This window comes from Carcharhinus amblyrhynchos, chromosome 12, assembly GCF_965287045.1.
Source record: "Carcharhinus amblyrhynchos chromosome 12, sCarAmb.v2.hapA, whole genome shotgun sequence".
NCBI lineage: Eukaryota > Metazoa > Chordata > Chondrichthyes > Carcharhiniformes > Carcharhinidae > Carcharhinus > Carcharhinus amblyrhynchos.
The window spans coordinates 5,846,985-5,991,163 of NC_137335.1; the positions used below are offsets into that span (position 1 = coordinate 5,846,985).

At 48.3% G+C, this 144,179-nt stretch overlaps 1 protein-coding gene across 1 annotated transcript; it reads right to left on the reverse strand.

Moving 5' to 3' along the window:
- Nucleotides 1-18,338: 18,338 nt before the first annotated feature.
- On the reverse strand, nt 18,339-97,822 carry sptlc3 (serine palmitoyltransferase, long chain base subunit 3). Its single transcript, XM_080199721.1, has 12 exons — nt 97,658-97,822; nt 80,553-80,744; nt 69,217-69,371; nt 67,330-67,478; nt 47,773-47,897; nt 44,654-44,747; nt 31,787-31,892; nt 30,738-30,957; nt 27,298-27,424; nt 25,720-25,855; nt 22,960-23,089; nt 18,339-18,538 (listed from the first exon to the last, which is right to left on the reverse strand). The coding sequence occupies exons 1-12, from the start codon at nt 97,769-97,771 to the stop codon at nt 18,425-18,427; spliced, it is 1,662 nt and encodes a 553-aa protein (XP_080055847.1). The 5' UTR covers nt 97,772-97,822; the 3' UTR covers nt 18,339-18,424.
- Between the last annotated feature and the right edge of the window lie 46,357 nt (nt 97,823-144,179).

The following is a 144,179-nucleotide window of genomic DNA, read 5'->3' on the forward strand; positions in this document are numbered from 1 at the left end:
AGAATGAGGGGTGACCTCATTGAGATGTATAAAATCATGAGGGGCATCGATAGGACAATCGCACAGTCTTTTTCCCAGGGTAGGGAGATTGTAGACTAGAGGGCATAGGGGTGAGAGGGGAAAGATTTAAAAGGGACCTGAGGGGCAACTTCTTCACCCAGAGAAAGCAAGTAAAATAGCAACATTTAAAAAGCATTTGGCTAAGTACATGGATGGGAAAGGACTAGAGGGATATGGGTCAATCGTGGGCAAGTGGGACTAGCTGGCAGGGCACCATGTTCGGCAGGGACCGGTTGGGCCGAATGGCCTGTTTCTATGCTGTAATGTTGTATGGCTCTTACACGACATGGGAGAGAGGTGGGCTAATGTTATTGCCGTAGGGCTGGTAATCCAGGGATCCAGGATAATGCTGTGGGGAATTCAATTAAAAATCTGGAACTGAAAGTCTAAATGATGAACATGAAGCTATTGTGTTGAAAAACTCCTCCAGGAAGGAAATCTGCCATCCTTAGCTGGTCTGGCCTACATGTGACTCCAGACCCACAGCAACATGGTTGACTCTTAAATGGTCCAGCAAGCTAATCCATTTAAGGGTTATTTGGAGTGGCGATAAATCAGGGTCCTGCCAACGAAACCCACATCTCATAAATGAATTGAATAGAAATGATCTCTCGAATGATTCTAGAGTATTTTTTTCCTCTCCCCATTCTCCCCAGAAGACTTTTTCAGATTAATCACTCAAATCATTTTGGAGGAGTATTTTCTGGGTGGCAAGAAATCCACTTGCTAAAATTAAAAAAAACAGCAACTCAAGGGGCAAGGGGTAAAACATTCACAGCAAAGGCAGACAAAACTGCAAGAACTAGCAGAGGTCCTGGTGGCTGGGATAGATACCAAGAGATTGCCTGAAATTGTGGCCAGGGCTTAGGGTGGCACAGTGGTTAGCGCCGCTGCCTCACAACGCCAGGGACCCGGGTTCAATTCCGGCCTCGGGTCACTGCCTGAGTGGAGTTTGCACATTCTTCCCTTGTCTGCGTGGGGTTTCCCCTGGATGCTCCGGTTTCCTCCCACACTCCAAAAGATGTGCAGGTTAGGTGCATTGGCCACGCTAAATTATCCCTTAGTGTCAGGGCTACTAGCTAGGGTGAATGAGTGGGGCTGTGGAGATAGGGGCTGGGTGGGATTGTGGTTGGTGAAGATTTGGTGGGTTGAATGGCCTCTTCCTGCACTGTAGGATTCTTTGTGTATCATGTGGTAGTCATAGAAGGACCACTGCATAATATCCAGCCCTAATTTTGTGGGTGGAATTGGCTACAGTCTGATCCCGTGACAGCCTCGCTCTATGCTGTTTCAGAGTGTGCTGTTTAACTTGCTGCCTTCATTAAGCTGCCGTCCTATCCACTGGGCTTTTCAATTTTCAGAAAGTGAACTCACAAAGCAACAGGCAGCTTTCAAACAAAAAGCTGCAGCTCATTTCAGTGTTTGGTACAGGGGGAGAAAGAGGAAAAGGATAAGAAATATAAAACACCCTGATTGCTCATCGCTATAAAAAAGCATTTGTGTTTTATGCGGGGGGTGGGGGGGGGGGGTGGGGGGGGTGTTGTAGTTTATCATTTATCTAACTCCGTGGGTGCTGTGGTCCATGGAAACCACACAGCCAGGAGGTCTGGGTTGGTCTACAAATTGCACACACACTCAGTCCATATTGAGCACACATCCAAAAATGTGTGTCCAACTACACTGTGGTACACACATACACAGCCACATACATGCACGTGCACACACACACACGTGGGCACACACACACGTGCACACACACACTTGCACATACACACATACATACATGCACCTGTGCATACACACTTACACACACACATGTGTAGCTGTACATACATACTTACACACACACACACAAACATTACACACACACACAAACATGCACCTGTACACATATGCTTTGCCTGTATAGCACGCAGGAAACGATACTTTTCACTGAATCCCAATACAGTGGAGAGGTTGGATAGACTGGAACTTTTTTCTCTGGAGCGTAGGAGGCTGATGGGCGATCTTATAGAGGTCTATAAAATAACAAGAGGCATAGATCAGCTAGATAGTCAATATCTTTTCCTAAAGGTAGGGGAATTTAAAACTAGTGTGTGTAGGTTTAAAATGGAAGGGGAGAGATACAAAAGTGTCCAGAGGCGCAATTTTTTCACACAGAGGGTGATGAATGTCTGAAACAAGCTGCCAGAGGCAGTAGTAGAGGCGGGTACAATTTTGTCTTTTGAAAAGCATTTAGACAGTTACATGGTACGATGGGTATAGAGGGATATGGGCCAAATGTGGGCAATTGGGACTAGCTTAGGGGTTTAAAAAAAAGGGTGGCGTGGACTTGTTGGGCTGAAGGGCCTGTTTCCATGCTGTAAACCTCAATTATTCTTTAGGCAATAGTAAATCAAATCAAAATGTGGCTAGGGTGTGGTTCACACTGCCTGAGTGTGTGGTGGAATCAGATTTAACTGGGACTATCAAAGGGGAAATTGCGGAGTGCTTCAAGGGGAAAATAAATTCGGGGAGTGGGAGTGGCTGGATTGGTCCTCTAACACATGCTGAATGGGCCGAATGGCCTCTTTTGGTGATTCTGGAATGATGAGTCATTTTGCAGTAAAAGACAGATAGCCAAGACTGAAGGTGTCACAGTGCACTCTGTTGGCCATTGTAATCCTCAGATGTAGCATCTCTGGGCATTCAGTCTCTGACCTTTGGGTAAGCGCTCTCCAAGGCGGCCTTCACGACACACGACAGCGCAGAGTCGCTGAGCAGAGACTGATAGCCAAGTTCCGCACACATGAGGACGGTCTCAACCGGGATCTTGGGTTCATGTCGCACTATCTGTAACCCCCACGACTTGCCTGGGCTTGCAAAATCTCACTTACTGTACTGTCTGGAGAATATACACATCTCTTTAACCTATGCTAATGCTATCTCCACTCACATTGTCTGCATCTTTAAGACTGGAATAGCAGGTTAGTTGTAAAGACTTGCATTCTAAGCAGTATTCTGTAAACTGTGTGTGACCTTATCTGCCCTTCCCTGATCAGAACCTTCCACACACCAGACGAAGGAACATCATTTCCGAAAGCTTGTGGGATTACTATCAAATAAACTGGTTGGACTCTAACCTGGTGTTGGGAGACTTCTTACTGTCTAGCATCTCCGCCAATTTGTTTGTTCCGAGCAATGCTGCTCCCTGGAGAATCGTGGACGTCAGCATAAACTGTTTGAAATTCCTCTCCCTGTGCCACAACTACTTCCCCCTCACCACATGCAGTCAACTCATTGAGACAGTTCCTACAATACAAAGGAGAGCAGTTCAGATGTGTCCATGTGTGTAGCCTGCAGCCAACGGGGCAAAAATCACCCAGCTCCAGTCAGTTCCTCCCAATCCATACTTAGCTCAAATCTCTCCATGTCCCTCATCGCCGGGACATTTCTGGTAAAGCTGACCTGTGCTTGCTCCAATATTCCTGTCCTAACTCACTGAAAGGCTGGCATGTCATCAACAGAACTCCCGCCCATCTGATGAAGGAACAGTCAGCTCTGAAAGCTAGTAGCTTTTGCTACAAATAAACCTGTTGGACTTTAACCTGGTGTTGTGAGACTTCTTACCGTGTCATCAATAGATCCAGCAAGATTGGAAAGTTGCAGGCAGATAGATAGAAACTTATTCTTATGACTCAATTTGAAAATCTATACTGTCTGAGCAGGTTAATTTTGATTTGATTTGATTTATTATTGTCACATCTGAGCAGGTTAATTTTGATTTGATTTGATTTATTATTGTCACATGTATTAGTATAAAGTGACAAGTATTGTTTCTTGCATGCTCTACAGACAAACCATACCGTTCATAGAGAAAGAAAGGAGAAAGTGCAGAATATAGTGTTACAGTCATAGCTAGGGTGTAGAGAAAGAGCAACTTAATGCGAGGTAGGTCTATTCAAAAGTCTGATGGCAGTGAAAAAGATGTTTTTGAGTCAGTTGGTACGCGACTTCAGACTTTTGTATCTTTTTCCCGATGGAAGAAGGCGGAAGAGAGAATGTCCGGGGTGTGTGGGGTCCTTGATGATGTTGGCTGCTTTGCTGAGGCAGTGGGAAGTGTAGACAGAGTCAATGGATGGGAGGCTGGTTTGCATGATGACCTTCTGTAGTTCCTTGCCAATCCACTGAAGGAATTCTATTACTTGGGTTGGCTGAAGGTAAGGAACTGGTTTTGGAACCATTACATAATTTGGTAAAGGCAGCCAAAAATATTGTTTGTCTGTACTGTGATTTTTTAAGAAGGACTCATCCACTACCTTCAGCTGTCTGGAATGCTCTGGAATTCCCTCTCTAATCCTCTCTGCTTCTCTCTCCTTGTGTGGAGATGCCGGCGTTGGACTGGGGTAAACACAGTAAGAAATCTCACAACACCAGGTTAAAGTCCTACAGGTTTATTTGGTAACAAACACCACTAGCTTTCGGAGCGCTGCTCCTTCGTCAGATAAGTGGGAGTTCTGATCACAAACAGGGCATAGAAAGACACAAACTCAATTTACAAAATAATGGATGGAATGCGAGTCTTTACAAGTAATCAAGTCTTAAAGGTACAGATAATGTGAGTGGAGAGGAGATTAAGCACAGGTTAAATAGATCTCTAACCTGTGCTTAACCCTCTCTTAACCCAAGCCAGCGACACCCGTAAAGTTTATTTATTCATGTCACAAGTGGGCTTACATTAACACTGCAATGAAAATCCCCTAGTCGCCACAGCGTGGCGCCTGTTTGGGTACACTGAGGGAGCATTTAACACCTAACCAGCACATCTTTCAGAGTGTGGGAGGAAACCGGAGCACGCGGAGGAAACCCACACAGACGCGGGGAGAACATGCAGAGTCTGCACAGTGACCCGAGGCTGGGATTCGAACACGGGTCCCCGGTGCTGTGAGGCAGCAGTACTTGCCACTGTGCCACCTCAGTTGTGTGGACTGTCCTGGAGCAACCGGTCAGGTCTTTCCTGAAACTGGCCACACGCTGGAGCTGGGGTAACCAGCATCCGAAAGTGCTGCAAGTGATTACTGACTGGTGTTTGGCAGTCCCTTCTTTCAAAAGAAGGTCAGCCCACGATTGAATCTACAAAATACAATTCCATACATACAGTAACAATAACATCTCTTGAATTTGACCCTAATCAATGGGAGGGAAACAAGACTTTGAGAGACTGGATTGGGAATGTTTCCCGGAATTACAGATCCTCAATGTACAACTGCTGCAAGAAGCAGCCAGATTAAATTAGCAGAGAAGGTAGAAGTGTTTTTGTATGATTTGATTTAATTTGATTTATTATTGTCACATGTATTAACATACAGTGAAAAGTATTGTTTCCTGCACGCTATACAAAGCATACCGTTCATAGAGAAGGAGAGGAGAGAGTGCAGAATGTAGTGTTACAGTCGTAGCTAGGGTGTAGAGAAAGATCAACTTAATGCAAGGTAGGTGCATTCAAAAGTCTGACAGCAGCAGGGAAGAAGCTGTCTTTCTGTCGGTTGGTACATGACCTCAGACTTTTGTACCTTTTTTCCTGATGGAAGAAGGCGGAAGAGAGAATGTCCGAGGTGTGTGGGGTCCTTAATCATGCTGGCTGTTTTGCTGAGGCAGCGGGAAGTGTAGACAGAGCCAATGGATGGGAGGCTGGTTTGTGTGATGGATTGGGCTACATTCATGACCTTTTGTAGTTCCTTGTGGTCTTGGGCAGAGCAGGAGTCATACCAAGCTGTGATACAACTGGAAAGAATGCTTTCTATGATGCATCTGTAAAAGTTGGTGAGAGTCTTTTGTTGGTGAGAGTGTTTTGTTATCACTTTTGTTCATTAGTTTTGTAAAGAGATGAGGAGAGGTTTGACCCAACAGTCAAGAATCATCAAATTGGATAATTACAAGTCTACTTGCTTTCCCATTGGCTGTGGGAAAGCGCACATCACGGCCAATGGCGTGAGTTTGGTGGGGAGATGGGTGAATGCAGATGTGAGGTCATGTGTCCAAACCTGCTGGAAAATGTCCCTCCAGTGTTGGCAACCAGGGCTCGATCAGCCGCTGATTTGTGGCTGACCTCATTAATTCCTTTCACTCTGCAAGTTAATCATTCGCCACAGCGATGTTCATCCAAGTTGCCCAAATTGCCCGGTGCAGAATAAATAAATAAATCCACATCATCTTTAAGAATGGCACCGGTTATTTATTCATGATTGAACAGCTCAGTTTTAATAATACTCCCTGAACTTCGATTTATGAAGCTTTGGGCGTTTACTAATCTTAAAAGTGCAGGGATAATCAGAGAGTGGACTGGAGCAGCTTTTCCAGAGCACCAATAGGCCTCTTGGCTTTAGTTTCTCTCTGAGATACAGCCAGGGCCAGGTAAATAATCCCCTTCTCTACCCGGAGCCATCTTTCTTGATTTTCAGAAGGTGTTTGATAAGGTGCCGCACAAGAGGTTGTTACAGAAGGTAAGGGGGCATGGAGTTGGGGGTAGGGTGTTAGCGTGGATAGGGGATTGGCTGTCAAATAGGAGGCAGAGAGTGGGGGTCAATGGGTGCTATTCGGATTGGCGGATGGTGACTAGTGGAATGCCCCAGGGATCGGTGCTGGGGCCTCAGCTATTTACCATTTATATAGATGATCTGGAGGAGGGAACTGAGTGTATGGTGTTGAAATTTGCTGATGACACCAAGATTGGTGGAACGGCAAATTGTGCGGAGGGTGTGGAGAGCCTGCAGAAGGATCTAGATAGGCTGGGCGAATGGGCCAGGAAATGGCAAATGGAATTTAATGTTGGCAAGTGTGAAGTTGTCCACTTTGGTAGGAATAATGGTAGGAAGGACTATTACTTACGTGGAGAAAAACTGCAGCATGCGACGATGCAGAGGGACCTCGGGGTCCTTGTGCATGAGTCGCAAAAACCCAGCCTGCAGGTGCAGCAGGTGGTCAGGAAGGCGAATGGGATGCTGGCCTTCATAGCGAGGGGGATTGAATATAAAAGTAGGGAGGTCTTGCTGCAACTGTACAGGGCACTGGTGAGGCCGCAGCTGGAGTACTGTGTGCAGTTTTGGTCGCCGCACTTATGCAAGGATATTTTGGCCTTGGAGGGAGTGCAGAGGAGGTTTACTGGGCAGATACCGGAGTTGAGGGGGTTGAACTATGAGGAGAGGCTGAATAAACTGGGCTTGTACTCGTTAGAGTTTAGAAGAATGAGGGGAGATCTCATTGAGACATATAAGATGATGAATGGGATGGATAGGATAGAGGTGGAGAGACTCTTCCCGCTCAGAAAGGACAGTAGGACTAGGGGGCACAGCCTCAAGATAAGGGGGGGGGGCAGCTTAGAACAGAGTTGAGGAGGAACTTCTTCACTCAAAGGGTGGTGAATTTCTGGAATTCTCTGCCCGTTGAAGTGGTGGAGGCTGCCTCGCTAAATATATTTAAGACGCGGGTAGATAGGTTTTTGATAAGAGAGGGGATTAAGGGTTATGGGGAGAGGGCGGGAATGTGGAACTGAGACACGTCAGATCAGCCATGATCTTATTGAATGGCGGGGCAGGCTCGAAGGGCTGGATGGCCTACTCCTGCTCCTATTTCTTATGTTCTTGCCTGTTTGCCATGTGGAAACGTTAAGAGGTTAATTAACCTGCTCACACTTGGAGATTAATCACTCTCTTCGGCAGAGGAGCAAGGTAGCCACAATCTAATTGCCAGGCTGGGTGGCCTACTCCTTCTCCTGTTCCTGTCTCCCAGTGACTGTTCAGAAGATATAGAACTTGGCTGAAGATCTTCTCTGAGAGTGAGATGACACACTTTGCTGCTGCCAGCATACTGCTCATAATTACTGTCACTTTCTGCTGTTGGTTTGCCAAGGTCTGTCTATTTATTGGATTCTTTGGTGACCTCAGGGCTTGACCATCGGAAATGACAGGAAAGTAGGTTTGTAATGATGGAATAACACATTAGGACATGAGATTGCAAAGAACACATATGTATAGGAGCGGCACAGTCATTAACACCGCTGCCTCACAATGCCAGAGACCCAGGTTCAATTCCGGCCTCAGGTGACTGTGTATAGTCTGCACGTTCTCCCCATGTCTGTGTGGGTTTCCTTCCACAGTCCAAAGGTGTGTGAGTTAGGTGGATTGGCCATTCAAAATTGCCCCTTATTGTCCCAAGATGTCTAGGTTAGGGGGATTAGGAGAGTATATGCATGAGGTTGCAGGGATAGGGGCTTGATGGGATTGTTGTCAATGCAGGCTTGATGGGCTGAATGGCCTCTTTCTGCACTGCAGGGGTTCTACGATAGGGCAACATGGTGCTACAGGGGTTAGCACTGTTACCTCCAGCGCCAGGGACCCGGGTTCAAATGCGGCTTCGGGTCACTGTCTGTGTGGTTTTTGCACATTCTCCCTCATGTCTACATAGGTTTCCCTCAAAATGTGCGGTTTAGGTTGATTGTTCATGGTAAATTGTCCCTTTGTGTCAAAGAGATTAGCAGAGTAAATACATGGGGTTATGGGGTTATGGGGATAGGGTCTGGGTAGGACTGCTGTCGGTGCAGGTTCGATGGGCCAAATGGCCTCCTCTTATGATTCTATCTTGCCCATTGTTTATCACTGGGGAATGAGAGTGTCAATGAAGGTTGTCACCATCACTAAATCACCTCATTAGCAACAGCTTTTTTTTTGATTTTATTGTCACCTGTGTTTACAGTGGAAAGTATTGCTTCTCACTCGCTATATAAAGCATACGTTCATACAGAAGGAAAGGACAGGGTGCAGAATGTAGTGTTACAGTCATAGCTAGAGTGTAGAGAAACATTAACAGTGCAAGGTATTTCCATTCAAAAGTCTGACAGCAGCAGGGAAGAAGCTGTTCTTGAGTCAGTTGGTACGTGACCTGAGACTTTTGTATCTTTTTCCCGACAGAAGGAATAGAGAATGTCCGGGGTGCGTGGGGGTCCTTAATTATGCCGGCTGCTTTGCCGAGGCAGTGGGAAGTGTCGACAAAGCCAATGGATGGGAGGTTGGTTTGCGCAATGGATTGGGCATTATTCCTTCCAGGAGTCCCTTCCGGTCTTGGGCAGAGCAGGAGCCCATACCAAGCTGTGATACAACCAGAAAAAATGCTTTCTATGGTGCATCTGTAAAAGTTGGTGGGAGTCATTGGCAGACATGCCAAATTTCCTTCTGCAATGAGCTGTATCAACAAATACATCTCTCATCGTCAAGTTGCGTATTTGGTTCAATGTCAAAATTGGGTCTCCAATTTTGAAGTTTGGCTCACTGCTAAAATTGTACCCTGAATCATACAGTGCAGAAGGCCATTTGGCTCATTGAGTCTGCACTGACTCTCCAAAACAGCAGCCTACCCAGGCCCTTCCCTGCCCCTTATTCCAGTAACCCCACATATTTACCCCACTAATCTCCCTAAGCTACACATCTCGGGACACTTAAGGGGCAATTTAGCATGGCCAATCCACCTAACCTGCACATCTTGGGGCTGTGGGAGGAAAGTGGGAGCACCTGGGCAAACCCCACGTAGATAGAGGGAGAACATGCAGAGTCCATACAATTACCCGAGGCCAGAATCAAACCCGGGTCCCTCACTAACCACCCCTCATCTATTCAATTTACAGAAGCTCTTAATGCTGTCTCTAAACTTGGGTATAACTCTCCATTTCTTATCAAAGTCAGTATATTTGGTATAAATCCCTGGGGGGAATCAACATGGGTCAGATTCTGCTAATCAGAATAAACTCTTTCTCCCTCCTCTCTGTCCTTTACAATTTATTGACCCATGTCACAAAGTTACCACTAATTCTGAGTGCTGTCACTTCTTTGTTAACAGCCTCCTCTGTCTGATCCAATACCTTCTGGCAGTCCCTTCACCTGGCTTCCATAGGCATTAGTGACCTCAGTAAGACGTTTCACAACACCAAGTTAAAGTCCAACAGGTTCAGCAAAGTAGATTTTGCTACCAAATAAACCTGTTGGGCTTTAACCTGGCGTTGTGAGACTTCTTACTGTGTTTACCCCAGTCCAATGCTGGCATCTCCACCTCATCAGTGACCTCCCCAGAGAACGTCAGCAAGATTAGACAATCCATGTCTTTCTCTGGTCACTTCTTACTTTTCCAAATCTCCGTCAGATGAGAGATTCCAGTAACCTAGCCCACAACTGACATTTAGCTGAGAGTTCTGCAATTGGTACGTCTCTCCCTCCAACTCCCCGACAACCCCCCCAACCCCCCCCCCTCCACCCATGAATAACGGGTGTGATGTTTGTACTCTACTCACCCAAAATGCCCAATTTCTGAATCTTTGGGAAGTTATGACTAACACGTCTGTAATTTCCCCGCGGATTCCTTCTGGAGTGGAAAACATTAAGTTCTGGAGATGTGTCTAGTTTAATTTGCGAGGGATAGCATATGTTGTTTAAAAAAAATCCCTTTGAGGCCTTTTCTAATAAAGGCCTTCTTAACCAGCTTATTTTAATCTGGTCATCCCAGTTAAAACACCAAAGCAAAAGGATCTTTGGCAATCATCGCTGCGATAAGACTCCAGTCTCTTTGTTCTGTAATTAAAAGTACAGCAGGAATTTTCAACCTTGCGTCCTAGGTTCCCATTTTAAAAAAAGTGCATAGTTAATAGCAGTAAATTAGATTTGACAAAGCTCATAGAGAGTAGGCCAGAGTTAAGGGAATGTTTTATTTGTGTGTGGCAATTAAGTGTCTTTATCGTACATACAAAACATTCCGCTCACAAAAGGAATGCAACATAAATTTTTTTTTTCCCTTGAACGTCGGTATATAAAAAGTCAGTACACAAAAAAATATACAAACCTCTTTGCCAGCAGCACCTTCAAGCATAGGAAGGTTGTATACAAATGAAATTTACAAACCAGTTCATGCCAGTCACTTTTACTGTACACAATAGCCACATTGCAACCCAACGCTGGATCCCACCACAACCCAGCAAGGATCTGGAGTTAACGTTGCAAAGTGTGGGCAGTGCTAATTTTCTGAATCTCAGTGCATGCAGATGGAGCTTACGGACACACTTCTTTTTAAACAAAAAACAAATCCCCTTAATGCTTAGATACTGCCATCTGCCTCCTTTAATGCGGCAAGTTTAGTTCTGAGTCAGGTCATTTTCCTGGGCAGGATCTTCTGGCTGTGCTCGCCCCAAAGGCCCAGAAATCCTGCCCGAGGTCAGTGGACCTCTGTGTGGTCCGTGTCCCGCCCGCTACGATTTCCGTGGTAGGCGGGACGGGAAAATTTCCGTGTTAGTTTCTTGCCCGAGGTACCCGAATCCCACTGAATTCTCCCGGATCCATCCCTCGCCCACTCCAATCAAAAGCGGTAAACAATGAGATTTTCAAGGACTGAATTACCATCGCAAGCTCGGAGGGCGGGGTCACAGAATAATCCCACTGGAAATCTCTTCTTCCAAGTATAATCAAGAGTCAAATCTCTTTCTTTGTCCCAGTTGAAATGACAGTGCAATCCTTTAAAAACAGCAGGGATGGTCTGTGGAAATTCAGGCTAAGAGCAGGCGATCGAGTTTATCTGAAATGGCTAATGAATCTAGAGAGATTCAAGGCAGCTCTGACACCGGGGAGAGAATTCGCTCAAACCCTGGTCAGCAGAGATTCTAGGTTAGAAGGACAGAGCTTAACGTTGCACCTTTACTAATCCTTTCGTTGGCCACAGCACCGTGTAAACACAAGGAACCAGCGTTAACTGTTGGTAGAAACATGGGTGAATTATCAGAGTGCGTGTACTAACGTGAGAAGGCAAGGTAACAATCACTCAAAAGCAGAGGTTTAAACCTGCGATGAGTGTTCGGCCTTTAGCGTTAAGTCAGACAACCTGAAATGTAGGACCTCCGAACCTTGGATTCTAACACTGGCTCCCAGGAAGTCAATAAACTTCCTCCCCACAACTGCGGCATGATCCTCAAAATGCAAATCTAAGTGGTGTGCGTTTCCATCCGCGTTTGGTGCTGCCTTCCTCAGGTGGACCTCAACTGTCTTAGAATGTTTTCCTCAGCCCAGATGAAGCTGCCATAACAAAATGGTTGGCATGTCCCTCGTCCTTCTAACTACCAGGGTTTGGATGGCTGCCATTTGCCTCTTTCTCTCATTGCCCCTCCGCCCCACGACCCAACTAGATTAAAAAGGGTTAGAAGCGTAACATAAAAATAAATAGACCCTCCCCTCATGAGACGACAACAGTTGATTGGTTGGCCAGTGCGTGCTGATTGCTTCACTTGCAAACCAATTGGTGCTCTCTTCCCATGCGGTGTAAACTGTTGTTCCTCTTTCCATTTGGCAGTCTTGTGAAATTGTCCTGATGAGTGCAGGACGAAAAAACTTTGACTGCAGGTGTCTTTTCTTTTCTCCCAGAGATACCCAAGTCCCGTTCTACCATATGCCCATTAACGGATGGCTGTGTGTGTTTTCCCTGAGGAGGTAACAAGACCCCTTACAAAGGCCCGGGTGGTTGGGGGGGGGTACTCAGGTTCTCGGACGAGTGTGTCACGCGGGGCTGTAAGGATGATACTCTCTTCATCGTTTAAACAACAGGGGATGTATTCCAATTAAAAACCGGATGCAAGTTCACCTCAGCTCTCGCAGAATGAAAAAAAAATTCTCAAGGAAACTTTCTTAGTCTGAGCTGCTCAGGGGAGGAAATTATGCACTTTTTGAACAACTGAATTGACATTTGCTGAGTGTTAGTAACCTCGTTGAGAATAGTTTTGGCAAACATTTAATCCACCGAGGCCAATAAGCCTGTAAAATCTGTGGACCTGCTCTCCTTTAGGCCCAGTCATGCCTTACTTTACAGCTCACAACAATCAGAAATTACGGAAACATTTTCATCAAACCCAGATACTTCTTAGGAATCCAGATCTCGCTAATGATCCCGGAGACTGTTAAGCTTCAGTCTAACGCAGTAATGGTACACAGACTGATTAATAGGGGCAGTTTAACGGGCCACGAACAATTGCCGCAACATATAAAACTGGGACTTCTTACAGCAAGCTCAGTGGTAGTAGTGCCAATCTTGGTAATAGTGCCAATGTGGAAATGAGAAAGGCTAAAGTTACTTCAGCAAATTGGGTGCAACAAGGACACAGTGCTCCGTGGCAAGGCTGCTGTGAAAAGGTGCAAAGTCAGATGCCCTCCCGCACAGAGTCATGCACACCCCCACCCCACCACACCCCACCCCCCACCACCACACACCCCACCCCCCCGCTCCCGAGTTAAGCTTGGGGATAAGCAGAATTTTGCGCACAGCAAGGCGAGGGAGACAAGGGAACGAGGCAAGGGAGCGCATCCCCCTCTGGGAGGTTAAGCATGTTAGAGGCTAGACTGTTGGTTGCAAAAGCAAAGTGCCACAGTTTCAAACGCAGAGGAAGACATCCTCTTTTTGCAGCCTCCAGCTCGGATTAATTCAGACTCAATTTAGCAACCTGGTAGATTTATATTTTCTAATCTCAGGTCGAAGCAGCTCAAGAACTCAGAAGTGCCGTGTTACACGATGGGCTCAAGACTTATTCATAGAATCCCTACAGTGCGGGAGGCCATTCGGCCCAACGAGTCTATACCCACTCTCTGACAGAACAGTGCATTCCTGTACCCCACGCATTTACGTAATCCCCCTAATTTACACATCTTTGGACACTAAGAGGCAATTTAGTGCAGCAGGAGGCCATTCAGCCCATCGAGCTTGCACCAACAACAATCCCACCCAGGCCCTACCCGTAACCCCACATATTTACCCCCTAATTCCCCTAACCTACACATCTTTGGACACTAAGGGGCAATTTAGCATGGCCAATCCCCCTAACCTACACATCTTTGGACACTAAGGGGCAATTTAGCATGGCCAATCCACCTAACCTGTACATCTTTGGACACTAAGGGGCAATTTAGCATGGCCAATCCACCTAACCTGTACATCTTTGGATTGTGGGAGGAAACTGGAGCACCCAGAGGAAACCCACCCACACAGACACGGGGAGAATGTGCAAACTCCACACAGACAGGGAACCAAGCCAGGAAGTGGAGTCCGGGTGCCTGACGCTGAGGGGCAGCAGTACTAACCACTGTGCCGCCGTCTTGCCATTTTTAACACTGTGCCTCTCTGACTTGCGCAGCCCTGACCCACCACGGATTCGAGTCCCTCTCAGTAATAAAACATCAAAACATCTTTAGGTTGGCAAGTGAGAAAGTTCTATTTCTGCCCAATTGGTGTTAGCCTGGGGTAAAAGTGTGCACACTCCCTCACTGCGATCACACATACATCGCTGTGTATGTGCTACCTTAGATGGGACAATACTTACTCTGAGCATGGTGAGCGCAATTTCTCATGGTCACTCTACGCTCCCTGTTCCCTCACTTGTTCCCTACAACAATACAGATTTGCATTTTTATAACACCTTTCACGACCTTGCAAGTCACCCCAAAATGCTTTTGGGGGCCAATGAAATTGTTTTGAAGAGTTAACGTGTGAAACCTGGCAGCTAACGTGTGTCCAGCACGCTCCCACAAAGCACATCCTGAAAACAACCAAGTCGTTCCCTTTCTGTGATGTGGACTGAGGGATAAATACTGGCCCAGACACCTGAGAAAACTCTAGACCCTGCTCCTGAAGGGTGGGGATCTTGGAGTACGAGCTCCCAGATTGAGGTGACGATTGTCTGCCCAATCTGGGAGCCTCACCTGTGTGTACATACTGAGGAGCATCAGGGCCACTAACACTCCGGATTCTGACTGTGTACCTCAAGCACTCTTAGGAGTGGAATAGGGTTTATAAATAAAGGGAATCTAGTGATTCCGATCCCTGAGGAGATATTTCACCTGGGCCGCCCAAATCAGAGACACAAAAGGGGGGAATTTTCCTGCCCCTCCCACCACGGGAATCGTAGTGGGCAGGACATGGACCACGCAAAGGTTGTTGACTTTGGGCGGGATTTTCCAGTCTTGGGGCAAACGCAGCCGGAATATCCCACCCAGAGTGTCAAGCACAGGCCTGGAGTCCATCCTATAACACCACACTTCCGCGTTCCGCAAACAATGCCAAAATAGTGGGAATGGGATCACTTTACGTTCACCTGAGACAGGAGAAGGGACCTTGTAGCACGTGAATGGCAGCACCTCCAACTGTGTGGCACTCCCTCAGTACTGCACTGGGAGTGTCCAGCTGGATTTGTGCGCCCAGCTCTCTGGAGAGGGCGTTGAACCCACAACCTTCTGACTCAGAGGTGACAGGGCTATATCACTGAGCCACAGCTGACGCTGTAAAAGCGGGGGTCAACATGTGCTGCTATTTTTTTAATAAAGTGCATCCGGGACAGCAACGCTTGTGCAGCTACGACGCGGAAGTTCTGTTCAAACCCTGGCCTCGCTCGACATGAGCTGCACCTGCCGTCACGGGTCCGTGGGAGTGACACTATTCTATCTCCAATCCAGAGAGCAAGTTCTCCCAGAGAGTGCAAACACTGACAGATTAAGTGGCGTACAACAGGTGGCACAGCAGTTCCGTGCAAACAACTCCAACCTCTCCGGTTCTGCGGGGAAGAGTCAGTGTCCTTTTTCGCTGTCAGCTTGCTTCAGTGCTGCTACTGGGGTTGCCGGGCGCTAGACAAATTCCGCAAACGCACGACAATAATTGTTTGCGAATCTACAATTTCAGTAATTCTTATTCTCATGCTGCCTCCTCGGAAACACAATTCAGGAGAGGGAGAGTTTGCAATCAGTGACATTCTGAGATGACATTGATACAGATACTGGAGATAAAAGGCAATTGAAGTTTTGGATCCACTATGATAACATAACCTGCACTGCTCAATGCTATGGAACGGAAGGATTAATTAAGGACTGCTGGTTTAGAATTACTCCCGTGTTTGGAATCCGGGATATTTAACGGAGATTGAATTCTGAAAACTTCCTCTACTGGAAGGGGTAATGAACTAACAACCTTGACTGTAGGCACGTTGCAAATCGAGATACATTCTGGGCTGAATAGTGAATCAAAATGATCGATGCAGCTTTAAAAAAACCATTATAAATCTTCAATTTTCTTAAAACAACATTTCAGTAGGCCCAACACCCACAAATCTAACTGTAGGCCCAATGGTCACAAACTAAATGGCTAGGCCCCGAGGATCACAAACCAATCTATAGGCCCCAAGGATCACAAACTAATCAATAGGCCCCGAGGATCACAAACTAATCAATAGGCCCCAAGGATCACAAACTAATCAACAGGCCCGAGGATCACAGACTAATCAATAGGCCCAAGGATACAAACTAATCAATAGGCCCAAGGATCACAAACTAATCAATAGGCCCCAAGGATCACAAACTAATCAATAGGCCCCAAGGATCACAAACTAATCAACAGTCCCGAGGATCACAGACTAATCAACAGTCCCGAGGATCACAAACTAATCAATAGGCCCCAAGGATCACAAACTAATCAATAGGCCCCAGGATCACAAACTAATCAATAGGCCCCAAGGATCACAAACTAATCAATAGGTCCTGAGGATCACAAACTAATTAATAGGGCCAACGCCCACAAGCCAATCTATAGGCCCAATGATCACAGACCAATCCATAAACCCAACGATTACAAACTTATCCACAGATCCGAGGACCACAGCAATGTGAATTTTAAAAAAAAACACATCCACCAATCGTCATCCACGTTGCGCGGACAGAATGAGCAACTTTGGTGCACCAGGAAGTCGAATCGGTCGCTACCTTTGTGCTGAATGAGGGGGGGGGGTGCGATTCTGGGGTTCAGGTGATCCAGCTGCCGCAGTCTATCTCTCGCGAGGTTTGAATTCAGGCCCGGATCGAGAGCGGTGAAGTCAGCTTTCCCTGAGACGAGAGGTGGTCATGACGCAGATTAGCTCTCACGGCAAGAGGATTCACAGCAGTGGTCAAGAGGGCAGCAGTTGTTCGGGCTAAAGTAAAACCCCTGCCCCCTGCCCCCCCCCCCCCCCCCCCCCACTACGGTTGCAGAAGTGGGTGGGGGGGGGAGCGGGGAGGCGTGGAACTCGACCGAATGAAGAACAAGGCAACGAGAAATTAAATTAAATTAAATTTGAAAGAGAAACCACAGCACCATCCGGAATAGACGGCCCACAGTAACTAACCTTTTCAATCACCCCCCTCCCTATCCCACCCGCCCCCCCCCACCCCACATCAATAAAAACTTCTTAAAGATTACAATCCTGTTCGTGGACAGAATTTCACAGGTTTAAAAATCGGGTGAACTGTTCTCTGGGGACATTCTGAATGCACATCTAAAAATATTCTGCGCCACTCACCCACCACCCCCCCCACACACACACACTGCACCCCCTCCCACCCACCACTCCACTCACCCCCACAACCACACACTGCAACACCGCACCCCCCCTCCCCCCCAACTCACAGGACCACGTTTTAAATGAGTTTCAATAGGACGTCGGGGGAAAAAAAAAAGGTTTACAAAAATTATAATAATCTCTGTATTTACAGGAAATATTCTACTTCCACAACATTTCGAACAGAAATCTCGTGTGGTCAGACAGTTCTTTGGCAAAATTACAACCCCAGCCCCCACCGGCAAAAATCCCCAACCCCCCCACCCCCCGATCAAAACATCCGCTGTCCCGAAACGCTATCACCCCCAATGGCAGGTCAATAAAATTCCAACAAAGACCCAACCCAAACATGCCTGAGTTTAACCTTTCGGCTAATTCCTGAATTAACTATTTATTGCAACAGTTGCATAGAAATATCTTCTTTCTTAAAAATAAAAATCGAACAGTTTAAATGCTCACTTGGAGTAACAACAACGATTGCTCTCTCGTTAAATAACCTTTTTTCCTTTAAAACACCCCAAACAGTGCGCGCGAGCGAACACATGCGGGGCTTTGCAAAGGAGGCTCACGGATTCTCTCTCTCTCCTCGTTGGTCTCACTCCGCTGGGAGCGTGCGTCTGAGGGCCGTGCTGGCGGGACGGGGTCACGGGGGAGTCACCCTGCCCCGGATCGCTCGCTCGCTCGCTCGTTTGTTCGTTCGGTCCCCGCTGCGCGCCCGCGCACAAAGTGTGTCACCTCGCGGCAGCCTCCTCTCTCCTTCCTCGATTCTACCAACCCCCCACCCCCTCCCCTCCCCCCGACGCACACCCCCTCCGATCGGCACGTGCGTGGCTGCTGTTTCCGTCGCTGGGTCGCAGCGGAGGGTGGGGTGAGAGGGGAGGGGGTGGGGGTGGGCAGGCGTCGTGTGCGTTGTGACACAAATTGCTTTGCTCGCAGTCCACACCCCGCGAAGGGGCCACTTCAGTCTTCTATCTCAAAGTCTGGCTCGTCGCAGGCCTCCGGCTGAACCCCGGGCGACTGCCTGGAGTACTTGAACTGGAGGTAGTCGCCCATCTCGTCCAGGACGTTCAGCACCTGAAACAGATAACGCCCGTCCGTCAGAAAGACGCACATTTCTACGCCGCCCGTCGCAGCCGGCCAACATCTCAACCAACCAGGAACCGGGGCGAACTGTCGCAACGTAGGGATCGACACCAGTTACCCTCCGAGCCCACTGCAATATAGATGGTGCCTGGAAGTGTCAGCGACGTTATGTTCCGCCCAGAGAGCCAGTACCGCACAGAAGGAGCCCTTCGGCCCATTGAGTCTATGCTGTCCCTCTGTAGGGAAATCCAGTCATTCCCATTCCTCTGTTCTATCCCTGTAGCTCTAAGTCTCCATCCAATCTCCTTTCCAGATCATCCAGCGTAGAATCATAACATCCCTGCAGTGCAGAGGAGGCCGTTCAGCCCGTCGGGTCTGCACCAACTCTCTGACAGAGTAACTCCACCCCTCCCCACCACCAACCCCTCGCTCTATCCCCGTAACCCCACACATTTCCCATCACTAGTCCATCTAACCTACACATTCTGGGACACTGAGGGGCAATCCAGCAATGCACCTAACCTGTACCTCATTCGGGCTGCGGGAGGCAACTGGAGGAAACCCATGCGGACACGGGGAGAACGTGCAAACTTCACACAGACAGTGACCCAAGATGGGAATTGAACCTGGGTCTCTGGTGCTGGGTGGCAGCAGTGCTAACCACTGTGCTGCCTGAAGGGCCATTTGACAACGTTGAAGGTGTAGCTGGTGGATTTCAGCTGTCCAAGGCTTTAACAACAACAAAAACACCAGCAACCCGCAGTCACACAGAATCATAGAACCCTACAGTGCAGAAAGAGGCCCTTCGGCCCATCGAGTCTGGACTGAACACAATCCCACCCAGGCCCTACTCCCATATCCCTACATATTATACCCACCAATCCCTCTGACCTACACCTCCCTCAACACTAAGGGACAATTTCTTAGCATGGACAATCAACCTATCCCGCACATCTTTGGACTGTGGGAGGAAACCAGAGCGCCCGGAGGAAACCCACGCAGTAACGAGGAGAATGTGCAACCTCCACACAGGCAGTGACCCGAGCCGGGAATCGAACCCAGGACCCTAGAGCTGTGAAGCAGCAGTGCTAACCCACTGTGCCACCGTGCCGCCCTAGACACAGCACCTATAACATCACTAAGATGCTCTTCGGAGCCGATTAACAAATAGAATTTGACAGCGAGCTAGATGAAGAGCTAATTGAGGCAGAGGTCGAAGAGTTTGGTTTCGAGAAGCTCCTTAAAGATGAAAATTGAGTGGTGGGGAGGGTGACTGAGGGAATTCTCTGGGCGTGGGGTCCATTCAGCTGAAGGTCTGGCCATCAGTGTTGGAACGGCTAAATTCAGGACTACACAAAAAGGTGAGAATTGGTGCAGCACGTGTATCTCAGAAGGTTGTGGAGCTGGAGGAGGTTACAGAGATGCAAAAGAGGCGCAGCCCAAGGCGGGTTAATGGAGTAAAGAGATAGATAAATCTTGATGTTACTGAACGGGCGGCACGGTGATTAGCACCGCTGCCCCTCACTGCAGCAAGGGCTTTGCGGAGTTTGCACGTTCTCCCTGTGTCGGCGTGGGTTTCCTTCCGAAAGACGTGCTGGTTAGGGTGCATTGGCCGTGCCAAATTCTCCCTCAGTGTTACCCCAACAGGAGTGTTGCGACTCGGGGGTTTTCACAGTAACTTCACTGCAGCGCTAAGGTAAGCCTACTTGTGACACTCACAAATGAACTAAATTGGACGGTGGAACAGACTTGAGGGGCTGAATGGCCTCCTCCAGTTCCCATATAAACAAGATCTACTCCATTGCAGGGTGTAAACTGCCCTCTAGTGGCTCCAGGTTGCACCTTAATATACTGTGGTTTACTCCAGTCAGGCTCGGGGATGCTCAAGGGAATCCCTCACTCCTGCACCAACAATGATTTCCTCTGTTAAAACCTGGTGCCTCCTGCCAGAACCCCCCGACATACAATCCCTGTGAAAGATCCACAGGGGATGTGTGGGGGCGGGGGGGGAGAGTGATGGGGTGCCTGGAACGCGCTGCCAGAGGAAGCAGGCACATCAGCAACATTAGGCACCTGGATGGGCAGATGGATAGGGAGGGAATAGAGGGATACGGACCGAGTAAGGGCAGAAGGGTTTATTTCGTTTAGTTAGGGCATCACGATCGGCACGGGCTTGGAGGGCCCATGGGCCTGTTCCTGTGCTGTACTTCTCCTTGTTCTATCACATAAGGTCAGTTGCTGCCTTAATAAGCTTGGCAGAGGTTGGTGTAGTGGTATTATCACTGGGTATAATCATCCAGAAACCCAGATTGAATGCTCTGGAGAAGCGGGTTCAAATTCCACCGTGGTGGCTAGCGGAATTTAAATTCCATCAATAAATCCAGTCTTAGTAAAAGTGGCCGTGTCGATTATCGGAAAAACCCACCTGGTTCATTAATGTCCCTTTAAGGAAGGGAATCTGCCACCCTTACCCGGTCTGGCCTACACGTGACCCCAGAGCCACAGCAATGTGGCTGACTCTTAAGTGAGTCTGAAGAGGCCCACGGCTAGTCAATCAGTTCAAGGGACAATTAGTGACGAGCGACAAATACTGGCCCAGCCGGCAACACCCATATCCCACGAAAGAATTTTTGAAAAACAATGTGCATTTATACAGCGCCTACTGCGCTTCACAGGAACAAACAGCAAACCAAAATTTCACACAAGCCACATTTGAGGGAAAGTTTGGTTACAGTTTCAGGTTGTAAGGAGCATCTAAAAAGAGGAGAGAGAGATGGAGAGATTTGGGGAGATGGTTCCAGAACTTAGGGCCCAGATGGTGAAGGCAGAGAATCATAGAACCCTTGCAGAACAGAAGAGGCCATTTGGCCCACCTAGTGTGCAATGACTCTCTGGCAGAATATCTTACCCAGAATATCTCCCCTGCCCTCTTGTCAATGACAAAATGATGAGAATTGAGCAACTGAAAAGCAACTGTTTGCTCCAACTATGTGTCCCTTGTCAGTCAGCCAATCTTGTATCCATACTGCTCTGGTCCCCTCTATTCTCTGGACTTTGGCTTTGCTGGACAAGTCTGGTATCTGTCACTTTATCAAATGCCTTGTGGAAGTCCACTAACTGTTATTATCTTCAGGAACCCTCTCTGCTACATCCCTGGAACCATTCTGGTGAATCCTTTCTGCATCCTCTCCAATGCCCTCGCATCCTTCCTAAACTGTGGTGCCCAGGGCTGGATGAATAATTCAAGAAACTACAAAGGGTCGTGCATGTAGCCCAGTCCATCACTCAAACCAGCCTCCCCACCACTGATTCTGTCTACACTTCCCACTGCTTCGGAAAAGCAGCCAGCATAATCAAGAACTCCACACACCCCGGACATTCTCTCTTCCATGTTCTTCCACTGGGAAAAAGTCTGAGGTCATGTACCAACTGATGCAAGAGCAGCTTCTTCCCTGCTGCCATCAGACTTTTGAACGGACCTACCTTACATTAAGTTGATATTTCTCTACACCCTAGCTGTGACTGTAACACTACATTCTGCACCCTCATGTTTCCTTCTCTACGAACAGTATGCTTTGTCTGTACAGAGTGCAAGAAACAATACTATTCACTATATACTAATACATGTGACAATAATAAATCAAATCAAATCAAGTAGTATTTTATGCTAGTGTCTTGGAGCAGTGATTTATTTATTCTATCCTCCTTGCTCTCTATGTGTCTATTAATGAAGCCTCGGATACCGCGTGCTTTAATAACCACTCTCTCCTCTCATGATTTATGCACATTTTCTCTTATGGGACATGGGTGTCATTGGCTGGGGCAGCATTTGTTGCTCATCCCTAAATGCCCTCCATCCCAGAGGGCAACTGAGAGTCAACCACATTGCTGTGGCTCTGGAGTCACGTGTAGGCCAGACCGGGTAAGGACGGCAGATTTCCTTCCCTAAAGGGCATGAGTGAACCAGATGGGTATTTTTTTGACAACTGACAACGGTTCCATGGTCATCAGTAGGTTCTTCATTCCAGATATTATTTTATTGAATTCAAATTTCACCATCTGCCGTGGAGGAATTTGAACCCGGGTTCCCCAGAGCATTGCCCCGGGACTCTGGGTTAGGTTTAAGTTTTTAAAGTTTATTTATTAGTGTCACAAGTAGGCTTACATTAACACTGCAATGAAGTTACTGTGATAATCCACTAGTTACTACACTCTGGCGCCTGTTCAGGTACACTGAGGGAGAATTTAGCCCAGCCAGTGCACCCTAACCGGCACGACTTTTGGATTACTAGTCCAGTGGATTACTATACCGCTACGCCACTGCTTTTCCTGCATACATACATGTACACCCAGAAACCGCTACTCCTGCACCCCCTTTGCATCAACTCTGCGAATGCTCGGCAGGTACTCACTGTGTCCAACATCTGCCGCGTGTGGGCTGCGGACAGACAGAAGCGAGCCCGTGATTCCACAATGGGAGTGGCTGGAAAGCCCACCACCACCACACCGATGTTCTTCTTCAACATTCTCCTGGCAAACGCACTGCAAACAGAGATTCCAGTCACAACAACAGTGATCACCAACAAAAGACCCGGCATTTCTCGTGCAACTTTAACATTGAAAAAGGTACCTTAGTTTGTCGAATGAAATACGACATTACACCACATACAGCAATACTAGGACAGATGGCCAATAGCTTGGTTAAAGATGCTCGTTGAAAGGAGTAAAGAACAAAGAAAATTCCAGCACAGGGACAGGCCCTTCGGCCCTCCAAGCCTGCACTGACCATGCTGCCCAACTGAACTAAAACCCCCTGCCCTTCTGGGGACCAGATCCCTCTATTCCCATCCTATTCATGTATTTGTCAATCGCCCCTTAAAATTCATTATCGTATCTGCTTCCACTACGTCCCCCGGCAGCGAGTTCCAGGCACCCACCACCCTCTGTGTAAAAAACTTGCCTCATACATCTCCTTTAAACCTTGCCCCTCGCACCTTAAACCTGTGCCCCCTAGTAATTGACTCTTCCACCCTGGGAAAAAGCTTCTTACTATCCACTCTGTCCGTGCCCCTCATAATCCTGTAGACTTCTATCAGGTCGCTCCTCAACCTATTTTGTTCCAGTGAGAACAAACCGAGTTTCTCCAACTTCTCCTCATAACTACTGCTCTCCATTCTAGGTAACATCCTGGTAAATCTTTTCTGTGCTCTCGTCAAAGCCTTCACGTCTTCTGGTAGTGTGGCGACCAGAATTGAACACTATATTCCAAGTGTGGCCCAACTGAAGTTCTACAAAGCTGCAACATGACTTGCCAATTTTTAAACTCAATGCCCCGGCCAATGAAGGCAAGCATGCCGTATGCCTTCTTGACTACCTTCTCCACCTGCATTGCCACTTTTAGTGGCCTGTGTACCTGTACACCCAGATCCCTCTGCCTCTCAATACTCTTAAAAGAGTTCTGCCATCTTAAAGGAGCAGAGAGGTTTAGAATTCTCTGTCCCAAAGGGTGGTGGAGGTGAAGGCCGGATCATTAGATGCATTTAAAATGGAGGTGTATAAATATTTGATAGATTGAGGAATAGAGGGCTCTGGGGAAGTGGCGCAGAAATGGAGTTGGGACCAGCATAGATCAACCATGAATAGTGAAATCGGGGCAGGCTTCAAGGGCCAACTGGCCTACTCCTGCTTCTATTTCCTACGTTCTTGTGACTCAGAGAGGTTTAGGGAGGGAATTCTATTGAATCAACCACCAACAGAGGAGTAATTAAAATGGGGGATACTGAAGTTTATTTATGAGCCTTGATGTGGAGATGCCGGTGTTGGACAGGGGTGGGCACAGTAAGAAGTCTCACAACACCAGATTAAAGTCCAACAGGTTTATTTGGAATCACGAGCTTTCAGAGTGCTGCTCCTTCATCAGGTGAGTGGAGAGGTAGGTTTCACAAACATGACACATATAGACACAGACACAATTGCAAGATTGGGATGTATCTGGTGTATAGTGTTGGCTGAAGGTCCTCTGTGGTGAGTCTTGCTCGAACTTATGCACGAAGATCTTGGTGTATTGAGGAACACCACAGCAGTCACGGGCATTCAGCCTCCGATCTTCAGATAGGTGTTCTCCAAGACGGCCTTCAAGACACCCAACAACGCAGAATCGCTGAGCAGAAACTGATAGCCAAGTTCCGCACTCATGAGGACGGCCTCAACCGGGATCTTGGGTTCATGTCACACTACCTGTAACCCCCACAACTTGTCTGGGCTTGCAAAATCTCACTAACTGTCCTGTCTGGAGACAATACACATCTCTTTAACCTGTGCCTAACCCCCTCTCCACTCACATCATCTGTATCTTCAAAGGCTTGATTACCTGTAAAAACTCACATTCCAACCATTCTTCACATCCCAATCTGTAATTATCTTGCAATTATGTCTGTGTCTATATATGCCGTGTTTGTGAACCTACCTCTCCATTCACCTGATGAAGGAGCAGTGCTCCGAAAGCTCGTGATTCCAAATAAACCTGTTGGACTTTAACCTGGTATTGTGAGACTTCTTACTGTGCATATTTATTAGTGTCACAAGTCAGCTTACATTAACACAACAATGAAGTTACTGTGAAAATCCCCTAGTCATCACACTCCGGGGCCTGTTCGGGTACACTGAGGGAGAATTTAGCACAGCCAATCTGCCTCACCAGCATGTGCTTTAAAACTGTGGTTGCAAACTGGAGCACCTGGAGGAAACCCATGTAGACACGGGGAGAATGTGCAGACTCCACACAGATGACCCCAGATGGAAATTGAACCCGGGTCCCTGGCGCTGTAAGGCAGCAGCGCTATCCACTGTGCCACCCATAGATGATAGAATTAGAGGAGCACGGAGACCTTGGAGAGCCTGGGGGGCTGGAGAGATAGGGAGGGATTTACAAACAAGGACGAGAATTTTAAAATCAAGCATCACCAAACTGAGAGGTAGCATGGGTCAGCGGGGGAGAGGGGAGAGTGGGAGCTGGTGTGAGTTGGGGGTCTAGGGGGAGAACAGGATGTAGAGCAGAGGAGGGAAAGCGTTGCGCACTAATCTACATCCACACACAGCCTTTAATATAGGAAATAAAACGTGTTTCACAGGGGACGCGAGGTCAGAACAAAAACCAGGATAGCAAAGCCTACCCGACTTTTCCAGGCATGTACAGCAGCAAAGGTACGACTGGGGAATCTTCATTTCCATAGGTAATGAAACCCAGTTCCCGCAATCGCTGTCTGAAGTATCGAGCATTCACTGCCAACTGTCGCACTCTCTCGATACCTGCAGAGGAGGAAGAGGAGGAGGAGGAGGATGTAGACAGAATACCCTGTTCAGTGACACCATCCACCAACCACATGCAACTGACAGCTCACGTGGAAAGACTTGCATTTAAATAGCACCTCTCCCAACATTTTCCTGACTGCTCCCTGCCCCCATAACCCTTGACCCCCGCCCCGTGTTGATCAAACATGGCCTCTAACTCGGCCTCAAGTCAACTCAATGACCCAGCAACCTCCACTGCGCTCTGGGGGATGGAATTCCACAGATGGACGAGGAATGACCCTCCGAGAGAAACAGGTTCCCAGCTCCCTCTCAAGAATCTCATTTCTAAACTCTGTTCCCCTGGTCTCCCCCACATTCTCCTGGTATCCACTCCTTCCGCAGGATCTTAGATGTGTCAATGGACATTCTCTCATTCTTTTCTTTCAATCATCCGTGGGACATGGGCATCGCTGGCTGGCCAGCATTTATTGCCCATCCCTAATTGTCCAAGGACAGTTGAGAGTCAACCGCATTGTCGCTGTGGTTCTGGAGTCACGTGTAGGCCAGACCGGGTAAGGATGGCAGATTTCCTTCCCTAAAGGACATGAGTGAACCAGATGGGTTTTTCCAACAATAGCTTCAGAGTCATCAGTAAATTTCCAGATTTTTTAAATTGAATTCAAATTCCACCATCTGCCGTGGCAGGATTCAAAACCGGATCCCCAGAACATTGTTCTGAAACTCTGGATTAGGTTTGCATTTTTAAAAAGTTTATTTACTAGTTTCTCAAGCAGGCTTACATTAACACTGCAATGAAGTTACTGTGAAAGTCACCGAGTCGCCACACTCTGGTGCCTGTTGGGGTACACTGAAGGAAAATTTAACATGGCCAAGGCACCTAACCAACACATCTTTCGGACTGTGGGAGGAAACCGAAGCACCTGGAGGAAACCCACGCAGACACTGGGAGAACATGCAGACTCCACACAGATGGTGACCCAAGCCGGGAATCGAACCCGGCTCCCTGGTACTGTGAGGCAGCAGTGCTAACCACTGTGCCACCGTGAGATTTCCTTCCCTGAAGGGCATCAGATGGGTTTTAATGACAATTGACAACAGTCATTCCTAATTCCAGATTTTTACTGCATTCAAATTTCACCATCTGCTGTGTCGGGATTCAAACCCGGGTCCCCCGAATGTTGTCCTGAGTCTCTGGATTGCTAGTCCAGTGACAATACCACTACCCCACTGTCTGGAGTGGGAGCTGAAGCCCCAACATCCTGACACAAGAGGCAAGAGTGGTATCCACTGAACCACAGCTGATTACTACACAGATACAAGAGGAGAAAGTATGTCTGAATATTGCGAATTTGCACTAAAATTAGCCAGCCTGAGTGAATGTAGAAGAATGCCAATAACATGTTCTAAAAAAAACCCCTCAAATTCTATCCCCTTCTCACCTATAGTAGTTCCATCAAGACCCATGATGCAATTCAGTGATCTAATAATCTGTTCTGCTATTGGTGGAGGCATGGATGCAGCGTATACGGCGCTGTGTGAATATGCCCGTAAATAATCCACAAGTTCCTGTAAAAGAGGCAACCGTGTTAGAGAAAGAGGCAAACAGGTTTCTCAGGACGCGGTGAGCTGTTAACTGCTCGAATACTAACACACTCAGCGTTCACCACTTCCAGAGTAGTTTTAAAGTTTATTTATTTGTGTCAGAAGTCGGCTTACATTAACACTGCAATGAAGTTACTGTGAAAAATCCTCTAGTCGCCACATTCCTGTTTGGGTACACGGAGGGAGAATTTAGCATGGCCAATGCATTCTAGTAACAAGTCTCACAACGCCAGGTTAAAATCCAGCAGGTTTATTTGGTAGCAAACGCCACTTTGGCACCTGGTGTTGTGAGACTTCTTACTGTGTTTACCCCAGTCCAACACCGGCATCTCCACATCAATGCATCCTAACCAGCACGTCTTTCGGGCTGTTGGGAGGAAGCCAGAACACCCGGAGGAAACCCATGCAGACATGGGGAGGCACTGGCAGTGACCTAAGCTGGGAACCGAACCAGGTCCCTGGCGCTGTGAGGCAGCAGTGCCAACCACTGTGTTGCCCCTCCTGAAGTACCCTTTTTGAACAATAGTCACTGCTGTAATGGGGGAACGGGGCGGCGAACTTGTACACTGCCAGCTCCCACACACAGCAACGTGAAAATGAACAAGGGCCGACCTTTTCCAGCTGTTTTCCCTGGCGGAATCTGCTCTTGCCTCTTATTCGAATGTTGTGGGGGGGGAGATGGTCAAGTGGCGGAAAGGGGGGCCACCAGAGGGCAGGATGGATCCCACTTTCTCTGATCCTGCAGTACCACTGAGCTCCTCTAAGGGCCGCTGCCGCTCGCAATGTGCCGAGGCAGCCCACGCTCGACAGCACCCACAGCAGGTGGTCAACGGTACTGCGGCCCTCAATTCATTTCCGAATCCCCTCTCACCGAGCAACTTAATATTTACCCGGCAAAAAGAAATGGTCAGCGCAAAGGGGAGGTCTGACACCGTCTGAGGGTCCGCAGCAATCCCGGCTTCAGGCTTCAAGTGGGAAAAGCTGGCAACTGTCTTTCTGACTTGCTTTGCTTTGCTTTACAATTGTCACATGTATTTGAGAGACGATGGCCCAGTGGCTAGACTGTGAATCCAGAAACTCTGCTGATGATCTGGGGACTCGGGTTCGAATCCCGCCACGGCAGATGGTGGAATTTGAATTCAATAACAAAATCTGGAATTAAGAATCTACTGACAGCCATAAAACCATTGTCGGAAAAACCCACCTGGTTCAGTGTCCCAAGACGTGCAGGCTGGGTGGATTGGCCATGGTAAATGTCTGGGGGTTACAGGGATCGGGCAGGGGTGGAGGGCCTGGATAAGACGCTGAGTCAGTGCAGACTCGATGGGCTGAATGGCCTCCTTCTGCATCGTAGGGATTCTATGATTTATTTATTAGTGACTCTGTCATATTGTTGACCCCTGGTGTTGCTGGGAGATATGAACAGTGGGGGTGGAGTTGGGGAGGTTGGGGGGGGGGGGGGCGCGAATGTGATGAGGGAGGCGGGGAGGGGATGTGGTGGGGTGGGGGGGGGGAGGGAGGCGAGAATCTCCCCGGGGTTTGGTCTTGGCCGCAGCTTATCGGGGAATGGCTGCATCATCCAGCAACCTGTCCCCAAACCAGAGACCAGCCTGAACTGAGCCAAGCAAAAGACTGAACATTAAGAACATAAGAAATAGGAGCAGGAGTAGGCCAACTAGCCCCTCGAGCCTGCCCCGCCATTCAATAAGATCATGGCTGATCTGAAGTGGATCAGTTCCACTTTCCCGCTTTCTCCCCGTAACCCTTAATTTCCCTTATCGAACAGAAATCTATCTACCCGTGACTTAAACGTGAATACAACCCCAATCAGTCGCCAGAGCTGTGATTTTGCGAGGATTCCCTTTGTTGACTAAACACTGGGTTTCGATGCGCACTGTATCATTCTGTCGCAGAAACATTCCGGTAAACGAACGCAGCTCACTAACTGTGTCCCGTGCCTTCCACATTGTCCTAGGGTAAATAAAGCTGTTTCTCCATGTGCCAATGCCAGCAACTCCCTAAGAAGGGCACCCTCTCCTTTCATACAATCCCTATAATACAGAATGAGGTCATTCGGCCCAAGAGTTTGCACTGAACACAATCCCCTCCAAGCCCTATCCCCATAACCCCATGCATTTACCCTGCTAATCCCCCTGACACCTAGGGGCAATTTAGCACAGTCAATCTCACCTAACCTGCACATCTTTGGAGTGTGGGAGGAAACCGGAGCACCCAGAGGAAACCCATGCAGACACGGGGAGAACATGCAGACTCCACACAGACAGTGACCCGAGGTTGGAATCGAACCCGTGTCCCTGACGCTGTGAGGCAGCATTGCTAACCACTGTGCCACCGTGCTGCACTAATCTAGATTCCCACCGAGATCATTAATGCACACCACAAACAGCAAGGGGACCCAGCACCGATCCCTGAACTACGTCACAGGACACAGGATTCCAGTCACAAAAACAACCTCGAACCATCAACCTCTGGTTCCTGCCTCAGGCGCGGCTAAACCGACTTCTCCAAAACAAAATAAGAAATGGAAAACAGTAGCAGATACTCCTGTACAGTGGGAAAGGAGAGGGACAGATGGATGAGAGTGACAAAGAGGGTGAGAGATGGGGGGGGTGGGAGCCGGGGGAGTGCGGGAGACAGAGAGGGGGGGAGTGTGAGAGAGAGAGAGAGAGAGAGAGAGGGGGGGAGTGAGAGAGAGAGAGAGAGGGGGAGTGAGAGAGAGAGAGAGGGGGAGTGAGAGAGAGAGAGAGAGAGAGAGGGGGAGTGAGAGAGAGAGAGAGAGAGAGAGGGGGAGTGAGAGAGAGAGAGAGAGAGAGAGGGGGAGTGAGAGAGAGAGAGAGAGGGGGAGTGAGAGAGAGAGAGAGAGAGAGGGGGAGTGAGAGAGAGAGAGGGGCGGAGTGAGAGAGAGGCAGAGTGAGAGAGAGGGGGGAGAGAGAGAGAAAAAGAGGGACAGAGTGTGAAAGAGAGGGAGAGAGCAAGAAAGACAGAGCTGGGGGGGAGATGAACGAGAAAGAGTGGGAGACAGAGAGAGATGGGGTGTGGGGGAGAGAGAGACAAGGGATGAAAGAATGAGAGAAAGAGAAATGGAGGTGGGATAAGAGACAGTGGGTAGGGACGGGGGGGGGGGGGGGGAAGGGGGAGGTGGTTAAGAGTGAGAAAGAGAGTATGAGAGAGTGTAACGGGGATGAGGCAGAGAACGAGAGACAGAGGGAGAGACAGATGCGGTGTGGGGAGGAGGGAGCACACTTTTACACATTACCTTCTTGCCAGCAATGTAGCCTCCAGTTGCCCCGAAGCTTTTGGTAAAAGTGCCCATCAACACGTCAATATCCCTGGGGTCAACAGAGAAATACTCCACCACCCCCCGGCCTGTAGGCCCCACTGCCCCGATGCTGTGGGCTTCATCCAGGTACAGGTAGGCCTTGTACTTCTTCTTCAAAGCTACAATGTCCGGCAGGCGAACCATCGAACCCTCCATGCTGGAGACAAAATAACACGCAGCAACTTAATGCACACGGCAACTTAACACACACGGCAACTTATTACACTGCAATTTATCACACAGCTCCTAACTAAAGAGCTAGCACAGATGGGCCGAATGGCCTCCTTGTACAGTGTTTGACTCGATACCGTTCATCGGACGTGCGGCTGGTGTCTGACACACAGAGGGATGAAGCTCTGCTCCAGAACTGAGCAACCAGCCTCCGGATATCAGATACCACTGGGAGGGGTCGCAACTCAAGAGGCGGGGAGGGGGTGTTCAGGACCCCGTCCCAATGAAAAAAGGAAAACACGGGCTCCCCCCCGTCTCTGCGTGGGTTTCCTCCGGGTGCTCTGGTTTCCTCCCACAGCCCAAAGGTGTACAGATTAGGTGGATTGGCCATGCTAACTTGCCTCTGTCAAGGGGATTATCAGGGTAAATATGTGGGTTATGGGGATAGGGCCTGGGTGGGATTGTGGTTGGTGCAGACTCGATGGGCCAAATGGCCTCCTTCTGCACTTTAGGGATTCTACGACTGAGGGAGAATTTAGCGTGACCAATGCACCTAACCAGCACATCTTCCAACTGTGGGAGGAAATCGGAGCACCTTGAGGAAACCCACGCAGACACGGGGAGAACGTGCAAACTCCACACCCACCATGGCCTGAGCCTGGAATTGAACCCAGATCCGTGGCGCTGTGAGGCAGCTGTGTTAACCACTGTGCCACCCAAAGGGGCTAGAATTAGAGGAGTGCAACTACCTTGAAGAATTGGGAGGCTGGAAGGGGCGACAGAGATTGGAAGCAGCAAGGCTGAAACAGACGTACCTGTAAATGCCCTCCACCAGAATGAGGATTTTCTTCCAGGGTCTGTGCGTTCGAGGCTGCCCACTGACCACAGCGTCTCGCAGCAACTTCTCCAGGCTCTGTAGATCTGAGAGAATAGACAACACAGGAACTGATCCAGCTTGCTCAGAGAGGTCTACAGCACGTGTGTGTGTGCGTGTGCGTGTTTTTAAGAAGAATAGTTACATTCACGTGTCACGTTCTCGATAGGTGAAGATCATGGGGGAAAACTCGGTCTCTGTGGTCAGACCTTTGTTGACTAAAGAGGCCGATTTGAGATCTACAACCTCTTGAAGAATGAGGGTGCTGCTTTGTCCTGGATGGTGTCATGGGAACATAGGAATTAGGAGCAACACTAAGTGATTCAGCCCCTTAAGACTGCTCTGCCATTCTGAATAACAGAGTAGAATCATAGAATCCCTGCACTGCAGGAGGAGGCCATTCGGGCCATCGAGCCTGCACTGACAACAATCCCACCCAGGCCCAAACCCCCTAACCCCACCTATTTATCCTACTAAAGTAAAGTTTAGTATTAGTCACAAGTAAGGTTTACATTAAGTTACTGTGAAAATCTCCTAGTTGCCACACTCCAGCGCCTGTTCGGGTACATTGAGGGAGAATTTAGCACGGCCAATGCAACTAACTAGCACGTCTTTCAGACTGTGGGAGGAAACCGGAGCACCTGGAAAAAAACCACGCATACACGGGGAGAACATGCAGACTCCACACAGACAGTGACCCAAGCCGGGAATCGAACCCGGGTCCCTAGCGCTGTGAGGCAGCAGTGCTAACCACTGTGCTGCCCCCATATGATTATGTCTGATCTCCATCTCATCCTAACTCTATTTCCCTGCTTTATTCCCAATCGCCCTTTATCCTGCTTTTGGTCAATTATTTACCCATCTCTTTCTTGATTCTGGGGCAGTGAGTTCCATAGATTCACAACCCTCTGTGAGAAATAGCTTCTCCTTATCTCTGTCTTGAACCTCCCCCCCTTACTCTACAAATATGACCTCTTGTCCGAAACTGTTCTAGAAGAGGGGACATTTGGTTAACATTAAATTTATCAATTTTATATACAGCAATCAAATCCCCCCTCATTCTTTTGTACTCCAGCGAGTACAAGCCCAAGCTCCTCAACTGCTCCTCATACGACAGCCTCTTCAAACCTGGAATCAATCGCGTGAACCTCTTCTGAACCACCTCCAGTGCAACCACATCCTTCCTCAAAGAAGGTGACCAAAACTGAGCACAATACTCCAAGTGTGTTGAGCTTCTTGAGTGTTGTCGGAGCTGCGCTCATCATCCAGGCAAGTGGAAAGTATTCCAACACACTCCTGACTTGTGCCTTGTCGATGGTGGACAGGCTTTGAGGAGTCAGGGAGTGAGTCAGGAGTGAGGCTGGATCTCTAGCCTCAGAGACTTTAATTAGCTTCTTAAAGAGATGGGGAGATTTATGGAGTGAATTCTTATTGTAACATGGGTGCAATGCGAGGGTCTGCTTTCCTCTCTCGCCTTGGGTCTTGGATTGAAAGCTTGGAGCCCAATGTCTGAAAATCATTCTTGTTGCTAAAAAGAACAGAGACTGAGGTGCCCACACTCACTCAGCAACATAGTGCCACCAACACCAGCCTTTTGCCTCCTCGGGACAGCTGATCAAACCAGGACTAGACCTTGGTGTCAGATCAGACCCCGAGACGGAGTTCAGCCCCATCATCGAAACCACCTGCAATCACCCCGGTAATCGGAAAGAATCGGTCGCGGCCTTCTGCCTCGAGAGGCGACGGTCAACTCTTAAGCATCGCCTGTGTGTGGGGCTGTGGAGTCCCACCAGCCCTGGTACGGCGGTCTCCGCGCCCGGCTCCCACTCTCGGTGATGGCGGTGGGACTTGATCCTCACCGAGGAAACTCAGGTCAAGGTTTCGGGCTGATGACCCGGGGGAGAGAGAGAGAGAGAGAGCTAGAGGCACGATAGGTTTGAAATACATTCCGAGGCAGGGTGGGGGAGGGAGGGGAAGGAAGAACGCAACGGAGGAGGAGTGGGGATGGGGGAGAACACAAGGCGGGGTGGGGGAACGTGAAGGAAGGAGGATGTGGGGAAAGGGGAAATAGGGATCAGAATTAGAACACAAGGGGGCGTAGGGTGGGGGAGGAGGATGTGGGGTGAGGGGAGAAGAACACAAGGAACGCGGTGGTGTTGTGAGGGGGGGAGTGGGGGGAAGGAAGAAAGAACACACACGGGGTGGGGGAGCTGGGAGGGGAAGGGGGCGTGGGGGAGGGGAAAGGAGAGCAGGATAATAACACAAGGGGGGGGGTGGGGTGGAGAAGGAGGATGTGGGGGGAGGAAGGAGGATGTGGGGAAGGGAAGAGGCTGTGGGGGGAGTGGGATAAGAACGCACGTGGGGCGGGGGAGCTGGGAGGGGAAGGGAGGTGAAGGAGGAGGATGACGACGAGAGGGGCGAAGGAGGATGTGGCGGGGGAGGAGGAGGAGGATGTGGGGGAGGGAAGAGGCTGTGGGGGGAGTGGGATAAGAACGCACGCGGGGCGGGGGAGCTGGGAGGGGAAGGGAGGTATGGGGGAGCAGGGGGGGGGGGGTAGGGGGAGGAGGATGTGGGGGAGGGGGGGTGGGAGTGGGAGTGGGGGCAGACAACAAGGGGGAGGTCGGTGAAGGTAAAAAGATGGGTCTTGACCAGGTGTGAATGACAAAAAAAGAAACAGAACCGCAATCAGCAGCCACCTTTTGAAAAACAGGAAGTGGTGGCTCCAATCTGAAATGATTTCACTCAGTGTTGACAAACAGCCTCTTCACACAAAGCCCCATTGTCACTGCACCTTCAGGAAAGCTGCACGCTCACCCCGGGACGCACCCATCCTGTGCACTGATAGTCCCTGACCTCTGTCACACTCGGCCAGAGTCAGGTTCCTCTCCCGCTGGCAGCTGTCACCTCGGAACAGAAAAGCAGAAGTAATTTTCTTCTCAAGAAACAGAAATGGTGCAGACTGAGGCACAGCGGGGGTGTGGGGGTGTGGGGGGGGGGTGCTGTTAGGAAATGGAACCCAGCCTCATTCTGTCACCTGCAGGCAGCAGCTCTCAACACCCCGATGGGTGGCACAGTGGTCAGCGCTGCGGTCTCACAGCGCCAGGGACCTGCGTTCAATTCCCGGCTCGGGTCACTGTCTGCGTGCAGTTTGCACGTTCTCCCCGTGTCTGCGTGGGTTTCCTCTGGTTGCTCCGGTTTCCTCCCAGTCTGAAACACGTGCTGGGTAGGGTGCACTGGCCTGCACAGGCGCCGGAGTGTGGAGACTAGGGGAATTTCACAGTAACTTCATTGCAGTGTTAACGTAAGCCTTACTTGTGACTAATAAATAAACCTTTTTCCCCGCGCCCCCCCCGGTCCATTTGCTCCAGTTTATGAAACTGGATTGAAGGGCTGAAGGCCCCCACCCCCACTCCAGGAAAGGAAAGAAACCCTGTTTACCCAGATGGAATCCTGCCTGGGTGACGGCGAGGGGAGAGTCTGCAGGGAACCACGGGTGAAAGATCTGTTCCTCTTTAGACATGTGATGGGGCAGGATTGCAGAACTCCAGGATGCCTATCAGTGTGTGTGTGTGGGGAGAGGAATGTGGTGGAACCAGCTCGACCTGGGAATGGCTCAGGCAGTGTTACAACACTCAAATGAACCGGGGGGGCAAGGCAAGTGCAGGCCTCGCTGTGAGTTGGTATTCAGGTAAACCCGGAGAGAAAGGCAACGCTCTAACCAGTCTTGGCAGCTCTCCCTCTCAGGATTGGGAGGTGGGGTAGGTCCTTTCTTCAGCCTTGTCGAGGACACCACCCTGAACAGTGTTTGAGTCGACACGCCTTAGATCTCAGTCACCCCCGCCTTTCCAACCTAAAATGTGCTGAGACAAGGAGCTTTCATATAAGCAACATACCAGGAATGGGCGTCAACTATTTAGTTGGCAGGAATACTAACTCACATCGATTATCTGTTTGTGTGAGCTACTACTGTCTGGCTCACAAAGACCTGATCTAATGTTGAACACCCTTTCCCTTATAAAGTTTATTTATTAGTGTCACAGGTAGACTTACATTAACACTGTAATGGAGTTACTGTAAAAATCCCCTAGTCGCCACACTCCGGCGCCTGTTTGGGTACACAGAGAATTTAGCACGGCCAATGCACCCAAACCCGCACGTCTTTGGACTGTGGGAGGAAACCGGAGCCCCCGGAGGAAACCCACGCAGACACAGGGAGAACGTGCAGACTCTGCACAGACAGTGACCCAAGCCGGGAATTGGTCACCCTAAGGTGCCGACTGGCAGTTAATATGGTGGACCTCCGTCAAAGGAAGTGACTTGGGCTGTAAACAGTGGGTGAGGCTCTCAGTCACCAAGGTTAAAAATTTCCTTCACTCTCTCCCAGGAAAGCAGGACACACAAGCAAAATGGAGCTTACATAGAACACAGAACACTACAGCACAAACAGGCCCTTCGGCCCACAAGTTGCACCGATCATATCCATACCCACCAGGCCTATCCATAGCCCTCAATCCCATTAAATCCCATGTACTCATCCAGAAGTCTCTTAAAAGACCCCAACGAGTTTGCCTCTACCGCCACCGACAGCAGCCGATTCCACTCACTCACCACCCTCTGAGTGAAAAACTTCCCCCTGGATCTTGCTCCTATACAATTAGGAACATATGAAATAGAAGTAGGAATGGGCCATTCGGCCCTTCGAGCCTACTCTGCCATTCATTTTGATCATGGCTGATCATCAAATTCAATATCCTGATCTCGCCTTCCCCCCATATCCCTTGATCCCTTTAGCCCAAGAGCTGTATAGAGTCACGGAGGTTTACAGCATGGAAACAGGCCCTTCGTCCCAACTTGTCCATGCTGCCCTTTTCTCTTAACCACTAGTCCCAATTGCATGTGTTTGGCCCATATCCCTCTATACCCATCTTACCCATGTAACTGTCTAAATGCTTTTTAAAAGACAAAATTGTACCCACCTCTATTATTGCCTCTGGCAGCTTGTTCCAGACACTCACCGCCCTCTATGTGAAAAAATTGCCCCCCTGGACCCTTCTGTATCTCTCCCTTCTCACCTTAAACCTATGCTCTTTCATTTTAGAGTCCCCTACTTTTGGGAAAAGACGTTGACTACCTAGCTGATCTATATTTTATAGGCTTCTATAAGATCATTCTTAAGCCTCCTACACTCCAGGGAAAAAAGTCCCAGTCTATCCAGCCTCTCCTTATAACTCAAACCATCAAGTCCCCGTAGTATCCTAGTAAATCTTTTCTGCACTCTTTCTAGTTTAATAATATCCTTTCTATAAATCGGGTGACCAGAACTGTACACAGTATTCCAAGTGTGACCTTACCACACAATGTTTTGACCTCAACTACTTCCTCTGGTGGTGAATGCCAGATATTTACCACCCTCTGGGTAAGGAAATTTCTCCTCATCTCTAACCCTATGAGAAATCCTGGTTCTGGCCTCCCCCACCATCGGGAACACAATTGCAGTGAGTCCTGAAATGGCGAATCCTGGCCTGCGGGGCGTTTCCAGAATTTTCCGTCTCATTTTCACAACCTCCAAGCTGAAGGATCTTTTTCAGTCCAAATATTCATAGACATCATAGCAACCCCACAGTGCAAAAAGAGGCCATTCGGCCCATCGGATCTGCACTGACCACAATCCCACCCAGGCCCTACCCTAATTTCCCTACATATTTTACCCACTAACCCCTCTAACCTATGCATCTCAGGGCACTAAGGAGCAATTTTAGCATGGTCAATCAGCCTAACCTGCACATCTTTGGACTATTCTTGATGCATCAAGCAGTGGCTGAGTGACAGCGACAGGCTCCAACAGTTTACATCATTATAATGTTCATAATGTCATTTTAGACGGTAACAGCCAGTGCCAAAGCAGCGTATTACACGTTCCCTCCATGTCATTCCCTATTTTCTGTTGGGAGAGGGCCCCACATCCGGAAAAACAACATATCCCGGCGTCAAGTCAGAGGCAAACAAATACTGACTTGCTGTCAGAAACTGAGAAACAGTGGGAACAAAGTGCACCTGTCTGAACTGTGATCCAGATAGAAAGTTCTGGAGCTACCCAACATGTTAGACAGTTTACACGCTTCCACCCCAGAGGAGGGGGGCTGGGAGGTAGGGCCAGTAAAATAGTAATGGAGTGGGGGGGCAGGGGTGGGAAATCACAGAATTATAGAGGTTACATAAGAACATAAGAAATAGGAGCAGGAGTAGGCCATCTGGCCCCTCGAGCCTGCCCCGCCATTCAATAAGATCATGGCTGATCTGTCGTGTCTCAGTTCCACATTCCCGCCCCCTCCCCATAACCCTTAATCCCCTCGCTTATCAAAAACCCATCAACCCGCGTCTTAAAAATATTTAGCGAGGTAGCCTCCACCACTTCAACGGGCAGAGAATTCCAGAGATTCACCACCCTTTGAGTGAAGAAGTTCTTCCTCAACTCCGTTCTAAACCGCCCCCCCTTCATCCTGAGGCTGTGCTCTCTAGTCCTAGAACTTAGGTTTACTGCATGGAAACAGCCCTTCGGCCCAACTTGTCCATGCCACGCTTTTTTTTTGTTGGGATAGTTCCCCCATGCCATCTGGCCAGTTTGGGGAGATGTTTTTGGAGTAGTGGGCAGTGAGGTCGACTGGGGGTGCCCCTCCATTCCCCATTTAGGGATTGGGCAGCCTGTTGCAAGCTTAAAGGCCCCGTCAATCAATGAATCATAACTATAAGGAGAGACTACACAGGCTTGGATTGTTTTCTCTAGAGCTGAGAAGGCCGAGGGGGGACGGGATTGAGGCGTACAAGATTCTGAGGGGTAGGTACAGGGTGAGTAGGGAGCAGCTGTTCTCTTTGGCTGAGGGGTCACTCATGAGGGGGCACAGCTTCAGGGTGAGTTAGTGTTTCTCCACCTCACTCCTGAGAGATTTTTGGATCTAATTCTTAGACTCAGTCCTCTCATCCTAATTCCCCAACACATTGGACTAGTTTCTCCCAATCCACCCTATCTGTTCCTGCTCACGTTTTGAATACTGATTAAATCACCCCTTAACTTTCTAAATTCCAGAAGATACAATCCTAGATTGTGTAATCCTAGAATCCCTACAGTGCAGAAGGTGACCATTCGGCCCATTGAGTCTGCACCAACAACAATCCCACCCAGGCCCTTAGCCAGCTTATTTACTCCAGCTAGTCCCTTGACGCTAAGGGGCAATTTATCAAGGCCAATCCGCCTAACCCGCACATCTTTGGGCTGTGGGAGGAAACCCGGAGAAAACCCGGGAGTCTGCATGTTCGCCTGGCAGACACTGGGAGAACATGCAGACTCCACCCAAGACCAGAATCAAACCCCCGGGTTCCCTGGCGCTGTGAGGCAGTGGTGCTACCATGCCACCTCAAGGGTCATTTTACGAAGCTGCTGGCATTTTGCCGATGGCAGTGCTTTGCCATCGGGGGGGGGGTCTTCAGTTTGACGGAGACGGATTCCCGGTGACGGCCCAGGTGGGATTCTGAATTGGATAATCAGCCGTGATCATAATGAATGGTGGAGCAAGCTTGAAGGGCCGAACGGCCTTCTCTTGCCCCGACTGACTTTGAAGGGGTTGAGGTGGACGTGCACGTTGTTCGGACTCAACTCTCACTACCTACAGACTAAGAACTTGGCTTTCACCCAGGGTCAGATATTAACTGTACGCAGAAATCAAGAATGATGCCTTAACTCACTGCTGTGAGCGTGGAACGGTGCTGCACTGATCCCAAGTCACACTGCAAATCGTGTGATGTCAAAAATATTGGCGCATCATGGGGGGGACTTCCTCACGGACTGCAGCAGATCAAGGTGATGGCTCACCGTCATCTTCCCGAGGGCAACGTTGGGATGGATGGAACAGGCTGACCTTGCCAGCGACTTACCCAAACCGCGAATGAATTTTAGTAAAATCCACGGGCACACGCCAGCCAACAGAAAAACTGGTCTATCAACTTTTAGAGGTATAAAGGAATGAGTGAAATCACGGGACATTCCGATATCCAAGTCTGCACATAACCTTTCAGTCACAATTTCCAACGTCAAATCTTTAGGCCTTTTCTCTGTCTAGGAGGAGGAATCTCGCTGAAAACGAGTAGGGGGGTGGGGGGGGGGGGGGGGGAGCATAACAGATACAACTGAACTGCCCAAAGGATAATCAAATAATCAGTGAAAATCTTGTTGTTTTAAACATGTGTAACACTTTAGTGAGCTCACACTTGGAACACTCTGCATGGTTCTGTTCTCTATTGTAAAGAGGAAATACAGAAGAAGATACAAAGCAAGGAATGACACTAGGCCTGAGAGTTAAGCTGGGGTGGGGGGGAGGGAGGGGGTCACAGATTGGCCTCCTCCCCTTGCGTTGGAACCAGTCAGGCTGTGTGTTGGTTTTGGCTCCTTGACAGATTGTCCCTCCGCCCTTTCTCCGTAGCCCTGCCAGCTTTCTCTCTCGAGATAATTACCCAACTTTCTTTCGCAAGCCATGATTAAACCTCCACAATGCTGTCAGGCAGCATATCTCAGATCTTAACCACTTGCCATGTTTTAAAAAAAACAATTCCCCTCCCATCATCTTTGCTTCTTTTGCCATTTCCTCTGATGGCGGTTGACCAGGCTGTTTTTTTTAATTCATTCATGGGACAATAGGTCTTTTCTACAGACCAGCATTTATTGCCCATCCCTAGTTGCCCTTGGAGAGCAATTGAGAGTCAACCACATTGCTGTGGGTCTGGAGTCACATGTAGGTCAGACCAGATAAGGACGGCAGATTTCCTTCCCTAAAGAACATTCGTTTCCAGGATGGGATTTTCTGACAATGGTTTCATGGTCATCAGTAGATTCTTAACTCCAGAATTTTATTTTATTGAATTCAAATTCCACCATCTGCTGTGGGGGGATTCGAACCCAGGTCTCCAGAACATTTTTGGATTAACAGTCTAGTGATAATCCCACTATAAAGACAGGGTGAGCAGACGGGATGAGTGGGGAGCAGCTGTTCCCCTTGGCTGAGGGATCAATCACGAGGGAGCACAGTTTGAGAGTGAGGGGTGGGAGATTCAGAGGGGGCTTGAGAAAAAAAAAAATCACTCAGAGGGTGGTGAGAGTCTGGAATGAACTCCCTGCGAAGGTGGAAACCTTACAATCTTTAAAAAATATTTGGATGAGCACTTGAAACACAACATTCAAGGGTATGGGACAAGTGCTGAAAAATGGGATTAGCACGCTTTTAGCGGTAGTTATTGTCGGTGCAGACTCGATGGGCCTTTTCTACACTGTATGGCTCCCTGACTATAAAAGAGGGGCAGAGAGGTATAGGGAGGAAATTCCAGAGTTTACAGCCTCAGCAGCTGAAGGCACTTCACCAATGGCGGAGCAATTAAAAGCCCAGGGTTCTCAAGAGGCCAGAATTAATCAGTGAGACCCACTTCTAGTTTATTTCCATTTATAAATTGTTCATTGCCAGCGGGTCACGTCTGGTTTAGCCAGTGCTAACCACATGAACCACGGCAGGACGTGGAAGTCAGCCTGTGACGCTGACACATCTAAGTCAGAAACAGTGGAGACATCTCGGAGGGACTGGAGGAGCTACATGAAGTGTTTGGGTACAGCACGGTGGCACAGCGGTTAGCACTGCTGCTTCACAGCATCAGGGGCCTGGGTTCAATTCCCATTTAAGACTCAGATAAGGAGGGATTACTTCTCTCAGTGAGTGGCTAGACTTTGCATTCTTTACCCTAGAGGGCTGTGGAGGTTCAATCATTGAGTATGTTTAACAGAGGTAGTCTCACAGAGAAATATAGCATGGAAGCAGGCCCTTCGGCCCAACTGGTCCATGCTGTCCACCAAAACTAGTCACAGTTGCCCACATTTGGTCCATATCCCTCTAATCCTTTCCCGTCCATGTACTTGTCCAAAAGCTTTTTCCATTGTTACTGTTGAAGCTGATTCAACCACTTTCACTGGCAGCTCATTCCATACGTGCGCCATCCTCTGTGTGACGAAGTTGCCCTTCAGGTCCCTTTTAAATCTTTCCCCTCTCACCTAAAACCGACGCCCTCTAGTTTTAAATTCACCTCCCCCAGGACAAAGACTCTGTGCGCTCATCCTATCGATGTCCCTCATGATTTTATACACCTCAATAAGATCACCCCTCATTCTCCTACGTGTCACGGTGGCTCAGTGTGGTCAGTGCTGCTGCCTCACAGTGCCAGGGACTTGGGTTCGATTCCCAGCTTGGGTCACCGTCTGTGCAGAGTTTGCACTTTCTCCCCGTATCTGCGTGGGTTTCCTCCGGGTGCTCCAACAGTCCGAACGACGTGCTGGCTGGGTGCCTCGGCCATGCTAAAGTTTCTCTCAGTGTACCCGAACAGGTGGTGGAGTGTGACGACGAGGGGATTTTCACAGTAACTCCAATGCAGTGTTAATGTCAGCCTACTTGTGAAACTAATAAACAAACTTAAATTTAGACCAGAATTCTCCTATCCCACCACGGGAATTTTAGTGGGCGGATTGCGGACAATGTGAAATCCCATTGATAGTCAGGTGGGAATTTCTGGCTTTTAAATCATTGTGGTCAGAGAATTCCACCCTTCATGTTCAAAGATGTCTCAAGATATGGGAATAGTGTTGGTTGGCATTGAGGTAGAAGATGATCAAGTTGAATGGAGGGCTAGATTCAAGGGGCTGAATGGCCTATTCCTGTTTGCAGTAACAAATGAAAAGTACATCATGAACTTTTAAGAGTTATAAAAGTGCAAAAGTCAGGCACCCCCTGCACTTTCATCCTCAGATCTGAGCAACATTGAGTTGGTTATATAATCATTGAATCTATTCACCAGTTGAAAAACCCCCAGGTGGCCTCCACAACAACAAAAACACCAACATCACACAAAAAAAAATGCCACATCACCCAGCGGGATTGTGACGGCCTTGCATTACCGACTAGTGTTCAAAACTGACATGGTAACCATTAAAAAAAACAATTACGTTCTACTGGTAAAGATTAGTCAGTCTTAAAGGAGTACAGCTTGGCGGGAGGCCATTTGGCCCATTGAGTTTGATCCCATTCCTCTGAAGAGCAGTCCGGTTAATCCCACTGGCCGTATTTTTGATGTTATTGCCACAATTGTCGTGTCAAAACTGACTGAAAGCAGGGAAAAGGTGAACGTCTTGGAAAAATTGAACTAAAGAATGTATCACAATGGAAGGCAGTTGTATTGGACCCTAGAAATGTGAACTGTATCGTGTAAAATATGGGTTGGTTAATGTGTTAATGTCACTGAGCTAGTGATGCAGGGACCCGGATTAACTTCTTTTTTGCTTATTTTATTTGTCACAAGTAGGCTTACACCAACAGTGCAATGAAGTTATTGTGAAAATCCTCTATTCGCCACACTCCAGTGCCTGTTCGGATACACCCATGGAGAATTTTGCACGATCAATGCACCTAACCTGTCCCTCATCCCAAGAAAAACTTTATCCGTCAGGGGGAGTTGTCGGAGATTTGGAAGGCGCTGCCTGAAAGGGCAGAGGGATCAACAGTAACATTCAGAGAATTCGATAAAATCGCAGGAGTGCGGAGGGGAATACAGAAATGTTAAAGCAACTCAACCAAAGACACATCAATTGGCATGATGGGCTGAATTCCATGGCTCAACGAAAGTCATAAACCTAAACTGAGGGTCAGGTGAAATGGAACAATGTTTAAAAGTTATCAACCCTTAAACTACCGGTGCGAAGGTTAATTAATTCCCTACATTATCATCTCTCCTCACTACATCCTCATCAGCTCCTTCAAACTAGCTCCACAATTTTAAACCTCAAAAGTAAGATACCCAAAAGTGTGACATGGTGTACCAAATGACAAGAACAGTTTCTTTCTTGCTACCTTCAGACTTTTGAATGGACCTATCTTATATTGAGTTGATCTTTCTCTACACCCTAGCTATGACTGTAACGCTACATTCTGCACTCTCTCCTTTCCTTCTCTATGAAGGGTTATGTTTTGTCTGTACAGCACGCAAGAAACAATACTTTTCACTGTATCCCAATACACGTGACAATAATAAATCAAATCAAATTGCATTTTCACAACATTATCACATAAAGGCAAAAATGATGGTACATAGCGGACTCTTCGCAACAAAAGAGAGATCTATCCCAACAGAGGAAAAGCAAAAAAAATTTTGCGTGGTGGTGAATGGCTAAAGCAGAAAGTTACTGATTAGAAAGGAGAAACTTTTACAGATGCACCACAGAAAGTTTCCTTTCCGGATGTCTCACAGCTTAGTATGGCTCCTGCTCTGCCCCAGACTGAAAGGATCTACAAAGAGTTGTGAATGTAGCCCAATCCATCAGGCAAACCAGGCTCCCATCCATTGATTCCGTCTACACTTCCCACTGCCTCAGAAAAGCAGCCAGCATAATTAAGGACCCCACTTACCCCGGGCATTCTCTCTTCCACCTTCTTCCATTGGGAAAAAGATATAAAAGTCTGAGTTCACGTAGCAACCGGTTCAAGAATAGATTCTTCCCGGCTGCCATCAGACTTTTGAATGGACCTACCTCGCATTAAGTTGATCTTTCTCTACACCCTAGCTATGACCGTAACACTACATTCTGCACACTCTCCTTTCCTTCTCTATGAATAGTATGCTTTGTCCGTACAGCACGCAAAAAACAATACTTTTCACTGTATACCAATACATGCGACAATAATAAATCAAATCGAAAGTAGTGCAAGAGCGGGGAAACGTCGTGACTCACTGTTATGTTTGAACACGCGGATGGTGGCTCCCGACAAGCGTGCGCCCAGGACCAGAGATGTGTGGTTCAGCTCATCACTCAAAATCAGGCAGCCCTGGAGAAAGGGAGAAGCGGAGAGGATAAAATATCCTGGTAGCTTATGCTCTGCCTCACTTCAGCACGAAGCAGCAACTGCAATAAAGAACCTGGTGAACTGGTGCGGCGACAATAATCTCTCCCTCAATGTCAACAAAATGAAAGAGATAGTCATCGACTTCAGGAAGCATAGTTTGAGAACATGCCCCTGTCTACATCAATGGGGGGGCGAAGTAGAAAAGGTTGAGAACTTCAAGTTTCTAGGAATCCAGATCACCAACCTGTCCTGGTTCCCCCCACACTGACACGATAGCGAAGAGACTAAGAAAATTTGGCATGTCAGCTACGACTCTCACCAACAGATACACCATCGAAAGTATTCTTTCTGGTTGTAACACAGCTTGGTATGGCTCCTGCTCTGCCCAAGATCGCAAGGAACTACAAAAGGTTGTGAATGTAGCCCAGTCCATCATGCAAACCAGCCTTCAAACCATCAAGTCCTGGTAGCATCCTAGTAAATCTTTTCTGCACCCTTTCTAGTTTAACAGTATCCTTTCTATAAAAGGGTGACCAGTAGATTGTTAATGTATATGTAATGAAGCTTAGAGGACAGGTTATCATCCTGTCAACATATGGTGCCTTTAATGTATTGAAATGTCCCAAGGCAGTGGCATTAAAAACTAAACTAGTATTATAGAACCACAGGTTAATACTCTGGGTCTTGCATTTGTAAACGTATCAGGGGAGGCGATGGCCTAGTGGTATTATCGCTGGAATATTAATCCAAAAACTCAACTAATGTTCTAGGGACCGTATTCGAATCTCGCCACGGCAAATGGTGAAATTCAAATACAACAAAAAATATCTGGAATTAAGAATCTGCTGACGACCATGAAACCATTGTCGGAGAAATCCGTCTAGTTCATTAATGTCCTTTAGGGAAGGAAATCTGCCGTCCTTACCTGGTCTGGCCTACACGTGACTCCAGGGCCACAGCAATGTGGTTAACTCTCAACTGCCCTTAAGGGCAATGAGGGGACTGGCAATAAATTCTGGCCCAGCCAACGGCGCCCATGAATGAATCAATAGATAGTGCTTCATAAGTGTTATAAAACAAAGTATGACACCTCGGTATTAGATCAGATGACCAAAAGCTTGACCAACGTGTTTGGTTTAACGGAACGATTAAAGGCGGAAAGCGAGGTGGAGAGGTCTTGGGAGAGGCGTCCAGAGAACGGGACTCAGCAGCTGAAGACACGGCTGGCAATGGTGAGTGATAAAAGCCAGGGATGCTCAAACGGCCAAGTGTGCAGAGCACTGATATCTCAGGGGTGGCAGGGTCGATTAGATTTGATTTATCATTGTTCCACGTATTGGGATACAGTGAAAAGTCAGCATGGCACGGTGGCACAGTGGTTAGCACTGCTGCTTCACAGCACCAGGGACCCAGGTTCAATTCCCAACTTGGGTCACTGTCTGTGTGGAGTCTGCACATTCTCCCTGTGTCTACATGGGTTTCCTCCGGGTGCTCCCACAGTCCGAAAGACATGCTGGTTAGGTGCATTGGCCATGCTAAATTTTCCCTCGGTGTACCCGAACAGGTGTCGGAGTGTTGCAGCTAGGGGATTTTCACAGTAACTTCATTGCAATATTAATATAAGGCTACTTGTAGCTAATAAATAGACTTTAACGTTATTGTTTTTTTACATGCTATACAGACAGAGCATACCATTCATAGAGTACACAGGGGAGAAGGAAAGGAGAGGGGACAGAATGTAGTGTTACAGTTATAGCTCGGGTGTAGAGAAAGATCAATTTAATGCGAGGTAAATCCATTCAAAAGTCTGATGATAGCAGGGAAAAAGCTGTTCCTGAGTCGGTTGGTACGTAACCTCAAACTTTTGTATCTTTTTCCCAACAGAAGAAGGTGGGAGAGAGAATGTCTGAGGTGCATGGGGTCCTTGATTATGCTGGCTGCTTTTCCAAGGCAGCGGGAAGCGTAGACCAGGTCAATGGACAGGACTGGGTTATGTTCACAACCCTTTGTGGTTTCTTGCGGTCTTGGGCAGAGCAGGAGCCATCCTGAGCTGTGATACAAGCAGAAAGGATGCTTTCTACGGTGACTACAGAGATAGCAAGGGGGCAAGGCCACGGAGGGATCTGAAAACAAGTGTATCCTCGTTAACTGGGAACTAAGGTAGGGTTGTCAAACACAGGGGCCAGTGGTAGATGTTAGGAAGGGGATGGAGAACTGGGCTCTGGACGAGCTGGACTTTACGGTGGGTAAAATATGAGGCGGCAGTCAGGTGAATAGTCAAAGTCCAGAGGCAACTGGCAATCTCACTGATGGAACTGACATGAATTTACATACTAATCTGGGGATCAAAGGTTGTGAACAGACTGGCTAAATCTCAGGCTACTGCTAGGGAGAGGGTTAGAGTCAGTAACTAGGGAATGGGAGTTCAGGGCAGGGACTGAAAACTCTGGCTTCAGTCTTCCCAATATTTAAATGGAGGAGAATCCAGTCCGGAATGTTGGATAATTTATCCAGCTGGATAACATGGCAGCAACGGTGAAGTGGAAAGTGATGACGAGGTGGACAGTTGTTACTTTCTGCTTCTTTCGCCAATGGTTTGCTCTCTGAGCGCGTCTTACGGCTTATAGCATCAGAAGAAATAGGAGCAGGCCAATCGGCCCATTGACTCTTCCCCCACTGGTAAAAATCACGGCTGATCGCGTTGTGACCTGAACTCCACTCTCCTGCCCGTCTCCCGTAAGCCTCGACCCCCTCAGAATACCGCTGCGGGATCTTTCACATCCACACAAACGGATCAGCCCCTTTGCCCGAGACAAGCGCCTCCGTGTTTCAGATTCCCTGGGCAGTGGTAACAAATCTCTCGGTCTCTTCACTGGCGAGCCCCCCCCCCCCGAGAATCCTGCACACTTCAGTGAAATTGTCTCTAATCCTTCCAAAACCCCAGCAAACACAGGCCATATCATTAGATTTGATCTGGTTGGTAAAGCAGTGGGGGCCAGCAACTCACCTTCCCAACCAGAGCAGGGATGTTCATTGAGTTGGTGGCGAACCCCATTCCGAATGTCATGGCTGCCTCCACTCCCAAAAACTGGGCAACTAAATTTTCCAGCTGAATGTGTTTGTCAAGGTTACCTGCAAAACAGATCATAAGGAGATGGTTAAATACACAGCTTACACTTCCTCACACGGGCTGCAGAACCGGCTGTATAAAAGTGTGCGAAGCCTATCATTATTTATTAGTGTCACAAGTAGGCTTACATTCACACTGCGGTGAAGTTACTGGGAAAACCCCCCCAGTCGCCACACTCCGGCGCCTGTTCGGGTACACTGGGGGACAATTCAGCACGGCCCAATGCACCCAACCAGTATGTCTTTTGGACTGGGGGAGGAAACCGGAACAATCGACTCCTGTGGCAAGACATTTAGATCCAGAGGTTTACAATCCGTCCGCAGCAACGTAATGGGTAGGTGCACAGAGTAGGTGGGAATTGCTGGAGAAACTACTCTGGCAGGAATTCTCCCAGAGTTCACTGGGAGATTGGGGCGCATGCGCAACGGCGCCCCGAGTAGACTTCAGCTGGCTTCACTGGTGGATTTAGGCTCCGTTCCCCCCAGTCAATCCTGTTTCTGTCCAAAAAAAGTGACAGCGTCGTAGGATTGCATTTTTAAACTCGCCTCAAGAAGTCTAAAATTCTTCCATCTTTTTTCGCTCATTTGTAAGATCGCACCCATTGAGGAGAGACATTTTCACACGGAGAAAGGGTAAAATCTGGCACCCCAGTGAATTGCTCTTCTAGAGAGCTGGCACAGGCACAATGGGGTGAATGGCCTCTTCTGTACTGTAATTGATCTGTGATAGCACAGCCCATTTGTGGTCTCTCTGCAGGGGTTGAACAGGAAGGAGATGACAAGGTAACGAGAAAGTGTAAGTGGGAGGTTGCGGGCAAAAAGGGAATCATTCCAGGCAGCTGGAGCAGGAAGAGGCCATTCAGCCCCTCAAGTATGTTCCACCATTCAATCAGAATAGATCGGAGATGATGGGCATCTTAACTCGATCCACCCACTCACCACTTAACAAACCCCTCTCTCTCACTCTCTCTCCCCATCTCCCTCCCCCCCCCACTCTCTCTCTCCTGCTCTCTCCCACTCTCCCTCCCCTGCTCTCCCTCCCCAATGGCATTGGCCTGTCAAGAATTGAACTATCTCCCTGTCCTGAGGACTGGAGTGGGCAGAGAGCGGGAGCGGAGGGGAGAGAGGGGGAGGGAAAGAGACAAAGATAAGGCATGATTGGCAGGGAGGGATGAGGCAGGCCGAGAGGGAGAGGCAGGCCAAGAGGGGGGCGCAGGCCGAGAGGGGGACGCAGGCTAGAGGAATAGGGAGTTCTATAGAGACAGTGAGAGTGAGTGGTGACAGTTATACTTTCTTGTGTTTGTTCAGTGTCAGATGTCACTATATGAATCGAGGCTGTCTGCATTATGTTTCATCCTCCCTCAATTGCCTGTCTTTGGTGGAATGGAACAGCAATGCTCTTTGGACAGGAATTTCAGGGGCAAATGTGTTTCTAAAAAATGTTTACATTAGCATTAAACTCAATGCTGTTGAGTAAACACATGTAACTAAGAAGTGAAACAGACACATGTAGTGTGGCCGATGCATTCACGCTGCTTCCAGGGTGATGGGACGTTTGGTACAAGTCACGAATATCATACTAAATGGCAAATTCTTAAATCCATTCACACGGTGTTGGCCACCTCTACACTGCAGGACCATCTGCCCATTACAGTGGGGCAGCTAAGAGTCGACCACATTGTAGGCCAGGCCGGGTAAGGATGGCAGAGTTCCTTCCCTTAAAGGCCATTCGTGAACTTGACGAAATTTTACTCGGCAGTAAAAATAAAAATTCAGATTTATTTAATTTAGTGAGTTTCAATTCCCCAGCTTTCTGGGAGGGATTTGAACTCACTTCTTTACATCATTTATCCAATCTTCTTAATGACAAGTCCAGGAACGTAACGTTCTTCCTACTGCCCCACACCTATTGAGGGGAGTTTGATTTATTCATGTCCACTCCTCCTCCCTTCCCCAGCTTTTGTGCAGATTGCGTCCCTGTGGCAGCCCTGGGGGGGTTATCAAGCCTCACAGGCACACTGCCCTAACACAGGGATGCAGCGGGGAGGGTGCACAAGGCAGCTCCTACAGTTTCATAAGAACATAAGAAATAGGAGCGGGAGTAGGCCATCTAGCCCTTCGAGCCTGCCCCGCCATTCAATAAGATCATGGCTGATCTGTTGTGGCTCAGTTCCACTTTCCCGCTTTCTCCCCATAACCCTTAATCCCCTCTCTTATCAAAAACCCATCAACCCGCGTCTTAAAAATATTTAGCGAGGCAGCCTCCACCACTTCAACGGGCAGAGAATTCCAGAGATTCATCACCCTTTGAGTGAAGAAGTTCCTCCTCAACTCCATTCTAAACCGCCCCCCCTTTATCTTGAGGCTGTGCCCCCTGGTCCTACTGTCCTTTCTGAGCGGGAAGAGTCTCTCTACCTCTATCCTATCCATCCCATTCATCATCTTATACGTCTCAATGAGATCTCCCCTCATTCTTCTAAACTCTAACGAGTACAAGCCTAGTTTATTCAGCCTCTCCTCATAGCTCAACCCCCTCAACTCCGGTATCAGCCTAGTAAACCTCCTCTGCATTCCCTCCAAGGCCAAAACATCCTTGCGTAAGTGCGGCGACCAAAACTGCACACAGTACTCCAGCTGCGGCCTCACCAATGCCCTATACAGCTGCAGCAAGACCTCCCTACTTTTATATTCAATCCCCCTCGCTATGAAGGCCAGCATTCCATTCGCCTTCCTGACCACCTGCTGCTGCCCACCCCTCTCCATGGAATTGCAGAACCTCCACAGCTGCTGGCCCTCTGAATGGCTTTGCATCGTCAGGTGACCCTGTCCACCCTCTTCAACTGGTCAGCCAATTAAGAGGGAAAAGAAATCGGCCAGGCCAGCCTCGCTCCTGGCAAGCACAGGCTTGAACATGGAAGAGTACAGCACAGGAACAGGCCCTTCGGCCCACAATGGTGTGCTGAGCATGACGTCAAATTAAACCAATTCCTTCTGCCTGCCCTTGGTCCAGATCCCTCTACTCCTTGCACATTCACGTGCTTATCTAAAAGCCCCTTAAATGCCCCTATCATGTCTGCCCCCACCATCACCCCTGGCAGCACATTCCAGAAACCTACCGTTCTCTGTGTTAAAGACTTACAAATAGAATCCCTACACTGCAGGAGGAGGCCCATCGGGTCTGTACCGACAACAATCCTACTATCCCAGTGACCCCTCATATTTATCCCTCCAATCCCTCTAACCCACGCATCCCGGGACACTAAGGGGCAATTTAGCATGGCCAATCAACCTAAGCCGCACATCTTTGGACTGTGGGAGGAAACTGGAGCATCCATAGGAAACCCACGCAGACATGGGGAGAATGTGCAATCTCTGCACAGACAGTGAGCCAAACCGGGAATCGGACCCAGGTTCCTGGAGCTGTGAGACAGCAGTGCTAACCGCCCATCATGTTTTCTTTGAACTTTCCTCCTCTCACCTTAACTGCGTGACCCTCTAGTATCTGACATTACAACTCTGGGGAAAAGGTTCTGATTGTTATCATTTTATAAACTTCTATCAGGTCTCCCCTCAAACTCCACCACTCCACAGAGAACAACCCATAAAGAACCGGCAACCTGGTCTGCCCTGACCTCAGGGTCCTGATGCCCAGGGGAAAATCCAGCCCATTAAGCCTGAATCTCAAACTTTAGTCTCACCTCCAAGCCAAGCTCAACAACAAAACAGACATAGACGTGGAAGAGTACAGCCCAGTGCAGGCCCTTTAGCCCTCGATGTTGTGCCGAGCTATGTCCAAACCCAAGATCAAGCTGTCCCCACTCCCTAACAACTTGCATTTGTATACAAGGGGAGGTGATGGCCTAGTGGTATTATCACTAGGCTATTAATCCAGAAACTCGGATAATGTTCTGGGGATTCAGGTTCAAATCCTGCCATGGCAGACGGTGGAATTTGAATGCAATTAAAAATATCTGCAATTAAGAATCTATTGATGGCCATGAAACCATTGCTGATCGTCAGAAAAACCCATCTGGTTCATTAATGTCCTTTAGGGAAGGAAATCTGCCGTCTTTACCCAGTCTGGCCTACATGTGACTCCAGAGCCACAGCAATGTGGTTGACTCTCAACTGCCCTTGGACAACTAGGGATAGGCAATAAATACTAGCCAGCCAAGTGACGCCCACATCCAATGAATAAAAGGCACTTTAACTTTGTCAAACATCAATGTGCTTCTTAGGTACATTATCGAACCATCTGACACTGAATCACAGAAGGAGATATCACAGGTGGTCAAAGAAATAGGCTTTAAGGAGCATCGTAAAATAGGAAGAGGAAGTCTCAGAGGTTGGGGCCTACGCATCTGAAGGCCCAGCTGTTGTCTCTGGGGTGATTAAAATTGGGTAAACGTGCAAGAGGCCATAATTGGTATCCGACATGATACAAGAGCCTAAAAATACACGTAAAGAGCCTCATCGCTTGAAAACCCACTTGGTTAAACAATTATTCTGCTCATTCTGCACGAGATAACGAGCTTATTTAATATGTTATTTGAACAAAAATGATGCCAGGCTCTCTCTTCAAACATTCGCTCCCCATTTCCTTTTGGTAAATCTTGCAATGCAAGGTTGAAGTTGCAGAATCAGAGAGTCCCTACAGAGCAGGAGGTGGCCATTTGGCCCATTGCATCTACACCAACTCTCCGAAACAGCATCTTACCCAAGCCTTATCCTCATAGGGCGGCACAGCGGCGCACTGCTGCCTCACAGCGCCAGGACCTGGCTTGGGTCACTGTGTGTGTGAAGTTTGCATGCTCTCCCCCATGTCTGCACGGGTTTCCTCCGGATGCTCCCGTTTCCTCCCACAGTCCAAAGATGTGTGGGATAGGTGGATTGGCTATGATAAATTGCCTCTTAGTGTCAGGAGGACTAGCTAGGGTAAATGCAAGGGGTTATGGGGATAGGGGCTGGGTGGGATTGTGGTCGGTGCTAACTCTATGGGCCGAATGGCCTCTTTCTGCACTGTAGGGATTCTATGATTCTATTCTATGTAACCCCAGGTACTAATTCCTTTAACCTACACATCTTTGTGACACTAAGGAGTAATTTAGCGTGGCCAATCCACCTAAACTCGCACATCTTTGGACCGTGGGAGGAAACCGGAGGAAACCCATGCAGACACGGGGAGAATGTGCAGGTAGACAGTGACCCAGCTGGGAATTGAACCCAGTGAGGCAGCAGTGCTAACCACTGTGCTACCCGACTAGGGAGTAGCTTTTGCCAGAATTCCACGGTTTAGAAGGAATCTCCTCAATGTTTTTGTACCTGTACTATTTCCCCTGGGCGCAGGGTCTTGGAACAGTGGGCGTCACCTGAAGATGAATAATCAATCTTTCTGGAGTGGAACTGGGAAACATCTCTACACACAGATGGAGATTAGAAATGTACATCTCTCTCTACTGCAAATGCCAACTGAAGCGAGGTGGATTGTTAATTTTATATCTGACTGATGGATTTCTGTTGTCCAAATACATCAAGAGATAAGGCACCAAGAGCGGGTACATGAAGTACTATTGGGAAAAAAAACAGATGCCCTGTCCAAGTTTTACGTCATGTACTCATCAGGACAACCTGCATGATAAACCAACCTCTACCGGTCAAGGCATTGTTGTGGGGAATGTACCAGGGAACGTCTCCCAAGCTTTGTTTAATTGGAAGAAGTGCAATGCGTGGACCTGTTCCTTTGGTCCACAAATGACCAGGCCCTATGTAGTTTCAAGCACTGTGAACCTGACTGATGCCACACAGAGTCGACCTGCCTGGTTTGAATTTGAAGAGAAGCTTGGCAGTAATCCTCCAGTGTAAACCCTTTACCAATCAGAGTGCACTTGCCAACCAATCAGCATTCTCTTCTCATGTAGTATAAATTGCCGTACCCTTAATCTTGTGAGTCATCCTGATGAGTGCAAGATGAAAAGCTTCGACAGCCTGTTTCTTTTTTCAGCAATACTCCACTTCTATACTCAAAAACGACGATTTGTATATGGAGTTTGGCCACAGATCGGCCGTGATCTCACTGAATGGCAGAACAGGCCCGAGGGGCTGAATGGCCTCCTCCTCTCCAACTTTCTAAGTTCACCCACTCCTGATCCAGAAAAGAATTTTTTCTGCAGCAATGCAGAAATATCTGTGACGTTCAAACAGGTCACACTATTCCAGAGATCCTTGCTGACATGACAAAGTGCATAAACACACATTATGTTACTTTTATTAGCTTGTTTCTAGGCATAATCATTCCAATCCTTTGCTGGCCAGCCTTCCGTCTTCCAACTTCTGCGAAGTTAAGCTCATTAAAACTTCTGCTCTCCATCATCTAGTTTGCCCCAAGTCTCATGCTGCACCCCTCCCACTTCACGCTCACTGAACAATAACCTATCCGACAAGGCCCTGATTTTAAAAATCTCGTCTTTGTTCCCAAATTCCTTTGTGTCTCCCTCCCTCTAATCTCCTCCAGCCTACAACCCACCAAGATCTCTGCGCTCCCCCAGTTCTGGTCTCTCGCACATTGCTGCTTTTGTGGTCATACCTGGTCCCTAAGCCCTGGAATCTTTATCTTCAACCTTTTCCCGCCTCCCTCTCTTGTTTATTTTTTCAGAGCGCCTCAAGGTTTTCTCCTTTGACCAAGCGACTGATCATCTGTCTTGGGTAATTTACTGTGAGGCTGGGTGTCACTCTTTGACTGGGATTTTCCTGTCGCCTTCTCCATGGGAATCGTAGCTGGCAGCTTGAGGGGAACCGTGGAAAGGTCTGTTGAGCCCTGATAGGATTTGGGGTGAGGGCTGCTGGAAAATCCCACCCTTTGATAAAGACACAATAGTTAAGAAAGCCCACAAACACCTCTACTTTTTCAGAAGACTAAGGAAATTTGGCATGTGCACTACTACTGTCACCAACTTTTACAGCTACACCACAGAAAGCATTCTTTCTGGTTGTATCACAGCTTGGTATAGCTCCTGCTCTGCCCAAGGCCGCAAGAAACTACGAAGTGTTGTGAATGAAGCCCAATCCATCAGGCAAACCAGCCTCCGATCTACTGACTCTGTCTATACTTCCCGCTGCCTCGGCAAAGCAACCACCATAATCAAGGACCCCACGTGCCCTGGACATTCTCCCTTCCACCTTCTTCCGCCAGGAAAAAGATACAAAAGTCTGAGGTCACCTACCAACCGACTCAAGAACAGCTTCTTCCCTGCTGCCATTAGACTTTTGAATGGACTTACCTTGCATTAAGTTGATCTTTCTCTACATCCTAGCTATGACTGTAACACTATATTCTGCACTCTCTCCTTTCCTTCTCTACAAACGGTATGCTTTGTTTGTATGGCGCATAAGAAACAATCCTTTTCACTGTATACAAATAAATGTGACAATAATAAATCAAATCAAATAAAAATTGTGATGGTTCATCATGCTCAAGGCGCTATAGAAATGTAACTTGCTCTGTGTTTCGTGTCTTACTGGTTAGTCCACGTTCCTGAGAGAATAAACAAAAGAATGTCTTTGCTTCTCTGTATCATCTTTCACAACTTTAGGAGGTCCCAAAGCACTCTACAGCCAATTAAGTACTCTTCGAATTGAGTCACTGTTCTAATGGAAAATGTTTTACATGCCACATGATCTGTAATAATTCTTCTCAGATCACGAGCTATTCAAAGTGGTTTGGGCTGTTCAGCCCATCGAATCATAGGATCCCTACAGTGCAGAAGGAAGCCTTTCGGCCCATTGAACCTACCCCGACCACAATCCCACCTAGGCTCTAGGCCCTTAACCCCACATATTTACCCTGCAAATTCCCCTGACACTAAGGGCAATTTAGCATGGCCAATCCACCCTACTCGCATACCTTTGGACACTAAGGGGCAATTTAGCATGGCAGCAGTGTAGTGGTCTTGTCACTGGACTAGCAATCCAGAGACCCAGGGTAATGTTCTGGGGACCCGGGTTCAAATTCTACCACAGCAAATGTGGAAATTTGAATTCAGTAAAAATCTGGCATTACAGCGCCAGGTACCCGGGTTCGATTCCCAGGTTGGGTCACTGTCTGTGTGGAGTCTGCACATGTCCCCGTGCCTGCGTAGGTTTCCTCCACAGATCATAGATTGTAGATCATAGAATCCTACAGTGCAGAAGGAGGCCATTCGGCCCACTGAATCTGCACCGGCCACAACCCCACCCAGGCCCATCTGGTTCACTAATGTCCTTTAGAGAAGGAAATCTGCCGTCCTTACCCGGTCTGGCCTACATGTGACTGCACAGCCGCAGCAATGTGGTTGACTCTCAACTGCCCTTGGGCAACTAGGAACGGGCAATAAATATCGGCCAGCCAGCGACACCCAAGTCCCATACAAATTAATACATTTGTAAAAATCCCCGTAAACAACATATCTTGAGGCACTAAAGGACAATTCAGCATGGCCAATCTCCCTAAGCTGCACATCTTTCAGACTGTGGGAGGAAACCGGAGCACCCAGGGGAAACCCACGCAGGCAGGGGGAGAACGTGCAAACTCCACACAGACAATGACCCAAGATGGGAATTGAACTCGGGACCCTGGCTATCTTGTCTAGACAGAGCTGTGTGGTTGTAGCAGGAGCGGGGGCGGGGGTCAATAGTTGGGCAGCTTAATTCATTATCCAGAAGAGGAAAAAAAGACATTGAAGGCAATTTCCTTCACTAGATTACTGTCTTCTTTCCATCCTGCCACATAAGCAAATTAAATATCATTATTATGTACAGAATGTGGCTGAGTGCAGCCGATACAGAGAGTAGACGGGGCACAGATAAACAAGTCAACAAGTCCTTGGCGTGGAATCTCAGTGTTCTAGCAGATAACAATAATTGCAGCACTTTTAAAAAAGTACTCTTTCATGGGACGAGGTCTCGCTGGTGGAGGGTAGCATTTATTACCCCTGGAGAAGGGGCTGGTGAGGCACCTTCTTGCCCCACTGCAGTCCTGGCAGTGTAGGTACACCCAGAGTGCTGTTAGGGAACAAGTTCCAGCTCAGAAAACCTGCTCCATGTCATCCGATTAAATCAAATCGAATCAAATCAAAATCAATGCATTTTTTAAAAAAAAAATTTCTTTCATTTAACCTAGCTTTTGAAAATCTATCTCAAGACAATTTTCCCCAAAGGGGTAGTTGTTCTAAAGCCATGGGGATTGCTGGAGATGGTGGGGAGGGGAGGGGGATCATCACAACCAGGCCCAGGTCAAGTTGCTATTTGTTGAAGCAACTTTGCTATTTTCTAGTTAGTTAAGTCCACGGTTTGTGCAAATCTGATTTTGATCTTTGATTTGATTTATTATTGTCGCACGTATTGGGATACTGTGAGAAGTGTTGCTTCTTGTGCGCTATACAGACAAAGCAAACAATTCGTAGAGAAGGAAAGGAGAGAGTGCAGAATGTAGTGTTACAGTCACAGCTAGGATGGAGAGAAAGATCAACCTAGCACGAGGTAGGTCCATTCAAAAGTCTGATGGCATCAGGGAAGAAACTGTTCCTGAGTCGGTTGGTACGTGATCTCAGACTTCCGTATCCTTTTCCTGACAGAAGAAAACGGAAGAGAGAATGTTCATGGTACATGGGGTCCTAGGTTATGCTGGATAAAAGGGAAAATGCTGGAAAATCCCAGCTGGTCTGGCAGTATCTGTAAGGAGAGAAAAGAGCTGACATTTCAAGTCCAGATGACCCTGTGTCAAAGCTTTGTTAATTATGGCGATGGCTTTTCCGAGACAGCGGGAAGTGTAGGCAGAGTCAATGGATGGGATGGACTGGGCTACGTTCACGATCCTTTGTAGTTTCTTGCAGTCTTGGGTAGAGCAGATAAATCTGTTGCTCATTTATTATTTCTTCTGATATAGTCAGACAGAGCATCCTTTGGCAAATGAATCAATAAACAAGAGAAAATGGATTCCAAATCATTGGCAAGAGATCTAGGGGAGAGAGTGTCACTGGAATTTGGAACGCTCAACTAGAGAAGGTGGTGGAAGCCAACTCCATAAACAAATTTAAAAGGGAGTTGAACAGGTTCTTGAAGGTGAGGAGATTGTGCTTCCATGAGAAATCTGAGGCCCAGCCTAATATCCTGGGGACACGGGTTCAAATCCCAGCACAGCAGCTGGTGGAATTGAAATCATGAAACTATCGTAAAAACCCATCTAGTTCATTGATGTTCTTTAGGGAAGGAAATAAAGTTTATTTATTAGTCACAAGTAGGCTTACATTCACACCGCAATGCAATCACTGTGAAAATCCCCTAGTCGCCACACTCCGACGCCTGCTTGGATACACTGAGGGAGAATTTAGCATGGGCAATGCGTCTAACCAGCACGTCTTTCAGACTGTGGGAGGAAACCAGAGCACCCAGAGGAAACCCACGCAGACACAGGGAGAACGTGCAGTTGCCACGTAGACAGTGACCCAAACTGGGAATCGAACCCGGATCCCCGGCGCTCTATGGCAGCAGTGCTAACCACTGCGCCACCCTTACCCGGTCTGGCCTACATACGATTCCAGAGCCACAGCAATGTGGTTGGTTCTTAACCGCCCCTCTGAAATGGCCGAGACACTCAGTCCCAGGGCAATTCAGGATGGTATTAAATGGTGGGCTTGCCAGCAACACACACGCTCAAAAGAATAAAAAATATTAAAGGGTCTGAGTCACAAAGTGCTCAGTCCCCTCAATCTAGACTTTACACCTGTGTGTGTGTGTGTGTGTCTGTGGGGAGCGGGGAGGGGGGAGTGTTGGAAGAAGCCTCTCAGCATCTACCTTGTCCTACCTGCTTTAAGGATTTTATACGCTTTCAACACTAGCACCTCTCATTTTCACTGAAGAACATTTTGTTTATTGATCCTTTCCCACAGGACATCCCATCATGTCAAGAAGCGAGGTAATGAACCCGAGATGACAAAGATACGGGCAAGGGTTCTGTGGCACTGTGGGGGAGGGCAGGGAGGAGGTTACTTATATTTCACTTCACTGCTTTCAGAAACAAGAAAGGAGGAATGCTGAGAATGTAAACAAGTCACTGACTAAAACAACATTTCTCAGGAAGTGTTGCAGTGATATCAAATGCCAATGACCTGCACAATCAGATTGAATATGGGTCTATGACATGGCTTTGCTCTGCATTTATTGATACAACAATCAGATCACCTGGGACAGCACTGTTGACCTCTGATACTTGAGTCTCGTGGCTTAGTTGTATTAAACTTTGTAACTGAAGTCACACCAGCTCTGGGCTGCCTCTCCCTTAGAGAGACAATCCTGAGATCATCAGCTGTCTGCACTGTATTAAAAACAATATCTAGTCAATTTCTTAATCAGAGGGGGACCGTAAAACATAGGAGCAGAATTAGGCCACTCAGCCCATCGAGTCTGCTCCGCCATTCAATCATGGCTGATATTTTTCTCATCCCCATTCTCCTGCTTTTTCCCCATAACCCCTGATCCCCTTATTAATCAAGAACCTATCTATCTCTGTCTTAAAAACTCTCAATGACCTGGCCTCCACAGCCTTCTGTGGCAAAGAGTTCCACAGATTCCCCACTCTCTGCCTGAAGAAATTCCTTCTCATCTCTGTTTTAAAGGATCATCCCTTTAGCCTGAGGTTGTGCCCTCTGGTTCTAGTTTTTCCTATTAGTTGAAACATCCTCCCACATCCACTCTATCCAGGGCCTCGCAGTATCCTGTAAGTTTCAATAAGATCCCCCCCCATCCTTCTAAACTCCAACGAGTGCAGACCCAGAGCCCTCAACCGTTCCTCAAATGACAAGCTCTTCATTCCAGGGATCGTTCTTGTGAACCTCCTCTGGACCCTTTCATAGGCCAGCACATCCCTCCTGAGGTACGTGGCCCAAAACTGCTCACAATACTCTGATCTTCCAGTTAACAATATTAACTCCCAGTAGGTAGGTTGCCAAGTCAGTAACTGACTCAATGACCATTAGGAGAAAATATGCCCTTTGACGTTGATTTAAAGAGGTCACAGTGTCCATTTTGGAGCTCCATCCACCCACTCCCCTGGCCCCCCCCCACCACCACCATCTGTTTCCCATTTCCCCTCACAATTGATTCCAGAAACTTAGGTTAATGGATGGAATCACAGAACCCCTACAGAGCAGAAGGAGGCCATTTGACCCATCATCCCACCCAGGCTCTATCCCCATAACTCCACATATTTAACTTGCGAATCCGGCACCCCCCCCGCTCCCCCGACACGAGGGTCAATTCAGCACGGCCAATGCACCTAACCAGCATGTCTTTCGCACTGTGGGAGGATGCCGGAGCACCCGGAGGAAACCCACGCCGATATGGGGAGAACGTGCAGCCTCCGCACAGAAAGTGACCCGAGCCGGGAATTGAGCCTGGATCCCTGGGCTCTGAGGCAGCAGTGCTAACCACTGTGCCATCACTTGCGAGTTTTTCCCTGACGGTGAGCCAGGGATACGTTGCACGGATGTCCATCACTGGGGGGAGTGGCAGAAGAAACATGTCACTGCAGGTTTGGACTGCCTGTGAGCAATGCAAAGTGACCCTCCTCCACCCCGTTATCCCAAACCTTTGGCAATAAGAGTGTTCCCATCGCAGTGATTGGTCACACAAAGGTTCCTTTGGTTTGGTTTGAAGATCACATGTTGTTAGAGCGCAAGGCAGATCTCAGGTTTGTCTCAGCGGCCTTGAAGAGCTGCTACTGCTACTGGAGGAGTTTACAGGCTGCCCCATCAGCCCAGAAACGTGGTCCGCACGATAGGGGCTGCCACTGTCTGTGTGGAGCCTGCACCTTCTCCCCGTGTCTGCATGGGTTTCATCCGGCTGCTCCAGTTTTCTCCCACAGTCTGAAAGACGCACTGGTTAGATGGATTGGCCATGCTAAATTCTCCCTCAGGTGCCGGAGTGTTGCGGATAGGGGACTAGGTGGCACGGTGGTACAGGTTAGGTTGACTGGCCACACTAAATTGACCCTAATGTCAGGGGTTTAGCAGGGTAAATGTGTGAGGTTACAGGGATAGGGCCTGGATGGGATTGGTGTAGCTGCAGGCTCGATGGCCTGAATGGCCTCCTTTTGTGCTGTTGGGACTCTATGATGATTCAAACTGAGATGCTGGAAAGCCAAGTGAGCAAGGAATGAATTTAATCCACAGCAAGAAAACCCTTGTCTTCCCTCGAGGCTGAACTGCAAATCGACAAAACTGGTAATTAAATAATCTTGCTCGGTCCCGTGTGTACAAAGGCCCACATTAAACTCTGCTGAAACTAATTTATCGATGGAAAAGGTCACTTCTTGTCGAGGAACAGAGTGAATGGCAGTCAGACTCTGCTTGTGACAACAGGGCACGTTACTGAAAAAAAGACTGGAAGCGGCGATGCAATCGCCAGCTCAGTCTGCCAAGCAGAGTGGCTGATTGGGAAACTCTGAAACTGGTGAATCATTTGTGGGTTCGCTACTAAACTGCACTGTCAGGCAGCCCCGACTCTGCCTCAACTGGTGGTCCGGGCTGCGGTGTGAGGATTCCGTGCCTTTGAGACCGGGTGGGGACCTGGTTTCTCCCACTCTCCGCCCACCTCAGTAAGCTTCCAGGGCAGGGGAGGAGTCAGCCCAAAACGCACCCCGCCCAGCCAGCCACCCACCCACACGTGGGCACTCACTTCATACCAGCAACACGAGAAGATTACATCAGTGGTAATAACCGGATTTATAAAGCACGTTTATTTACTTATTAGGCACAACTAGGCTTACGTTAATGAAGCTACTGTGAAATTCCCCTGGTCGCCACACTCCGGCACCTGTTCGGGTACGCTGAGGGAGAATTTAGCACGGCCAATGCACCCTGAGCAGCATGTCTTTCTGTGGGAGGAAACTGGAGCACCTGGAGGAAACTCAAGCAGACATGGGGAGAATGTGCAGGCCCCACGCGGACAGCTTTCCGAGCTGGGAATTGAACCCAGGTCCCTGGCGCTGTGAGGCAGCAGTGCTAACCACTGTGCCTCCTCTAATGCCTCCCACGATGTCATTTGTACCATTAGCAACATGCGTCAATAAAGATATCAGAAACAACAACTTCTGGTGAGGAACTTCCAGAACGCATGAGAGTTTATAATATCAGAATGAGAGTTAGGTTTGAGATTATTACATGGGATGTGGGTGCCGCTGACAATCTCAGCATTTGTTGCCCTTTCCGTAAACTGCGTTCTTGTTCAGACATTTCAGAGGACAGTTAAGAGTTAACCACATTGCTGTGTGGGGGTCTGGAATCACATAAGACCGTAAAGTTTTAAGTTTATTTATTTGTCACAAGTAGGCTTACATTAACACTGCAATGAAGTTACTGTGAAAATCCCCTAGTCACCACATTCCGGCGCCCGATCGGGTACACTGAGGGAGAATTTATCATGGTCAATGCACCTAATCAGCACATCTTTCGGACTGTGGGGGGAACTGGAGCACTCGGAGGAAACCCACACACACAAGGATAGAATGTGCAAACTCCACACAGACAGTGACCCAAACCGGGAATCAAACCTGACTCTGTGAGGCAGCAGTGTGAACCAATGTGCCACCGTGCTGCCCAAAGATAAAGGAGCAGAGTTAGGCCATTTGGCCCATCGGGTCTGCTCCACCATTCAATCATGGCTGATATGATTCTCATCCCATTCTCCTGCCTTCTCCCCATAACCCCTGATCCCTTATTGATCGAGAACCTGTCTGTCTCTGTCTTAAAGACACTCAATAACCTAGCCTCCACAGCTCTCTGTGGCAAAGAATCCCATAGATTCACCACTCTCTGGCTGAAGCAATTCCTCCCCATCTCAGTATTAAAGGAGCGTCCCTTCACTCTGAGGTTGTGCCCTTGAGTTCTAGTCTCTCCCACTAGTGGGAATATCTTCTCAACGTCTACTCTATCTGGGCCTCTCAGTATTCTGTAAGTTTCAATTAGATCACCCCTTATCCTTCTAAACTCCACCGAGTACAGACCCTGTCTCCTCCGCCGCTCCTCACATGACAAACCCTTCATTCCTGGGATCATTCTTGTGAATCTCCTCTGAATCCCTTCCAAGGCCAGCACACCCTTCCATAGGTATGGGGCCCAAAACTGCTCACAATATTCCAAATGGAACGTGGGCCGGACCAGCTAAAGACAGCAGATTTTCTTCCCGAAAGGACATTAGCGAACCGGATGAGTTTTTATCTCAATCAATGGTAGTTTGATGGTCACCAAGACTGAGATATGGGCGAGATTCTCTGGCGTTGTTTTCTGGTCCTGCTGCTGGGAATTCCGTTCTTTGGAGTTCATTACCCCAGGTAAGGGCTCAATCATTAAATCTATTCAGGACTGAGATCCATAAATTTTTGGTTGTTATAGGAATCATGAGATATAGGGATAGACCGGGAAAGTGGAGTTGAGGGTGAAGATCAGGCATGACCAGAACAGGCCTGAGGGCTTTGTCAGGAGTCAAGCCAATCAAGAGTTCAGTGAACCTGCCCCAGCATCCGGTCAGCCCAGAGCCAATCGATACCTCCATTTTCCTGGCTTTGTTCCGCCTCCTGTAATACTCCTACTCAACAAGAATCAACGATCTCAGGGAGCAGAGGATCTTGCTGGTGTGAATGGCCAGAGAATTCCGGCCTCCATTTCAATTCCGGATTTTATGATGAGAACCAGTTGCCATGGTGGGATTTGAACTCATGTCTCCAGAGCATTACCCTGGGCTTCTGGATTACGAGTCCAGTGACATTACCGCTCTGGCACCACCTCCACACCAGCCACCCTGTAATAAGTCTGCAGAAATCCATTCACCCAAATCCCTTTACTTACAAACTCTACAGCAGGGCACAGAGTGCTCGCAGTCAGCAGTCTACCTCCGGGGGTGCCAGAGGAACTGACACTCCCACTTAAAAACTAGGAAAAGGCTCCCTGGATTGGCCCATCAATTGTCTCCTTAATCAGGGACACCTCTTATTGTCCAACCAAATAAACAAAATCAAATTAACTTCGGGATAACCTAAAAGGAGAGGAACCGCCTGAAACCAAAAACAAAACGGAAACTTAAAACAGCAAATTAAAATGTGATAAAGGGGGTCAATAACACCCCCACAGTCGCTGCGGTGCCCAGCGGGCACGGAACATGTCAACTGTGCTCTCAGACTCCGCATGCTCCCTTTCCAGAGACACTCGGTCGCGAATGTACCCAGAGGGGCAGTCAGTCAGGTTGGATAACCCCTCGATCGCCTGGGCCTGTAGATGGCACGGCCTTGCCAGGCCCAGGAGCAGATTCACAAGGAGGTCCTCCTCCTTCCCCGCCTCCCCCTCCACACTGGGTGCACTCCTTAATCAGGCAATTCATATTCCAGTAGGCCAACCTCAGTGGTCTGATTGGAGTCATTACACTCCCTCCCCACATAAACAAGAGACGGGAATTCCAGAATTTTCCTTTTGAAAGACTGTGAAGGTCTTTGCTGTGGATGGAGACCCTGCAGGGGGTGTGGGAGATTAATGTAAATTTGTACGGATGAGCTTGTTGATTCTTGTTGAGTAAGAGTATCACGGGAGATGGAACAAAGCCAGGAAAATGGAGGCATTGATTGGCTCTGGTCTCAGTGAACGCTGGGACAGGTTCGCTGAACTCTGATGCAAGTTTGATTGGCTAACTCCTGACAAGCCCTCAAACCTGTTCTGCTGATCCTGGCTGATCTTCCCCCCTCCACAACTCCACTTTCCCACTCTATCCTGTATCCCACGATTCCCACAGCAGCCAAAAATCTATGGATCTCAATCCTAAATACACTCAATGACTGAGAATCTAAAGCCCTCTGGGGTAAAGAATTCCAAAGATCCATCATCCTCTGAGTGAAGAAACTTCTCCTCATCTCAGACTAAAATGGCCGACCCCATGTCAAGAAGGTGTGTCTCCCAGTTCTAGACTCTCCTGCAAAGGCCACTGTGCATCTACCCTGTCAAGTTCTCTAAGAACTGTGTCCATCAACTCTTATTCTTCTTAGCTCCGGGGAATGTAAGCCCATTCTACATTCAGAGGGCAACTTCTCATCGGATGAATCAACCTAGATGCCAACACAGCCATTTTAAAACACCCAAGCACACATCTTATAGAATCCCTACTGTGCAGAAAGAGGCTATTGAGTCTGCACCAACCACATTCCCACCCAGGCCCTATCCCCATAGACCCAGGCCCTATCCCCATAGCCCCAGGCATTTGCCCTAGTTGATCTCCTTGAGATTAAGGGGCAATTTAGCATGGCCAATCCACCTCACCCCGCACATCTTTGGAGTGTGGGAGGAAACTGGAGCACCCAGAGGAAACCCCCACACAGACATGTGGAGAACATGCAGACTCCGCACAGACAGTGACCCAAGGCCAGGAATTGAACCACTGTGTCACTGTGCTGCCTGAGAACACTTGGGGGTGAACGAAAAGAGTTGAGGTTACACCTGAACTGACGGCTGAAGGGCCACCTGAGAGAAGTTTACAAAATGATGAGAGGCACGGATAGAATGGATAGTTGGAGGCTTTTTCCCAGGGCGGAACTGTCAATTATTAGGGGACATAGATTAAAAGTAAAACGGGGAAAGTTTAAAGGAGGTGTGACAGGCAGTTTTTTTTTTACATAGAGGGTGGTAAGTGCCTGCAATGCACTGCCAGACAAGGTGGTAGAGCAAATACAATAGCAATGTTTAAGAGGCATCTTAACAGATACAGGAATGGGCTGGAAATAGAGGGATATGGACCGTAAAAAGACAAAGGATCTTTGGTTTAGAAAGGCTTCATCTGTCGGGGCAGGCTTGGTGGGCCAAAGGGCCCGTTCCTGTGCTGTACTGTCCTTTGTCCTTTCAAAGTGTTTATTTACCTAAACCTGAGTAAATCACTTGCACCTCTGATTTATTTGAGAAACAACCACTTACATTTACTCTTCACTCAAAGGGTGGTGAATCTCTGGAATTCTCTGCCCGTTGAAGTGGTGGAGGCTGCCTCGCTAAATATTTTTAAGACGTGGGTTGATGGGTTTTTGATAAGAGAGGGGATTAAGGGTTATGGGGAGAGGGCGGGAATGTGGAACTGAGCAGCGACAGATCAGCCATGATCTTATTGAAAGGCGGGGCAGGCTCGAAGGGCTAGATGGCCTACTCCTGCTCCTAGTTCTTATGTTCTTATTTATATAGCACCTTTAGCAAATTAAAACATCCCAAGGCGGTTCACAGTCACATTATAAAACAGAGACCCGGGTTCAATTCTGGCCTTGGGTCACTGTCTGTAGGAGTTTAAACATTCTCCCGTATCTGTGTGGGTTTCCTCTGGGTGCTCCAGTTTCTTCACATGGTCCGAAAGATGTGCGGGTTAGGTGGACTGGCCATGCTAAATTGCCCCTTAGTGTCCCATTATGTGCAGGTTCGAGGGATTTTCCGTGCTAAGTGTGCGGGGTTGTGGGGATAGGGTGGGGGAACAGAGGGAGTGCTTTGGGTGAAGATGTTCTTTCGGAGAGATGATGCGGACTCGATGGGCTGATTGGCCTCTTTCTGCACTGTGGGAATTTGATGATTGTCCGAATGCCGGTGCAGCTTAATCATAGAAATCATAGAACCCTACAGTGCAGAAAGAGGCCCTTTGGCCCATCAGATCTGCACCGAACACAATCCCACCCAGGCCCTACCCCCATATCCCTACACATTATACCCACTAATCCCTCTAACCTACACATCCCTGGACATTAAGGGGCAATTTCTTAGCATGGCCAATCAACCTAACCCGCACATCTTTTGGGCTGTGGGAGGGAACCGGAGCACCCGGAGGAAACCCATGCAGACACGGGGAGAACGTGCAAACTCCACACAGACAGTGACCCGAGCCAGGAATCGAACCCAGGACCCTGGAGCTGTGAAGCAGCAGCGCTAACCACTGTGCTACCGTGCTGAGTGTCAGTGCGGTTTGTCACGTGTGCCGTGTATTTATCGCTCAGTCAACCTCTCCGAGAAACAGAACAGCTCCTCTGTGGGAGCCTGCTGTACACAAACTGACGGCTGCACCTCCTAGGTCACCGACCACGCTCGGCTGGCTGCAAGTGCCGGCAAGGTTGTCCAGAGACGCTGTGGAAACGCGAGTGTCTACGGTTTAAAACCTGTCCGGTGAAGGGAGCGACTTGCGAAAGCCAGTGAATGCCACCTTACTGAGCACGGCTGGGTGACTGAGAATCAGCTTCAGCTGCCACAGGACTTTCTGTAGGAAGCAAAGTGAACTCCAGTGACCGACAAATGTCACATACAAAAATGCAATCACCGTGCGTCCGTTTGACTTAGGTCTCTTATCCAGTTAGCTCGGCAGCCAAGGTAAATATTTGCTTACCCACTCACAGACTGTTACATACCCATTTCCTGCCTTGTGCTGCACACTCCCGCACCGTACATCATTGTCACTTCTGCCACCGAGTTCAAGGACTCTCCCTTATTCTCTGCAAAGCCCAGGTAGTTGTAGGAGCCCATGTTGATCACATCTTTAATCACTCGTCCCGTGTACCTGCAGTAAAGGCAGTGCCTGATGTCAAATCTGCAGCTTCACAGAGTTATTTAAAAAAGTTTATTTGCTAGTGTCGCAAGTAGGCTTACATTAACACTGCAATGAAGTTACTGTGAAAATCCCCTAGTCACCACTCTCCGGCGCCTGTTCGGGTACACAGGGAGAGAATTTAGCATGGCCCAATGCACCTAACCAGCACGTCTTTCAGACTGTGGGAGGAAACCCACGCAGACATGGGGAGAACGTACAAACTGCACACAGACTCGAGCTAGGATTTGAACCCGGGTCCCTGGCGCTGTGAGGCAGCAGTGTTAACCACTGTGCCACCAAGCCGCCCCTGTTAGGTGGGAAATACAACTTTATCATTTTCTAATTCGCTGATAAACAGTGACCTTCACAAGTGCTAATCAGAGGCTGCAGATTGAATACACGGAGAGTAAGCACAATTCCAAGGATGCTGGAAATCTGAAATAAAAACAGAAAATGCTGGACGAACTCAGTGAGTCTGACAGCGTCTGTGGAGAGAGAAACAGATTTAATGTTTCAGATCTAAACGACCAGGTTCCTGGACGTAATGGAGATGAGAGAGGGAGAGAGTGTGAGAGAGAAAGTGTGAGAGAGAGGGAGAAAGAGAGAGAGAGTGTATGTGAGTGTGAGAGAGAGTGGGCAAGCGAGAGTGAGTGAGTGAATGAGCAGTTGAGTGTGTGTGTGCGTTTGTGAATGAGCGAGAGAACAAGTGAGCGAATGAGCAAGCACGTGTGAGAGTGAGCGAGCGTGTGAGTGAGCAAATGAGCGTGTGAGCGAGCGTGTATGTGTGAGCAAGTAAGCAAGAGAATGAATAAGTGAGCGAGAGAACGAGTGAGCGAACGAGCAAGCACGTGAGCCAGTGAGTGTGTGAGCGACCTTGTGTGAGAGTGTGAGTGTGTTTGTGTACCCAACCGAATATAAGATATAAAAACAGAAAGTGCTGAGTAAACACAGCGGGTCTGGCAGCATCCGCGGAGAGAGAAGCAGAGTTAATGTTTCGAGACCAACTTGATTCTTCTTTGGAGCTGGATTACACGGATCGTTCAGGCTTTTATCTCCAGCCACAAAAACCATCGCTAGCAAAAACGCCAAGTGAGAAACGAAGGCCATGGCTCCTATTGAAAGGCTGTGATTATCACTCTTGCCTCCGGGTCAGAAGGTTGTGGGTTCAAGTCCCACCCGGGACACGTGTGCATAGAAATGAAGGCTGACACTCTCAGTGTGGCACTGACGGAGTGCTGCATTGTTGGGGGTGCAGATAAGGTGCGATGAAGCAGTGTGTATGGAGACTCAAACACCAGCAGAGAGCAGTCAGGCCAGTGGCCACCTTCTGTGTGGGAGACTCAATGTATTCTAACGATGTGAAGCCAAGTCACACGGTTTGAATTAAAGTCTCCGGTTACAGTTGGCGGATCTCAGATTGGTAGTTAGCTAGAGACCAGAGTCACCCGTGAGCAGTGGAGGAAAAAAGTTAACCAGGGCAAATTCTACTAACAGCAGGATTGGGAGCAGGGTAGATTCCCACTGTGCACAACGGTCATCCCATAAGACAGCACCTCTGAGAGTGCAGCACCCCCTCAGCACGGGACTGCAGTGTAGGTCACCTTCTTGTACTCAAGTGCCTGGAGTGGGATTTGAACCTGAGGAAAGAGTGTTGCACACTCACTCACACGTGTATCAGGGTTAGAAGGCTGCCTCCCTCGTGCTGTACCTGAAAGTCCAATTGTAGTCGTCGGAGACACGCTCCACCAGGTCAAATGTAGGTCCAGGCACGCTGCAGATTGGCCGGTTCCAGTTGTCGCGGACCCTTGTGTACAGATTGCGTTTGTAGAAATTTTCAAAGTCTTGGTAAAGTGGCACAAAATCCTGCATTGTGAAACATCAAACCATCAATTTTACAATCGCAGTAAGTCATTCGCCATATTCCGCAAAGGGTCACACTTATCTGGGGCGGCACGGTGGCACAGTGGTTAGCACTACTGCCTCACAGTGCCAGGGAGCTGGGTTCAATTCTGGCCTCGGGTTTTGCATGTTCTCCCCGTGTCTGCGTGTTTCCTCTGGGTGCTCTGGTTTCCTTCCACAGTCTGAAAGATGTGCTGGTTAATTGCACTGGCCATGCTAATTTTCCCTCAGTGTAACTAAACAGGCACCGGAATGAGGTGGCTGGGGGTTTTCACAGTAACTTCATTGCAGTGTTAATATAAGCCTACTTGTGACTAATAATTCAAGTTTAACATTAAATGGACCACCTCTTGTTTTGAAACAGTGACCCTGAATTCTAGATTCTCCCACAACAGCAAACATCCGCTCCACATCCAACCTGTCGGGGCCCCCTCAGGATCTTATACGTTTCACTCAAGTTGCCTTTTACTCTTCTAAACTCCAATGGATACAAGTTGAACCTATCCATAGTTGTGTGGAGTTTGCACCTTCTCCCCGTGTCTGTGTGGGTTTCCTCCGGGTGCTCCAGTTTCCTCCCATAATCCAAAGATGTCTTGGTTAGGTTGATTGGCTATGCTAAATTAACCCCAGTGTTGGGAGATTAGCAGGCTAACTATGTGGGCTTAAGGGAAGTGGGGAGGGGGGGCTTCACTCCACAAGTGGGTGGCAAATCGAGGAGGCAAATCTCCACAAACTACCACAGCCCAAGCTGAGGCTGAACCTACACAGATAACATCATTCTTTTTACTGGGTGGCACAGTGGTTAGCACTGCCGCCTCACAGCACCAGGGACCCAAGTTCGATTCTCGGTTTGGTTCTGTGTAGAATCTGCACATTCTCCGTGTCTGTGTGGGTTTCCTCCCACAGTCTGAAGGACGTGCTGGTTAGGTACATTGGTCATGCTAAATTCTCCCTCAGTGAACCCAAACAGACACCAGAGTGTGGCAACTGTGGAATTTGCAGTAACTTCATTGCAATGTTGATGTGAGACTAATCAAATAAATAAGTGAATAAGTAAGTATTCTTTCACAGGTTGTGGACACCACTGGCTAGGCCAGCATTTATTGTCCATCCTTAATTGAGAATTGTCTATCCCAGGATGTGAAGACAGAGTCCGGCAGATTGAGTGGAATAGACCATTGGAAGGTCCAACGGTCAAGAAGGCGGTCTCTGCAAGCGTCGTGGAACACAAAGAGCAGGACAAGACTCAGAAAACGTCCTGGTCATCCACTGCGCCTAGTCCCACCTCCAGCCGTCTTGACTCTTGTCTTGCCACTGGATCTAGATATAAATTGGGAAGACAGAGTGAGGCTGACGCTGCGCAACTCTCCCTCACTTTAATCCAAATCAAGCGCTAGTTTCGACACCATCATCACCTTCAACGGTGTAGAGGTCCTCATCGATGACGATGAACGAACAACAACAATTGAGAAGGTGGTGGTGAGCCGCTGCAGTCCATGTGGTGTAGATACACCCACGATGCTGTTAGGGAAGGAGTTCCAGGATTTTGACCCAGAGACAGTGAAGGAACGGTCAATATATTTCCAAGTTAAGGCGGTGAGTAGCTTGGAGGGGAACCTGCAGGCAGTGGTGTCCCCAGGTATCTGCTGCCCTTGTCCTTCCAGGTGGTAGTAGTTGTGGGTTTGGAAGGTTCTGCAGTGCATCTTGCAGACAACACACATGGCTGTCACTGTGTGTTGGCAGTGGAGGGAGTGAATGTTTTTTGATTTGAGTGAAAAGTATTGTTTCTTGTGCACTATACTTAAAGTATACCGTTCATAGTGAAGGAAAGTAGAGAGTGCAGAATATAGTGTTACAGTCACAGTGCAGTGAAAGATCAGCTTAACATGAGGTAGGTCCATTCAAAAGTCTGATGGCAGCAGGGAGGAAGCTGACCTTGAATCGGTTGATATGTGATCTCAGACTTTTATATCTTTTTGTCGAAAGAAGAAAGTAGAAGGGAGAATGTCCGGGGTGCATGGGGGTCCTTAATTATGCTGGCTGCTTTTCCGAGGCGGTTGGAAGTGTAGACAGAGTCAATGGGTGTGAGACTGGTTTGTGTGATGGACTGGGCTTTGTTCATGACCCTTTGTAGTTTCTTGCAATTACCCAGTTCCCTTTCAAAGGTCACTATTGAATCTGCCTCCACTGCCCTTTCATGTAGCATGTTCCAGATCACAACAACTCACTGCACAACTTCTTTCCCCTCAAAAATTACCTTCGGGCTAATTCTATCAGTCAAGGTAGACAGTCACTCAGAACCCACTCCTCTTTCCTTGAGTCTGACTGGTTACAAACTGTCTAACCAACAGATTTCTCCAGCATTTCAAACAACGTCCTACTCATACGAACATACCAGGTAGGAACTGGAGGAGGCCATTCAGCCCCTTATACCTGCTTCACCTTTTTTTTATTCATTTGTGGGACATGGGCATCACTGGCTGGCCAGCATTTATTGCCCATCCCCAGTTGCCCCTTGAGAAGGCGGTGGTGAGCTGCCTTCTTGAAACGTTGCAGTCCACGTGCTGCAGGTTGACCCACAACATCATTAAGGAGGGAATTCCAGAATTTTTACCCAGCGACTGTGAAAGGACAGCGATATATTTGTAAGTCTGCGTGGCGCATGGCTTGGAGGGGAATTTGCAGGTGGTGATGTTGCCATGTATCTGCTGCCCTTGCTGATTTTATTTATTTATTATTGTCACGTGCATTAGCATACAGTGAAAAGTTTTGTTTCTTGCTCGCTATACAAAGCATACCATTCATAGAGAAGGAAACGAGAGAGTGCAGAATGTAGTGTTACTGTCGTAACTAGGGTGTAGAGAAAGATCAACTTAATGCGAGGTAGGTCCATTCAAAAGTCTGACAGCAGTAGGGAAAACGCTGTTCTTGGGTCGGGTTGGTACGTGACCTCAGACTTGTGTATCGTTTTCTCGACAGAAGAAGGTGGAAGAGAGAATGTCCGGGGTGAGTGGGGTCCTTATTTATGCTGGCTGCTTTCTCGAGGCAGTGGAACTGTAGACAGAGTCAGTGGATGGGAGGCTGGTTTGAGTGATAGACTCTGCTTCATTCATGACCCTTTATAGTTTCTTGTGGTCCTAGACAGAGCAGAAGCTGTGTTACAACCAGAAAAAATGCTTTCTATGGCGCATGTGTGAAAGTTGGTGAGAGTTGTAGCTGACATGCGAAATTTCCTTAGTCTCCTGAGAAAGTAAAGGTCTTTCTTAACTATAGCGTCGGCATGGGGGGAATCAGGACATGCTCTCAACCCTTTCTACTTCGTCCCCATTGATGCAGACAGGACAGGTTCTCCTTTATGCTTCCTGAAGTTGTTGACATTGAAGGAGAGATTATTGTTATTGCACCAGTTCACCAGATTGTCTCTCTCATTCCTGTACTCCATCTCGTCATTGTGTGAGATCTGACCAACTACGGTGGTGTCATCAGCAAACTTGAAAATCGAGTTGGAGGGTAAAGTTTAAAGTATATTTATCAGTCACAAGTAGGCTTACATTAACACTGCAATGAAGTCACTCTGAAATTCCCCTAGTTGCCACACTCCGGCGCCTGTTTGGGTAACATTGAGGGAGAATTTAGCATGGCCAACGCATCTAACCAGCATGCCTTTCAGACTGTGGGAGGAGATCGGAGCACCTAGAGGAAACCCACACAGACACGGAGAGAATGTGCAGACTCTGCGCAGACAGTGACTGAAGCTGGGAATTGAGCCCAGATCCCTGGCACAGTGAGGCAACAGTGCTAGCCGCTGTGCCACCTTGCCCCCCCATCTGAAATGTTGACTCTATACCTCTCGGCACAGATGCTGCCAGACCAGTTGAGCATTTCCAGCACTTTACGTTGAGTTTGTTCACACTGAACATATATAGACTTTCTCTCTCATTAGACCTATCTGTGCTCATTCAAGGTTAAAGTCTGAGTAATAGCGCCATGTACGCGGTTAGATAAGCAGAGAGCATCGGCAGGTCATTTAATCACAGGAGATATCACGGTTTGAGTTTAATTACATAAACTAGCTTTGAAATCCTTGAAACATAAAAGGTTCAGCAGCAACGTGATTGAGTTTATTTCGGGGCCTTGAGTTGATGGGGTCAGTGGAGAGAAACTTTCTCCCTGGTGACAAAGTTCAGGACAAGGGGGTCATAACCTTAAAAATCAAAGGTAGATCATTCAGGAAAGAAATGAGGAACTATTTCTTCAGGCAATGAAGTGGGGAACTGTCCTATACAAAGCTCAGTAGATAGTGACTCAATAATTTTAAAGAGGTTTTTCCTGGATGAGGCTTAAAAGGATATGGAGCCAAGGTGAACGGATTTGATCTGATTCATTATTGTCACGTGTATTAGTATACAGTGAAAAATATTGTTTCTTGCGTGCTATACAGACAAAGCATACTGTTCATGGAGAAGGAAAAGGAGAGTGTGCAGAATGCAGTGTTACAGTCATAAAGAAAGATCAACTCAGTGCAAGGTCATTCAAAAGTCTGATGGCAGCAGGGAAGAAGCTGTTCTTGAGTCGGTTGGTACGTGACCTCAGACTTTTGTGTCTTTTTTCCCCAAACGGAAGGTGGTGGAAGGGAGATTGTCCGTGCTGCATGGGGTCCTTAATTATGCTGGCTGCTTTCCTGAGACAGTGGAAAGTATAGATGGAGTCAATGGATGGGAGGCTGGTTTGAGTGATGGACTGGGCTTTGTTCATGACCTTTTGTAGTTTCTGCGGTCTTGGGCAGAGCAGGAGCCATACCAAGCTGTGATACAACCAGAAAGAATGCTTTCTATGGTGCATCTGTAAGTTAGTGAGAGTTGTAGTTGACATGCCAAATTTCCTCAGTCTTCTGAGAAACTAGAGTTGTTGGTGAACTTTCTTAACTATAGCGTTCGCATGAAGGGACCAGGACAGGTTGTTGGTGACCTGGACACTGAAAAACTTGAAGCTCTCGACCATTTCAATGGAGTTAAGGACAGAGTCCCAGGAATGAGATAAAGAATCTGGTGAACTGATGCGGCAACAATGATCTCTCCCTCAATGTCAACAAAATGAAGAAGATTGTCATTGACTTCAGGAAGCATAAAGGAGAACATACCGTCTACATCAATGGGGATGAAGTAGAAATGGTCGAGAGCTTCAAGTTTTTAGGCACCCACATCACCAACAACTTGCCCTGGTCCCCTAATGCTGACACTATTGTTAAGAAAACCACCAACGCCTCTATATTCTCAGAAGATTAAGGAAATTTGGCATGTCAGCCTCGACTCTTACTAATTTTTTTACAGATGCACCATAGAAAGCATTCTTTCTGGTTGTAACACAGCTTAGTATGGGCTCCTGCGCTGCCCAAGACCACAAGAAACAACAATAAGTCGTAAACGTAGCCCAGTCCATCACGCACACCAATCAGCATAATTAAGGACCCCATGTGTCCTGGACATTCTCTTTCACCTTCTTCCATTGGGAAAAAGATACAAAAGTTTGAGGTCACATACCAACCGACTCAAGAACAGCTTCTTCCCTGCTGTCATCAGGCTTTTGAATGGACCTACATCACATTAAGTTGGTCTTTCTCTACACCTGAGCTATGACTGTAACACTACATTCTGCACTCTCTTCTTTCCTTCTCTATAAACAGTATGCTTTGTCTGTATAGTGCGCAAGAAATAATGCTTTTCATTGTGTGTTAATATATGTGACAATAATAAATCAAATCAGTTAAAGTACAGGTTAGCCAGGTTTTAAGGTTTATTTATTAGTGTCACATGTAGGCTTACATTAACGCTGCAATGAAGTTAGTGTGGTCTCATGAATAATTGAACAGGCTGGAGAAGCCGAGAGGGTTTAATGCAATGTGTGTGTGGGGGGTGAAGCCCCAGATGCAGAACGATGCAGTACAGGAGGCCATTTGGCCCATCTCCTCAATGACAGAGGACAGGGGGGTTTGTCCAATGCAAAACTCATATAATTTTCCATGGGTTTTGAAAGGAGCTGGATTATTTCAGATCTGCTCCTGGCCCCGGGGTACCAGAGCAGAGTGATTGCTGCAAACCAGAAATTCGACATTCCTGCGCCGCTCCAGGACAGGCTGCCTTCATTGTGAAATCACAAGATTGTCATTTTTTCAATACCTGTCTCCTGCTGAGAGAAGAAAAACTTATCACACCCTCTCAGCACAGCAGGCAACGAACGTGGACCGCCATCCCTCCCGTGCCACATACACAATCTGTGCTCCACCGCCCGTCCAAACCTTACAGCCCCTGCCCTTATACTCACATCTAGTACACCCCTTCCCAATTCTCCCCTCACCCCTGGCTGTGCTCGCTGACCGACCCCACTAAGCAACGGGTATCCTGTGCATCCACAGATTCATAGATGCTTACAGCACAGAAGGAGGCCATTCAGTCCATTGTGTCCAGTCAACAAGGATTGGGACACTAATTTTCCAGCGCTTGGTTCAAAGCCCTGGAGGTTGGGGTGTGGAATGCACTGCCTGCTGTGGTAGTGGACTCAGACACTTTTGGAACTTTCAAGCGGTTATTGGATAGGCACATGGAGCACTCCAGAATGATAGGGAGTGGGATAGCTTGATCTTGGGTTTGGACATAGCTCGGCACAACATTGAGGGCTGAAGGGCCTGTACTGTTCTATGTTCGACGTTACACAGCACAAGTGAATATCTAAATACTTCTTAAACGTATGAGAGTTTCTGACTCAACCACACTTTCAGGGAGTGAGTTCCAGTCTCCCACCACCCCTCTCTGGGTAAAAAGTTTCTCCTCAACTACCCTCTTAGGCTTCTGTTTCTTACCTTAAATCTTTGCTCCCCCTGTTATTGGCCCTTCTAACTAATGGAAAAAGTGCCTTCATACCCCTATGAATGCCCCTCATAATCTTCATGTGGAGATGCCAGCACTGGATTGGGATGGGCACAGTAAGAAGTCTCACATCATAAGGTTGAAGCTACCTGATGAAGGAGCAGTGCTCTGAAAGCTCGTGACTCCAAATAAACCTGCTGGACGTTAACTCGGTGTGGTGAGACTTCTTACTGTTCTCAGAATCTTACACATTTCTATCAGATTCCCTCTCCATGGGAAACAGCCTCCAGCCTGTCCTGTCCCTCCTCACAGATCAGACACTCCATCCCAGGTAGTACCCTGGTGAATCTCCTCTGCACCCTCCGCAGAATCTTTGACATACATCCCACCCAGGCCTTATTCCTGTAACCTCACGTATAACCCATCACTAATTTCCCCTACCCTGCACATCTTTGGACGGAGATGGGAAACCAGAGCACTCAGAGGAAACCCACGCAGATATGGTGAGAATGTGCAAACTCCACACAAGACAGCCACCCAAGGCTGGAATCAAACCTGGGTCCCTGGTGCTATAAGGCAGCAGTGCTAATCACTCTGCCACCGTGCTGCCCTCTCCAGAGCAATCACATCCCTGATTTCAATCACTCCACCATTGCTGGCTGCACCTTTTGTTATCTCATTATCAAGTTCTGGGCAACACGGTGGCACAGTGGTTAGCAACGCTGCTTGACAGCACCAGGGACCCGGGTTCGATTCCCAGCTTGGGTCACTGTCTGAGCAGAGTCTGCACATTCTCCCCGTGTTTGCATGGGTTTCTTTTGGGTGCTCTGGTTTCCTCCCACACTCCAAAGCTGTGTGGATTAGGTGGACTGGCTATGCTAAATTATCCTTAGAGTCAGGGGGACTAGCAGGGTAAATATGCAAGGTTATGCGAGTATTGCCCGGGTGGGATTGCGATAGGTGCAGATTCAATGCACCTAATGGCCTCCTCCTGCACTGTAGGGATTCTATGAATATCTCCTCATGTCATTGAGTGTCAAGTCTTGTTTGGCAATGCTCCCATGACGCAGCTGGGGACATCCTACCACCTCAAAGGACGCTACATAAATGCAAGTTGTTGTTGTTGTTATTGGATGGCCACGTCGGAAATCTTTTACCAAGCATCGATAGCCTTCATCTAGTGCCAGAGATCATTTCCGACATCAAATCACACTTCACCAGTTGGAACAGCTTGTTTTACTTACTGTCGCTGTTCACCTTGGAGAGAGAGTTTCTAAGTATTGGACAAAGGTCAGACATTACCCCGAGCCCAGTCTCTGCTCTGCATCCTGTAACCGTTGGTTGCTGGGCATCCTCCCTGTTACTGGAGAGAGATCTGTAAGCTCGCTGAGCCGAATGTATTGGGCAGATCTACTTCTCCCTCGCTGTTAATCCCGTGTAAGGGACCCACCCGCTGGCTCCTCATGTCCAGTTCTAATGCATTTGCTGTCTTCTCAATTGTTAACTTTACAAATATCACAAATGGAAAAAAAATAGTAATAATTTGAGGGTAAATCTGGGGCGTTCGGGGTGGCACTGCTGCCTCACAGAGCCAGGGACCCGGGTTCAATACCGGCCTCGGGTCACCGTCTGTGAGGACTTTGCACATTCTCCCCATGTCTGCGTGGGTTTCCTCCCACATTCTGAAAGACATGCTGGTTAGGGTGCATTGACCCAGACAGGCGCCGGAGTGTGGGAGGCTAGGGAAGCTTCACAGTAACTTCATTGCAGTGTTAATGTTACTTGTAACTAATAAATAAATTTTAACTTTTAGGACAAGGGGGTAAAACCATTTAAGGACTGGGGTGAGGAGAAATTTCTTCGCACAGAGGGTGGTGAATGTGTGGAATCCACTACCACAGAAAGCAGCTGAGGCCAAAACATTATCTGATTTCAGGAAGAAATTTGATATAGCTCTTGGGGATGAAGGATGGGAGGATGGAGGGGGTGGGGAATCAGGATGTTGAATCTGACAATCATCCATGATGGCGGAGCAGGCTCGAAGGGCCAAATGGCCTCCTCCTGCTTCGAGTTTCGATGCTTTAATTCAGAAGCAGGAATTCAGGAGAAACTGCTTTCCCGCAAAAAGTGGTGAGAATATGGAACTTGTCACCGCAGGCAGCGGCTGAGATATATCAGAATGCGAGTCTTTCTTTGATCAGGGGGACTTTGGAAGTGCGCGTGAAAACAAAGGAGAATGGTGTCAGGAAATTCAGGAGTGCACCTGTGGTCAGTGACGACTGACGTTCCATGTGATGATAAGAATTTAACTGAGGTGTAATTAAAGAGTGTCCTGACTTCAGAATGAGATAGGTTTCACACCACACTCTGCTGATCTGCCTCTCGTGCTCAGCTGACTGCTTGCTTTGCTGATTCTTGTTCCTCTTTCGTTTCACATAGGTCTCTTCCCCCCCTGGCCACTTCACCACATCCTCGGGGTCTCTGCTTCTCAAGCTCCCCCCCTACTTCTGGTGCTTTGCATACCGCTCTGTCACATGGTTATGTCTCCTGCAACTTGCCAGTCGGGGAGTCTTTGACATCTCCGTTCAGGCCGGTGGCCTACAAAGAGGCAGCTGCTGTTCACAAAGCATTTACAGCTCGCAAACAGGCCATTCGGTCCATCTGAGCCATGCTGTTAATACTCCAGGTGAGCCCCCAACCACCACCCCTAGGAGTTAGATGAGGAAAGTCCCAGATGCCCACCCCACTCCCTCTGACCCCCTGCCCCACTGGCTCATACCCCGTCTGGCCTCTCCCCTGCTCTCCCTCTCACCCCCGCCCTGTGCTGCACACTCCCAATGACTCCCTGCCCCATTGGTCCATTTCCCTTCCAGCCCCCTCCATCACACCCTGAATGAGATTCTGTGTTGACGTGCACCTTTAAAATTGGAATCATATTAATTTGATTTTGTTTTTAGTTGGCATTGCCCCTAGGTATGATTGATCTTTGGGCAGCTTTGATTTTCTCGTGGGCTTTTCAAAAAAAAAATCAGACCCATGAAGCTGCCTGAAGGTCAGAATCAGCAGCCCAGCAATTAGGCTGACAGACTGGCTTTAAAAAGATTGGAACTTTCCAGTTTAGTGTGTGGCTCCAGCTGTTCAGTCTGGACGGTGAAAAACCTCAGTTTAGAGCCTTAGACCTGCCCCTGTCCCACTCGTACCATCCCTCTCTCTCCTGACTTCCTGATAGGCCTTTTGGAGAGTCGGTGCAGACTCAACGAGCCGAATGCACTGCAGAGATTCTATGGTATTAGATAAAACAAGATGCAAGAACCTCATCACCGAAGAGGTTTAAAAGTAAACAATTTGGAGCCAGTTGCTGTAAACTGAGTAAAATTGCTGTTTAAACTACACCAGGAGAAAGGAACTGTATGGATACATCACCTCTGATGACCTCAGACTGAGAATGTGAAAGGCACTATACAAATGCAAGTTTTGCAACCAGCGAGATTTAGGGTAGATCATTTAGGACAGAGATGAGGAGACATTCCTTCACCCAAAGAGTGGTGAGCCTGTGAAATTCATTGCCACAGGAAGTTGTTGATAGAAAAACATTGAATGTATTCAAGAGGCAACTGGATATAGCACTTGGGGCGAATGGAGTTTGCATGTTCGCTCTGTGTCTGCATGGGTTTCCTCCTGGCGCTCCGGCTTCCTACCACAGTCCAAAGATGTGTGGGTCAAGAGGATTGGCTATGCTAAATTGCCCCTTAGTGTCAGGAGGATCAGCAGGGTAAACATGTGGGTGTTACAGGGATAGGGCCTGAGTGGGATTGTGGTCAGTGCAGACTCAACGGGCCTCCATCTGCACTGTAAGGATTCTATGATCCTATGGGATCAAAGGTTATGGGGAGAAAGCAGGATTAGGCTATTGATTTGGATGATGAACAATGATGGTCATGAATGGCAGAGCAGGCTCGAAGGCCCGAATGGCCTCACTCTGCTCCTATCTTCTATGATTTTATGTTTCTTTGGTGGTGAAGGGGTGGGGTTGTTCCAGACCCTCTCCTGGTGGAATAGCCTCCAACTGCATTCACTACAGGCCACACAGGTGAAGCAGGAATGAGGTGCAACTTGGCACTAACCCCACTGCGACTTTAATCAGCACTCCCGGTTAAAGTAGGCTCAACCGAAGAGTGTAAAAACAGAGAAGATAAAAATGGCAAGCCGGCGTGGCCAGACAACATTCGAAGCAACATTCGCCATTAAACATCTACATCCACCTTGGCCGAGGAAATCGTACCTTTTGCTCTTTTCTCTCCTGAGACGCATGGCATTTTTCGAGACCCCAGGCACGCATAAAGTCCCTCAGGTACCCAAACAAGGTGACAATCCCATAGCCCATGTAGGTGAGGACAGGCACGTATATCGGAGGCTGCTCAAATGTTTCCGAGAAAGCCTTCTTGTGGTGTTCCACTGTGGGCTTGACTTTGTACTGTGGGGGAAAGAACCAAAGGGAAGATGGGTTAGTGATTTGATTTGACTTATTGTTGTCACGTGTATTAATATACAGTGAAAAGTACTGTTTCTTGTGCACAGACCATAACACAAAAAACACAGGAGCAGAATTAGGCCACTCGGCCCATCGAGTCTGCTCTGCTATCCAATCGTGGGTGATTTTCTTTATCTCATCCCCATTCTCCTGCTTTTTCCCCATAAGCCCTGATCCTCTTATTAATTAAGAAGCTATCTGTCTGAATCTTAAAGACGTGCAACACACCGTTCAAAAAGTACACAGGGGAGAAGGAAAGGAGGGGGTGCAGAATGTAGCATTACAGTCATAACCAGGGTGTAGAGAAAGGTCAGTTTAATACAAGGTAAGTCCATTCAAAAGTCTGACGGCAGCAGGGAAGCTGTTCTCGAGTCGGTTGGTACGTGTTCTCAGAATATTGTATCTTTTTCCTGACGGAAGAAGGTGGAAGGGAGAATGTCCAAGGTGCTTAATTATGTTGGCTGCTTTGCCGGGGCAGTGGGAAGTGTAGACAGAGTCAATGGATGGGAGGCTGGTTTGCCTGATGGGACTGGGCTACATTCACAATCCTTTGTAGTTTCTTGCAGTCTTGATCAGAGCAGGAGCCATACCAAGCTGTGTTGCATCTGAAAAGGATGTTTTCTTTGGTACATTTGTAAAAATCAGCGAGTTGCTGTGGCCATGCTGAATTTTCTTAGCTTTAGTGCGGGGGGGGTAGGCACCCCTTCATTCACAGACTGCAGCATGAGGCTTCACCCCATGACGATCAGCAACAAGCTGACAATGTATAACTAACTAAACTTGTGACAGCCTTCCCTCAATTCAACCTGCTTAGCATTACAGCTTACCGTTAAAAATTTAACTTTTATTTCTTAGTCACAAGTAATTAACACTGCAATGAAGTTACTGTGAAATGAAGTTACTTAGTCGCCACACTCTGGCGCCTGTTCGGTTTCACTGAGAGAGAATTTAACATGGCACCCTAACCAGCAAGTCTTTCAGACTGTGGGGGGAAACCCACGCACACATGGGGAGAATGTGCAAACTCCACACAGACAGTGACTCAAGCCGGGAATCGAACCCAGGTCCCTGGCGCTGTGAGGCAGTAGTGCTAACCCACTGTGTCACTGTTCTGGCCACCGTGAAGTTATAGTCAAGGTTACAGACAACGTGTGAACGCTTCTAGTCTCAATATTATGAAAAGGATATACAGATACTGCAGAAGATGCAAAAAGTATTTGCACAAACCTCTTGGAAAGATTGAACAGGCTTGGGTTCATTTATATTTTTTTTAAAAGGGCCAGTGGCGACCTGATAGAGTGGTCTTTACAATGGTGAAGGGGTTTGATAGACACAGAGATGCTCGTGCTTGTGGAGGAGATCACAACTAGATACCTTCAGTATGATGGTGGCAAATAAATCCAATGGGGAATTCAGGAGAAACTCTTTGCACAGTGAGTGGCGAGAACGTGGAACATTGTTAGTGCAGGGGATGGTCACGGTGATTCGGAAGAAGCTGGGTAAATCCGTGAGGGAGAAAGGAGTAGAAGAATATGTTGATAGGGTGAGATGAAGAGGGAGTGGGAGGAGGTTTACAAGAAACACCAACACTGGTATGGAGCAGATGGGCCAAATGACCTGTTACTGTACTGGAGTGTGTTTGGCAGAGAGGGACGGAGGACCGTATTTATCAGTTTCTCAATATCTCCCATCCTTCGACAGGTTTCCACTCACAATGCTAAACAAACGTGTGCAAAGTTCCGCTGGATTGCACTATGCAGCGATCTGCTCAGCCTGGGAATCGAGAACAAGGGTCCCAGTGAAGACTGTCCCTCTGGATTTCCTTTCTGTCCGCATATATTCCCAGCCTGACACGTTTCCGGGATTTCTGCACTCCTCTCAGTCCAGCCTCTTTGATTTCAATCACCCCACCGTTGGCGGCCGAGACTTCAGTTGCCGAGGCCCCCAGTTCATCCAGAACTCCCTCCACAAACCTCTCCGTCTCACCTTCCTCTCTCCCCCCTCAGCCCTCGCCCTCTCTGCCCCCTTACCCTTCAACCCCCTCTCGCCCTTTCACCCTTCAACCCCCTCTCGCCCTTTCACCCTTCAACCCCCTCTCGCCCTTTCACCCTTCAACCCCCTCTCGCCCTTTCACCCTCTTCCTCTCTTCTCTTTACCCCTCTTTAACCACGTTCTTGCTCACACTGTGCGTTTATTAAGGTGAAGTGCACTGTTTTACGTTACTACGTTGGCGATGCTAGGTAACGGGGAATGTTAGTAGTCTGCTATTCATGAGCAACTGCACACAAACCAAGGCTTCAAACTGTGACCTCTCTATGTCACATCCTCTACAGTCTCCAACCCAAAATAATTTTGTAACCTCAAACAATCAGCATTTTCAGTTCACAGTGTGCTCCAGCGTAGGAGGTGGCCACTCAGCCCTTTGTACTAGCGCCAGCTGCTTCAGACTTCTTCCACTTTATCATAACTTGAGAAGCTGCCTGGAGTTTTTCAACTCACTGGCGAGCATTCAGACCTGTCTTGGATCTCTGGCTCTGCACAGGGCGAGAGACACTGTGCTCCTTGCAAGGTTTAATATTTATTTTTAGACATCCAGTCAGTTCTCTGCGTTGGGACAAACTGAAATCTAAAACGCCCCTCTAAAAATAAATAGCAGCAATATGAGAAGAACTGTCCCTCTGTGACATTCACCCCTCAATCAACCCCAAAAGCACCTTAACTCTACACCACACCTTCCCTTTCAAGCTGAGGATACGCAACACCTGTCCTTTTACCTCCTCCCCTCTGACTGTTCCAGCCTATAAACGCGGTGACACAGAGAAGGATTGGTATTCCTTCGACTCCAGCATCCCACTTTCACTGGGTCGACTAAACACAAGTAGACTAGTCACCCAGAGACCTAGGGTAACGCTCTAGGGACCTCCATTCAGTCCACAAGCACGACCCCCTCACCTGTCCTTCTAATTCTCCACCTTCCTCCCACTCTCCTACTTTGGCCATTCACGGTGAAGCCCACCTCAGCTTTCGGTCAGGCCCTTTCCAGCCTTCCTGGCTAAACACTGAATCTCAGAACATAACCACTTCCTCCAACTTGGAAGACAGCAACCGTTCTGCATTTGCCATTTACATCTGCTCTAGACCCATCATCTTTATCACAACTAGTAAGTACTGTTAATACAGAAGTTAACTGCAGAATAGCAAAGGCAAGTTCTGCTTTCGGCAGACTGCGCTCCACTGTATGGGAACCAGCCCAGCCACAAAACTGACGGTCTACAGTGCCACGGTACTCGCTACCCTCCTGTGTGTCTGTGAAACGTGGACTGTGTATCGAAAGCATGCAAGACAGCTCAATCATTTCCACATGACTTGTCTTCGCAGAATATTACGCATCAGATGGCAAGACAAAGTACCAGACACTGAAGTTCTCTCTAGAGCAAGTCTATCATCAGTCCACACACTGCTGATGAGAGCGCAGACCCGCTGGGCAGGTCATGTCATCTGTACAAGCGCATACCCAAGCAGCTCCTTTTTGGGGATCTCTCTGCTGGAAGACGCTCACATGGAGGGCAGAAGAGACGTTACAAAGACACACTCAAGGCCTCCCTGAAGTCGCTCGACATTGATACGACCACCTGGGAAACGCTGGCACAAAACCACCCTAACCTGGCGTTGCCTCATTCACAACGGCTGTCAAGCTTACGAAGCAAGGTGCATTGCTGAAACACAACTTAAGCGCGAGCTGAGCAAGTCCAGAGCCATCAGTGCAATAACTACTGTGCCTACACAAGTCTGTCCAATATGTGCCAGGACATTCCATGCCCGAATTGGCCCTGATCAGTCACCTTCAGACACACTGCATACAACCTCAAAATGACTAATGGTGTTGAGCTCCTCATTGAAAATGATGGATGAACAACTTAACTCAGACCCATCTTCTTAGTGGTTTGATACAATGGAGTTGGGGATTTGGGGTGAGTTGGGACACGAAGCCAAAGAAAAAGCAACCTGAAAACAAACCTTACGTTAACATAAAGGTTTAAAGTTTATTTATTAGTCACAATTAGGCTTACATTAACACTGCAATGAAATTACTGTGAAAATTCCCTAGTCACCACACTTCGGCACCTGGTCGGGTACACAGAGAATTTAGCATGGCTGATGCACCCAACCAGCACATCTTTCGGACTGTGGGAGGAAACCGGAGCACCCGGAGGAAACCCATGCAGACATGGGGAGAATGTGAAGACTCCACACAGACAGTGACCCAAAGCCGGAATCGAAACCAGGTCCCTGGTGCTGAGGCCGCAATGCTAACCACTGTGCCACCCCAAACATGGGGTTATTTCAAAATCCTCCCCGATAAACATCCATCCATTGACTCTGTCTACACTTCCCGCTGCCTTGGAAAAGCAGCCAGCATAATTAAGGGCACCACGCACCCCGGACATTCTCCCTTCCACCTTCTTCCAATGGGAAAAAGATATAAACATTTTCGGTCACGTATCAATTGACTCAAGAACAGCTTCTTCCCTGCTGCAGTCAGACTTTTGAATGGACCTACCTGCCTTATATTAAGTTGATCTTTCTCTATACCCTAGCTATGACTGTAACACAACATTCTGCACTCCCTCTTTTCCTTCTCTACATATGATATGTTTTTTCTGTAAAGCATACAAGAAAACAATACTTTTCACTGTATGCTAATACATGCGACAATAATAAATCAAATCAAACCCCACCTTCTTCCATTGGGAAAAAGATATGTGACCTTAGATTTTTGTATCAACCAACTCAAGAACAACTTCTTCCCTGCTGTCATCAGACTTTTGAATCATAGAAATCATCACAGAAACCCTACAGTACAGAAAGAGGCCCTTCAGCCCATCGAGTCTGCACCAACCACAGTCCCACCCAGGCCCTATCCCCAATCTGTACATATTTTACCCACTAATCCTCTCTAACCTATGCATCTACAGTCAATTTAGCATGGCCAATCAACCTAACCCGCACATCTTTGGACTGTGGGAGGAAACCAGAGCATCCGGAGGAAACCCACGCAGACATGAGGAGAATGTGTAAACTCCACGCCTTGCATTAAGTTGATCTTTCTCTACACCTTAGCAATGACTGTAACACTACATTCTGCATTCTCTCCTTTCCTTCTGTATAAACGGTATGCTTTGTCTGTATAGCATGCAAGAAACAATGCTTTTCACTGTGTCCCAATACACATGACAATAATAAATCAAATCAAAACTTCATCTTCAATATTGAATTCATTCATTCTTTTTTAAAATGTATTTACCAACTTCATGTACAAAGTTATTATTGTTCTCAGCAACACAAACCTATATGACATTGAATAAAATAGGAAACACTCCCCTGAGAAAACTTGTTTTGAACAAACATGTTTGAGGAGGATAAAACAAGTTTAGCAGCAGCTTATCTCTGCTGTGTTTTAACAGACATGATGTGGAGATGCCAGCGTTGGACTGGGGTAAACACAGTAAGGAGTCTGACGACACCAGGTTTAAGTCCAACCAATTTATTTGATAATAAACTCACAAGCTTTCAGGGTTTGCCCCTTCATCAGGCGAATGGAGAGTTCTGGCCTCAGGCAGAGCATATAACAGCACAGGCAGTTTACAGATTACTGATTAGAATGCAAATCTTTATACCTAACCTGCTATTCAAGTCTTAAAGTGGCCGACAATGTGAGTGGAAGGAGCATTAAGCCCAGGTTAAAGAGATGTGTATGGTCTCCAGGCAGTATAGTAAGTGAGGTTTAGCAAACCCAGGCAAGGCACAGGAGTTACAGATAGTGCGACATGAACCCAAGATGTAAAGACTCGCATTCTAATCAGTAATCTGTAAACTGTCTGCACTGTTATATGCTCTGCCTGAGGCCAGAACTCTCCATTCGCCTGACGAAGGGGCAAACCCCGAAAGCTTGCGGGTTTACTATCAAATAAATCGGTTGGACTTTAACCTGGTGTTGTCAGACTTCTTACCATGTCTTAACAGATCCAGGAATGGATCCGGGGCACTCCAAATTGGAAAGGATTTGGGGGATGGAAGATCACGGTGGAGGACTAGAATCAGCCAAGCTCCAACAACACCCCAGAGGCTCCAAGCCATACAGGATAAAGCAGCCCCACTTGATTGGCACCTCATCCACCACTGTAAACATTCACTCCCTCTACCACTGATGCACAGTAGCAGCAGTGTGTACCATCTCCAAGATACACTGAAGCAACTTACCAAAGTTCCTCCTATACCACCTTCCAAACCTGCCGTCTCTACCACCTAGAAGGACAAGGGCAGCAAATACCAGTGAACACCGCCACCTGCAAGTTCCGCTCCCAATCACACACTCTCCTCAGCTGGAAATATAATCGGCCGTTCCTGTACTGTCGCTGGGTCAAAATGCTGGAACTCCCTCTCTAACAGCACAGTGGGTGTACCCACACTACACGGACTGTGGTGGTTTCAAGAAAGCAGCTCACTACCAGCTGCTCAGAGGGCAATTAGGGATAAAAGAGAAACCTATAAAACTTGAACAAAACTAGACAGGGTAGATGCAAGAAGGATGGTTCCCGATGGTGGGGGTGCCCAGAACCAGGGTTCACAGTCTGAAGGTGCAGGGTTGACAGTTTAGGACAGAAATGAAGAAAAATTTCTTCATCCAGAGAATGGTCAGGCTGTGGAATGCACTATCACAGAAAATAGTTTTTTAAAAAAATTATACCCAATCAAAAAACCAAATTGGCCTAATTGGCCCTACAAGAGAGATATTACAGACCCAAGCTGACAAAAGAGGGTCTGTTCTTCCTGTCTTGGGTTCAATCAAGAAGATCCAAGCTGACAGGAGCAGGCATTACGTAAGACCATAAGACCACAGGCCATAAGACATAGGAGCAGAATTAGACCGCTCAGCCCATCGAATCTGCTCCGCCATTCAATCATGGCTGATATTTTTCTCATCCCCATTCTCCTGTCATTTCTCCATAACCCCTGATTCTCTTATTAATCAAGAACCTATCTATCTCTGTCTTAAAGACACTCAATGACCTGGCCTTCACAGCCTTCTGTGGCAAAGAGTTCCACAGATTCCCCACTCTCTGGCTGAAGAAATTCCTCCTCATCTCTGTTTTAAAGGATCGCCCCTTTAGCCTGAGGTTGTGTCCTCTGGTTCTAGTTTTGCCTAGTAGTGGAAACATCCTCTCCACGTCCATTCTATCCAGGCCTGGCAGTATCCTGTAAGTTTCAATAAGATCTCCCCTCATCTTGCATCCCCTCCTGGGCTTGATCTGAGCTCCATCTTGGCCAAAAGGCCTCCCCTTGCTCCTATTTCGTGTTTTTATGTTTCTTTGGGTAACAAATACTGGCCTAGCCAGCAATGGCACACAATCTGTGAATGAATGGAGGAATTATTTCACAACAGAGTTATTGGGACCAAGTGCAGGAAGGGAGGGAATGATGGCTGGGAGTCAGTCAGGATGAGGGAAGGGACAGGATAGGGAGAGAGAGGGGGTTGTTGAAGGTCAAGACAGGTGAGGTTGATGATGACAACAGGTTGAAAAGAGGCAAAGCAGAATCATGACGACTGATATTGGATAACAGAAATGACTAGGTCTGGTTTACAAACGGAAATCATTGAATCATAAAATCCTACACTGCAGAAGGAGGCCATTTGGCCCATTGAGTCTGCACTGACCACAATCCTACCTATCCCCATAACCTCATGCATTTACCCTAGCTAGTCCCCAACATAAGGGGCAATTTAGCATGGCCAATCAACGCAACCAGCACATCTTTGGACCGTGGGAGGAAACCCATACAGAGATGGGGAGAACGTGCAAACTCCGCACAGACAGTGACCCGAGCTGGGAATCGAGCCCGGGTTCCTGACGCTGTGAGGCCGCAGTGGTTACTCTGTCAATTGTCTGAAATCTGTGTCCTCCACATTCCCATCCTCTTATCACTGGAAACAGTTGCTCCTGAATTACACAAAATCCCTCCAGGATTTTGAACATTAAATCTCCCCCTTAACCCCCACCTCTTATCCAGCTACAGTCACATTGCTGGGACTTTGCTGTGCATTAACTGGCTGCCACATTTCCCATGCTGCAACAATGACCACACGTCAAACAACGTTTAAGTAAAAGCAAAAAAATTTGCAGGCGCTGGAAGTCTGAAATAAAAATGGAAAAGTCTGAAAAAACACAACAGGTTTCGGTGGCACAGTGGTTAGCACTGCTGCCTCACTCTGCCAGGGAGCCGGGTTCAATTCCAGCCTCGGGTCACTGACTGTGTGGAGACTGCACATTCTCCTCGTGTCTGCCTGGGTTTCCTCCGGGGGCTCTGGTTTCCTCCCACTGTCAGGTTAGGTGGATTGGCCATGCTCAATTGCCCCTTAGTGTCAGGGGGACTAGCTGGGGTAAATGCATGGGGCTGTGGGATAGGGCCTGGGTGGGATTGTGGTCAGTACAGTCACAAAGGGCTGAATGGCCTCCTTCTGCACTGTAGGATTTTATGATCTGTCTACAGATCATAAAATCTTTGAGTCCCTATGACATGGAGTCAGATAGGATTCGAAACATTAACTCTATTTTCTCCCTCTGCAGACGCTCGCCGAGTTTTCCAGACTTTTCCTTTCTGTTTTTACTTCAAAAATAATTCATTGACTACAGAGCAGTCCAGGCGCTATAGAAATGCAAGTTTTTTTTAGGCTAATGTTTTCACTTACAAGTCACCACATTTCAAAAGTAATTCATGTGGGATTTGGGAGGTGTTGTAAGGTTCATTCCAACTGGCAGGACCAGCTGATAGGCTCAGCCCATTATAGAATCATAAAATCTACAAGGCAAAAGGAGGCCACTCGGCCCATCGAGTCTGCACCGACCACAACCCAACCCGGGCCTTTTCCCCACTACACCATGCATTTACCCTAGCTAGTCCTCCTGACACTAAAGGGCAATTTAACATGGCCCATCCATCTAACCAGCACGTCTTTCGGATTGTCGGAGGAAACTGGAGCACCCGGAGGATACCCACACAGACATGAGGAGAACGTACAAACATCACACAGACAGTGACCCAAGCCGGGAATCGGACCCAAGTCCCTGGCGCTGAGTGGCAGCAGTGCTAACCACTGGGCCGCCCATGAGACAGGGGTCAGTATCCAGCTTAGTGTGTGCTGAGGGACTCGCTCAAGCTTGGGGCAGATGCCATCAAGATGCAATGGGTAAAGATCACTGTGTAAGGCCTTTCAGCCCATGTACACTGAGAGGCTAATAACCGGATAAAACCCCATGGACTGTAAGCTTAACTTTGACTACGTACATCAAACATAACTTGTTTTGGAGCATCTCAGAGTGCCACATGACTGGTGTATATAAACAGAATTGTCCCCTCTGTAACGAAAATATCAAAACATTTGTGATGCCTCTCGCTACTGAATTGAAGCACCTCTGTGGAGAATATGAACATGGGCACACAGTGGTACAGTGGTTACGGGCGATATGGTGGCACAGCGGTTAGCACTGCTGCCTCACCGCGCCAGGGACCTGGGTTCGATTCCGGCCTCAGGTCACTGTCTGTATGGAGTCTCCACGTTCTCCCTGTGTCTGCGTGGGTTTCTTCAAGGGAGTCCGGTTTCCTCCCACACTCCAACGATGCGCCGGTTAGGTGAATTGGCCATGCTAAGTTGCCCCTTAGTGTCCAAAGGCGTATAGGTTAGGTGGATTAGCAGGGCAAATACATGGGATTACGGGATGGAGCTGGGGAAGATGCTTTGTCGGAGAGCTGGTGCCAACTCATTGGGTCAAATGGCTTCCTTCCGCATATAAAATCCTGATGGGACCAGACAGGCTAAATGTGGGAAGAATGTCCCTGATGTTGGGGAAGTCCAGAACTGGGGGTCTAAGAATAAGGGGTAAGCCATTCAGGTCTTAGATGAGGAAGAACTTCTTCACTCAGAAAGTTGTGAAACTGTGGAATTTTCTAATATAGAAGGCTGTTGGGTGGCACAGTGGTTAGCACTGCTGCCTCACAGCATTAGAGACATCGGTTCAATTCCCGTCTTGGGTCACTGTTTATGTGGAGTCTGCACATTCTCCTCGTGTCTGCACGGGTGTCCCCGGGTGCTCTGGTTTCCTCTCTTGGTCTAAAGACATGCTGGTTAGGGTGCATCGGCCATGCTAAATTCTCTCTCCGTGTACCCGAATAGGCGCTGGAGTGTGGGACTCGGGGGTTTTCATTGCAACGTTAATGTAAGCCTACCCGTGACACTAATAAATAAACTTTAAATTTTAACTGTTGGGGTCAGTTTGTTAGATATGTTCAAGGCGGAGCTGGACGTGGCCCTTGAGGTTGAAAGGATCAAGGGGTATGGAGAGAAAGTGGAGCGGGATACTGAAAATGCATGATCAGCCATGATCATATTGAATGGTGGTACAGGTTCGAAGGGCTGAATGGCCTACACCTGCACCTATTTCCTATGTTTGTATGCAGTGTAGGGATTTTACGATTTCTGCAATTATCTGCTATGAGAAGTTGAAGTGTTTCGTGACACTTATTTCAGATACTTTACGAATAAGGCACATTTTTTGCAAAAGCAAAATAAACGGCCCACTGTGGGAGACAGCTCCCAGACGTATATATATTCTCAATCTGTCCCCTCATCCGTGAAGGCATTTACTCTGCTGAAAAGTGTCACTGAGAGGGAGGGAATGGCTGCACTCCCCCCTCCGCAACCTGCTGCAATACTACCATTTCTTGCTCTACAAATAGGGCTTATAGTGGTTTGCAGAGTCTCCAGTACTTAACACGATTGTTCTGTGTGCACAGACACTGGCTGATTCTAATGCCTGGGGAGACTGTGGTCACCACCATCTCCCAGAGATATGCAAAGCAAAGATTGCATTGTACCCGGTACCTCCCTGAGCAATCAGCGCTCAAAACACAAGAGGTTATAGAATGATCAAACATTTCATTATGAGTCACTTTTATGTAGTAGTTTTCAGCAATTCTTTTTTGCCAGCATAGTAAAGCAACCCTCTGCCAGCATTCTCCAGTGATATGGGCTGTAGCTAGATTACCAAACTCCCCTTTCTGTAGAGCACACAGTACGATGGGGCCGCAAGTGTTTTATTCGTTTATGAATGCCACCCATTGTTCATCAGCAAACAGATCAGCCAGGGTAGGCTACCTCTCCAGGTGTTCACAGCCCGAGTCTTAATTGTTTTGAGGGCTTTTCTCTGTGCATCTCCATTGCTCTCTCTTTCATTCGATGATTGGGCACAGCATACACCCCACCCCACCCCGCTGTGGAATGCTACCTCCACTCAGCGGAATGAGTCATTACAGTGCAGGGGGAGGCTGTGCTGCCCACTGAGTTTGTACCAGCTCTCCCGTCCACCAATCCAGTCAGACTTCTCCCCTCTCCGCACCGCTACTTGGTTCCCCCTCAGCCCTGTAAGAAGCCTCACAACACCAGGTTAAAGTCTGACATGCTTATTTGGAAGCACGAGCTTTCGGAGCGCTGCTCCTTCGTCAGGTGAGTGGAGTGTTAGGTTCACTATCCTAACCCGACAAGGGTTGGACGTGGGCCGAAAGAAAAGTGGCAGAGCATCAAGAAAAGGGGACGAGTCTTCTCTCTGTCAGACCCCAAAAACCTAGCCTGATGTTGAGACTTCTTACTGTGCCCACCCCAGCCCAACACCAGCATCCCCAAATCATGACCCCTTAACCCCATAAGTTTACTTCCCTCAAGCGCTCACCCAACTTCCTTTTGACTGTCTCCACTTCCATCACCACCTAAGCAAGCGAGTTCCAGACCATTTTCACTCGCTGCGATAAAGACTTGTCCCCCATCTTCCTGCTCCTCCTCACCCCCCACAACCCAACCACCCCAAGACAGCTTGTCCAAAACCTTGAACCTTCACTGCCATCAGCTTTTCTCTGCCGACCTGATCTAAAACTGTACATTCCCGAAATTAAAGAGGCAATGCAACAGAAATCTTTTCAGCAACCAACAGGTTCGGTGGGTTGAACGCGGAGAAATGGTTTCCATTGGTGCCTGACTGTGTAACAAGGTGGAATGAGATTCCGCCAACAGCCAGACTGAAATTGGACAATGGATAAATATGGACCAGAAAGAACTCCCCAACTGTGCAGGTTAGGTGAGCTGGCCATGCAAACTTGCCCCTCAGACTGCCAAGATGTGCAGGTTAGGTGGATTGGCCTTACTAAATTGCCCCTTACTGTCCAAAAATGTGCAGGTTAGGGGGATTGGTAATGGTAAATTGACCCTTAGTGCCCAAAGATGTGCAGGTTTGGGGGATTGGCCATATTAAATTGCCCCTTAGTGCTCCAAGATGTACAGGTTAGGTGGATTGGCCATGCTAAATTTCTTAGTGTCTAAGATGTGTAAGTTAGCAGGGTAAATATGTGGGGTTACGGGGATAGGGCCTGGGTAAGATGCTCTTCGGAGAGTCGGTGCAAACTCAATGGGCTGAAACCCTGCCTTCTGCACTGTAGGGATTCTATTATTCTTCCAAAAATGACTATGCATAAATGTCCTTTACCTATAGGATTAAGAAATATATAAATTGAATGGGACAGTGGGGGAGGGGGGCACTATGTAAATGCAAGGCTTCCTTTCTTTTCTATACCTTTCAATCACTCTGCTTAACTAGCTCAGAGTAAATGCACTCTGTCCTGACATTAGCACTCAGTTAACACAGATTCAAGAGTTTTACACTCACGTGGCTAACAGTTCTCCCACTTTCAATTCTGTTTTCAAGACTTTCACATTCAAATTGCAGAGAAGTGCTCAGCGTAGCAGCATCAGGGACCTCCCCTCCCCCAGTTTTAACAAATAAGGAAAGTTAAGTTTATTTATTTAGTGTCACAAGTCAGCTTACATTAACACCACAATGAAGTTACTGTGAAAATCCCCTAGTTGCCACACTCCAGCGCCTGTTCGGGTACACAGAGGGAGAATTTAGCACGGCCGATGCCCCTAACCAACACGTCTTTCAGACTGTGGGAGGAAACCGGAGCAACTGGAGGAAACCCAGGCAGACACAGGGAAAACATGCAGACTCCACACAGACAGTGACCCAAGCCGGGAATCGAACCCAGGTTCCTGGTGCTGTGAGGCAGCTGTGCTAACCGCTGTACCACCTTGGGGGACTGAGAGGAGGGTAGATCTGAACTGGGCCTGCCCCATCAACACTATGGGACAGGAACTGGGTGGTGAGGGTGCGGGCTCGAAGGCTGAACGTTGAACAGTACAAGCGGGATGAAGCCCCGGGGAAATGAGGCAGTCCTCGTAACCAGCCCACCTCCACACCCAGCATCCTGTGTCCCCTCTCCAGGCTGTTTCGGGGGTGGGGGGGGGGGTGGTGGAGATGGTGAGTTTGGCTCCACCTGCCGCTACAGAATGCAAAACACACCTTTTTGAGGCACCTCCTGCCCCATTTGACCAGCCGAAACGGGTTCTCTCTCTCTCCGCTTCTGTAGTGACCTTAGAGGCCCATGAGGTGTTCGAGTATGAGCTCTTTGATTGATCTAACAACTGCCTGCCCAATCTGGGAACCTCACTTGTGTGCATATATTGAGGAGTATCAGGGCTACTAACATCCTGTACCTGAAGCGCTCTTAGGAGTGGAATAGAGTTTGTAAATAAAGGGAACCTGGGACACCGGCCTCTGAGGAGTTATTTCAGCATCTCAGTTCACTTCATTCTGAAAATCACCATCAGATCACCCCACTCTCTCCAATATTCTGCACCGCCTCTTTCAGCTCACCATTAGGTGGCAAAACTTTCCATGACCTTTGCCCCACTCCCCGAGATTCTCTCTGCCCCTCCCTAAATGCCTCAACTCTCCCCCCCCCCCCCAACAGACACTCCACATCTGAGCTTCTAGCTGTGTGACACTTGTTTGGGAAGTTGGCAGCGGAGGGGGGGTGTTGGGTGTCATTAAGGGAATGGGCTGGAAACCAAGTGCAAATAATCAATCCTCCAGCCTGTATACATCATGCGCTTGGTTCCGTTAGCCAAGGTATCTTGCCAATGTCTCACTTTCGCAAGCTAATCAAAGCTCGGGCGTTGTGACTGACGCGTTAACGCCAGGACCACGGGAAACGCACAACCTCGTCACACGCCTTCGATATTCCGAAACCCCTTCACACGCAACACTGTCCATCCCTCCCTGCACCCTCCCCCCCCGCCAACAACAACAATGCCCTTTAACACCCCCACCCCCAGCAAAACCCACTCCCCCCCCGCCCACCCAGTAACGTGCACACCCCTCCCACCCAGTGACACCCACATGCCCCCCCCGCCCCCTTTGCCCGCCATTCCCCTTTGCTTTTTGACGCATTCCTGTTTTACTTTCACAACCAGTCAAGCGATTTTTTTTTCAGTGGAAGGTTTCGGTTTTGATGAAACATAGAAGAAACATCCAAGGCAGAGAGAGAGGGAGGGGGAGAGTTCTACTTCTCCAAAGCAGTTCAGACAAGACTTCTGCCCTTGACTTCTAACTTCCTCTACCCTACCCCACACAGCGACAGTTGTGCATTTATTCAGATACTGGGACAACATAAAACTGAGTGTAAAATGGAATGAGGAAGGAATATTTACGGTGTGATACCTATCAGCAGAAGTCTAATCAATCTGTGTGTGAACGCACACAGGACTGACCGTGCAAACAGTTAATAGACAAGAAGGATTAAAGTTAATATAAAACATTTACAACACAGCTATCAAAGAAATCTACAACCGCACCCAAAGAAAACAGAACCTGAGTGTCAGAAAATGTAGGTTTGTTCCACCGAAACGCAGAATGACAGAGAGAGAGAGAGAGACAAATGTTTATAAATTGGTTGAGAAAGAAAGTTTGCAAATAGGAATCACAGCCAAATAAATACAAATCTGTTTAAAAATCATCCTAACAAAAACTGCCAAACAAACAAATAATCATTTCACAGGAAATAACATTTAAAAAAAACATCTAAACAAAGTTACAACTGAGTGTAAAAAATATAAGCTTGCTTAACTAAAACAGCAGCTAGCTTGGTTAAGAAAGCATGAAGCAGAAAGGGGGAAAGGTGAGAGTATTAAACAGTGATCTCCAGCAGGGAGAGAGAAGCAGAGAAAGTGACAAACAGAAAGGGAATGGCCAGGTTAACTGCAGGACTTTAAAGTGCTTTAAGATATATAAAAATATAAGCAAGTGTGATAAAATACATTTAAAAAGAAAGGGCAGTCACATATAATACATAGATATAAAAATGTAAAAAAGATAAAGGGGGCGAGAGAGAGAGAGAGCAATAGAGAGGGGAGAGGGAGATAGTGGGGAGAGGGAGAGGGAGATAGTGGGGAGAGGGAGAGGGCGAGGGTGATAGTGGGGAGAAGCAGACAGAGAGATTGATGGGGGAGAGTGATAGAGGGAGAGATTCATAGAGAAAGTGAAAGATCGTAGAGGGGGGAGAGTGTAAGATTGATGTGGGTAGAGAGAGACTGATGAAGGGAGAGAGAGTTTGAGGGAGTTAGATTGGAGATGGGGGGAGGGGCTGATGAAGGGGAGAGGGTGGCAGGGAGAGGGACAGAGAGGGTGGCAGGGAGAGGGACAGAGAGGGTGGCAGGGAGAGGGACAGAGAGGGTGGCAGGGAGAGGGACAGAGAGGGTGGCAGGGAGAGGGACAGAGAGGGTGGCAGGGAGAGGGACAGAGAGGGTGGCAGGGAGAGGGACAGAGAGGGTGGCAGGGAGAGGGACAGAGAGGGTGGCAGGGAGAGGGACAGAGAGGGTGGCAGGGAGAGGGACAGAGAGGGTGGCAGGGAGAGGGACAGAGAGGGTGGCAGGGAGAGGGACAGAGAGGGTGGCAGGGAGAGGGACAGAGAGGGTGGCAGGGAGAGGGACAGAGAGGGTGGCAGGGAGAGGGACAGAGAGGGTGGCAGGGAGGGGGACAGAGAGGGTGGCAGGGAGGGGGACAGAGAGGGTGGCAGGGAGGGGGACAGAGAGGGTGGCAGGGAGGGGGACAGAGAGGGTGGCAGGGAGGGGGACAGAGAGGGTGGCAGGGAGGGGGACAGAGAGGGTGGCAGGGAGGGGGACAGAGAGGGTGGCAGGGAGGGGGACAGAGAGGGTGGCAGGGAGGGGGACAGAGAGGGTGGCAGGGAGAGGGACAGAGAGGGTGGCAGGGAGAGGGACAGAGAGGGTGGCAGGGAGAGGGACAGAGAGGGTGGCAGGGAGAGGGACAGAGAGGGTGGCAGGGAGAGGGAGTGACCCTGTTTCAGTGCTGCGGGGCAAAGTGAGGGGAGAGGGCAGGGAGGCAGTGAGGAACTGAGGAGACACAGAGTGATGGACAGTGCGTGGGGGCTGAGGGAATGAGGGAACAAGAGCGGAGGGACAGACAATGAGGTTGTAAGATAGGGAAGGGACATTGAGTGAGGAACAGCGTGACTGAGGGAATGAGGTAAGAGACCAGGCAGAGTGAGGGGGCAGGCTGTGAGGGACAGAGTGACTGAGGCATTGAGGAACTGGGTGAGTGAGGGGACAGGCAGTGAGGGGCTGAGGCAATGAGGGGGAGAGGCAGTGAGGGACTGGGTGAGTGAGGGGACAAGCAGTGAGGGACTGAGGCAGTGAGGGGAGAGTGAGTGAGGGGCTGAGGCAGTGAGGGGGAGAGGCAGTGAGGGACTGGGTGAGTGAGGGGGAGATGGAGTGAGGGGAGAGGCAGTGAGGGGGACAAGCAGTGAGGGACTGAGGCAGTGAGGGGAGTGAGTGAGGGGCTCAGGCAGTGAGGGGAGAGTGAGTGAGGGACTGAGGCAGTGAGGGGCCGGGTTCTTACCGGTGCGGCGGGGGTGCAGCCGTTCCGCAGGGCCCCGCTCCCAGCCCCGGGCCCGGGCCGGCCCGCCTCCCGCTCCTGCCGCCCCGCGCGGCCGTTCCGCAGCGCCGCCGCCATTGGCCCCGGGGCAGCCCGGCTCCCGCTCCCTGCACCCGGGCAGCGCTGCACGCAGAGCCGGGGATCCACCCCCCACCGGCTGGGATCCACTGGATCCGCCCCCCCCTGCTGGGACCCGCCCCGTGGATCCTCCCCCTACTGGGATCCACCCCTTGCTGGGATCCACCCCCTGCTGGGATCCTCCCCCTGGGATCCACCCCTTGCTGGGATCCACCCCCTGGGATCCACCCCTTGCTGGGATCCTCCCCCTGCTGGGATCCACCCCTTGCTGGGATCCTCCCCCTGGGATCCACCCCCTGCTGGGATCCTCCCCCTACTGGGATCCACCCCTTGCTGGGATCCTCCCCCTGCTGGGATCCTCCTCCTGGGATCCTCCTGCTGGTATCCTCCCCCTACTGGGATCCTCCCCCTGGGATCCACCCCTTGCTGGGATCCACCCCCTGCTGGGATCCACCCCTTGCTGGGATCCACCCCCTGGGATCCACCCCCTGCTGGGACCCACCCCTTGCTGGGATCCTCCTCCTGCGATCCTCCCCCTGCTGGGATCCTCCTCCTGCTGGGATCCTCCCCCTGCTGGGATCTTCGTCCTGCTGGGATCCTCCACCTACTGGGAACCACCCACCAGATACCCAATGGATCCACCCACTCTGTTGAGATCCACCTACTGGCAACCTGCTGGATCCATTCTCTCTGCTGGGATCCACTGACTCTGCTGGGATCCACCCACTGTGCTGGGATCCACTTACCAGGTTCCCCACGCTCTACTGGAATCCACACATTGCCTGACAAGGGAACCCACTAGACCCTCCACCCTGCGGTAATCCACTTACGACCTTGCTATTGAACCCACTGGATCCTCAAACCCTACTGAGATATACCCACTGCCCCATTGGAGACCCCACGAGATGCTGACCCCCACCCATGATGCTAGGAATCGCCTGCATCTGAAATCTCCATTCGATCCACCCAGCTTGTTGTCAAACCATGAGCTGGGATTGAACCACCCTGCTGGGAACCTTATTGAGATTGCACACTGCTGGGATTTTCCTACCCTGATGACATAGATCCACCCTGCTGGGAATCTCACTACCACTCTGCTGTGATCCAGCCACTCTATTGGAAATCTCACTGGGATCCAGCCATCTTGTTGGGACTCCCACTGTGTTTCACCTATCCATCTGGGAATTTCCAGAGCTCTGCCCATCCTATATTGGAAATCCCACCAGGCTCCTTAAACCCTGCCTGCAGCTGCGCTGGGATCTACCCACCGACCTTGCTGAGAGTCCCTGTGAATCCACTCAATCTGCTGTGATTCCCATCAGGATTCTCTCCCGCCTGTTGATAACTCCCACCCACTGCGATTTATTTGGCCTTGGGAGACTGATGATTTGATTTGATTTGATTTATGATTGTCACATGTGTTGGGACACAGTGAAAATTATTGTTTCTTGTGCACTATACGGACAAAGATTACCATTCATAGAGAAGGAAACGAGAGAGTGCAGAATGTAGTGTTACAGTCATAGCTAGGGTGTAGAGAAAGATCAACTTAATATAAGGTAGGTTCATTCAAAAGTCTGATGGCAGCAGGGAAGAAGCTGTTCTTGAGATGGTTGGTACATGACCTCAGACTTTTGTATCTTTTTCCTGACTGAAGAAAGTGGAAGAGAGAATGTCTGGGGTGCATTGATTATCTTGGCTGCTTTGCCGAGGCAGTGGGAAGTGTAGACAGAGTCAGTGGATGGGAGACTGGTTTGCGGGATGGATTGGGCTACATAAGAACATAAGAACATAAGAAATAGGAGCAGGAGTAGGCCATCTGGCCCTTCGAGCCTGCCCCGCCATTCAATAAGATCATGGCTGATCTGTCGTGGCTCAGTTCCACTTTCCCGCCCTCTCCCCATAACCCTTAATCCCCTCTCTTATCAAAAACCCATCAACCCGCTTCTTAAAAATATTTAGCGAGGCAGCCTCCACCACTTCAACGGGCAGAGAATTCCAGAGATTCACCACCCTTTGAGTGAAGAAGTTCCTCCTCAACTCCGTTCTGAACTGCCCCCCCCTTTATCTTGAGGCTGTGCCCCCTAGTCCTACTGTCTTTTTTGAGTGGGAAGAGTCTTTCCACCTCTATCCTATCCATCCCATTCATCATCTTATACGTCTCAATGAGATCTCCCCTCATTCTTCTAAACTCTAACGAGTACAAGCCTAGTTTATTCAGCCTCTCCTCATAGCTCAACCCCCTCAACTCCGGTATCAGCCTAGTAAACCTCCTCTGCACTCCCTCCAAGGCCAAAATATCCTTGCGCAGGTGCGGCGCCCAAAACTGCACACAGTACTCCAGCTGCGGCCTCACCAATGCCCTATACAGCTGCAGCAAGACCTCCCTACTTTTATATTCAATCCCCCTCGCTATGAAGGCCAGCATCCCATTCGCCTTCCTGACCACCTGCTGCACCTGCAGGCTGGGTTTTTGCGACTCATGCACAAGGACCCCGAGGTCCCTCTGCACCGTCGCCTGCTGCAGTTTTTCGCCACGTAAGTAATAGTCCTTCCTACCATTCTTCCTACCAAAGTGGACCACCTCACACTTGCCAACATTAAATTCCATTTGCCATTTCCTGGCCCATTCGCCCAGCCTATCTAGATCCTTCTGCAGACTCTCCACACCCTCCGCACAATTTGCCTTTCCCCAATCTTGGTGTCATCAGCAAATTTCGACACCCTACACTCGGTTCCCTCCTCCAGATCATCTATATAAATGGTAAATAGCTGAGGCCCCAGCACCGACCCCTGGGGCACCCCACTAGTCACCAACCGCCAATCCGAATAGCACCCATTGACCCCCACTCTCTGCCTCCTATTTGACAACCAATCCTCTATCCACGCTAACACCCTACCCCCAACTCCATGTCCTCTGACCTTCTGCAGTAACCTCTTGTGAGGTACCTTATCAAACGCCTTCTGAAAATCCAGAAAGACCACATCCACCGGCTCTCCTCTATCCACCGCCCTAGACACATCCTCATAGAACTCCAGTAAATTGGTCAGACACGACTTCCCTTTAATGAAACCGTGTTGCGTCTGCCCTATCAAGCAATTCCCTTCAAGATGCCTCGCAATTTCCTCCTTAATGACGGATTCTAACATTTTACCTACCACAGACGTTAAACTAACCGGCCTGTAATTCCCCGCCTTTTGCCTGGCACCCTTCTTAAACAACGGCGTAACATTAGCCGTTTTCCAATCCTCCGGCACTTCCCCGGAATCCAGCGACGTCTGGAAAATAACCACCAAGGCATCCACTATCACCTCCGCCATTTCTTTCAGAACCCTCGGATGCATTCCATCCGGTCCTGGGGACTTGTCCACAATCAGCCCCTCCAGTCTGTCGCGCACCACCTCTCTAGTAACAGTAATGTCATTAAGACCCTCCAGTCCTACCACCTTTCCATCGCTAACACCCGGCAAATTATTCACGTCCTCCTCCGTGAAGACAGAAACAAAAAAGTTATTCAAGACCTTAGCCATATCCCCATCCCCTACCACTAGGTCCCCTTTCTCATCCGCTAAGGGACCAACGTTCACCCTAGCCAGCCTCTTCCTTTTTATATATTTATAAAAACTCTTGCTATCCTTTTTTATATTAAGTGCTAGCCCAGCTTCATAGCTTCTTCTACCCTCCTTTATCAACTTTTTTGTCAATCTTTGTTGACATTTAAACCTTTCCCAATCCTCTTCTCGCCCACTGCTCTTAGCTACTCTAAATTCCTCCGCTTTTAATTTAACACTTTCCTTCACCTCCTTCGTTATCCACGGCTTATTACCTCTCTTCCTACTGTCCTTTTTAACCATCGGAATAAATTTCACAACACTTTGTAATTTCTTGCAGTCTTGGGCAGAATAGGAGCCATATCAAGCTATGATACAACCAGAAAGAATGCTTTTTATGGTGAATCTGTAAAAGTTGCTGAGAGTCATAACTGACATGTCAAATTTCCTTAATCTTCTGAGAAAGTAGAGACAATGGTAGGATTTTTCACTTATAGCATCAGCATTGGGGGGACCAAGACAGGTAGTTGGTGATCTGGACATCTAGAAACTTGAAGTCCGTAACCATTTCCACTTTGTCCCCGTTGATGTAGACAGGGACATGTTCTCCACTACACTTCTTGAAGTGATGACAATCTCCTTCGTTTTGTTGTCATTGAGGGAGAGATTATTGTCATCACACCAGTTCACCAGACTCTCTATCTCTTTCCTGTACTCCGTCAACAGTGCTGTAATCAGTAAACTTTAAAATCAAGTTGGAGGGGGATTTGGCCACTGCCTCGGCAAAGCAGCCAAGATAATCAAGGGCCCTACGCACCCCAGACATTTTCTCTTCCACTTTCTTCCATCGGGAAAAAGATACAAAAGTCTGAGGTCACGTACCGACCAACTCAAGAACAGCTTCTTCCCTGCTGCCATCAGACTTTTGAATGAATCTACCTTATATTAAGTTGATCTTTCTCTACTCCCTAGCTATGACTGTAACACTACATTCTGCACTCTCTCGTTTCCTTCTCTATGAATGGTATGCTTTGTCCGTATAGCGCACAAGAAACAATACTTTTCACTGTATACTAATACATGTGATAATCATAAATCAAATCAAATCATCAATCTCCCAAGGCCAAATAAATCGCAGTGGGTGAGAGTTATCAACAGGCGGGAGAGAATCCTGATGTTGTATAAGGAGTATAGTGGGGGGGCTGAGAACACAGCCTTGTGAGGCACCGGTGTTGAGGGTGATCGTGGAGGAAGTGTTGTTACCTGCCCTTGCTGATTGTGGTCTGTGAGTTAGGAAGTCTAGGATCCAGTCACAGAGGGAGGACCGAGCCCTAGGGCGTGGAGTGGGAGATGTGTTTTGCAGGAAAAATGGGATACAGTGAAAAGTATTGTTTCTCGCGCTATACAGACAAAGCATACTGTTCGTAGAGTACACAGGGGAGAGGAAAGGAGAAAGTGCAGAATATAGTGTTACAATCATAGCTAGGGTGTAGAGAAAGGGTTAGAAAACGTTCTCTCGCTGACCTCTTGCACAAAGTGGGCATAGAATGTGCTGAGCTCATTGGGAAGGAGTGCATTGGTGCCGGTGATTCTACAAGCCATCAGCTTGTAGCCTGTTATGTCTTGCAGTCCTTTCCATTGTCGGTGGGAGTCCGTGTGTCTAGCCTGCGACTCTAGCTTGGTCTGGTGCTGTCTTTTGGCATCTTTGATGGATCGATCGATGCTGGTCCTGGTCGAATTCAGGCCATTCTGGGGGGTTTGGCAATCCTAGCTCGGAAGGGCATTGAAACCATTCCCCCGGCTGGGACACGGTCACCCAACAGTGCCGTTAGGGTATGCTCTGCTGTCACTGTGTGCCAGTGGGAATAAATTTCGATGGTGGTAGATGGGGTGCCAAGCAAGTGGGCGTGCTTTGTCCTGAATGGTGTTGGGCTTCTTGAGTGTTGATGCTCATCCAGGCAAGTGGGGAGTATTCCATCACACTCCTGACTTGTGCCTTGTAGATGGTGGGCAGGCTTTGGGGAGTCAGGAGGTGAGTTATTGACCTGCTCTTGCAGCCTAAATTCTGAGCAGCCCTATCAAACTGGAAGGATGAACAACAATGGGGAACCTCGATTACTAGGTTCAATTAGAAATGAGACACATTTATTGATGAACAGTCTGTGTTTCTTGCACGTTGCACTGCATCTTGCCCTGTCTCTGCCCTTTGGTTACAGTGTCTTGGTAACGTTAGTGTCTCCCCTTGTAAGGTAGTTTGAAAGACTTGCATTTATATAGCGCCTCGGGAAATTCCCAAAGCATTTCTCAGCAAATGAATTCACTCCTGTGCGCTGCTGAGGGAGTGCAGTGCTGCCAGAGACACTGTCTCTCAGATGCAACGTTAAACATGGCACTCAAAAAAATTGGAGAAGAGCAGAGGAAGATCTCCCCAAGTGTCCTGGCCAATAATTATCGCTCAGTCATAAAATCTCTACAGTGCAGAAGGAGGCCATTCAGCCCATCGAGCCTGCACCAGCAATGATCCCACCCAGACCCCATCCCTGTAACCGCATGTATTTACCCTGCTGATCTCTCTGACACTCAGGAACAATTTACCATGGTCAATCCACCTAACTTGCACAGCAGGATAGTGGTTAGCACTGTTGCCTCACAGCGCCAGGGACCCGGGTTTGATTCCCAGCATGGGCACTGTCTGTGTGGAGATTGCACATTCTCCCCATGCCTGCGTGGGTTTCTTCTGGGTGCTCTGGTTTCCTCCCAGAGTTGAAAAGATGTGCATTGATCCGAACAGATGCTGAACTGTGTTGACTAGGGGAATTTTGCAGTAACTTCATTGCAGTGTTAATATAAGCTTTACTTGTGACTAATAAATAAACTTACACTTTATCTTTGGACACTTAAGGGCCAATTTAGCATAGCCAACCCATCTAACCAGCCTTTGGTGTGTGGGTGGAAACCAGAACACCTGGAACAAACCCATGCAGACCCGGGGAGAACGTACAAAGTCCACACAGAGACAGTCACCCGAGGCTGGAATCGAACCCAGGTTCCAACACCACTAAAAACACTGCAATCTGGTGGTTATCAGTTGGAGCTTGCTATGTGTAAATTGGGCTGCCGCACTTCCTATAGTATAACAGCGACTAGACTTCAGAGGATATCTCATCAGCTGTAAAACGCTTTCAGACATCGGATGGTTCAGGATGGCAGCACAGAAATGAAAGTCTTTCTTTCATCAAAGTTAGGCTGTAAAATTGGAGGAATGTAACGGAATGTACTGTGCCTCTTTACCCTGTCATAACTTTCTGCCATCTTACAAAGGGAGACCCAGTTCTCTCTGGAATTATTCGAGGCACATGGGCAACAGCACGATGAATAATAGCTTGCCTGTTAAATCAGTTGAAGCCATTCACTCTCTGCCGCAGATTTGTTTTTGCATCCACTGTGTTATCAGAAATTGATTTCCTTCCTGCTCACCCAATCTATGAACAGGAAACCAGAAGCTACCCTGTGTACGCACAAGCGCACATGTGCGCACACACACCACACACACATGCGCACACACATCCTCTGGTGAGGATACTCAAACTGTTTGGCCTGTAGCCACTTGGCTTTAAGAACATGAGAGCACCAGAAATAAGACCAGTAGCAGACCATTTGGCCCATCAAGCCCGCTCCGTATCCTTCATAGAATCATAGAATAACTACAGCACAAACAGGCCCTTCGGCCCACAAGTTGCGCCGATCTATACCTACTAGGCTTACCTATAACCCTCAATCCTATTAAGTCCCATGTACTCATCCAGAAGTCTCTTGAAAGACCCTCTCGAATTTGCCTCCACCACCACCGACGGCACCCGATTCCACTCAGCCACCACCCTCTGAGTGAAAACCTTACCCCCAACATCTCCTCTGTACCTACTCCCCAGCACCTTAAACCTGTGTCCTCTTGTGGCAGCCATTTCAGCCCTGGGGAAAAGCCAGTGCAGAAGGAGGCCATTTGGCCCATTGAGTGTGCTATGTCATCCAATACTATCATGGCTGATCATTTGATTTGATTTTTGATTTGATTTGATTTATTACCGTCACATATATTAGTACACAGTGAAAAGCATTGTTTCTTGCGCGGTGTACAGACAAAGCATACCGCACATAGACAAAGAAAGGAGAGGGTGCAGAATGTAGTGTTGTAGTCACGGAGTGTAGAGAAAGATCAACTTAATGCAGGGTAAGCCCATTCAAAAGTCTGACGGCAGCAGGGAAGAAGCTGTTCTTGAGTCGGTTGGTACGTGACCTCAGACTTTTGTATCTTTTTCCTGACAGAAGGAGGTGGGGGACAGAATGTCTGGGGTGCGTGGGGTCCTTAATTATGCTTTCTTGGGTTTCAAATCCATTTCCTGCCTCATCCCTTGATTCCTTGTGAGATCAAAATTTTGTCAGCCCCACAGTTTTAACAATGGAGCTTGGTGGGGAAGAGAATTCCAAAGATTGTCAACCCAATTCCTCCTCATCTCAGTCCTAAATGATCAGCCCCTTATCCCGAGACTGTGCCCCCCACACCCACCCCCCCCAGTATTTTATATTCCCAGGCCAATGAAAACAATCTCTCAGCGTCTACCCTATCAATGCCCCTTCAGAATCATGCAGGTTTCAGTGAGAACGCCTCTCATTCTTCTAAGTGATTGGAAGTCCATTTAAGAGGCTCGACCCGTTTTAATCCCGACTGGCTTCATTTGGAGTTGTTAAGCTGCCGGAAGGTACTTTCTCCTGCAGCTGCCAGTGCGAAGTCCTATCCAGGGAGAAAACCCGGCCTGGTCACCCAGCTATCAGAAACAGAGTGGCTGTCCCAGAGACCAGATGGCCATTTCGAAGCTCAAGCAAGAAGCAGATCTCTCACTTGTACTGTCTCCCTACGTCAGCATGGGTTTCCTCAGGTTTCCTCCCACACTCCAAAGATGTGCAGGTTAGGTGGATTGGCCATGCTAAATTGCCCCTTAATGTCTAAAGATGTGCAAGTTCAGTGGATTGGCCATGCTAAATTGTCCCTTAGTGTCCAAAGATGTGCAGGTTAGGTGGATTGGCCATGCTAAATTGTCCCTTAGTGTCCAAAGATGTGCAGGTTAGGTGGATTGGCCATGCTAAATTGTCCCTTAGTGTCCAAAGATGTGCAGGTTAGATGGATTGGCCGTGCTAAATTGTCCCTTAGTGTCCAAAGATGTGCAGGTTAGGTGGATTGGCCATGCTAAATTGTCCCTTAGTGTCCAAAGATGTGCAGGTTAGGTGGATTGGCCATGCTAAATTGTCCCTTAGTGTCCAAAGATGTGCAGGTTAGGTGGATTGGCCATGCTAAATTGTCCCTTAGTGTCCAAAGATGTGCAGGTTAGATGGATTGGCCGTGCTAAATTGTCCCTTAGTGTCCAAAGATGTGCAGGTTAGGTGGATTGGCCATGCTAAATTGTCCCTTAGTGTCCAAAGATGTGCAGGTTAGGTGGATTGGCCATGGGAAATGCTGAGTTATGGGGATTGGGTGGGGGGATGGATGGGCCAAGATAAGGAGCTCTTTCGGACAGTCAGTGCATATTCAATGTGCTGAATGGCCTCTTTCTACACAGTATGAATTCTATGTCCTATAACCTAAGCACTGAAACATTAAAACCTACTCTTAAATGTGTAGTGGTTTGCTCACAGGTATTTGCATTCTGCCATGCGTTGCTATGTTGTTACCTGCCAGCGAGAGGATTGGTACCGTACAGAACAATGCACAGAAAAGACAACACTGCAACACACCCTTCAGCCCAAACAGTGTCAGTGTGCATTCTCTGTGTCACTAAATAGTTGTAAACATTGGTTCCTGCCTTATTCATAGGGACATAAGAAATAGAAGCCATTCGGCCCATTGAGTCTCCTGCATGCGCAAGGATATTTTGGCCTTGGAGGGAGTGCAGAGGAGGTTTACTAGGCTGATACCGGAGTTGAGGGGGTTGAGCTATGAGGAGAGGCTGAATAAACTAGGCTTGTACTCGTTAGAGTTTAGAAGAATGAGGGGAGATCTCATTGAGACGTATAAGATGATGAATGGGATGGATAGGATAGAGATGGAGAGACTCTTCCCGCTCAAAAAAGACAGTAGGACTAGGGGGCACAGCCTCAAGATAAAGGGGAGGCGGTTTAGAACGGAGTTGAGGAGGAACTTCTTCACTCAAAGGGTGGTGAATCTCTGGAATTCTCTGCCCGTTGAAGTGGTGGAGGCTGCCTTGCTAAATATTTTTAAGAAGCGGGTTGATGGGTTCTTGATAAGAGAGGGGATTAAGGGTTATGGGGAGAGGGCGGGAATGTGGAACTGAGCCACGGCAGATCAGCCATGATCTTATTGAATGGCGGGGCAGGCTCGAAGGGCTAGATGGCCTACTCCTGCTCCTATTTCTTATGTTCTTATGTTCACCATTCAAAATGATCGGGGCTGATCTGACTGTGGCCTTTACTCTCTTTCTCCCGCATTACACTTAGCTCCCCCGTTAATAAAAAAATCGTCTAACTCAACCTCCAAATATTCAGTGACCCTGCCTCCATTGGGGAAGAGCATTTCAAAGAATAAAGCTCATTCACTTAATGATTCCAGAGATGAGGCGTTTGTTGTGTGAAGAGAGATTGAACAGTTTAGGCCGATACTCTGTGGAATTTAGAAGAATGAGGGGAGATCAGATTGAGGTATACAAGATGATAAAATGTCTGGATAAAGTAGACGTGGAGCGGATGCTTCCTCTTGTGGGGCATTCTAGGACGAGAGGTCATCATCTTCGGATAAGGGGCAGCAAATTTAAAACAGAGTTGAGGAGAAACTACTTCTCCCAAAGGGTTGTGGATCTGTGGAATTCACTACCCCAAAGTGCAGTGGATACTGGGACAGTGAGTAAATTTAAGGAGGAGTTAGACAGGTTTTTAATTAGTTACGGGCAAAAGGCAGGAAAATGGGGATGAGGAGCATATCAGCCATGTTCAAATGTCGGAGCGGACTCGATGGGCCGAATGGCCTAACTCTGCTTCTATATCTTATGAGCTTATGAAGATGCTCTAAGAGAAGAAATTTCTCTCCTCCATCTTGGCAACATAGAATAGTGCAGTACAGTACAGGCCCTTCAGCCCTCGATGTTGTACCGAAGTATGTCCGAACCCAAGATCAAGCTATGCCACTCCCTATCATTCTGGTGTGTTCCATGTGCCTATCCAATAACCGCTTGAAAGTTCCTGAAGTGTCACAGCAGACAGTGCATTCCACACCCCAACCACTCTCTGAGTAAAGAATCTACCTTGGACATCCCCCCTATATCTCCCACCATGATCCTTATAATTATGCCCCCAAGTAACAGCTACATCCACCTGAGGAAATAGTCTCTGAACGTCCACTCTATCGATCCCCTCATCATCTTATTAACCTCTATTAACCCACCTCTCATCCTCCTCTGCTCTAAAGAGAAAAGTGCCAGCCCCCTCAACCTTTCCTCATAAGACCTACCCTCCAAACCAGGCAGCATCCTGCTAAATCTCCTCTGCACTCTCTCCTTTTAGTGAGGTGACCAGAACTGCACACAATATTCCAAATGTGGTCTCACCAAGGTCCTGTATAATTGCAGCATAACCCCATGGCTCTTAAACTCAAAACCCCTGTTAATAAACGCTAACACACTATAAGTTTTCTTCACGGCTCTATTCACTTGAGTGAGAACCTTCAGAGATCTGTGGATATGAACCCCAAGATCTCTCTGTTCCTCCACTTTCCTCAACCCTTTAACTTTAACTGTGCCTCCTAGATTCCCCCATAAGAGGAAATACTCTCTTGGCATCCACCCTGCCGACCCCCCCCTCAAAATCCGATATGTTTCAATAAGATCACCTCTCACTCTTCTAAACTCCAAGGAGAGGCCCAACCTGCTCAACCTTTCCTCATAAGACAACCCCCTTCACTCCAGGAATCAGCCAGTGAACCTTCTCTGAATTGCGTCCAATGGAAGTATATCCTTCTTCACCCCCCCCTCTCCCCCGCCCCCCCCAAATCATTCGTTCGCCAGTCCAGTTAAACCATAAATGATGATATTGCTTCTCCCTTAGCAACCAAGCTTGGTGTTCAAACTCACAACTCTCTCTGTCACAGGCAAGGTCTCCTCTGCTCCAAGTCCTACACATTGAATCTTCTTCCTGTAGCTGCTTCCTTCCCCCACCACCTCCCCCATCCTTGTTCTTGATACCCCCTCAATGACTGGAAGCAATCTGCTTCCATCTACCAGGTCATTATCCCTATATCTTATTGGGAATGAAGAGAAACAATTTTCTCAGATTGTATTGACCCCAACGGGGCCCATGAGGCGGGCTTCTTAGAGTATGAGCTTCCCGATTGAGGTAATGATTGCTTGCCCAATCAGGGAGACTCATCTTGCATATATTGAGAAGTGTCAGGGCGACTGATCCTCCAGATTCCTATTTTGTACGTGAAACGTTCTCAGGAGTGGAATTGAATTTGTAAATAAAAGGAACCTGTTACACCGGCCTCTGAGGACTTATTTCTCAGACCATTCAAAGCTTCCCAAGGTAACATGGTTCCAAAAAGGCCTAACTCCTTTGCGTCAATGTTTGTTTGCTTGCTAACTCTGTTGGGAATATTACTTACTGATTAATTTATCCATTTATTTATTAATGTCACAAGTAGCATTACATTAACGCTGCAATGAAGTGACTGTGAATATCCTCTAGTTGCCACACTCTGGCGCCTGTTCGGGTACACTGAGGGAGAATTTTGCATGGCCAATGCACCCTAACCAGCACGTCTTTCGGGCTGTGGGAGGAAACCGGAGCACCCGGAGGAAACCCAATGCCATGAGCTTACACTGACCAGAGGAGGTGGAGCTCATGGTTTAAAAGTGATGATTTCTGGTGCTGAATGTAAGTGTCCAGGTAAGAATATCAACAAGACCCTGTTATAAATGGCCTCACACTCTGTCACAACTCCTTTCTTTCTTGGTTTCCAGGTATGTTTATTACCACACCCAGGCTGGCATGGTGGCACAGTGGTTAGCACTGTTGCCTCACAGCGCCGGGGACCTGGGCTCGATTCCCAGCTTGGGTCACTGTCTGTGTGGAGTCTGCACATTCTCCCCGTGTCTGCATGGGTTTCCTCCGGGTGACCTGGTTTCCCCCCTCAGTCTGAAAGATGTGCATTGGCCGTGCTAAATTCTTCCTCCGTGTACCCGAACAGGCATCGGAGTGTGACGACTCGGGGATCTTCACAGTAACTTCATTGCAGTGTTAATGTCAGCCTATTGTGACATGAATGGATAAGCTTAAAAAAACGTAATTAGTGTATACCCTTAGCTTACATCCTTAGTGTACATCCTTGGTGTGCGTGCTTTATGTACGCCCAATAATTACTGTGTCCACACCACCCCTGTTTCAGGAGTCTGCCTCGCTTACTTGGCTTACTGGACAAACATCAAATGTTGAGGTGACAGTCCTCATTGAGAATATACCTGTTAGTAGGTGGGGAACACACACAATCTGCTGGAGCTGCCCAACAGATTATAGGGCCATTAGTGTGTCTGGCCACACGGGCAAATTCAGGAACCATCTGGAGGTGAGAGATGGGGATAACAGTGACGCTGACTTTGATTAGATGAGTGAATTCCAGTGAGAGGGAAGGGTGGAGATTTGCTGATTGGTTTTAGCTCTGGATGAACACACGGCCAGGGTGGTCTTGTGGGCGGCACGGTAGCACAGTGGTTAGCACTGCTGCTTCACAGCTCCAGGGTCCTGGGTTCGATTCCCGGCTCGGGTCATTGTCTGTGTGGAGTTTGCACATTCTCTGTGTGGGTTTCCTCCGGGTGTTCCGGTTTCCTCCCACAGTCCAAAGATGTGCAGGTTAGGTTGATTGGCCGTGCTAAGAAATTGACCCTTAGTGTCCAGGGATGCGTAGGTTAGAGGGATTAGTGGGTATAATATGTAGGGATATGGGAGTAGGGCCTGGGTGGGATTGTGGTCAGTGTGGACTCGATGGGCCGAAGGGCCTCTTTCTGCACTGTAGGGTTCTACGATTCTATGATAGCGACTGCTACACCAGACGAAATTTAATTGAAATACAAAAGCGCACCTAACATAAAAACCGAGGAGATAGGAGCAGGAGGAGGCCATTCGGCCCTGCGAACCTGCTCCGCCATTTGTCACGATCATGGCTGATTGTCCAACTCATTAGCTTAACCCTGCTTTCTACCATAACCTATAGAAACTTGCATTCATATAGCCTCTATCAGGAGCTCAAAAAGCCCCAAAGTGCTTTACGGTCAATTTAGTCTTGTTAGAAGTGCTGTAATGTAAGACTCCGTTGTCAATATGTTGCTGCCACCACCACCTTCTCAAGGGCAGCTCCCCATAAACCGCTGCATCCTGCGTGGTGTAGGTACACCCCACAGTGCTGGTAGGGGGGTGGATTTCCTGGACTTTTGACCTAGTGACTACGAAGGAACGGCCGACACATTTCCAAGTCAGGATGATGAGTGGTTTGGGGGAGAGCTTGTAGCTGGTGGTGTTCCCCATGTGAGTGCTGCCCTTGTCCTTCTCGGTCGCAGGATTGGCAAATGGCATCAAAATGATGCCAGTGCTCTCTCGGTGAATGAGCTGCCCGTTCTACCTGCATTGAATATAGCGTCTTTCCTGACCTGAGGATCTCCCAAAGTGCTTCAGAGCCAATTCAGTTCCAGTGTTGTAAAGTAGGATAGGTTCAAACAAGGCAGGGGAATACAGTTTTTTTCGTAGACTTCAAAATTCAGTCAAAAAAAAAACCCATTGTCGTTTCCGCCATCTGTCTGTATAAAACCTACTGTCATTTTCAAAACAGATAGTTTCAAAGTCTGTGCCGTTAACTCCACCTCAGCTATAGTGGGGGTAAAGTCCAGACACGTAACATGTTGACGCACATTCTGTCCAGCGAAACTGCTGACTGAAGCAGCTTTTCCATTATAATCTACCTGCTTGCTGTATTGAGAAAGAATATACAGTGAAGCTATATAGGGAAAGGGATTTGTGTCATCCTTTCAGGAGAGCAGAACCGAGATAAATGAACTTCCACAAGACGCAGCAAATCGCAACACTAATGCGCGCGGAGAGGAATGTTCAGATCGATTTGTGATTAATGTTCCATTGAATAGAATCCCCACAGTGCAGAAGGAGGCCATTTGGCCCATCAAGCTTGCATTGGCAACAATCTCGCCCAGGCCCTATCCCTATACTTCCCTACTAATCCTCCTGACATAAGAACATAAGAAATAGGAGCAGGAGTAGGCCATCTAGCCCCTCGAGCCTGCCCCGCCATTCAATAAGATCATGGCTGATCTGTTGTGGCTCAGCACCACATTCCCGCCCTCTCCCCATAACCCTTAATCCCCTCTCTTATCAAGAACCCATCAACCCGCGTCTTAAAAATATTTAGCGAGGCAGCCTCCACCACTTCAACGGGCAGAGAATTCCAGAGATTCATCACCCTTTGAGTGAAGAAGTTCCTCCTCAACTCCGTTCTAAACTGCCCCCCCCTTTATCTTGAGGCTGTGCCCCCTAGTCCTACTGTCCTTTTTGAGCGGGAAGAGTCTCTCCACCTCTATCCTATCCATCCCATTCAACATCTTATACGTCTCAATGAGATCTCCCCTCATTCTTCTAAACTCTAACGAGCACAAGCCTAGTTTATTCAGCCTCTCCTCATAGCTCAACCCCCTCAATTCTGGTATCAGCCTAGTGAACCTCCTCTGCACTCCCTCCAAGGCCAAAATATCCTTGCGTAAGTGCGGCGACCAAAACTGCACACAGTACTCCAGCTGCAGCCTCACCAATGCCCTATACAGCCGCAGCAAGACCTCCCTACTTTTATATTCAATCCCCCTCGCTATGAAGGCCAGCATCCCATTCGCCTTCCTGACCACCTGCTGCACCTGCAAGCTGGGTTTTTGCGACTCGTGCACAAGGACCCCGAGGTCCCTCTGCACCGTAGCATGCTGCAGTTTTTCGCCATGTAAGTAGTAGTCCTTCCTACCATTATTCCTACCAAAGTGGACAACTTCACACTTGCCAACGTTAAATTCCATTTGCCAGTTCCTGGCCCATTCGCCCAGCCTATCTAGATTCCTCTGCAGACTTTCCACACCCTCCGCACAATTTTCCTTTCCACCAAACTTGGTGTCATCAGCAAATTTCAGCATCACACACTCGGTTCCCTCCTCTAGATCATCTGTATAAATGGTAAATAGCTGATGCCCCAGCACCGACCCCTGGGGCACTCCACTAGTCACCAACTGCCAATCCGAATAGCACCCATTGACCCCCACTGCAAGTAGAAAGATTTTCTCTACAGCTACCCCTGCAAATCCTTCCATAATTCTAAAGGCCTTTGACAAGCCTTTTCTTTTTTTTGAGACACTAAGGGGCAGTTTAGCATGGCCAATCCACCCAACATGCACATCTTTGGACCCTAAGAGGCAATTTAGCGTAGTGAATCCCCCTAACCTGCATATCTTTGGATACTGAGGGGCAATTTAGCATGGCCAATCCACCTAACCTACACATCTTTGGATACTGAGGGCAATTTAGCATGGCCAATCCACCTAACCTACACATCTTTGGACACTGAGGGGCAATTTAGCATGGCCAATCCACCTAACCTACACATCTTTGGACACTGAGGGGCAATTTAGCATGGCCAATCCACCTAACCTACACATCTTTGGATACTGAGGGGCAATTTAGCATGGCCAATCCACCTAACCTACACATCTTTGGACACTGAGGGGCAATTTAGCATGGCCAATCCACCTAACCTACACATCTTTGGATACTGAGGGGCAATTTAGCATGGCCAATCCACCTAACCTACACATCTTTGGACACTGAGGGGCAATTTAGCATGGCCAATCCACCTAACCTACACATCTTTGGATACTGAGGGGCAATTTAGCATGGCCAATCCACCTAACCTACACATCTTTGGACACTGAGGGGCAATTTAGCATGGCCAATCCACCTAACCTACACATCTTTGGATACTGAGGGGCAATTTAGCATGGCCAATCCACCTAACCTGCACATCTTTGGACACTGAGGGGCAATTTAGCATGGCCAATCCACCTAACCTACACATCTTTGGACACTAAGGGGCAATTTAGCATGGCCAATCCACCTAACCTACACATCTTTGGACCCTAAGAGGCAATATAACATGGCCAATCCCCCTAACCTGCACATCTTTGGACACTAAGGGGCAATTTAGCATGGCCAATCCACCTAACCTGCACATCTGTGGACACTAAGGGGCAATTTAGCATGGCCAATCCACCTAACCTGCACTTCTTGGGAAACTGAGGGGCAATTTAACATGGCCAATCCACCTAACCCGCACATCTTGGGACACTAATGGGCAATTCAGCATGAGCATTCCCCCTAACCTGCATATCTTGGGACACTGAGGGGCAATTTAACATGGCCAATCCACCTAACCTGCATAATGCCACTACACTACTGTCTCCCCCAAGCAGGAATATTATCAAGAGTGTCTTGGAAGAGGTGGACTGGTTTTGGGAGGAAATTCCAGAGCTCAGGGCCCAGGTGGCCAATGATGAAAACTGGGGGCGTTCAAGTGGCCAGAATTGGAGGAGTGCAGAGATCTGGGAGGGTTGTAGGGCTGGGGGTTTGGGATGTCCTCTGCAGTCTCATTTGCGTTGCTCACATCAACATGAGTCTGTCGTGGGCTTGTGACCTGTGTTCCAGAGACCTCAGGATGAAGTGAAGGCCCTCTTTTTCCCTGCTCTTTGTACCCAGGGTCAGCAAACTCCGACCATGTCCAAGTTCCGGGAATCATAAACGTGTTGCCCTGGTAGCGCCATCTTGTTGTAGCTTCAAGGTGAAATGGTGGGCAGGTGGGTAGCAAGAGGCAGGTACCACTTGACAAAGAATAGTTCACTCTCCCCTAACACATGATGCCATACAAACACAATGACAGGATTAGACAGGGATACAGAGACAGAGAGAAAGAGAGACAGACGCACAGACAAGATAAAGTCAAGATCCATTTTCTTCAGAAATATCCTTGTGTTTGTCGGCACGGAGAACTGCTTAACATTCTTTGCCATGAGTGTGAAAGAAAGGAAGCAGATAGTTTCAGGAGATAGGGAACCGAAGGACAGCAGCAATAACAATATCCAGGGTGAAATAAGTAAACAGGAAGCCAAATCCATTAGAAGTTGCTTATCTTGCTTGACCCTGCTCAACTTCTGGTGAGATCGCTTAAAGGCATAGCACACCATGTATTAAATATTGAAGTATTTTTCACACATTGTACACCACTTTGAACAGACTGTTGTGGTCACTTGTGGCTTGCTATCACATTGAGGGTCTGGATAGAGACCCCGAGGGTTCCTTCTCTATGCTAAGCGAGATATTGAGAGTTCTGGCTGAAGACAATTACATGATGTTTATTATTTAGCAACAATAAAACACACAGCTCTGCACAGGCCTTGATCTAAAAAGGTCCTGAATGTAGCCCAGTCCATCATGCAAACCAGCCTCCCATCCATTGACTGTGTCTACACTTCCCGCTGCCTCAGAAAAGCAGCTGGTATAATTAAGGACCCCCACACACCCCGGACATTCTCTCTTCCACTTCCTTCCGTTGTGAAAAAGATACAAAAGTCTGGGATCACGTACCAACCGACTCAAGAACAGCTCCTTCCCTGCTGCCGTCAGACTTTTGAATGGACCTACTGTGAAGTTGTACGAACGAAGTAATGGCATGATGGGAAAATTGGTCAACTATTTGGTACAAAATAAGGAAAACTGACTCTGCATAACCTAAGGCATGAATAAGACCGGAGAAGGTAGAGACCTGATAAGGCTGACTCCGCATAATCTAGGGCTGTATGAGCGAGACAAGATAGGGTCAGGGATGACAAAGTCATCGGCCTTCTTCCGTTCTATCAAAATAAAGGTTATGAATGATGAGACAAAGAGTTCTAGGATGTCAGCAGGTTGTACCGTGATTTATGACATGACTTATGATGCCTCTATTGATCAAATTCCTGAATAAGCTCTGGTCACATAAACTGATAATAATTATGTATAAATACTGAATTGATCCTTTATGTAAGCGCGGACTTGAGAAGGAATTAGCAAGTCGTAACCCACACTCAAGTTTTTGCCAATACTGCGTGCAGTCTTTCGGAAATAAAGACAAGTTATTTTGTTGGAACGAACTTCGTTGAGTCTTTCTACCGCAGTCAAAAAGCAGGAAAATTTCCACTTCAACACTACCTCGCACTAAGTTGACCTTTCTCTACACCCTAGCTATGACTGTAACACTACATTCTGCACCCCCTCCTATGTACTCTATGAACTGTATGCTTTGTCTGTAGCGCACGCAAGAAACAATACTTTTCACTGTATCCCAATAATAAATCAAACTAAATCAAAAATCTAGCCTGGTCCTTGGCAGTTACACAGGCTGATTACAGGTTGATTGGGCTAGCATGGTGGCACAGTGGTTAGCACTGCTGCCTCACAGCAGGGACCTGGGATCGATTCACGGGTCCGATTCCGGGCTTGGGTTGCTATCTGTGTGGAGTTTACACCTTCCCTTGTCTACGCGGGTTTCCTTCGGGTGCTCCGGTTTCCTCCCACGTGCCAAAGATGTGCAGGTTATGTTGATTGGCCATGCTAAATTGACCCTAATTTCAGGGAGATCAGCAGGGTAGATATTTGGGGTTATGGGGATTGGGTGGATTTGTTATCAGTGCAGGCCCCATGAGCCAAATGGTCTCCTTCTGTACTGTAGGGATTCCATGATACTTGACTGTATGCCTGAGCCTTAATGTATACGTGGAGTCTTACTGATTCAGAGTTACAGACATACCGAGCTGTGATACAACCAGATGGAATGTTTTCTATGGTGCATCTTCAAAAGTTGGTGAGAGTTGTAGCTGACACACCAAATTTCCTGGTCTTCTGAGAAAGTAGAGGCTTTGGTGGGCTTTCTTAACTACAGTGTCGGCATTGGGGGACCAGGGCAGGGTTGTTGGTGATTTGGACAGCTAAAAACATGAAGGTCTCGACCCTTTCTACTTTGCCCCAGTTGACGTATACAGGAGCACGTCCTCCTCTACGCTTCCTGAAGTCCTTGGAGCAGGTTGGGTTCAGAGGTGAATTGGGAAAGGTTCACGAGGTCTTGTTGAGTAGACTGAGAAAAGCGATTCCCTCTGTTGAGTGGGTCAATAACCAGGGGTCATAGTTGAAGAAAAATTATTGTCACCAGATCCAGGGGGGGGGGGCGGATAGAAATGGGAAGAGTCAGAATCTGAGTTATCGGGATCAGGAATGATCTACCTGACCTGAAACTGAACCCATAAATAATTTAAAAAGTCAGACAAATGGGTACTCAGAGATGAGGCATGATGCAGGGTTGTGGGACCAAGTGAGATTAGTCTTTCAAGGAGCTGTTTCAGACATGTACAGACACTGCGCAGCGAAGGTTCACCAGGCTGATTCCGGGGATGGTGGGGCTGATGTATGAGCAGAGGTTGATGAGGTTTTGGATTGTTTTCTCTGGAGTTCAGACAAATGAGGGCAGATCTCATAGAAATTTATGAAATTCTAACAACACTAGACAGGGTAGATGCAAGAAGGATGTTCCTGGTGGTGGGGGAAGTCCAGAACCAGGGCTCACAGTCTGAGGATTCGGGGCAGACCATTTAGAACGGAGATGAGGAGACATTTCTTCACCCAAAGAGTGGTGAGCCTGTGGAATTCATTACCACAGGAAGTAGTTGACGCCAAAATATTGAGTATATTCAAGAGGCAGCTGGATATAGCACTTGGGGGCGAATGGAATGACAGGTTACGGGGAGAAAGCAGGATTAGGCGATTGAGTTGGACGATCAGCCACGATTGAGATAAATGACGGAGCAGGCTCGAAGGGCTGAATGGCCTTCTTCTGCTCCTATCTTCTATGTTTCTATGATGGGCCAAATGGCCTTCTTCTGCACTGTAAGGTTTCATAAAATAGATCAATGGTTCTCAACCAATGAAGACCCCCCCAAGCTCGCCCCGTAGATACAAAATTCAAGATTCTGAAGGACAGTTACAGTAACAATGTCCAGGATGAAACACATACACAGGAAGACAAATCCATTCAAAGCTGCTTATCTAGATTCAAAACGATTAAAAATTCATGTAATTAAATGAAAAATATCCTTCATCTTCAGCTCTGTGATGGTATCTCCAAGACCTGATAGAGCTCAGGCCTCAGGCACGTGTCGTTTAGATTTTTTATATTGGTTAGGCCCATGCACATGACCAGCAGGACTTTGATTCAATTTAATTTATTATTGAACATGTATTGGTATGAGGCGGTCTGGTGGTGCAGTGGGTAGCACTGCCGCCTCGCAGCACTAGGGACCTGGGTTCGATTCCCACGTGGGTCACTATCTGTGTGGAGTGTGCACGTTCTCCTTGTGTCTGCTTGGGTTTCTTCCCACAGTCCGAAAGACATGCTGGTTAGATGCATTAACCATGCTAAATTCTCCCTCCGTGTACCCAAACAGGCGCTGCAGTGTGGCTAGGAGAATTTCACAGTAACTTCATTGCGGTGTGAATGTGAACCAACATGTGACACTAATAAGTAAACATTAAACCTTAAATGGATGCCAAAAGTCTCATTTCCACCATAATCATCCTTCAGTTTGAACTATCGCAAAACCTGGGCCATTGACTTGAAAACAGGTAAACAATACAACATAAACTATATAACGGGAATCTTACAATCCCTACAATGCAGAGTGAGGCCATTTGGCTGAATGAGTCTGCATCAACTCTCCAACAACAATCCCACCCAGCCCCTTCCCACAACCCCACATATTTACCTTACTAATCCCCCTTACCTACACATCTTTTGGACACTAAAGGGTAATTTACCACAGCCAATCCATCTAACCACACCTTTTGACACTAAGGGACAATTTAGCATGGCCAATCTGCCTAACCTTCACATTTTTGGACACTAAGGGACAATTTAGCATGGCCAATCTGCCTAACCTTCACATTTTTGGACACTAAGGGACAATTTAGCATGGCTAATCCACCTAACCTGCACACCTTTGGACATTAAGGGGCAATTTAGCATGGTCAATCCACCTAACCTGCACATCTTTTGGACACTAAGGGGCAATTTAGCATGGCCAATCCACCTAACCCCCACATCTATGGAGTGTTGGAGGAAACCGGAGCACCCGGAGGAAACCCATGCAGACACGAGGGGAATGTATAAATTCCACACAGACAGTGACCCAAGGCTGGAATTGAACCCGGGTCCCTGGCATTGTGAGGCAGCAGTGCTAACCACTGTGCCACCATGCTGCTGCAACACTGTGGCACTTCTTCCATTGCATTTAAAATACCAAAGGTAGCAGCAACACTGCGTTTCTTGCACAGCCAAAAGTTGTTCGAGCAGTTGGCAAAAATATGAATATTCAGATAGCCAGATTAAAAAAAACAGCAAACAGTATTTGTAGCAGTAACATAAAATCTCGCCTATTTGCTAAATTATATGTGAAAAGTCAAAAGCTCAGGTTTAATGGTTTAAAATAACATATTAATGACAGACTAGATGATTTTTTGTGAATGAGTTACCCACTAGGTGGTGCAATTTTATTTGCTGGTCAATACCTGTGGGGGAATGAATGAAATATTGCGGATGCTGGAATCTGAAACGGAGAACACTGGAAAAACTCAGTGGCCGGAATTTCACCGTCCCGCCCGCCACAGGATTCGGAGCAGGTGAGGGGCGGAATTTCGGGATGAGCGAGGCCGGAAAATCCCACCGACCTAGCCTGGCAGCGTCCGGAAGGAGAGAGAGAACAAGAGCGAACAGTTTCGAGTCGCGTTGGGTCTTGGTCAGAATCGAAGGGTTGGGGAATGTGCCGGATATTATAGTGCAGCTGGGAGAGATTGCAACAAGACGGAGCAGCTTTAATGGATGGATGACTGGGTGTGGGTATTAGGAGTGGCTTACAGACCTTCCAATTAATTTGATGTCAATTATTTAAAAGAAGTCATTGATATATAGAAGGGCCCCAGGTGGCACTATTTGTTAGTGGAGAATTGTGTATGGAATTGGAAATAATGGTATTTTATGATGAAGCAGAGAACTTGTGTCTCCTTTACTCTACAGCAGGGGGAGGCAATGGTCTAGTGGTGTTATTGTTAGACTATTAATCCAGAAACTCAGCTAATGTTCTGGGGGACCCAGGTTCGAATCCTACCACGGCAGATGGTTGAATTTGAATTCAATAAAAAAAAGCTGGAATTAAGAATCTGCTGATGACCATGAAACCATTGTCGACTGTCAGGAAAAAAGTCGTCTGGTTCATTGATGTCCTTTAGGGAAGGAAATCTGCCGTCCTTACCTGGTCTGGCCTGTATGTGACTCCAGAGCCACAGCGATGTGGCTGATTCTCAACTGCCCTCCAAGGGTAACTGGGGAATGGGCAATGAATGTTGGCCCAGCCAGCGATGCCCATGTCCCATGAATGAATGAAAAAACCGAGATGCTCATACAGTGGGAGGGGGAGGGTGATTTGCATTGAGGCAACAACAATTTGGGATATTTTTAAGAAAATGGGCTTTATGATGGAGGAAGGAGCTCACAATCTAAAGCTGCCAAACTCAACATTTATGTATTACAGCTTGGTATGGCACCTGCTCTGACCAAGACCGCAGGAAACTACAAAGTTGGGAATGTAGCCCAGTCCATCACGCAAACTAACCTCCCATCCATTGACTCTGTCTACACTTCCTGCTGCCACGGAAAAGCAGCCAGATAGTTAAGAATCCCACGCATCCTGGACATTCTCTCTTCCACTTTCTTCTGTTGGATAAAAGATACAAAAGTCTGATGTCACATACCAACAGACTCAAAAACAGCTTCTTCCCTGCTACCATCAGACTTTTGAATCTACAGTGCAGAAAGAGGCCATTTAGCCCATTGAGCCTATACCTACAACCAGATCCTATCCCTGTAACCCCACATATTTACCCTCCTTATCTCCTGACAATAGGGTCAGTTCAGTGTGGTCAATCAACTTAACCTGTACATCTTTGGACTGTGGGACTGCTCCCTCACAGCTTCAGGGACCTGGGTTCAATTCCTGGCTTGGCTTTCTGTCTGAGTGGAATCTTATGTACTCCCCATGTCTGTGTGGGTTTCCTCCGGGTGCTCCAGTTTCCTCCCACAGTCCAAAGATGCGTAGGTTAGGTGGATTGGCCATGCTAAATTGCCCCTTAGTGTCTCAGGATGTGTAGGTTAGAGGGATTAGCGGGGTAAATGTGTGGGGTTGTGGGGATAGGGCATGGGGTGGCATTGTCAGTGTAGACTTGATGGGCTGAATGGCCTCTTTTCTGCACTGTCAGGTTTCTATGATTTCTACCTAGATCCCCATCGGAGAGAGGGGAAACCTCACCCTCTCTGTCTCAGCCAGACTCTAGTTTGGGAACCTGACCGAGGCAAATGTACCTCAGTGAAATCTGAGATGGAGAGAGTCCTGGTCACTCCCTTTTTAATGGGTGAAAAATTTGAATTGTCAGAGGATGGAGACATTTCAAGTGGGGATTTCTCACTGACCAATCCTGTCAAACTGGTAACCAGCAACTTAAATATGTCCAGGTGACCAGGTGTTCAGATGTTCAAGTACCAAGTGTCGAGGTGTCCAGCTATCTCTGTGTCCAGGGGTCCAAGTGTCCGGGTGTCCAGTTGTGTATGTGTCCAGGTGCCCAAATGTCCAGGTGTCCAGCTGTCTGAGACCAGGTATCCAGAGGTCCAGATGTGTCCATGTGACCAGATGTCCAGGTGTCCATGTCATGAGGTATCCAGGGGTCCAAGTGACCAGGTAACTGATAGCCCAAGTAAGTGAGTGCCCAGGTGTCTACATGACTAGGTGCCCAGTATCCAGAATCCCAGGTGTCCAGCTGTCTGAGACCAGGTATCCAGATGTCCAGGTGTCCATGTCACCGGGTATCAAGGTGTCCAGGTAACTGAGTGCCCAGGTGTCTACATGACCAGGTGCCCAGGTATCCAGAATCCCAGGTATCCAGGTGCCCGTATGAAGCAGGTGAAACTGGTGTACAACATTGCGACTCTGTAATTCAGTATGCCCACTGCAGGATCCTGTCTAAATCTGGCATCAGTTGCCCGGAGCTCACACCCACAAGCTCCATTCTGTTTTCGCTGAGCTCACAGCTTCCATTCCAGTGCTTTTCAAAGGGATCAGAACATAAGTAATGACATCTTTATTGGTTAGATTATAGTGGAATCCACTATTCGAGTAAGTAACATAGCTAATCAATCCTGTGTGCGTGATTTAACTGTACTCCAGCTGTAACCGACTGCACGAATGTACAATGCTGGAGGGAGCTGATGATATTTGGTGGGTTTATTAATCCTGGTCTGATGGATCAGTTTCAGTCCACACTAATGCATCACACATGTGATTAATCAACAACCCTCAGTCTGACTTTGAAATAGAACTGGACCCATTTGCTGGACAGCTGGAGTCACTGATACAGATTGACAGCCAGTCCCCGCTTATGAAAAGCACTGATTCATTTAATTGTTTCTGTTTGAGCAGTAAATACTGGTGAAAAGGGCTTCAAACAGCCAGCGAGTCTGTGGGTGGCCTTACGAAGCAGCGTAAATAAATCAACACCTCTCACTAACTGACAATTGGCCAGAAGGTAAAACCCTCCGTGTAAATCTACAGCCAGCCCTTTCTGCACAGGAGAATCTGACAGAGTGGCTACGGCACAGAAAGGAACCACAGAATCAAGGCGGCAGGGTGGGCACAGTGGTTAGCACCGCTGCCTCACAGCGCCAGGGGCCCGGGTTCAATTCCGGCCTCAGGTCACTACCTGCGCGGAGTTTGCACATTCTCCCCGTGCCTGCGTGGGTTTCCTCTGGGTGCTCCGGTTTCCTCCTCGGGACAGCAGCACAGTGGTTAGCACTGCTGCTGCTTCACAGCTCCAGGGTCCTGGGTTCGATTCCCGGCTCGGGCCACTGTCTGTGTGGAGTTTGCACATTCTCCTCGTGTCTGCGTGGGTTTCCTCCGGGTGCTCCGGTTTCCTCCCACGGTCCAAAGCTGTGCGGGTTAGGTTAATTGGCCATGCTTAAATTGCCCCTTAGTGTCCTGGGTTGTGTAGGTTAGAGGGATTAGTTGGTAATATATGGAAATAGAACCTGGGTGGGATTGTGGTTGGTGCAGACTCAATGGGCTGAATGGCCTCTTTCGGCACTATAGGGTCCTATGTTCTCCCACATTCCAAAGACATGATGGTTTGGGTGCACTGATGGTGCTAAATTCTCCCTCAGTGTTACCTAAACATATGCAGAAATGTGGCGACCCTGGAGATTTTCACAGTAACTTCATTGCAGTGTTAATGTAAGCCTACTTGTGACTAATAAATAAACTTTAAACACTCGGCCCATGCTAGCTGTACTGTGGGGCAATCCAGTCAGTCCCTATCCCTGTACCTCTCAATTTTTCTTCCCCTCCTGTTCCCATCCAATTTCCTTTTGCAATCATTGACTATTCCCGTTTCCACCATCTTTGTAGACGATGGGTGGAACATTCCCGTCCCACCCACCATGGGAATCGGACCGAGCAGGGGTCTCACCGTGGAAAGTTCTGTTGACCTCGGGGGAGATGTTTCGGTCTTGGGGCAAGTGTGGCTGGAGAATCCCCTCGCCTTCGCCCCCCACCGCCCCCACCCTGTGCCTCTTACTTAAAATGTTAAAGCTTCGTCCTTGTAGCATCAGCCAATGGCGACAGCTTCTTTGTACACCTTATCTAAACCTATCATAAACTTGCATACCTCTGTCAGGTCCCCCCCCCAATCCTTTGCTCCGAGGAGAACGACCCCAACTTCTCCAACCCAACCTTGGAGCTAAAACCCCTTCATCCCTGGAATAAGAACATAAGAACATAAGAAATAGGAGCAGGAGTAGGCCAACTAGCCCTTCGAGCCTGCCCCGCCATTCAATAAGATCATGGCTGATCTGTCGTGGCTCAGTTCCACATTCCCGTCCTCTCCCCATAACCCTTAATCCCCTCTCTTATCAAGAACCCATCAACCCGCGTCTTAAAAATATTTAGTGAGGCAGCCTCCACCACTTCAACGGGCAGAGAATTCCAGAGATTCACCACCCTTTGAGTGAAGAAGTTCCTCCTCAACTCTGTTCTAAACCGCGCCCCCTTTATCTTGAGGCTGTGCCCCCTAGTCCTACTGTCCTTTCTGAGCGGGAAGAGCCTCTCCACCTCTATCCTATCCATCCCATTCATCATCTTATACGTCTCAATGAGATCTCCCCTCATTCTTCTAAACTCTAATGAGCACAAGCCTAATCTATTCAGCCTCTCCTCATAGCTCAACCCCCTCAACTCCGGCAACAGCCTAGTAAACCTCCTCTGCACTCCCTCCAAGGCCAAAATATCCTTGTGTAAGTACGGCGCCCAAAACTGCACACAGTACTCCAGCTGCGGCCTCACCAACGCCCTATACAGCCGCAGCAAGACCTCCCTACTTTTATATTCAATCCCCCTCGCGATGAAGGCCAGCATCCCATTCGCCTTCCTGACCACTTGCTCTGCAGTGGCATAGTGGTATTGTCACTGGGCTCATAATCCAGAGATCCGGGTTAATGCTCTGCTGACCTGAGCTCGAATCCCACCACAGCAGATGGTGAAACCTGAATTCAATAAAAATATTTTGGAATTAAATAACCGCATACTATTGTCAAAAACCCATCTGGTTCACTAATGTCCTTTAGGGAAGGAAATCTACTATCCTAAATTGGTCTGGCCTACAGGGGATTTTCACAGTAACTTCATCGCAGTGTTAATGTAAGCCTACTTGTGACACCAATAAATAAACTTAATGTCTTGATATCAAAGGATATGGGGGTAGTGTAGACTCGCATTGAGGTAGAAGATGATCTAATTGAAAGGTGAGGTAGTCTTGAAGGGCTGAATGGCCTACTCCTGTTTCCAGTAACAAATGAAAAGTATATTATGAACTCTTAAATGACTCTCTAGACCAACAGCAATGTGGTCCATTCTTAATTGACTTCGGAAATGACCTAACCACTCAGTTCCAGGGCAATAAGGGATGGGTAATAAATGCTGGACTTGTCTGTGATGTCCACATCCCTTGAATGAATTACAAAATAACCTCTCCAAGAACACTCCTGTAAAAGCTGGAAATCTGAAAGGAAAATAGAAGATGCTGGAAAATCGCAGTGGGTCTGGCAGCATCTGTGGAGAGAGAACCAGAGTTAGTGTTTCGAGTCCAATATGAATTCTTCCACAAGAGGTGCACCCCGTAAGCCTGCACCCTCATATCCTTCTGAAAGTGTGATCAGCTGAACTAAATACTCTAGTTTGGCCTAACTAGAGCTTTGTAATAATTTAGCGTAACTTCCTGGCTTTTGTGCTCAGTACCCATGTTTATGATGTCCAAGATCCCGCATGCTTTCTTTCTCTCATCATGTCCTGTCATCTTCAAAAATCTATATACGTCGGGACAAACATAGGAATTAGGAGCAAATTCAGTCCTTCGAGCCTCCTCCTCCATTCAATCAGATCATGGCTGATCTCTCCCTGGTCTCAAATCCACCTCCCCACCCGTTCCCCATATCCCTTTATCCCTTCTTAAAATTAGAAATATATCCATCTCCTTCTTGAAACCATTTAATAAGAGCACAAGAAATAGGAGCAGGAGTAGGCCATCTAGCCCTTCGAGCCTGCCCCGCCATTCAATAAGATCATGGCTGATCTGAAGTGGATCAGTTCCACTTTCCCGCTTTCTCCCTATAACCCTTAATTCCCCTATCTATCAGAAACCTATCTATCCGTGACTTAAATATATTCAGCGAGGTAGCCTCCACCACTTCAACGGGCAGAGAATTCCAGAGATTCACCACCCTTTGAGTGAAGGAGTTCCTCCTCAACTCTGTTCTAAACTGCCCCCCCCCATTATCTTGAGGCTGTGCCCTCTGGTTCTGCTGTCCTTTCTAAGCGGGAAGAATCTCCCTACCTCTACCCTATCCATCCCCTTCATTATCTTATACGTCTCTGTAAGATTCCCCCTCAGCCTTCTAAACTCCAACGAGTACAGACCCAGTCTACTCAGCCTCTCTTCATAGGCTAACCCCCTCATCTCCAATATCAGCCTGGTGAACCTTCTCTGCACTCCCTCCAAGGCCAATATATCCTTCCGCAAGTGCGGCGACCAAAATTGCACACAGTACTCCAGCTGTGGCCTCACCAGTGCCCTGTACAGTTGCAGCAAGACCTCCCTACTTTTATATTCAGACTCCACTGCACTATGAGGCAGTGAGTTCCACAAACTCACCACCCTCTGTGAGAAGTAGTCCTTCCTTAACTCAGTTTAAAATCTACCGCCTCCCAATCTATCCCTGTGACCTCTTGTTCGAGATTGCCCCACAAATGGTCTACATTTACTTTATCAATCCCCTTTATATACCTCGATCAGATCCCCTCTCATCTTCTAAACTCCAGTGAGTACAAGCCCAAACTGTTTAATCTCTCCTCATACGTCAACCCTTTCATCCCAGGAATCAGTCTGGTGAACCCTCCTCTGAGCTGCCTCCAATGCCGCCATATCTTTCCTCAAATTAGGACACCAAAAGTGAACACAATACTCCAGATATGGTCCCACTAGCAATTGCAGCAACACTTCTCTACTTTTCTATATTCTGGGCTCTTTGTCACTGCATAGCAACAATGTAACTGTAAAAGACGGAGATTAGAAATCATTTTAAAAATCAAAGTAAGGTTATTGGTTAGTTAAAATTCTGCAGCATTGCTGTGGATCAACAATGAATCTTGTTAATAGCTTTTTCTCGAGATCAAAGGAAGCATGACATCCTTTATAAATTTCATACATGGGTTAAAAGATGAGTCAAGATTTGCTGTGTGCCGGGAAATATGAGGAGCCCTGTTAGAATCATAGATTTCCTACAGTGCAGAAGGAGGCCATTCGGCCCATTGAGTCTGCACCAAGCACACTCCTGTAACCCCACATATTTACCCTCCTAATCCCCCTGATACTAAGGGACAATTTAGCGCGGCCAATCAACCTAACCTGCACGTCTTTGGCGTGTGGGAGGAAACCCACACAGACATGGGGAGAATGTGTAAACTCCAGACAGTGACCCAAATCGGGAATCGAACCCAGGTCCCTGGTGCTGTGAGGCAACAATTCTAACCACTGTGCCACCCGGATGGTATCATTCTTACCTCATTCATCTGTTGGAACAACACAAATTTTGGCAGGTAACAGTTCCCTCTTGATTGAATAGATTGATTATTATCATGTGTATTGGGATACAGCGAAAAGTATTGTTTCTTGCGCACTATACAGACAAAATATACCATTCACACAGTACTTAGGGGCAGGAGGAAGGGAGAGAGTGCAGAATGTAGTGTTACAGTCATCGCTAGGGCAGAGGGAAAGATCAACTTAATGCAAGGTAGGTTCATTCAAAAGCCTGACAGCAGCAGGGAAGAAGCTGTTCTTCAGTTGGTTGGTACATGACCTCAGACTTCTGTATCTTTTTCCCGACGGAAGAAAGTAGAAGAGAGAATGTCCGGAGCACATGAGGTCCTTGATTATGCTGGCTGCTTTTCTGAGGTAGCGGGAAGTGTAGACAGAGTCAATGAGTGGGAGGCTGGTTTGCCTGATGAACTGGGCTACATTTACAACCTTTTGTAGTTCCTTGCGGTCTTGGGCAGAGCAGGAGCCCATACCAAGCTGTGATACAACAAAAAATAATGCTTTCTATGGTGTGTCTGCAAAAACTGGTGAGAGTCATAGCGGACATGCTGAATTTCCTTAGCCTCCTGAGAAAGTAGAGGCGTTGGTGGGCTTTCTTAACTATAATGTCGGAATGGGGGAACCAGGACGGGTTATTGATGATCTGGACAGCTAAAAACCTGAAGCTGTCAACCATTGGCTGCTGTGCTACCTGCATTACAACAATGAGTACATTTCAGATGTACTTCTTCGGTTGTAAAGCACTTTGGGACAATTGGGAAGTGCAAAAGGTATAATGGAAATTCTTTAGTTGCTTTATGTGGTGGAACTGAGACCATGGTAAAGATGGGGGCAGAGACTGGGCTGGGGGGGTGGGGTTTGATTTGGTTGATGGGGAGTGTGGGAGGGTGTTGAGGTTGAGCTGTTGCCACTGCTTTTTGAGTTGGGTTAGGTAGGGGATGGAGGGATGGGTTAAGGGGGTGGGGGAGGAGGCAGGGAGGTGGTAGCACCGTGGTAATATTATAGGATTAGCAAAGCAGAGGCCTGGGCAGAGATACGAGTTCAAATCCCACTGCACTCACTCGTGAAATTGAAATTCAGTGAGTTCATTAAATGGGCGGCCCAGTGGTTAGAACTGCTGTTTCACAGCGCCAGGGACCCGGATCCGATTCCCACTTGGATCACAGTCGAGTGTGGACTCTGCACTGTCTCCCTGTGTCTGCGTGGGTTTCCTCCGGGTGCTCTGGTTTCCTCCCATAGTCCGAAAGACACGCTGGTTAGGTGCATTGGCCGTGATAAATTCTCCCCGAACAGGCGCAGGAGCGTGGCAGTGTTGGGGTGGTGGGGAGGACACGCAGTCCATGCTTCAGATCACTGTCCGGTGAGATGGTCTGTAACAGTGGCTACTGTTATTGGCTGAACCATCAGCACAAATTAAGATTGTAGCCTGAGGTCAAAGTTCAGTTTGTGGTCACCTTCAGAGCCTTGGTCACTTACCCTGAAGGCCTGATTGTTTCAGACAGAGTTACTTACCTACAACACATCATGTTTTCTTTATTCCATCCTGGGATGTCAGTGGCAATGGCGAGGCCATTCCCAATCCCTTGCTGGTGAGCCGCCTTGTTGAAATGCGGGAGTCCACGTGATATTGGCCATTCCCACAGCACTTTCTTTCCTGTGGTGATTTGATACTTTACAACCCAGCGGCGGCCTACATTGGGCTGGTCAAAGATCAACCACATTATTGCGGACCTAGGCCAGGATTCCCCGGTCTCTCAACTCTCAACGGGGTCAGAGAATTTGACGCTCGGCCAAATCTCCATTGACAGCAGCGGGTCTGGAAAATCGCAAACTTCGACCTTGGATTTACATGTAGGCCAGACCAGGAAACGGCAGCAGATTTCCTCCCACGCAGGACAAACTCAAACCAGATGGGATTTTTAACGATCCAGTCGTTCCCCAATCCTTATGAATAAAACTAACATTTCAAGTTCTTTTTATTGATTAGTGTCACGAGTAGGCTTACATTAACACTGCAATGAAGTTACTGTGAAAATCCCCTAGTCGCCACACTCCTGTTGGGGTACACTGAGGGAGAATTTAGCACGGCCAATGCACCCTAACCAGCACATCTTTTCGACTATGGGAGGAAACCGGAGCACCCGGAGGAAACCCACACAGACATGGGGAGAATGTGCAAACTCCACACAGACAGTGTCCCGAGGCCAGAATCAAATCCGGGTCCCTGGCGCTGTGAGGCAGCAGCACTAACCACTGTGCCACTGGGCTGCCCACAAATGCGACAACCAATTTGCGCACAGCAGGATCGATGATAACCAGATCATCCCCAAACCTCCCAACACCAGGTCTCCATCCAACAGACGCCCTGGTCTCCCACTGCCATACTTTAGCGCGGTGGATGGGTTGTGTGGTGAATTTGGAATCCGCACAGACAGTGACCCAAGCTGGGAATCGAACCTGGGTCCCTGGCGCTGCTGTGAGGCCCATTTAATGAATTTAAGTTTCACTGGTGAATGCAGTGGGATTTGAACTGGTGTCTCTGCCCAGGTCTCTGCGTTGCGTGTGCTGTAATATTACCACAGTGCTACCACCAGCCCCCACTCCCCCCACACCATGTTATTGATTTCTGCTCACACAGCGCACTGCACAATTAACAAATTGGATTCTTTTTAATCAGCAGAGTTGATTCACCAATAAACAGATTAATGGGATGAGTAAATTTAAACAAAATAGGAGCCGTTTAAATTTGGTCAGGGTAGGTAGTCACAAAGACGCAATTCAGGAAGTAATGTCCTTTCCTTGCTGTACATCGAAAGACGGTAAATTAATTTAATTGAATTGATCCAGGCAGATGGAAAAAAATCAATGTGTTCACATTTAATGTTACAGATAGTAGTGTATTATCTAAATGTTGCTAACGGTCCCTTATTGATCATTAATAAAGTACTGGATGAAAGCCCATATCACTTAAACCAACCAGATACTACACTTTTAGCCTTAAGTGTTCAATTGGATGCATGGATCCCGGAAATTCTTTTCTTTCACTTGTTAAAGTGCTGGGGTGGCGCTGTGGTTAGCCCTGCTGCCTCACAGCGTCTAGGGGCGGCACGGTGGCGCAATGGTTAGCACTGCTTCCTGGCAGAGCCAGGAGCCCAGGTTCGATTCCTGGCTCGGGCCACTGTCTGTGCGGAGCCTGCACGCTCTCCCCGTGCCTGCGTGGGTTTCCTCCGGGTGCTCCGGTTTCCTCCCGCAGTCCCAAGATTTGCGAGTTAGGTGGATTGGCCGTGCTAAGTTGTCTGTTGGAGTTCAAAGATATGTAAGATAGAGAGATTAGCAGGGCAAATACTTGGGGTTACAGGAATAAGGCCTAGATGGGATTGTTGTTGGTGTAGACTCAATGGGCCGAATGGCCTCTTTCTGCACTGTAGGGATTCTATGATTCTCTCCTATGATCCTATGAGAGGAAATACTGCAACCAAAGCAGTAACAATGGTGGTTAGCACTGTTGCCTCACAGCACCAGGACACAGGTTCAATTCCAGCCTTGGGTCACTGTCTGTGTGGAGTTTGCACATTCTCCCCGTGTCTGCGTGGGTTTCCTCCGGGTGCTCCGGTTTCCTCCCACAGTCCAAAGATGTGCGGGTTTGGTTGATGGGCCAATGCTAAATTGACCCTTAGTGTCGGGGGGGGCGGGGGTGGATTAGCTAGGGGTAAATGCATGAGGTTACGGGAATAGAGCCTGGGTGGGATTGTGGCAGGTACAGACTCAGACTCGACGGGCTGAATGGCCTCCTTCTGCGCTGTAGCGATCCTGTGATCGTGTCCTGTACTGTAAACCAGGGCCGCAACGGAGAGAATGAGCGGCGACGTACACACAACAGACCTGGGGGGGGGGGGGGGTGGTGGGGGCACTGACAGAATGTGACAAGCTTTCGAGGTGCGTATTCTCATAGCAGCCCCCGACAAGTGTTGGGGGGGGGGGCGCTGGCAAATTGCCAAATGCAATTTATTCCCTGTCCACCACCCTCGGCTGCGATGGGGGACGGGAGGGAGACTTTTACAAAGGAGTACGACTCAATGATGTCAGATTTATGACACAATCAAAGGCCCGGAAGGCCACAGCGATGATGGGGGGGGGGGGGAGACGGGGGAGACAAATCGTCCTGGGGAAATACTTTGACAAACGTCAAATGGATGGTGCTGCACTGTCAAACCTTTCAGCTTAATGGGATGTAAATAAAGTGGTTGTTGAAAATATCTATTGAATTTCAATTTGGATGACTCATAGTAAAATGTCCGTTATTAAGGTCTGAATTATTTACCAACCGGGGATCAACAGTGGTGACTGTTCCGGACACAGACACTCAATTATTCAAATTAACTGGGTGTTGCCTGAACGAGAAGCATTTTGAAAAAGACCTTTCTCGTTTTAAGCAGTGTGTGACACTGCAAAGAGATGTTACTTGTCTTGGAAACTTCAGAGATTGTCTAGGTGGAGGCCTCAAACAGCAATCTGCAATATATGGCACCTTTGAAGAGGCAAGTCATCCCAGCATGCCTCGCAGAAGTGACTATCGAACGCAGGGGGACACAGTGGTTAGCGCTGCTGCCTCACAGCGCCAGGGGCCTGGGTTCGATTCCGGCCTCGGGTCACCGTCCGTGTGGAGTTTGCACGTCCTCCCCGTGTCTGCGTGGGTTTCCTCCGGGAGCTCCGGTTTCCTCCCGTTGTCCAAAGATGTGCGTATTAGGTGGATTGGCCACGCTAAATTGTCCCTGGTTGTCCAAAGATGAGCAGGGGGATCCCAAGGGCGATTACCAGGGTAAATGTGTGGAGTTTCTGCGATAGGGCCTGGATAAGATGTTTTCTCGGAGAGATGGTGCAGACTCGATGGGCCGAACGACCTCCTTCCCCACTGTAGTGATTCTATGATTCCAAAGATGTGCAGGTTAGGTGGAATTAAAACAACAACAAGATTTTTAAAATTGGAAGTGTTGGTTAAGGAGGAGCCAAATGAGCTCAGTGTGCCGGGGGGGGCGAAACATCTCTTGCGATGAGGAATTGAGGGCAAATAGTTCATTATCTTTGTGAACCGATTTCCCACTGCTGCCAGACGGGTCGCTTCCGAAGCCACTAATCCATCTCCGAGAAAAGGTGGGAAGTCATCAGGAAGGCAATCTGCCACGCACTTCTCCAACTTCCCTCAGGCCTGTGAGAGAAGGGTCTGGCACATACGGGGTTAATGTGGGACTGAGTACAGTGCCACCCACACAGTGATGTAAGAAGGTACATGACCCAAACATCAGTGTAGTGTTGAGCACTGATGTCTAACTACATCAATGGTCAGACCCCATTTGTTGTATTGTGAGCAGTTTTGGGCCCCATACCTAAGGAAGGATGTGCTGGCCTTGGAAAGAGTCCAGAGGAGGTTCACAAGAACGATCCCTGGAATGAAGAGCTCGTCGTATGAGGAACGGTTGAGGGCTCTGGGTCTGTACTTGTTGGAGTTTAGAAGGATGAGGGAGGGATCTTATTGAAATGTACAGGATACTGCGAGGCCCTGGATAGAGTGGATGTGGAGAGGATGTTTTCACTAGTAGGAGAAACTAGAACCAGAGGGCACAACCTCAGGCTAAAGGGACAATCCTTTAAAACAGAGATGAGGAGGAATTTCTTCAGCCAGAGAGTGGGGAATCTGTGGAACTCTTTGTCACAGAAGGCTGTGGAAGCCGGGTCATTGAGTGTCTTTAAGACAGAAATAGATGGGTTCTTGATTAACAAGGGGATCAGGGGTTATGGGGAAAAGGCAGGAGAATGGAGATGAGGAAAAAACAGCCATGATTGAATGGCAGAGCAGACTCGATGGGCCGAGTGGCCTAATTCTGCTCCAATGTCTTATGGTCTAAACATGGAGATAAATCCTAGTCTGTGCCCTTTGCTGTACGTGTATAAATAATTCTGGTAGTTTTTAAAAATTAATTTATGGGATGTGAGCGTTGCTGGCTAGACCAGCATTTATCACTCATCACTAATTACCCCTTCAGAAGGTGATGGTGAGCTGCCCTCTTGAACTGCTACAGTCCCTGAGGTATAGGTACATCCACAGTGCTGTTAGAGAGGGCGCTCCACTATCTTGACTCAAAGATGGTGAAAGAATGGTGATATATTTCCAAGTCAGAATGGTGTGTGGTTTGGGGGAGAACCTCCAGGTGGGGGTGTCCCATGTCTCTGCTGTTCTTGTCTGTCTGGATGATAGTGAAGGGGTGGAGATGCCAGCGTTGGACTGGGGTGGGCACAGTAAGAAGTCTCACAACACCAGGTTAATGCCCAACATTTTTATCTGGAATCACGAGCTTTCGGAGCACTGCTCCTTTAGCAGGTAGAAGTCATGGGTTTGGAAGGTGAAGTCAATAATGGGATTTTCCTGGCCTTCACGCTCGCCCCAAGGTTGGAAAATCTCGCTTGAAGTCAACAGATCTTTGCATGGTCTGTATCCCCGTTACGGTTCCTGTGGCAGGCAGGATGGGAAAATCGCCCCTTTTGTGTACACCAATTCAAAACTAGGAAGACTTATCAAAGATATACCGTTCCGTAGCCAACTGCACTCTCATCTCCCAGGCCAGCTCCTGAAGACTGAGAAAATCCGGCTGCTACGTATACACTGAATTTTACTCTCTTCGTAGAGACGGTCGAAAACGTCAAGTTTACAGGTGTCCGGATCACCAACAGCCTGTCCTGGTCCCCCCCATGCCGATACTATAGTTAAGAAAGGCCACCAACACCTCTACTTTCTCAGAAGACTAAAGGAATTTGGCATGTCTGCTACGACTCTCACTAACTTTTGCACCATAGAAAACATTCTTTCTGGTTGTATCACAGCTTGGTATGGGCTCCTGCTCTGTCCAAGATTGCAAGGAACTACAAAGAGTTGTGAATGTAGCCCAATCCATCGCTCAAACCAGCCCCCCAACCAGTGACTCTGTCTGCACTTTCCGCTGCTTTGGGAAAGCAGCCAGCGTAATTAAGGACTCTATACACCCCGGATGTTCTCTCTTCCACCCTCTTCCATCGGGGAAAAGATACCAAAATCTGAGGTCACGTACCAACTAACTCAAGAAGAGCTCCTTCCCTGCTGACATCTGAATTTTAAGTTGCTCTTTCTCTACACCCTGGCTATGACTGTAACACTACATTCTGCACCTTCTCCTTTCCTTCTCCCCACGTACTTGATGAACGGTATGTTCTGTCCATATAGCGCACAAGAAACAATACTTTTCACTCTATACTAATACATGTGACAATAATAAATCAAAGCAAATCGGATTCCTTGACCTTACTGTCATTCCTGACAAAGTCTCAATGACAATAGTTAAACCCCAACACAGAATGGAAACAGAGACGTTAAAATGGGTCACTGCTGCCGATTCCAAAATATAGCTGCAGTTGACATGGTTACTATTTTCAGCCAAACCATTCCCTCGATGCTTTTTAATAGAGGTTTCACATTGTATTTTACTTGTCATATTGGGGCTGTTACCCGTCAGCCAACTTCTAATAATTTTGGTATTGTAGTCCAGTTTTATCTCCTACAATAGTTCCGGTGGTGGGGGGGGGTTGGGGTTTCTTTATTGTCCTACATTTTCTGTGTAATATAAGACCATGAGAAATAGGAGCAGGAGTAGGCCATTCGGCCCCTCGAGCCTTCTCCGCCATTCAATGGGATCACAGCTGATCCAACCAACATTCCTCACTTTTTGGCCGTTTCACCCTGACCCTTGATCCCCTTCACTGATTCCCCCTTGACTGGGGTGGCACGGTGGCACAGTGGTTAGCACTGCTGCCTCACAGCGGCAGAGAGCCAGGTTCGATTCCCAGCTTGGGTCACTGTCTGCGCGGAGTTTGCACGTTCTCCCCGTGTCTGTGTGGGTTTCCTCTGGGTGCTCCGGTTTCCTCCCACGTTCCAAAGATGTGTGGGTCAGTTTGATTGACCATGCTAACTTGACCCTAGTGTCAGGCAGGTTAGCAGGATAAACATGTGGGGTCACGGTGATAAGGGGCAGCACAGTGGCTAGCACTGCTGTCTCACAGCGCCAGGGACCTGGGTTCGATTCCCGGCTTGGGTCACTGTCTGTGTGAAATCTGCACGTTCTCCCTGTGTCTGTGTGGGTTTTCTCCAAGTGCTTTGGTTTCCCCCCACAGTCTGAAAGACGTGCTGGTCAGGAGGATTAGCCATGCTAAATTCTCCGTCAGTGTACCCGAACAGGTGCCGGAGTGTGGCGACTAGGGGATTTTCACAGTAACTTCATTGCAGTGTTAATGTAAGCCTACTTGTGACAATTAAATAAACTTTAACTTTTTGATCAAAAATTTGTATATTCCAGCCATAACAGCTCAGTAACAAACCCTTTTATCCTGGAGGAGGCCATTCTGCCCCTAGCGTCAATAAAGCGCACATCATTATAGCTGGCTCACTGTGGCTAAACATTTCCGCACCCCCCCCAACCCCCAACCCCACCTTCCCTCTCTCCAGCCTCATACCCACCCAGTTAATCTCTCTGTGGATGTGAAATAAACCCCAAAAATCGCCTCCGGTTGGTTAATTAAAAACCTACTCTGGAAAATTCCTCTCTGATCCTACTGGGAACCAGGATGTGGAGATGCCGGTGTTGGACTGGGGTAAACACAGTAAGAAGTCTCACAGCATCAGGTTAAAGTCCAGCAGGTTTATTTGGTAGCTTTCAGAGCGTTAGTTCTTCATCAGGTGAGTGGGAGTTGTGTTCACAAACAAATAATGCCAACAAATAAACCTGTTGGACTTTGACCTGGGTGTTGTGAGATGTCTTACAGAGAATCAGCCCAGGAGATCACAGGAGATTGAGTGACACTATACGGGCAAATATTCTATATAGACAAGTCTACCCCGGGCAGGAATTGGCCCCTAATGAAGGTCACACAGAGAGTCAGCACCCCAGCATGGAAGAGATTCCCTATTCTTGTGGGAAAAGGGGATCCATCCAACATTCAGTCTCTGTCTCCCCCAATCCTAATGTACATCTGACAGAAACCAGCTCCACCTAGTGGTCTGACTGAGACCAGCCAACACCAACGAGATTGGCTCATTCACTGCCTGGTTATCAAATCCCTCCCTGGCCTTGCTCCCCCCCCCCACCCCGCTCGTTCTCTAATACCTCTCCCAGCCCCCACAACCCTGGGAGATCTCCACGCTTCTCCAAATGGGACGGCACAGTGGTTAACACAGCTGCCTCACACTGCCAGGGACGCAGGTTCAATCCCGACCTCGGGTCACTGTCTGTGTGGGGTCTGCACGTTCTCCCCGTGTCTGCAGGGGTTTCCTCTGGGCGCTCCGGTTTCCTCCCACAGTCCAAAGGTGTATGGATTAGGTGCATTGGCCAGGCTAAATTGCTCCTTAGTGTCAGGGGGACCAGTAGGGTAAGGATGGGGCCTGGGTGGGATTGTTGTCGGTGCAGACTCGATGGGCTGAATGGCCTCCTTCTGCACTGTAGGGATTCTAATTCATACTCTGTGTGGATCCACAATCAAAATCGCCCCACCATTGGTGACTGTCCCTTCAGCTCCCTGGGCCCCAAGTTCCACCTCCCTCTATCACAGAATTCCTACAGTGTAGAAGGAGACCATATGGCCCATTGAGCCTGCACTGACCACAATCCCACCCAGACCCTACCCCCTCAACCATACTTATTTACTCTGCCAGTCCCCCCCTGACACCAACGGACAATTTAGCACGGCCAATGCACCTAACCTGCACATCTTCGCACTGCGGAAGGAAACTGGAGCGCCCGGAGGAAACCCATGCAGACATGGGGAGAACATGCAGACTCCACTCACACAGTGACCCAAGCTGGGAATCGAACCCGGGTCCCCGGCGCTGGGAGGCAGCGGTGCTAATCACTGTGCCGCAGTGCCGCCTGTGAAAGGTAAGCCATGGTAAATGCGTGGGGTAGGCAGAGGGGAGGGCCTGGGTGCGACGCTCTTTAGGAGAGTCAGTGTCGACTCGATGGGCCGAACTGCCTCTGTCTGCACTGTAAGGGTTTTATGTTTCTGTGGTACTATTTTTTACAATCTGTCCTATTTTCACCTTCTGTGGATCGGAGTCAAAATTTGATTTATAGCGCTCCTCTGTCATGTTGTGGGGGTGGGCGGGGGGGGGGGTGTGTGTATTAGCATCTTAAAGATGCTATATAAATGCAAATTTTAGTTGTTGTTCAAATCCCTACGGATCCGTCCAGCAGTCGGCAAAGCACAAAAACATTCAGCTCTTGAGGGAGATGAATGTGTTGTAAGCTTCATGTCTTCCATCAGTTAGCTGACCTACATGTGCGAGTGCAGCAGGAATGGAGCTGGAGAATCCAGTCGCTAAAAAGCTGCTGTTTAATGTAGCCTTGTAATAAACGGATCTTAACACGCAGTGCCAGTAAACAGGGGACTTTTCAGTAACCGCGCTTTAATTACCTACCAAAAACATCAACATCAAAGATTAGGAAGGGAAAATGCTGGAAAATCTCGGCAGGTCTGGCAGCATCTGTAAGGAGAGAAAAGAGCTGACGTTTCGAGTCCAGAGCACCCTTGGTCAAAGGCACAGGAAGCGGGAGATATTTATACTGCAGGGGGAGGGAATGGCTCACATAACTCACCTTTCATTCCCTGCTGTATAAATATCTCCCACTTTCTGTGTCTTTGATAAAGGGTCATCTGGACTCGAAACATCAGCTGTTTTCTCTCCTCACAGATGCTGCCAGACCTGCCGAGATTTTCCAGCGTTTTCCCTTTCGGTTTCAGATTCCAGCATCCGCAGTAATTTGCTTTTATAAAGGTTAAAATGGGTCAGTATCCAGTGACTAAAGGACCTCAGAATGGGAGACTAGGAGAAGAATAACTCACCACGTAACCCATCCAATATAGCGGTGGGGGCCAGGGCGGCTGTTCGATGGAGACCTAGTGTTGGGAGGTTGGGGATGATCTGATTATCATCGATCCCGCTGCGTGCAAATTGGTTGCCACATTTCCGCATTTGTGGGCAGCACGGCGGCACAGTGGGTGGCACTGCTGCCTCACAGCGTCAGGGACCCGGGTTCGATTGCCAGCTTGGGTCACTGACTGTGTGGAGTCTGCACATTCTCCCCATGTCTGCACGGGTTTCCTCCGGGTGTTGCAGTTTCCTCCCACAGACTGAAAGATGTGCTGGTTAGGGTGCATCGGCCGTGCTAAATTCTCCCTCAGTGTACCCGAACAGGCGCCGGAGTGCGGCGACTAGGGGATTTTCACAGTAACTTCATTGCAGTGTTAACGTAAGCCTACTTGTGACACTAACAAATGAGCTTTAAAAAAAATTATGACATGCTAACCTGCCAAGTAAGCTGGACTAACTTAGATTCTGTGAAATCAAGTCAGTTGTTATAACCACGGTGGCACAGCGGTTAGCACTGCTGCCTCACAAGGCCAGAGACCCGGGTTCGATTCCCGGTTTGGGTCACTGTCTCTGTGGAGTTTGTACATTCTCCCCGTGTCTGCGTGGGTTTCCTCCGGGTGCTCCAGTTTCCTCCCGCAGTCCAAAGATGTGCAGGCTACGTGGATTGACCATGCTAAATTGCCTCTTAATAAAATAATAGATAAAAGCAAATCACTGCGGATGTTGGAATGTGAAACCCAGAGACAAAATGCAGGAAAATCTCAGCAGGAGTGGCAGCATCTGTCAGGTGAGTGAAGAGCTGACGTTTCGAGTCCAGACTGAGCTTTGACAAAGGGTTATCTGGGCTCGAAACATTCTCCCCTTAAAGGTGCTGCCAGACCTGCTGAGATTTTCCAGCATTTTCTCTCTAAATTGCCCCTGAGTGCACAAAGGGTGTGTATGTTGGGGGGATTCGCCATGGTGCATGCAAGGAGGAACGTGTTAGATGCTCTTTTGGAGAGTCGGTGTGGTCTCGACGGGCCGAGTGGCCTCATTCTGCGCTGCAGAGACTCTATAATGGAACAGTTGTCGTATCTTGTGGCAGTTAGGCGTCCCCTGCAGGCCATCGAAGATGCTGCAGGGTAACATTTGTAACAGGAGAATGTACGCGAATCATTAAATTCCTCTGTTAATGAAAAGCATCCACATTTGTCTCCACTTTGACAGAGTCAGGTTCTCAAAGGTCACGCATTCTTGGATTACAGTGGTTGCTAATAATGCACAGGGGGGAAATAAACAGACATTTTCTGTTAGACTTTGGGTCAAAAGTATAAATCTCACTTCCTACCGACTGAGTGATAATGTTAGTTCAGCCGATGCCATAATATTCTGTTGATTAATTGGAGAATTGATTGAGGATAGATGGGATTGTAGGTCGAAAGATGTGAATGGTTTACAGCAGGGTGCTGCTGTAGCTATCTCTATCCTGTCACAAGGAGACACTAACACTCCCACGCAATATATGTAAATCCAACCTCCGCAGACTGTGGAGCGACCAAAGAAATACATTTCTTGGTAAGGACTGGATTCTCTCTGTGCTTAATATTCAATGAAGTACCTTTGACGTGCAGCCATTGTTGTAAATGCAGCAGACGTTACGCGCACAGCAAGCTCCCACATGTAGCAATGGGATAAGTCTAGGTTTATTCGTCAGTGTCGCGAGCAGGCCTACATTAACACCACAGTGGAGTTACTGTGAAAATCCCCGAGTTGCCACGCCTGTTCGGGTACACTGAGGGAGAACTCCGCGTGGCCAATGCACCCGAACCTTCCACTTTCAGGCTGTGGAAGGAAAGTGGAGAACCCGGAGGAAACCCACGCAGACACAGGGAGAATGTGCAGACTCCGAGGCCAGAATTGAACCTGGATTCCTTGTGCTGTAAGGCAGCAGTGCTACTGCTGTGCCAATGTGCCACCCGTATCCGTGGGATTGAGTGGTGTGTGTGTGTGTGTGTGTGTGTGTGGGGGGGGGGGGGGAGGTGGGTGTGTGAGTGTGTATCTGTGACTGTGAGTGTGTGTGGAGCAGAATTAGGCCACTCGGCCCATTGAGTCTCCTTCACCATTCAATCATGGCTGATGTTTTTCTCATCCCCATTCTCCTGCCTTTCCCCCATAATCTGTGATCCCCTTATTAATCAAAAATCTATCTATCTTTGTCTTAAAGACGTGTGTGTGTGTGTGTGTGTGTGTGTGAGAGACAGAGTTTGTCTTACTCCCAGTCTCAGTCTCACTCACCGTCAGCCCTGCACAGCAACACACACTCACCCGATGAGTGAGGGTAAGTGTGTGAACAGCTGAGACTGTGAGTGAGCCTGACACACATACTGACCAGCTCACACTGCGAGTGAGCCTGACACACACACACTGACCAACTCACACTGTGAGTGAGCCTGACACACACACACTGACCAGCTCACACTGTGAGTGAGCCTGACACACACACACTGACCAGCTCACACTGTGAGTGAGCCTGACACACATACTGACCAGCTCACACTGTGAGTGAGCCTGACACACACACACTGACCAACTCACACTGTGAGTGAGCCTGACACACATACTGACCAGCTCACACTGTGAGTGAGCCTGACACACACACACTGACCAACTCACACTGTGAGTGAGCCTGACACACACACACTGACCAACTCACACTGTGAGTGAGCCTGACACACATACTGACCAGCTCACACTGTGAGTGAGCCTGACACACACACACTGACCAACTCACACTGTGAGTGAGCCTGACACACACACTGACCAGCTCACACTGTGAGTGAGCCTGACACACATACTGACCAGCTCACACTGTGAGTGAGCCTGACACACACACACTGACCAGCTCACACTGTGAGTGAGCCTGACACACACACACTGACCAACTCACACTGTGAGTGAGCCTGACACACACACTGACCAGCTCACACTGTGAGTGAGCCTGACACACACACACTGACCAGCTCACACTGTGAGTGAGCCTGACACACACACTGACCAGCTCACACTGTGAGTGAGCCTGACACACACACACTGACCAACTCACACTGTGAGTGAGCCTGACACACACACTGACCAGCTCACACTGTGAGTGAGCCTGACACACACACACTGACCAGCTCACACTGTGAGTGAGCCTGACACACACACTGACCAGCTCACACTGTGAGTGAGCCTGACACACACACACTGACCAACTCACACTGTGAGTGAGCCTGACACACACACTGACCAGCTCACACTGTGAGTGAGCCTGACACACACACTGACCAGCTCACACTGTGAGTGAGCCTGACACACACACACTGACCAGCTCACACTGTGAGTGAGCCTGACACACACACTGACCAGCTCACACTGTGAGTGAGCCTGACACACACACTGACCAGCTCACACTGTGAGTGAGCCTGACACACACACACTGACCAGCTCACACTGTGAGTGAGCCTGACACACACATTGACCAGCTCACACTGTGAGTGAGCCTGACACACACACACGGACCAGCTCACACTGTGAGTGAGCCTGACACACACACTGACCAGTTCACACTGTGAGTGAGCCTGACACACACACTGACCAGCTCACACTGTGAGTGAGCCTGACACACACACTGACCAGCTCACACTGTGAGTGAGCCTGACACACACACTGACCGGTTCACACTGTGAGTGAACCTGACACACACACTGACCAGCTCACACTGTGAGTGAGCCTGACACACACACTGACCAGCTCACACTGTGAGTGAGCCTGACACACACACTGACCAGTTCACACTGTGAGTGAGCCTGACACACACACTGACCAGCTCACACTGTGAGTGAGCCTGACACACACACTGACCAGCTCACACTGTGAGTGAGCCTGACACACACACACTGACCAGTTCACACTGTGAGTGAGCCTGACACACACACTGACCGGTTCACACTGTGAGTGAGCCTGACACACACACACTGACCAGCTCACACTGTGAGTGAGCCTGACACACACACACTGACCAGTTCACACTGCGAGTGAGCCTGACACACACACTGACCAGCTCACACTGTGAGTGAGCCTGACACACACACACTGACCAACTCACATTGCGAGTGAGCCTGACACACACACTGACCAACTCACACTGCGAGTGAGCCTGACACACACACACTGACTGCATTGCACATATTTATTCATGACCCTTTATAAACAATTTATTGCAATGACATTGCCGTTCTCCTGCTCAGCTGTTGCTCTTTCCTTAACCCTCCAGCTTTGATTTCGAAATTGAGTTTAATGTTGTGCCTCGCATTACATTGATCTTTCTCTACACCCTAGCTATGACTGTAACACTACATTCTGCACCCTTTCTTTTCCTTCTCTATGAATGGTATGCTCTGTCTGTATAGCGTGCAAGAAACAATACTTTTCACTGTGCCTCAATACATGTGACAATAATAAATCAAATCAAATCAAGTTCCAGACAATCACCACCCACTGGGCAAAAAGGTTTTTCCTCAAATCCCCCCCAATCCTCCCGCCCCTCACTTTGAACCTATGTCTCATTGAGACTGACTCTTAAGCTAAGGGGAACAGCTGCTCCCTATCCACCCTGTCCATGCCCCTCATAATCTTGAACACCTCGATCAGGTCTTCTCTGTTCCAACAAAAACAACCCAAGCCTACCCAACCTCTCTTCATAACTTCAATGTTCACTGCCTTCATGCGAATTTCTCAACAACATTGTGATATTCCTGCTCTCATGTAAAGATGTGACAGAGGTGTCAGGGGATGCATTACCCCCTCACAGCCTGTCATTCACCCCTGCCATTAATCAGCAGCATGCCTTGTGCATAGGCTGAAGGCTGCTGTAAGACCATAAGACATAGGAGCAGAATTAGGCCACTCGGCCCATCGATTCCGCTCCACCATCCAATCGTGGCTGATACTTTTCTCATCCCCATTCTCCTGCCTTTTCCCCATAACCCCTGATCCCCTTATTAATCAAGAACCTATCTATCCCTGTCTTAAAGACACTCAATGACCTGGCCTCCACAGCCTTCTGTGGCAAAGAGTTCCACAGATTCCCCACTCCCTGGCCGAAGAAATTCCCCCTCATCTCTGTTTTAAAGGATTGTCCCTTTAGCCTGAGGTTGCGCCCTCTGGTTCAGCGTAGAATCATCATCATAGAATCCCTACAGTGTAGAAAGAGGCCATTCAGCCCATCGAGTTTGCACCGACAACAATCCCACACAGCCCCTATTCCGGTAAGCTAAGAACATAAGCTCACATATTTACCCTGCTAATCCTTCTAACCTACGCATCCTGGGACACAAAGGGGCAATTTAGCATGGCCAATCCACCTAACCTGCACATCTTTGGTACTAGTTTTTCCTGTTAGTGGAAACATCCTCTCCACATCCAGAGTCCAAATTCTGGAGGCATTTGTTCAAATGGCAGGAAGGAATGGAT

Bases quoted from the DNA above. Each gene is read 5' to 3' on its own strand.
- sptlc3 (XM_080199721.1), bottom strand. From the start codon at position 97,771: ATGGCGGCGGCGCTGCGGAACGGCCGCGCGGGGCGGCAGGAGCGGGAG. The intron at 80,745-97,657 runs GTAAGAACCCGG...TTTCCCCCACAG, and splicing joins GCTGCACCCCCGCCGCACCG to TACAAAGTCAAGCCCACAGT. The intron at 69,372-80,552 runs GTACGATTTCCT...TTCACAATGCAG, and splicing joins AGGAGAGAAAAGAGCAAAAG to GATTTTGTGCCACTTTACCA.